This window comes from Propithecus coquereli, unplaced genomic scaffold (genome assembly GCF_000956105.1).
Source record: "Propithecus coquereli isolate 6110/MARCELLA unplaced genomic scaffold, Pcoq_1.0 Scaffold756, whole genome shotgun sequence".
In the NCBI taxonomy this organism is placed as follows: domain Eukaryota; kingdom Metazoa; phylum Chordata; class Mammalia; order Primates; family Indriidae; genus Propithecus; species Propithecus coquereli.
The window spans coordinates 1,232,732-1,348,414 of NW_012153685.1; the positions used below are offsets into that span (position 1 = coordinate 1,232,732).

Here is a 115,683-nt window from a genome sequence, read left to right on the forward strand (position 1 = left end):
ATACTGTATTTTTCAAAAGGAAAAACAGAATTTCTCTAAGTCTGTCATGTCTTGAATATAAATAAGAAATTACATGTTGAATAAAGATATTTTCTGTAACATTTAAAAAAATCTTTTAAAAACCCATTAATGATTGGCAACCTGAGTAAAGGCACAGTCTTGTAACTATCATTAATATTTTGTCTTACAAATGAATAAAAGGAAATCTTAAGGAGCAAAATAAAAATAGAAACTTTAAAACTATTATGTTTAGTAAAACAAAGCCTGTTGGAAAATTTATAAAATGTAGTTTCCACATCTGAAGGTTTAGAAATGTCAATTTTGATGAACATGTAAGTATAGATCAGAGATAACTGGCCTTTTAAAAGAAGATTGATAGATAAGAACTTTTCTCAGTCATTTTTTGAGACTGAAAAGGACTTTTCCTTTCACCTCTAAAATATCATGATTTAAAACTGACTACAAAGTATGTAAAGAACTCCTACAATTTAACAACAAAAATCAAACAACCCAATTCAAAAAAGAACAAAGGACTTAAATAGACATTTCTTCAAAAAAAGATAAACAGATGGCCAATAAGCACATGAAAAGATGCACAGCATCGCTAGCCATTAGGGAAATGCAAATCGAAACCACAATGAGATAGCACTTGGCACCCATTAGGATAGCTATTCTCAAAAATAAAAGGGACCAGCCTGAGCAAGAGCAAGATCCCGTCTCTACTAAAAAGAGAAAGAAATTAATTGGACAACTAAAAATATATAGAAAAAATTAGCCGGGCATGGTGGCACATGCCTGTAGTCCCAGCTACTCGGGAGGCTGAGGCAGCAGGATTGCTTGAGCCCAGGAGTGTGAGGTTGCTGTGAGCTAGGCTGACGCCACGGCACTCACTCTAGCCCGGGCAACAGAGTGAGACTTTGTTTCAAAAAATAAAAAATAAAAGGGAGAGGGGCGTGGAGGCAGGGCTAGCAAGTGCTGGTGAGGATCAGGAATTGCTGGTGGGAATGTAAAATAGTGTAGCTGCCGTGGAAAACAGTTTAATGGTTCCCCAAAAAGTTAAACACAGCATTACCATATGATCCAACAATTCCACTCCACATATGATCAAAAGAATTGAAAAACAGGGACTCAAATATTTGCACACTAATCTTCACAGTTGCATTATTTATATTAATAGTAGCCAAAACAGTGGACACAACCCAAATGTCTATCAACAGATGAATGGATAAGCAAAATGTCATATGCACATACAACAGAATATTACTCAGCCTTGAAAAGAACGGACATGCTGATGTATGCTACAACATGCATGAACCTTGAAAGCATTATGCTCAGTGAAACCAGGAAGACACAAAATGACAAATGTATGATTCCACTTATAGGATGTACCTAAAATAGTCAAATTCACAGAGATGAAATTAGAGGTTTCCAGGGACTGCGGGGAGAGGGTAGTGAGGAGTTTCTGTTTGGGATAATGAAAAAGCTCTGGGAATAGCGGCGACGGTTAGGGACAAAATTCACAAAGTACACACACTGAAAACTACAAAACATTTCAGAGAGAAATTAAAGCCCTAAATGAATGGAGTCACATACCATGTTCACACTTTGGAAACCTCAATATTGTGTAGATGTCAATTCTCTCAGAACTGAGCTAGAGACTCAAAATCTCAGTAAGATTTTTTTTGTTGATTTTAAAATGTATATGGAAAGTCATAGGACCTAGAAAAGCCAAAAACAATTTTGAAAAAGAACAAATTTGTATGATTTTCATGATATGATTCTAAGACTTGCTATAAAGCTACACTAATGACACAATGGACTCCATATACAGCCAACTGATTTTCAACAAAGTTACCGATGTAATTCAATGAGGAAAGGACAGTTTTCAACAAATAGTGCTGGAACAATCATATGGAAAAAAATAAACCTTTATGCTTACCTCGCAGCACACACACACAAAAAAAATAGCTAAAAATCTATCATAGATCTAAACATAAAACTATATAGCATATCTAGAAAAAAAATCAGAAGAAGGCTGGGTGTGGTGGCTCATGCCTGTAATCCCAGCACTTTGGGAGGCTGAGACAGGAAGAGTGCTTGAGGCCAGGAGTTCAAGATCAGCCTGGACAACAACCCTATCCCTACAAAAAACAAGAAAAATTAGTCAAGAGTGGTGGCGGGCACTTGTAGCTGCAGTCCTAGCTGCTTGGGAGGCTGAGGCAGGAGGACTGCTTGAGCCTAGGAGTTCAAGGCTGCAGTGAGCTATGATCACACCACTCACTGCACTCCAGTCTGGGCAACAGAGTGAGACTCTGTCTCAAAAAAAAAAAAACAAAAAACCATAGAAGAGAATCTTTATTATCTTGGAACAGGCAAAGATTTCTTACACAAAAAGCACAACCATAAAAGAAAAAAATGTATAAATTGAACTTCATTAAAATTGTAAGTATCTGCTCTTTGAAAGACACTGTTAAAAAAACAAAAAGGCAAGGCACATTCTGACAGAAAATATTCACAATCCATATACCTAACAAAGGACTTGTATCCAGATTACATAAAAACTTCCAAATCAGTAAGAAGAAAAATAACCTGCGCCCCTCAAATACACAAAATATTCAAAAGATACTTGACAAAAGAAGATATAGGACTGGCCAACAGATATATTAAAACATGCTCATCATTAGTCATTAGGGAAATGCAAATTAAGGCCACATGAGATATCACTACACACCCACTAAAATGGCTGTATATAATTCAAAAGAGCTACAATCCCAAGCGTTGGAGAGGATGTAGAGAAACTGAATTTTCGTACAATGATATGACAATGTCAATGGTACAGTCACTTCAGAAAATAGTTGGGCAGTTTATTAAGAAGTTAAACATATACTTTCCTTACTACTCTTAGGTAGCAATTCCACTCTTAGGTAGCTGCCCCAAAAAAATGAAAATACAATGTGTACTCAAAGACTTGCACGTGAATGTTCATAGCTGCATCATTCATAATAGCCAAAAAGTAAAAATAACCCGGATGTCTATCAAGAAGTAAAACGTGGGCCGGACACGGTGGCTCACACCTGTAATCCTAGCACTCTGGGAGGCCGAGATGGGAGGACTGCTTGAGCTCAGGAGCTCGAGGTCAGCCTGAGCAAGAGCGAGACCCCATCTATACTATAAATAGAAAGAAATTAGCCAAACAACTAAAAATAGAAAAAATTAGCCAGGCACGGTGGAGCGTGCCTGTAGTCCCAACTACCCAGGAGGCTGAGGCAGGAGGATCACTTGAGCCCAGGAGTTTGAGGTTGCTGTGAGCTAGTCTGACACCACGGCACTCTAGCCCAGGCAAGAGAGTGAGACTCTTGTCTCGGAAAAAAAAAAAAAAAGAAGTAAAACATATAAAAATGGAATACTCCTCGGCAGTGATAAGAAACAAATTACTGATACAACAGCATGAATGAATCTCAAATACATCATGCTAAGCGAAAGAAGCCAGATTAGAAAGAGTACATACTATAAGATTCCACTTATATGAAATTCTACAAGAGGTAAAATTTAATCTATAGTGACAAAAAGCAGATCAGTGATTACCTCGGATTAGGGGTATGTGGGCAGATTGGCTGCAAAGGGAAATGAGGGACTTTTAAGTCAGGGGATGATAGAAATGTTCTATATCTTGATTATCATGGTGGTTCGTGGATATATGCATTTGTTAAAATGTATACAAGTGTACACTTACGTGTCTTACTGTCTGAAAATTAAATTTCAATAAAATCAATTTTCAAAAATATCAATGCAGAGTTTTCCAACCAGGTGGCAAAGAGTTTCTAAAATACTGACCCTCTCGCCTCAGCCTCACTTGGGCAGGGGAGGGGTGTGGTATAGAGGGTGCCTGCCTGGAGTCTGCAGCTGGAGCCAACTTTCTCTGTTTATCTCAGTTTACTGTACATATATTATAATTTTCTATGCGTGCTATATTAAAGTTGGAAAGCAATGACGTAAAAACATTTTAATGTAGATCCCCACCCCCATTCAAACACTGAAATAAAAATTCTATACCTTAAGCACACTTAGCAGTTTTGCTCTTGGTGTCTTCTTTCTCTTTAGAAAGTCGTATAAGTAGATATGAGCATTTGGATTTGATGGGAACTTTTCATCATATGCATAATTGGTGAGTACCTCTCGGGCTGCATCTTGATCCCCATAGAATTCCAGCATCTATATAAAATAAGTCATGATATCTTCGCTAAATTCTGTAAGATAGCTATACAGACGATCACCTTAACTTTACTGATGGGAAAAAAAAAAAAAATCACAAAACTGACAAACAGTACTGTACAGGGAACAATAAACACTATTTTTTGCTTTCACCAGTGCATGTTACAACATCAGTGGAACACAGACAATCACTTCCAACAAAGGCCTGCATGGTTTCCCATTTTTTCCTTATGATATTTTGTTACTGAAAAATGCAGTAACTTCAACATAAGAACTTTTCTTGTAAGAGTCTCCAAAGCAGGGTACACTAATGACTAGCAATGGGATGCAACTAACCTTGGTGCCCCACACACTTTCAGACACAAAGTAAGTGTATACTAGTTATAGTTCCTTTCGTTCTGTTTCCATCCTAACCCAAGAATTCCCATATTCACTGGGATATGGTTTTGGGGATTATCTTCAGACAACACAATTATCACTTTAGCACTCATTAACTTTCAAAAAGCAAATTATTTTAAAGATTTATTCCTAGTGCCCAGTGCCAAGGCCCTCAGTCCTTTTACAATGACTCTGGGATGACAGAACATTCTTATGAACTTCCTAAAAGCCATTATTCTTCATCCTGTATATTGTAATCTACTTTTTGTCTTCTTTCCTTCTATATCACACAAAATCATAAAAGATGTTCCTGCTTTTAAGCTCAAAAAGAATAAGATAGAAGTAACATTTACGACTATACTGCTATTTAATTTATAGATATTTGACGATGATGGGTTACCCATTGGTGAAAATAAACAGAGTAACATTTACAGTATACTAGTAAAATAAACAGAAATCATTCAAACCAGAAAAAGACATTCCACTAATAAATTTCATAAAAAATTCTACTTACCTCTACGTAACTCTTCACAAAAGGGTCCCAAACTCCAGGAATTTTAATCAATGCACCAAGATTTACAGATGTCTTCCAGCTGCGGTTGACCACACTTCGGGTTGCAGTGCCATATGTGTAATCCTCCTTATCTGCCAAGACAGAAGATTTTTAAAAGTCATTCAGTATTGTGGACTTCTGTTAAATTAGTAATCAAAAAACTACCCACAAGAAGAGGCCAGGTTCTGATAGCTGTAGTGGTGAATTCTAAGAAACATTTAAAGAAAAATACTAATTCTTCATCAATTCTTCCCCCAAAAAAGGACAGAAAGGAACATTTCCAAACTTATTCTATGAAGCCGTATTACCCTGATACCAAAACCTGACAAAGAAAACACAAGAAACTATAGATCAATGTCTCTTACAGATGTGAAAATCTTCAAAAAAAAAAAAAAAAAAATACTAGGAAACTAAGTCCAGGAACATATAAAAAGGATTATATACCATGTCCAAGTGAGATCTACTCCAGGAATGCAAGGTTGGCTTAATATCTGCAAATCAATTAATGCAAATAATAAAGATCTATTGATCTAAACCAAATCAACAGAATAAATGACAAAAAACGCATGATCATCACAACAGATGCAGAAAAAGCATTTTAAAAAATTCAAAACCCTGGTGGAACTGGCTGCATTAAAAAAAAAAAATTCAGCAATCCATCATGATAAAAACACTTGACAATCTAGGAACAGAAGGAACTTCCTAAATCTGATAAAGGGTATCTATGAAAAATCCATGGCTAACATCAAACTCAATGATAAAAGACTGCATGCTTTACCCCTAAAATCAGGAACAAGGCAAGGGTGTCCTCTCTCACTACTTCTTTTAATTATACTGGAGGTTCTAGCCAGGAGAATTAAGCAAGAATGTACCATAAAAGACATCCAGATTGGAAAGGAAGAAGTAAAACTATTTCTATTTGCAGATGACATGATCTTGTACATAGAAAATCCTAAGAATCCACTAAAAACTTATTAGAACTAATAAATGAGTTCATCAAGGTTGCAGACTACAAGATCAATACACAATAATCAGTTTTATATTTATACACTTGCAATGAACTGTCGTGGCCCGTTTCTAGGCACGAGGAATGAACACAGAGACAAAGAGACACACACAAAGAGGGTACAAGACTGCAGTGCCTTCCTCCTGCAGCATCTTTATTTTTAACATAGCCTGTTTGGTAACTGTTCCACCGCAATGTCTTTGTTCCCACGCTGTCCCGACTCAACACGTCCCGTTCCTTGTTGTTTCGTCTCCGGAGAGCAGATGTTTGCATCTGAACTCTCTAGCCCCTCCTGTTTGCAGATCAGGGCGCCCTGGCTCGTTTGCAAGCCCACAGGCATGTTCTGAGAAAAATAACAAGGAACCGTTCCCAGACAAAATGTCCTCTACAACAAACAATTAGAAAATAAAATTAGGAAAACAATGCCATTTGCAAAAGCATCAAAAACACTAAAATACTTAGGTATAAAAGTTATATTGTTGAAACAAACTTAAAAAGACCTAAATAAATGGAAATATAGCCCATGTTCATGGGTTGGAAGACCTACTATTGTTAAATTGATCTACAGATACATGTAAGTCCTGTCAAATCTCAGTTGACCTTTTTGCATAAACTGACGAGCTGATTCTATTAATATAATTCATATGAAGATTTAAAGGACCAAGGAAGAACAAAGAACCTTTAAAAAGAAGAACAAAGTTGGAAGATGTACAGTATACTTCAAAAGTTACTACAAAGCTACAGTAATCACAATGGTAATATAAAATGGTACAGTTGCTTGGAAAACAGTCCAGTGGGTCTTCAAAAGCATAGAGTTGTATGACCCAGCAATTTTATTCTTTATTCTGAGAGAAATAAAAACAAATGTCCATGCAAAAACTTGTACATGAATGTACATAGCAATGTTATTTAAAATAGCCAAAAAGTAGAAACAACTGAATTGTTCATCAATGATGAATGTATACATAAAATGTGGCATATCTATACAATGGAATATTATTCAATAATAAAAAGGAATGAAGTATCATTACATGCTACAACATTAAAAACATTATGCTAAGTGAAAGAAGACATTTACAAAAGACCACATATTGTATGATTCCATTTATATGAAATATCCAGAACAGGCAAACATCCACAGAGAGAAAGTAGATTAGTGGTTGCCTAGGACTGGAGGGATTGGGGAGAAGTGAAAGCATGGAATTTCTTTGTAGGGTGATGAAAGTATTCTAAAGCTGACTTTGATTATGGTTGCACAACTCTGTGGATATACTAAAAACCAATGAATTGGACATTTTAAGTGGTGAATTTATATAGTATGTGAATTATATCTCAATTCTCAATAAAGCTATTAAAAAAAAAACATGAGAGACCACTACACCCAACAAATTGGCTGATGTGAAAACTCTGATCATAACAAATGTTAAGGACAAGATAGACAAAAGAAAACTCTAATCAGATTGCCAGTAGAGTATAAATTAGTAACTTCTTTGGAAAGAGTTTAGCATATTATATGCTAGAGTTGAAAATACACATACTCCATGACAACAATTCTCCCGGAAATGCATGCTCATGTGCACCAGTACAGAAATTTACAGGGCTTAATTTCAAAGCAGCATTACTTATAATAGCTCAAAACCAAAATAACTTAAAGGACCATCAATAATAGAAGGAAAAACATGAATATTATACAATGAAATGTTTTATAATGGTAACAGTGAATAAACTAGAGCTATGTTCAACAATATGTACGTATTTTAAAACCGATGTTGAACAAAATATGCAAGGCACACGAGAATATATATATAGTATGAATCTAAATATAACATTCAGATATAAGCAAAACTAAATTATATTATGGATGTATACATGAGTCGAAAGAGTATGAAGAAAAGCAAGGGGCTGATTACCATAGAAGTCAGTGTAGTGATTTTCTTCAGACAGAATGAGAGGAAGTGTGATCAGGAAGGCATATGTGAAGAACTTTCAGGTTAGGGTGACAATACATTGTGATCCTTAATCTGGGTGGTGGTTACATGGATGTTCACTTTACATTTATCTACTATATCACACATGTGTTTTATATCATTTTTCTGTATATGTTCTATTTCACAATCTTAAAGGTTTATATGGAAAGTTACTCAGTCTTCCAAAAACAATAGCTAACAGAAGCACAACAGAAAGAGGCATTGGTATTCTTTTCCCAATGGATCAAGTAAATATACATCAATATGGGCTTAGAAATGAGGGGATAAGTAGATAGGAAATGATATGCAAAAACATTTTTTAAAGGGAAAAAAAAAAGGCAGATCCCTAAGTACAAACTGGGTGTGAATTTACCATGGGAGGTTCCTGGTCACAAGTGCATCAAACCCAACCAAGGCAGAGGCACAGCAGCAAGGAAAAAATCTGAAGCTGATTCTGAGCACAAGTACATGTTAAGTTCTTACGAGTTTCATTATGTAGAACTAGTCCTAAGTTTTTTTCTCATTAAACAGACATCTGAGGTTAAAGATCATCTAAAGAGCTCTACATATTATCCCATCTTCATCTCTTATTGCTACAGAACTTTGAGTTGAAGAAAAGTACTGATTTATCTATGCATGAGAATGACAGTATAAATGCCCTGTTCCGACTGCTTGAATCATCAAATATTTGCTTGACTTCTAATTACCCATGTGTAAGAAGAAAAGTAAATATTGACTTTAAAACTCACCTAATTAATATCAGTAAGCTTTTTTAAAAAAAAGAAATATTACAACAGAAATCGTGATAAGGCTAACAAAATAGAGGACAAATATGTGACATCAAAAGATTGATTAGTCTAGATGATAAGACACACATAAAATACACATAAAAAAACTTAGAACAATTAAAAAGAGATGAAGAACCAAATGATACAGGCTGAACATATATAGTGTAGCTTATACAGTAGGGTGAAGGTGTACGAATGAGGGGTTGGGGCAGGATCTAAGGTATCTTCAAGCGTAGAGGGCATTCCAGATGAGACTGTACGAAGACCTCACAAGATTATCATGATGAAGATAGCACTTCAGAAGTATCTTGAGAGAAGAGGGAAGGGAATTAAGATTAGTGAACCTACATGCCCAGAGACCAAGGAAACACTACTTATCACATAAGGATAATAAGGAAATACTGCTTACCACACATGAGGTGATAAATACCAGGACTAAGATTTAGATGGAGGATGTGGAAACAGAAAGAGATTAATCCTAGAGAGGCTATGGAGAAAAACTATACAAGGGAAAGAACAGTGCAGAGAATCATACACCTCCAAAGAACACAAATCTAGGCAGAGAAGAGGACACTACCACCACTGAAGGTTAAGAGAAGGGGAACTCAGTTTGAGTACTGAATGTTCAATTTTCAGTATGGTCAGTAAATCAAGAAAATTACCACCTTTGTACAAAAATGAAATGATGTGGCCGCGCACGGTGGCTCATGCCTGTAATCCTAGCATTCTGAGAGGCCAAGGTGGGCGGATTGTTTGAGCTCAGGAGTTTGAGACCAGCCTGAGCAAGAGCGAGACTCCGTCTCTACTAAAAAAATAGAAAGAAATCAGCTGAACAACTAAAAATATGTATATAAAAAAAAAATTAGCTGGGCATGGTGGCGCATGCCTGTAGTCCCAACTACTCGGGAGGCTGAGGCAGAAGGATCGCTTGAGTCCAGGAGTTGGAGGTTGCTGTGAGTGAGGCTGATTCCACGGCACTCTAGCCAGGGCAACAGAGTAAGACTCTGTCTCAAGAAAAAAAAAAAAAAAAGGAAATGATTTTATCTTGCTCTATTCTTTAAACATATTATTCTAAGAAATGACATTATAAAACAAATTAAATTCCATTCTAAACACACAGGAAGAAATGTATACCATATGCAATAATGACTGTTGGAGAAAATCTACAGCCTTTCTTGGAAATTGACTAAGATTCTCTCCTTAACCAAACCCCAGGCAGGCTCCTCTGAGCCCTCTTCTAGACTAGGCCCTGACCTTGACCTATAAAGGCTTGAACAAACACTAACATAGTTTCCAGCAGCTCAAGGTCACATCTCTACAATGACCCTAATCCGCCTTAAAGTGCCTGCCTGAGAAAACTCAAGGCTGCCCAAAGAATTTACTGTTGGTTCCAGCCAACACCTGAAGACAGGACCTTGTCTCTCAATCTCTTGGGAGAGTAGGCACCTAACTTCCATAAGCACCAGTCAGTAAACACAGATGGGTTTCACATGAACCAACCCTCCCTTCTGCTTTTTCAATTTTTCACTTCCCTGACTCTGCTCAAGACCCCCCCGAAGCACTGTCTCTTTAAAAACAAAGTTACCTCTGTGCAAATCAGAATGTAGCTTAGCTCTTTCCTCTACTATCAGTAGTTACTGAATAAAATCTGTTTTCACAGCTCTGACTTATGTCCAGTTGTGTTTATCCTTGACAAAATCAAATCTTAAAAAGCAATGACTTAAATCTAATTTATGACCGAAAAGTTTTTTGATGTATCAGAAAATATTATAAAGGATGATCAAGAATTAAATCAATAAAATGCCTGCTCTCTGTAATATCTGGATGCAGTGGGGAAATTACTAGATTGCTCCTTAAGATCCCTCTGCCCATGCCAGGTACCAGTAGCCTGTAGTTCTAGCTACTTGGAGGCTGAGGTGGGGTGGATGACTTCAACTCAAGAGTTCTAAGTCCAGCCCAGGCAACACAGCAAGATCCTGTCTCTTAAAAAAAAAAAAATCTCCCTCTGCCCTTCAGTCTCACCCACAAGGTTTACTCACCAAGCTTTGACAATTCCTTCTTCTTTGTAGACCAATTATAATACTGCAAAAGCCCTTTATAGGCCTGAACAAGGTTGATTAATACTTCTTGGGAAGATGACTTTTCACCATATCTCCATGTCTCTGCCTGACTCAGATTTCTGTCAGCATCCTCAAGCATTCCATGATGCACAAGGTATAATGCATGTTGTAAGGAAATCTGCAAAAATTATGAGAAAAAGCCCACTGACATTTTAGTCATTAGATAACCATTAGTCAAAATACTGAAGAAATATACTATATATACTGCACTATGACCAGGCAGGATATGAATGACATGACATTGTTCCTGACATCAAAATTTTCAATCATGGTGGCATATGCCCATAGTCCCAGCTACTCAGAAGGCTGAGGCAGGAAGACTGCTTGAGCCCTGGAGTTCGAGGCTGCAGGGAGCTATGATTGCCCACCACTGCACTCCAGCCTGGGCAACTGAGGAAGACCCTGCCTCAAAAAAAAAAAAAAAAAAAAAAATCCAACCAAAACTTTCAATTTAGGAAAGAGGAAAGACACAAGAAGCAATTAACACTATATAAATAAGAGCTAAATTATGTAAATTTGCAAACAGAAGACAATGTGATATAATGGAAAAAAACAGGGGCTTTAAAGACAGTATTCTAGTTCATATGCCACCTAAAAGCTAAATAAACCTGGGTAAATTATTCATCTATTTGTGAATAATTCACAATAATAATTCACAAATTATTTATTTGTGAATCTCATCTGTTATACAGAACAATTATTATTAAACCTTCAGAAGGGTGTTTTGAGGATTAAATGAGAGAGCGTTTGCATATCACCTAATGCCTAGTTTGGCTCATAGCAGACAATCAATAAATTTAACTATTTTTTATATGTTATATAAGCTTAGAGAAAACATGTTAACAAGGGGTGTGAAAGAATGGCTTTAGTTCACATGGAAAGGAAAGTACACTCCTAATACAGGAGAAGCAATAAGAATAATTATACAAAGAACAGCATTACAAGAAGCGATGACATTAAAGAGAATAATGAGAAGTACAATTAATCATATAGAGAGAGACAGATCAGAGTTCAAGGTTGTCATCTCAAATTATTGCAATAATTTCCCCAATGGTCTCTCCATTCCTACAATCCATCCTCTGAGTGGCTACCAAAGAAATCTCATCTTGTTAGTTATTTGTACAAAACCCCTCAATGGCTCTCACTGCCTACAGAATAAAATCCAGGCTCCTTAGGTATGGCACACAGGGCGCTGTCTACTTCCCCTGCCCAGGTAATTTTTAGAGTAACTAAAGCCTCAGATACAGGGCTATCAAACTCTTCATTACCTGTTGCCATGCCGAACTACCCTTTCCCCAGCCTACCTAGTGAACACCCACTTGCTTTTTCAAACTATCTCAACCATCACTTCCTTTCTCATCCTGATTCCCGACCCACTCAGTCCCAGCTCCCAGAGAGCTAAGCATTTTCTCCTTTCTCTTCTAACTGTATGCATATGTACCCACAGCACTTCATTCCCTTTACATGCCTGTCTCCCTCTACTGAAAGAACCATGTCTAGCACATTGCCTGAAAAACAGTCATAGGTGTTTTTTTTTTTTTTTTTTTTTTGAGACAGAGTCTCACTGTGTTGCCCAGGCTAGAGTGTCGTGGCGTCAGCCCAGCTCACAGCAACCTCAAACTCCTGGGCTCAAGTGATCCTCTTGCCTCAGCCTCCTGAGTAGCTGGGACTACAGGCATGTGCCACCATGCCCGGCTAATTTTTTCTATATATTTTTAGTTGTCTGATTAATTTCTTTCTATTTTTAGTAGAGACAGGGTCTCGCTCTTGCTCAGGCTGGTTTCGAACTCCTGAGCTCAAACAATCCGCCCGCCTTGGCCTCCCAGAGAGCTAGGATTACAGGCGTGAGCCACTGCGCCTGGCCCATAGGTGGTTTTAAAAATTATTAACAACAAAAAAAAATGTTTTATTGCCTGTCTGAATTATCGTCCTCCAGCTCTGGAGTGTGAGAAATGAGGCTCCTTTCCAGTTTCTTTACTTCAACTAAGCAAAGTCTATGAGCTAAAAGGGACCTAACCAACAATTTAGTTATAAAACCCCACACTCCCTCCCCAATCAATGGTTATCCAGTTGCTACCTGAAAAAAGAGATGGGGAGTATACTCATAACATCAAGGCAGGCCATTCCTTTTTTCAATTTTGTTCAATTAGAAAGTTCTTCCTTAAGTGGAACCTTAGCTGCCACCATTTAATTTCCACTGACAGTCTACCTGGGAGTTATTGCTTGATGAGTACAAAGTTTCTGTTTCAGGTAATGGAAAAGTTTTGGAAATAGTGGTGATGGTGAAACAATGCTGTGAATATAATTAACACCACTGAATTGTATACTTAAAAATGGTTAAAATAGCATATTTTATACTACGTATATTTTACCACAATAAAAAAATTTGGAAAACAGAAAAAATAAAAAAAAAACTTAAAAAGAGTCAGAGAGTAAACATTTTAGGCTTTGTGGGCCATATGATTTCTGTCACAATCAATCAGCTTGGTCACTATCATGCAAAAGTAGCTATTGACAATATGGAAATGAACAGGTGTGGCAGTGTTCCAATAATACTTTATGGTCACCGAAAAAAATTTAAAGCAAAGCATTTATAAAACTGTATTGAAAAAGTATTCTTTGAGTCAAAAATATATCACAAAGAGGCATAAATAACATTTTGGAAATGTCTCAATCCCTTTGGATAAGATTTTTATTAAAGAATACATGAATTTGGAGAGAAGGTCCCACCTAAACATTAAGAACATTAAAACAAGTTCGTGTATTCAAATTCCCAACTGTTTAGCACTTTCCTTTTTCCAAAAACACCAACTCTAAGCTCCAATGACTTAGATAAACATATTAGAATTTGGTCCATCATCATATGAAGTACAATTGCGGTCTCTGAAGGACTGGCTTCAGCAGTGCAGGAGATGCAAAAAGATGGTATTTTCAGTCAAAGAACATGGTAGGTGACTGGAAACCAAGAAGTAAAATAAATGGTTCTCACAAGTTTCTCTTACTTATCTAGATGCCTTACCCTTTTTCCCATGCTTTTTACATTATTATCTACTTTATTACTGACATACACAATTTAAAAAAAAAAATGAACACTGCAAATGTAAATTTATAAAGCCTACATTCTTACCTTTAAATAATTCATGACACCAATATTTTTCATCCGGTCAGCAAAAGTATTGAAAGTCTCCACGTTGCTTTTGGGATGATAAAACAGAATTTCACTTCCAAGCTTCCAAATAATCTGTTAAAGCAGAAATTACTATCAAAATGTAAAATCCTTCCATTAACCAATTTCTGCCTGACAGTTTTTTTTTTCTGATTACAACATTAATAAACAACCTATAATTCCTTTTCCTAAGACCAATACTGTCAACATCTTACTGTAATTTGCCCAATCATTACAATCTACGTGATAAAATCTTTTCAATCATTTAAATTAATATTAAAATACCAGGTAAGTATAACAGCGCCGTTAGGAAGTTAGTAGCCTAACATTGGCTTCTTCGTTCGGCTCAGTCTCATCTTTATCATCTGCAAAATGAGGGCAACGAACTAGATGTTTCCGAGATCTCGTCAAACTCTAGAACTATTGACTATATTTATTCTCTATTTAGAATGCCAATTTAAGAATTTTCATCAGCTATGGACAAATTTTAATAAAAAAAAAATTTTCCCCTCAGATCATCAAAACTTTGGTGACAGAACTTGGAGCTCTTCTTTTTTCATGGGAGCAAATCTCTATTTCCCTCATCCCAACTTAAAGTAAGTATCAATTTGAAAGTGAATTAAAGTGAACATTAAATCAATTCTTTCTGTAAACAAACATATTGTTGTGGATGTATAGACATACAAAATGCTATCAGTGCTATAATGATATATTATCATTTGGTATAATGATAACACTCCTCTTCCCAATTCAGAGAGATCAAGATTTCATTTGTAGAATAACAAACTGTAGTATTTGGGAGCTTTCGGAAAATTTGGAGATTATCTATTTTAGTTGTTCTTAAACCCAGTTGTATATAAGAACTACCTGGGATACCTGTTACAAATAAATATTCTAAGTATTCAGACTCTGATCCAGCACGGCTGGGGTGGAATACAGGAATCTTTATTTTCATCAAAAGCCCTAGGTGGGCCGGGCGCGGTGGCTCACGCCTGTAATTCTAGCACTCTGGGAGGCTGAGGCGGGCGGATTGTTTGAGCTCAGAAGTTCGAAACCAACCTGAGCAAGAGCGAGACCCCCGTCTCTACTAAAAAAAAATAGAAAGAAATTATCTGGACAACTAAAAATATATAGAAAAAATTAGCCGGGCATGGTGGTGCATGCCTGTAGTCCCAGCTACTCAGAAGGCTGAGGCAGGAGGATTGCTTGAGCCCAGGAGTTTGAGGTTGCTGTGAGCTAGGTTGATGCCCTGGTACTCACTCTAGCCAGGGCAACAGAGTAAGACTCTGTCTCAAAAAAAAAAAAAAAGGCCATAGGTGATTCAAAAAGAGCCAAACAAGTGCTCAAAAACTACTGATCCAATTGCTTCATTTTACAAAACAAAATCTGGACAAAAAGAGTCTATAACTTGTCCAATGTTTTAAAGATGTATGTAACTTCAGTCCATAGACAAATTTTCAATCAATGGTTAAACTTTTTTTTCAGATTTTTTGGGGGGGGCTCTATTAGGTACTAATTGATGTGATGACTACTGTATTAGTAAAAGCTGAGATACTTACATGAAGTTATTTATGGAAAAATTGTCTTTTACTAAACAAATTTAACAGTATATGCAGGCACTATTTTATCCCTGCCCTATGAAACTTTACATTTTATGTGGAGAAGCAGACAATAACCAAGAAAACACAATAATTAAATTGGCAAATGTCATGAGAAAAGAATGGAGCAGGATAAGGAGATTAGGACTGTCAGTCGGAAAGTAGGGGTGGGGGCAGTAATACATTTCCAATTTTAAATAATCAAGGTAGGAATCATTGAAAAGGGGCCTTGAGGAAGGGTAGCCATAGTGATAACTGAAGAAAGATCTTTCCAAGTAAAGGAAATATAGCAAACAGGATGAGGCAGGAGTATGCCTGGCCCATTCAAGTAAGAACAAGGAGGCCAGTGAGGCCAGAGAAGGAAAAACCAGTGCAAGAGTACAGTTAGTGCATCCCTCATCCAAAATGCTTCGGACCAGAAGAGTTTCAGATTTCATTTCTTTTTTTCGGAGGATTTTTAAAAAATATTTGCCTATATATAATGAGATTAGTGATGGGGCCCAAGTCTCAAACAAAATTAATTTGTTTCATATATACCTTTATACATAGCCTGAAGACAATTTTATACAATATTTTTAATAATTTTGTGCGAGACAAAATTTGTGTACACTGAACCATCAAAAACAAAAGTGTCACTATCTCATATTAGCACTCAAAGTTTCAGATTTTTCAGCACTCGTATTTCAGATATTTGGATTAGGGATGCTCAACCTATAATAGGAGAGAAGGTCAGAAAGGTCAAATGGGGAAAGAGAGTAAGCACATCATGTAGTAACTTATCTAGGCAATTATGAGGGCTTTGGCTTGTACTCTGAGTGAAAGAGGAAGCTATTACAGTGCTTTCAGCAGAGGAGTGGTATGATCTGACTTATGTTTTGAACGGCTCACTCTGCATCGTTAGTCATTAGGGAAATGCAAATCATAACCAGGATGAGATCCACAACCACAAGAATAGACACAATTAAAAAGACAGGACAGACATTGGCAAGGATGTGGAAAAACTGGAACTCTCAAATATTGCTGGTGGGAATATAAATGGTGTGGCCACTTTGGAAAACAGTCTGGCAGTTTCTCAAAAGGTTAAACACAGTTACTACATGACCCAGCAATTCCACTCCTAGGTACAGGCCCAAGAAAAATTAAAACAAACATCCATACAAAAACTTGTACACAAAAGTTCACAGAAGCATTATCCATAATAATGAAAAGGTGGAAATAAGCCAAATGTCTAACAACTGATGAATGGATACATAAAATATGCTATACCCATATAATAGAATATTATTTGGCAAAAAAAAAGAATGAAGTACTTATACATGCTGCGACATGGACAAACCTTGAAAACATTATGCCAAGTGAAAAAAGCCATTCACAGAAAGCACATATTATATGATTCCACTTATATGAAATGTTCAGAATAAAAAGTAATAGATTGCCAGGGTCTGGCAGTGGGAGGAGGAATGGGGAAAGACTTCAAGTGCGTACAAGATTTCTGTTTTGTGGGACACAAAAATGTTCTGAATGTAGAGTGTGGTAATCGTTGTACAACTCTGAATATATTTTAAAAAAACATTGAACTGTACAATTTAAATGGGTGAATTGTATGGGGTGTTAATTATGTCTTAATAAAACTAAAAAAAAAAAAAAAAGGATCATACTGGTTGGAGAAAGAGAATGACTCTTTCAAGAAGTTTTATTGAAAGGGAGAGTGAAAAAATGGGCACTGCCTGCAGAGGAAGTGAGGGTCAAGAGATAACTTTAAGACAAAAGAAATAACAAAATCTTCACAGGATGATGGGTTGGGAAACATCTCATAAAGGGGGGAAAATAATGACACAGGGGAAAAAGGAAGAATTATTGGCATGAATGAATGAATATTGGGGAATCTGAGAATTCAGAGGTCAAACTATTTTTAGTCTCCTTTAAAATAATCATAGGTAAAAAGAAGTGTGCAAAAAATGTCCCAATACAAACTTTCCGTCCCAAATGACTTTTAGTAGCTTTTAGCAAAATCAATTTGAGATCGTGCAAAAGCCACTGTGGGTGGAACAGGAGGCAGTAATTCCTGGGACTCTATCATTTCTTCAGCGGACTCCTATCTGTTCACCTCAGGTGCAGCATGCCTTTTGTAGCCATCCGAATCCTCCAAGGTCTGCAAATAACTGTGCATGTATTCTGCAGCTCGCTGCCACTGGTGCTTCAGCAGAGCTTCCTGGATAAAATTTAAACAAGCACTTGTTGTCTGAGCAAAATCCTTCTTCTTTTTCCCTCCAATCACTATAAAAATGAAGGAGAAGAGTCTTTATCCACAGTGACTCCAATGCAACTATTCAAAAGCCTTCCCTTCCAATACGCAGAAATTTTAACAACTAAACAGTAGGTATTATTTGACCCAGCCTATCCCCAACATCTAAGCCAGCTTCACTTAAAACAAACCATTCCACACTACAGTAACTATTTTTAGCAAATTAAAAAAATATCTACTTTGATGTTATTGGGCTCCTAGAGTCACCAGATCCTTCAAATCTGATTCAGTCATCCTTTCATCCTTGCACTAAACAAATTTAGGGAGAATCTCTCAAAAAGGCCCCCAAAAGCACAGTGCCAGGTATTTAGAATGGGTGAAAATCACCAGGGTCTTCCTAGGCAAGCATGGTCTTTATTACCTATCAATGTTCTGAAAACTCCAAGTGGGCTTTTATTTTTTAAGGACTAAGTTCCTAATAACTCAATATTAAATATAAATAGATTAAAATAATTATAGACATTAGTATTTATATCTCTAAAGCATTAAGAATATTTGGGCTTAGTGACAGCCCCACTACATGAGTGACTAGTTGCACTGCTACCTCCTCTTCCCTCCCCACACAACTACCAGACCCTTCTAGGCCAGGTGGGTACCCTACCCCTGCAAGTACACCAAGACCAATAGGTACTCTGCAAAGATACTTTTAAAACAATCAACTTGCAGATCTTATATACTCTTTCCTAAAATTAATCTCCTAGAGAGTTGTGCCTATAGTCAAGGCTTCACAATCAAAATTATTACATATTATCTGAAGGTGAAAATATAGGTGTTGAAAAAGTAAACGACTCTTAAGCTTTCCTTTTGCAAGTTAGGTGATTCCTAGTTCTTTGCTTATAATAATTGCAGAACAACATAATAATCTTTTATAATAGATCATTATGTAATTTTTCATGAATAATTTAGAAAAAGTTCAAGGACCCAACACATGGCTATAACTAAACTCCATTCACTGCCATCTTACTTATGTGACTGAGGTTTTTCAGAATTTTTACCAGTTAAAACAAAATATAACAGAATCAATGCTAAATCTTTTCTCATTCTAGAAATGCATAATAGTCACCCATAAATATATAAAGTAATTGGGAAAAAGTGATAGATTTAACCTTACCTATTTTACTGAGACGAAAAACAAATTTATTTTTAATACTTCAAATTTAATAACACTTTTAAAATTTATTGATTGACAGGGTCTCACTCTGTCACCCAGGCTTGAGTGCAGTGGCATGATCATAGCTCACTGCAGCCTTGAACTTCCAGGCTCAAGTGATCCTCTTGCCTCAGCTTCCTGAGTAGCTGGGACTACAAGTGCATACAATCATGCCTGGCTAATTTTTCTACTTTTTGTAGACGGGGTCTCCATATGTTGCCCAGGCTGGTCATAAACACCAGGCCTCAAGCAATCCCCCCCGCCTTGGCCTCCCAAAGTGCTAGGATTACAGGCGTAAGCCACGACTCCCAGCCCATGTTATTTTGATTAGCTGCATACAATTATTAATTATAATGATGTCACAACCCAGAAAAAATTTTAATTCTTAAAAACTTATAGGATATTAACAAAAATAAGCCTAAATGTAGATACATATTTTTATTGCAAGAAGTACAACAGAAAAAGGAACAATATAAAATTTCCATCTATTAAAAGCTTTTTCATAAATTTTTAAAAATGGATAATGAAAGGTATTACATCCCTGTGCTATCCCTGTGCTAGTTAGATTCCATCAGACATATTTTTAAAGTAATACAATAATTTCATTTAAAAATGCTAACGTGCTGGAAATTATATCTCTTGCAACTATTAAACTTACAATAAAATTTTAGATGGTACCTTAAAACTGTACAAGGCAGCACACAATTTTTCAAAAACATCCTAGGGGATATGTAAGTGAAAACGCTTGAAGACTCGTGATCTCAGACTTTTTAAAAATACATACAAATCGCCTGGAGACCTTGGCTCTTGCTACTCAATGTGGTCCTGGAACTAGCAGCATTAGTATCACCTGGCCGTGCTTATTAGCCATGCAGAATACTATGCCCCACCCAGCTCTCTAAACCACAAGCTGCTCAGGATCAGTGGCAATACAAGGCAGCCAGCCTAAAAACTGACAAAACACTTCATCTTAAAATGTCCTTTATTTACCTAAAGAAGGATTGTTCTCAGACTAAGTTCCCTTCTATCACCCAAGCTTTCACAGCTCAGACTGGAAATTGACTTTAGACAACTATACCTAAATCCTTGGAAAACACCCCCGTCTTCCAACTTAGCCTAGTCACCTCAGGAAAATCTCTCCTTTCATTTCATTCTTTAGCAAACAAAGATAATCTTACTTGATCCCAAGTAAGAATAAATCCCAATAGATACCAACTTTAAGAACAAACATTTTCAAGGAAAATAAATTTTTACATGGAATGAGAGGTACAATAAAGAGCCAGTGTCATCAACCTAACTGCTAATGCCACTGAAAGAATCTGGAGACTTGTCAATCTGTCAACAAATATTTTCTGAGCACTATACTGTGTGCCAAGGACTACCCTAGGTGCTCAGCGTACAGCTTTAATTCAGACTGGCTTCATCTTCGAAGTTCTTATTCTAAGCGGCATAGCAGGCATGCCCTTCAAAATGTCAAAAGATATCTACCAGCAAAAAAGAATTAATACAGTAATTGTTAGGCTAATTTGTTTTTCTATTATGGTTAATTGCCAATACCATGTCAATATTACTTGCAAGTATTTTCTCATTGTAGACAAAAAGTATTTGGGATTTAAAGGCTATCTGTAACATATGAAACATTTCTAAGCATATAAATTCTGGTCTTAAACCTATCTGCTTGCAGAGTGACTCAAGCTCTCTATAGAACATTGGTGACGGAAACACGCCCAGGTATGCTTTAACTAGCAGCAAATTTAGATTACTAGTAAGTTCCCTACAAGTGGTGAGGTAGTACTACCTCTGAAGTACCATACATTCAAATCTGCCTTAAGCCATGTGCATTAATCTAGCAAAAATAAAACGAAGAGAGGAAAGAACTATTATTGTTCAACACCTGCTATGCACATATATTATCTCAATTTTAAATTATATCTCAGTGGTTAAAAGTGTAGGTTTTGAGATCAGATAGACCTGGATTTGACTCCTGATACTACCACTTAAGAGTTTAACTTTTTTCAGATTCAGTTTCTTCATATCTAAAATGCCTAGCACATAGATTTACTGAGGATTAATTTACTGAGATCATTAAATGAGATAATATTTAGATTAAAACCAAAAAATGGAAGTTAAATTCTAGGAACTAAGGAATCTCTATCAAGGAGAAAGAAGGCTGGGCTAAGAAAGACCTATCTGAGGGCAATAAAAGTGCTCATTCATGAAATGATGTCTTTTGCAGCAACGCGGATGGTACTGGACAACACCACCCTAAGTGAATTATCTCAGGAATGGAAAAACAAATACCACATGTCCTCATTTATAAGTGGGAGCTAAAGGATGGGTATATATGCTCATACAAAGTGCTATAATGGACACTGGAAACTAAGAAGGGTGGAGAGGAGGGAGGAGGGATCAAAAATTACCTATCAGGTACAATGTACAACATTCAGGGGACAGGTACACTAAAAGCCCTGACTTCACCATTATATGATCTATCTATGTAACAAAAATCACATGTACCCTCTAAATCTATTGAAATAATAAAAAAGAAAAGTGCTGGACTAAATATACTCCCAGGACTATATTACCCAACATGCCATCATACAGATAACTGCTTTTTAAATATGTTCTTATAGGGAATTTATTCCATAGAAAAACTTGCTTGTATTTACATTAGATAAACACGGTGGAAAAATACTTTTTTAAGAAACCTATTACACGATCAATTTTATTAGGAATAATTTCAATGCAATTCACCAGAAACTTCTTGAACACTTCCTAGTTATATGCTCAATGGCAGAGATCATATTTTCCTCATCTGCGAATCCTCAATATTTAGCTAATGCCAGAGATAAAAGAGCTAAGTATTGCTGGACAAAAAATCTGTATCTACCATAATACAGACTATCTATTATTAATTCCGAGGCAAATGATTCTTAAAGAAAAAAGAACCAATTTCTTATGATTACTTTTTTGCTTAAGCCTAAAAAAACCTCACATATTCCTATAGTGAAAATTAAACCAGCTTGGTTATTCACTTTGTAACCATATAGAATCTCACCACCTCCTTGTATTAAAGTGGTTCTATATTATTTTACTTACCCACAGTTTCTACATAACTTTGAAGCCAAGGAAAATGCATTCCTGTACCAGAGAGCACGGACATTTTCACCTGGTCATCCTTTGTCACAGGCCTTGCCAATTCTTCACTGAAATCACTCATACCTACTACAAACAGAAAATACCAGTTACTTTCTGTACATCTTAACCTACAGGCTTTTGAGTTGTAAACAGCCATCTTTTAATCTGATAAATACCATTTGATCAGCAAAATTCATTACACCTGGTAGCTCCTTTAAAGTGAAAAATGATTTTAAGTCAGCAGCAGCCAAAATAAATGATCCATTAAAAAAAAAGACTGACTCATTACTATGTTTCAAGTGCATAAAAAGATAAATAAGATATTGCCCTCTAAAAAAAAAATTAAAACCTCACATCTAGAGGAAGAAACAGCAAAATGCACAACAGCAAAATAATATGACAAGTACAATACAAATAGGACGAACAGCTAATATTTATTGGGCCCTTACTATGTACCAGGCATAAACATGATATAATTTAATCCCCAAGGCAATCCTGCGGTGGGTACTATTATTTTCTTCCATGTTAACGTTGAAAAAACTGAGGGGCTTAGTGAAATTATGTAACCTGCCTAACGTCATAGAAAAGCTGAGGACAACATTCTAGGAAACAGATCACCAAACTACTTGGCGTGACTTGAATTCGAGTGTGGAGGAGGTGGAACGAAAGCAGTTAGACCTGACGGTGGAAAACGAATCTAGAAAGATAGCTATTAACGCCAAGCTGGATTTGGACTTAATCCTCAAAATGCTCGGGGTCCTTCTCCCTCATTTCCCATATAAAATCGAATATTCGTGCTGCTAATAAAACCTCCCAAAATTTCTCCAATTTTTCTTCTTCTCTGCAATCCTACAGCACTACCCTAGGTTCAGGACATCTTTAAACTCTGTCCAGATTACTGCACTAGCTCTCTAAATAGCTACCGTGCCTCAGATTTTGTTTCTCCATATTAGAGACACTGCAAGCCTTTTAAAATCCAATTTTGTGGTTAGAAGCATGAACTTGAAATCACACTTGAATTTGAACCCGACCCACCACCATGTAGTTTGAGGGGTAGTTACGCACATCCTCCTTTTCCCTCAAAGACCCAAATTAGCGTCAGGCAGTTACCATGGTAACCAAAGCTTCTCCACACCCTCCCGCTCGGTCTCAGGATCCAACGTTTCAGGGCATGAGGAGAAAATACCAGAAGCAGAACACAGATGAATCCTAGCACACTTTCCTGTTCCACTGAACGCAGGAACCAAGGACGATACCCGCGGCACTTACCTGCCTAAAGCCAGAGCTCCCCGGTAAAGCTAAGTTCAGTTTTCTGACTCCGGAACACGTGAATACACCCTCACCGGAAGCAGAGTTAGAGAGCGCTTTGTGTGAGCATGCGCAAAACCCGCCTTCCGTGCTCCGGCAGTGCGCAGACGCAACCCCACCTCTAACTCCTCCTTCGACGGTGGGGTTGTTGTTGGCCTCGCCTCGACCCCGGAAGTGATTCCGGAAGTGACCCAGGAAGTGAAAGTAGACTGCCTCTCTCCCATTGGTTTGGTCCGGGTGTTACAGTTTAGTTTGTGGGATACTTCCATTGCAAATGGAAATTGGGGCAAGGGGTTGGCGGCTGGACCAAGGGAGCAGTCAAAAGAACAGGCACCGTACCCGAGAAAGTAACTGTACAATGGGCACTGGGTTTCTGCTAGGCTCACAGGCGCACTGCGCGAGCGGAGGCGTGGCTGATAGCTCTGGCAAAATAAATCCGTGCATAGCCTTTTAATTGCTTCCTTGAAAGTTCTTTTCTCCTTTATTACAGTGTTAGCTTTGGATTTCATTGACTCAACTGCCTTCTCCACAATTTGGGCAAGAATCTCTTTTTCCTTCTCAGCGAAGTTTGCTGTATTTACCTGTCTGGGGTCAACTCTCATGAGGAACATTGACAAACATGAAAAAGAAGTCGAACGTAAGATGGGTAAAATCATGTGAAATGAATGACAGTTGAGGGGTTCTAGGGAAGATGACTCTCGAAAAGGGTCAGAGACCCTTCACCTTTCTGATTATGAAGTTCACCTGTGCTTTGCTCTCGGAGATTACAATCATGTTCTGCCTGTTCATCAATGCCTGGAAACAATTACTTTAAGTAGTTTTTCAGTTTTAGACTCTTTTGTGATAGGAAGGTAAGTCCAGTAGCAGTAAACTCTGTCATGGCTCAAAGTAGAAGTACTAAATTCCTTGTATCTTTGTCCATCAATCGTGATGGAGAGCCAGCCGGTCGTGGTGGCTCAAGCCTGTAATCCCAGCACTCTGGGAGGCCTACGAGGGAGGATTGCTTAAGGCCAGAAGTTTGAGACCAGCCTGAGCAAGAGGAGACCCCATCTCTACAAAAAGTAGAAAAGTTGGGCATGGTGGTGCGTGCCTGTAGTCCCAGGTACTCAGGAGGCTTAGGCAGGAGGTTTGCTTGAGCCAGGAGGTTTGCTTGAGCCAGGAGGTTTGCTTGAGCCAGGAGTTTGAGGTTGCACTGCGCTATCATAATGCCACTGCACCCTAGCCTGGGCAACAGAGTGAGACCCTGTCTCAAAAAACAAAAACAACAAAAAACAAACAAAAATAGTGATGGAGACACTCACTGAACAGGCCAAATTACATAGAAACTCTGTAATGTGTCACAGATTCAACAACAAATTCATTTTCCATAGAACCCAAAGTCAACTGAAGGAGTAAATCTCAAAATGGATTTCTGAAAAATAAACTGGCCAAAATTTGTAAATAGTCAGACTTAACTGATTGTATGTCTTACCAATAGCTTCATGAGCATGAAATCTACAATAACTAGAAAAATTAAAGTTAATGGATGGACTCAAAACTTTCCACTACAATCCTACTGAAAGCCTCTTGTGATACTTTATTAAATGATAGTTCTGAAATTATTACAAAATACTAATGAACATAAGTATTCCATTCCAAGATTACATTCTTTCCCGCTATTTTGGAAACCTGTGTTATTATCTTTGGCCCAAAGATTAGATCCACCTTAAAATACCCTAAAAAATACATTTTTTTAAACCTAGTAATAGTGAACTTCATCAGCTTTTTCACCTCATGACACCATGCCAAGATTTATAGTCGTAAATGCACACCTTCTACAGGAAGGAGATACTGGTCCTGACAATTAACAACACCATGATCCCATTTTGTACAACCTAGTCTAGCCATAAAAAGAGAAAAAATGTGCATGTATTCTGCTGACCTTTAATTTACAGTCTACCTCAGAGGTCAGCAAACTTTTTTCTATAAAAAGATAGATAGTAAATATTTTACACTTTGCATGTCATACAGTCTTTGTTGCAACTACTCAATTCTGTTGTTGTAGTACAAAAGCAGCCACAGACAATATGGAAACAAATGAGCATGTCTGTGTTGTAATAAAATTTTATTTATAAAACCAGGTGTCAAGCTGGATTTGGCTCATGGGCCATAGTTTGCTGACCATTGCTCTAAAGTACCAAATAACGTTTATGCTCACAGTGTAAACTCGTCTGAGCTATATACATACATGCATGCATACATACATATATACATAAATATAATTTTAAAGATAGTTATGTTAGTGGTGATTTTTGTGTCCAACGAAATATCTACTAAAAAATAATTACTGATGTCATCATACATCTCAGTCATTAGGATAGTCATCAACTCCACATTGCTTCTGCCGCAGTCTCTAACAATTAGTAGATGTCAATGCCAGGAGTAATTTTGCTGTTCTGCAGTGGAGGAAACTGATTATAATGGCATAAATGAAATCAGCCACTATGAAATGTATGTTTATTTAATTACAATTATCATTCTAATGATTCTACATACTAAGTCTCAACCTTTATTCCCCAAGGTCCTAATTGAGAAACATGTGCTTTCATGAAAACTAAAGAAAAAACCCTCCAAATCCATTCCAAACAGTTCAAATTGTATGGTTTTGACTATTAACACACACAGAAAAACAATGCAACTCATTCAGATTTAAATTTAAGATAAGATAATGCAGAAGCAGGAACAAATGTGGGAATATGGAAGTAGAACAATGTAAGACACCTCTTGGAGGTCAGAAAATATTGTGACACATCCTTTAAGGTGGTATTAGCTTTAAAAAACTGTAAAGCAAACTCAGTTGGATCTACAAGAGCTTTGGTATTTCTTTTGTTTTAGATTTTATGTCGATGTTATAATTTTTTCCTTTGATGAGGGAAACTAAAGAATACAGAATATTTACAACCACAGGTGCTTTGTTAAACTGATCAGATTTTACGAGATGTCTCAAACGCTCCATCTCAAACTGGGAGGGTGGTACCATTCCTACCAAGGGGAGTTTGGAGGAATGTTTATTTTGCTACAATGACTAAGGATGCTACTAAAATTTCACGATCAAGACCAGGGATGTTGTATGTTTGTGCAAACAAGTAACATGCTCTGGTCCTTTCCTTAACTGCCACTGTATTTTCCTATAATTTTGTCTAAAGGGATAAAGGTTTTTAATTTTTTTTTTTTAATTTTTTTCTTTACAACTCCAGGGTTACATATAAAGGGATAAGGGTTTTTGTGTAGTCAAGTTGTTTGACTATCCATTTAAATGTAATTTTTCATTTCTTTATATTAATATTTGTCAAGAATAGTGTGTTTAATATAATTATGAGAAATAATAAAAGCTTGACCAGTGAAGGAGCTTAATGATGACTTATAACCAATACTTTTTGCCTCTAAATATAATGCCTTAAGAAAGCTTATATTTTTTAATTAAAGACTTAAGATTCATCTGAAATGGCAATGAAATTCTCAGATGCTCCAACAAATATCTCAGCCTCTGATTACAAACAAACAAAAACCTGGGGCTTTCGAGATAGCCACTGTCATTCTTTCTCTCTTTTGCAGAAGTTCTAAGAGAGCTTGGCCAAAAATATTTTAAATCCCAAACACAATTTTAAGTTTTGCTTTCCTTTCAAATAAGTGGATATAAAATAATATATAAATATATCATATGAACCTGGTGTTAATGTCCAATCCCTGCCTTCTAGAGCTGTGGCTTTGTTTAAATGTTCCTAAAATATGCTGTAAGTATAAAATACTTATACAAATACACATCAGATATCAAAGACTTCACATGAAATAAAGAATGTAAAATATCTCATTAATAATTTTTATATTGATTATAAATTGAAATGATAATATTTTGGCTAGATTGGGTTAAATAAAATACATTATTAAAATTAAGATCACTTATTTTGTTTTACCTTTTTAAATTACTTCTAGGAAATATAAATTTCATGTGCAGCTGGCATTATATTTCTGTTGGACAGCATTGTTTTAGGAAATTAGTGAGAAATAAGAGAAATATCAGGGTCATGGTTAAATTCTCTATTTAGTCATTTCGGTTCGATGTCATTTATTGAATCTTCTTATGTATTCCCTACCATTTCACATCCCTTGTGGATTTAGATAGGAATGAGCTTTCATACTCATTCTGGAGAACTTATTTTTTCCTGTATGTAATTACTCAGTATCCCCACTTGAGTCCAGTCTTCATAATGGTATTTATTTTTCTGTTTCTGATTTTATAATGCACGCATTAGATAAAGCGCTAGAGACTCAGGAAGTTTGCTTTCTTTCAGTGTGTGATCTCTGACAGGTTGGCTGTGACTGCACGTTATCCTCAAGAACGTATTGTCTCCTTCTCAGCTCTCAATGTCTCCACCAGGAGGCGCTTTTGATCTTCCAAGCACAGCCTGCGAGGCTGTTACTGGCTTTGCTGACTTTTAGCGAAAAGAAAACAGTTTCCAGTGGGGGGTACTATCTGAAAATGTCTGCTTTGTGATGAAGTCATTGATTGGCCAAAACTCCTGTCGCACCATCAACCATCTCTGTTGGCTGTAACAGCCTGGGATTTTGCTATTTAATTATTTAAACAACATAAATGGGCAGTCTTTTTATACATTATCTGATTTGCTTCTCAAAGAAACATTATAAAGTTTTGACCTTAGCCTCAATTTTATAGAGGAGGAATCAGAGACTCAGAAAAGCTCATTGCTTGCCTATGGTCACACAATTAGACTTCTGATTCCTAATTCAGTGCTTTTGACCCATTTCTTACCTCTATTGTTGTCCTGGTGAGGAAGTAATTTGTATCTGAAAACTAAATGGACAAACTGTGGAAACTGAGCTATAAAGGCCACACCCTGGAATCTATTCTGCATTTGTTTCAAAGCACCAAATATTTGACTTCTATGAAAACAGTGCCAAGGTAAATTAGGCAGAACCGGAAACAGGAACTTATGTATACACCTATATATTAGTGGCAATTTCAGATGTTTGAGTTTCTTTGTGCAATAGAAATGGGAAAAATATTTGTCAGGCCAAGACAAATAGTACCTGCTGATAGAAGACTTTGCTTTGGTTATGACTCACTCACAGTAGAACATGCCCTTTGACATGACTTTTTGATTGCGAGGAGGGATTTAACCCTACTAACCATGCCCAAAACAAACGTCCATGCTCCCTAGCTTTCAGAACGGGATACTTGTTTAAATTTCCTCTCATTTATATGATCCCTTTACTTAAAGTCTGATAGCTTTCTATATTTTATTCTATTAAATCTGAATTCTTATGCTTGATTTTCAAGGGTTTTCATAATCTCGCCCATCCTAGGCACCCAAATTTGTCTTCCACTACTCTAATAGAATCCTTTCACCCTAGTAAGGTTAGATTTTCTTACTGTCCATTAAACATATTTGTTTCTGCTATATCTTTTCTTATGTTGTTTTCTTCATTTGCCCTTTCCTCTCTTTTTGGAATCTAAATTCTATATATTCACCAAGGCCCAGCTCAAATCCCACCACCATCACTTACTTTCCTTCTTCTTTTAACTCGTCAGTGCTCAGAATTTGTACCAAAACACATTTGAGCACTTTTGTGTGGCAGGACAGGGTTCTGTACAGCCCCCGACTCCTTACTTTGACTGAGAGAGGTAACTGATGCTAGCAAGAGAGGTCTGTTTACCTTTTAGGAGTAGTCACTCTGACGAATATAATGAGGATCCAGAGTCATCCTCTCCTTTCAGGGATGGAGTCAAAATTGGGGCTCCTTGGGCACAGGGGTAAAGGTAGCCCTACCTCCTAGACCCTGGCCACAAAGGGTGACACTGGACACACAAAAAAGCCAGAACTCTGGGAAGAGGGAAGAAAGGAAAGAGACCTCAGGATGCCCAGCAGGAAAAGATATGGTACAGGCTGACCAGAAAGAATAAAGATATGTATGTATGTTGTTTTTCTGACTCACTATATTGTGACCAATAACAGTGTTTCTATTTTTACTAAGACCTTTACCAGGATTTACCTGGTTTATAATGCTTCAGTTATTTATAAGGATAGCCAAATCTTATCTCTTTCTGCCTAATATCATAAATTTTCCCCATATAAGTTATTGGGCAACTCTATTTTGGTACAAATGATATTAAGAATTTAAATTGTACAGTTTTATGCATGGTGACCCATTCACATGCACCTGAAACCACCACCACCACCGAGATGAGCAGTGTCCCCATCACCCCCAGTTTCTTCGTACCAAGCCCTTCCTTACCAGGCCTTCTTTTCCCTTCACCAGGCAACAACTGATCTGGGTTCTGTCATTATAAATCAGTTCGAATTTTCTAATATTTTATATAACTGAAATTATACAGTATGTACTGTTTTTTGTATGGTTTATTTCACTCAAAATCTCCCTGTTGTTGCTAGTACCAATAGTTCCTTATTATTGCTGAGTAGTATTCCTAAATTTATTATCTGTTTATCTGTTGACAGACAGATGTTTTTGACTATGACAAATGAAGCTACTATGAATGTTTATGAAAGTTATGAACGTTTATGTATAAGACTTAGTGTGGACCATACTTTTATTTCTATTTCTTTTATGCCTAGGAGTGGAAAGACTGGATTCATGTGATAGATGTGGTTTAATTTTTAAAGAAACTGTCAAAGTGTTTTCCAAAGTGGTTGTAAATTATAGTCATCAGTGTAATGATTGATCGATTGTCTTTATCCTTGTCAACACTTGTTATGATTGGTCTTTTTTAACTTTAGCCATTTGGTAAATGTGTCATAATATTGTGGCTTTGATTTGCATTTCACTAATGGCTAATGATGTTGAGTATCTTTTCTTGTACATATTTGCCATATGTGTATCTACTTTGGTGAAGTGTCTGTCTATTCAAATCCCATTTTTTGCCCATTTTTTCAAATTGAGTTTCTTACTAATAAGTTGTAAGAATTATTTATATATTCTAGATGCAATTCCTTTGTTGGATATATGTTTTGCAAATACTTTCTCCTACTCCATGGCTTACATTTCCATTTTCATAATAATGAATGTAGAAATGAGAACAAAAGTTATTATTTTAAGTCCAATTGATTGCTTTACTTCTTTTAGAGTTTGTGCTTTTTGTGTGTATCATTATTTCATTTATTTTGTATTCTCATTGTATTGATAGACCACATCTTATCTATTAACCCATCAGTTGGATAGACACTTGGGTTATTTCCATTTTTGGCTATTATGAATAATGTTGTAATGAGCATTTGTGGACAAGATTTTGTGTAGATGCATGTTTTCATTGCTTTTGGTTGTATACCTAGGAGTGGAATTATTATGTCATATGGTAACTCTATGTTTAACTTCTTGAGGAACTGCCAGACTGTTTTCCAAAGTGGCTGCACCATTTGATATTTCTGCCAGCAGTGTTTGGGAGTTTCCATTTCTCCACATCTTTGCCAACACCTGTTATTATCTTTTTGATTATAGTCATCCTAGTGGGTATCAAGTAGTATCTCATTATGGTTTTGATTTATACTTCTCTACTAACTGATGATGTTGAGATGTTTTGCTGTTGGATATTTTCCTTGGAGAAATGTTTGTTCAAATCCTTTGCCTATCTTCTAATTAGGTTATTTATCTTTTTATTATTGAGTTGTAAGAGTTCCTTATGTATTCTAGATATGAGTCCCTTATCAGATGTATGAATTGCAAATATTTTCTTCTGTCCTGTGTGACTATCTTTTCATTTTCTTGATGGTATGCTTTGAAGCACAGAAGTTTTAAATTTGATGAAGTCCAATGTATCATTCTCTTCTTTTGTTGCTTGCGCTTTTGGTGTCATACCCAAGAAACCATTGTCTGCTCCCAGATTTACCTGTATTTTTTCTTCTAAGAGTTTTATGGTTTTAGCACTTACATTTAGGTCTGTGATCCATTTTGAGATAATTTTTTATGTGGCATGAGGTAGGATTCAACTCAGTTTTTCTTTGCATGTGGATATCCAGTTTACCTGGCACCATTTGTTAAAAAGATTTCACCTCATCTTTGAAAGATATTTTCACTCGATATACAAGTATAGGGTGTCAGTGTTTTATTTTCTTTCTTCTCGCTTGCGTGTTTCTGAAAAGAAGTCTCCTGTCATTTTATCTTTGCTCTTCTGTACATATGGTATATGTTTTCTCTAGATGCTTTTCAAATGTTTTCCTTACCACTGGTTTTAAACAGTTTGATGTGCATTGGTGTCATTTTCTTCCTATTTCTTGCGCTTGGGGGTTGTTGAGCTTCTTGAATCTGAGTCTACATCAAATTTGGAACACTTTCATTCATTATTCAAACATATTTTCTATCACTTTATCTTCTTCGGGGACTCAAATTACATGTATATTGGGTTGGTTGAAGTTGTGCATACTGATGTTCTGTTTATTTCCTTCAATATCTTTTTTCTCTGTGTTTCATATTTGAGAGTTTATATCACTACATCTTCAAGCTCACTAATATCTTCTTCTGCAGTGTCTGGTCTGCTATTAATCCCACCCAGTGTATTTTTCATTTCAGCCATTTGTTTTTTTCACCTCTCTAAGTTTGAGTTAGATCATTTTCATATCTTTTTTGTTTCTCCTTTACATGCTTATGTTTTCCTATAGCACCTTGAATATATGGTCTATAACTATGTTAATGTCCTCGTATAATAATCGCACCATTAGTGTCATTTCTATTAGTTTCTAATGATTGATTTTTCTTTTCATTATGGGTTGTACTTTCCTCCTTCTTTGCATGCCTCATAATTTTTTACTGGATTTCAAACATTATTAATTTACTTTGTTGAGTGCTGGATATTTTCGTATTCTTTTAAATATTCTTAAGCCTTGTTCTAGAATGCAGTTAATTTACTTGGAAACGTTTTGATTTTTTCAAGGCTTGCTTTTAACCTTTGTTAGGCAGGACCAGAATCACCTTTAATCTTGGGCTAATTTTTCCCCTTTACTGAATACTCTACCTAATGATCTGTTTATCACAGATTTTTTCATTCTGGCTGGTGGTAATACAAATTGTTCTCCATGCCAACAATTGCTCCCCCTATTCCTCCCTGGTGTTCTTTCCCTGGCCTCAGGTTGTTCCGCAGATACAAATGCTTATTGTTACTCAGCTGAAGACTTAAGGGGAATCCTCTGTAGATCTCTGGGGCTCTCTGCCTATACAGTTCTCTCCTCTCCATGCAGCTTTCTTCTCTCTTGTACTCTGTCCTGCAAATTCTAGCTGCATGGGCTCCCCCGAACTTTCAAATCTGTCTCTTTAACTCAAGAAGATTTCCTATTTGAGTTTCCCTTCCCTGGCTGTGGCCTGGAAACTCTCTCCAGGGAATAAGCTGGGGCAATCACAGCATTCATCTCATATGCTCAACTTTATCTTAGGGATTGCTGCTCCATATTGCTTTATTGTCCAGTGTCTGAAAACTGTTGTTTCATATATTTTGTCCAGTTTTTTAGATGTTTAATGGGAAAAGGTAAATCTTGTCCGTTATCCCATACAGGTGTGGGGAACCTGTGGCCTCAAGGCCACATGTGGCCCTCTAGATCCCTAAGTGCAGCCCCTGGACTGAATCTGAACTTCACAGAATAAATCCCTTTATTAAAAGGATTTGTTCTGTAAAATTTGGATTCGGTCAAAAGGCCACACTCAAGGATCCAGAAGGCCACATGTAGCCCCAAGGCTGCAGGTTAAGGTTTACAATGAGACATGCTATCAGGCTGCCTTCTATTTGTCTCCAATATATTTGTCTTGTTTTCTCATTTTGACTGCAAACTCCCTGAGATCAGAAACCCTCCATATCTTCCATTTCTATGTCTCCTCCACCCCAAACTAATTTACTTCTAACTCTTACTCAGCCCCTACCCAGTGAAAATTCCATTTGAGGTGTTAACAAATAATATACTTGGGATTATAGTTTATGTTAAGCATCAATGCCACATATTCAAATGCTATGAGTAAAAAAGAAAGCTGATTCACTCACTAGTTACATATATGTTGGTAGGAAGAGCTACCACCAGCACCTTCATTGTAATGAGCTGAGAAATTTTTTTGACTATCCACCAGGCTTGTCAATATCTTTTTAGGGGAATACTTTTTAAAAAGAATGCAGATAAATCAAAACTCTGGAAAATCTACAAACTAAGTAGCCAGTTCTTCAGTAATTAAGATTCTGGACTTTCCTATAAAAGTGCACCTGAATATTAATCAGGGTGAATATAAGAAAAGTAATATTCCATTAGGACATTTTGGAATTTTGCTTTTTCCACCAATGAATTGTTATTGATTCTAGTCTAAATAGAAACAAGAAAAATTAAAATCACTTTTTGTTATCTGCTTTAAGATCTGGCGGTAGGTATGTAGTAAAAAAGTACAGTGCTATTTCATCCACTCCCTCTGCAATAAACATGCCTTCATTCAGCAACAGATATGTTCCAGGTTCTGTTTCTGGTGTCCAGGATGCCGCTGAGGGGAAGGCAAAATGCCTTGTTCTCGTGTCATATTCCCTCTCTGTGCTATCTATATATGGAGGCTTTGTTAAGGTTAATAGTGTAATATATTTATAATATGTGAGGAATCATGGGTTCACTCAACAAATCATTTATTGAGTTCCTCATTACATTCCAGACATTTTCCTAGGCACTAATGTTATAGTAGTGAACAAAACAAACAAATTCCCTGCTTCCATGGGGCTTATATTTGAGGTGGGAGGCAGTCAAACAGATAAATGTAAGGTAGGTGGTAAGTGCTCTAAAGAAAAAGGAAGCGGGGTAGATAGTCATAGGAGGGAGTTCTATTTTATGTACAGTGGTTAGGGAAGGCTTTGCTTGTTAGATACCACACTGTTACAGAGACATGATGAAGTGAGGGAACTAGTTAGACAGACAGACTAACTAGTCTAACTAGTAGACTATTTGGAGAATTATTCCAGGTTGAGGGAAAATTGCAAGTGTAAATTTAAGAATGGGCTTGGGTCCGGGCGCAGTGGCTCACGCCTGTAATCCTAGCTCTCTGGGAGGCCGAGGCAGGAGGATTGTTTGAGCTCAGGAGTTTGAAACCAGCCTGAGCAAGAGCGAGACCCCGTCTCTACTAAAAATAGAAAGAAATTAACTGGACAACTAAAAATACATAGAAAAAATTAGCCGGGCATGGTGGTGCATGCCTGTAGTCCCAGCTACTCGGGAGGCTGAGGCAGAAGGATTGCTTGAGCCCAGGAGTTTGAGGTTGCTGTGAGCTAGGCTGACACCACGGCGCTCTAGCCCGGGCAACACAGTGAAACTCTGTCTCCAAAAAAAAAAAAAAGAAAAGAATGGGCTTGGTCTATTTGAGTGGAACTACCAGAGCAAGGGAAGACTGTTAGGAAACGGGGGTAAGAGAGAAGAGAAGTAAAATTAAATAAGACAGTGCAGTCCATAATAAAGTCATTGCATTCTACTTGGAAATGGGAAGCCACAGGAAGGTTTGGAGCAGAGGAGGGACAAGACCAAATTTACATTATAAAACTGTCGCCTGTAACCTAGCACTCTGGGAGGCCAAGGCCAGCGGATGGATGGATGGATCGTTTGAGCTCAGGAGTTCAAGACCAGCCTGAGCAAGAGCGAGATCCCCCGTCTCTATTTAAAAAAAAAAAAAAAAAAAAAAAAAAAACCTGTCGCTGTAGCTGCTATTGAGACAATAGATTTGGGGAGGGTAGGAGCAGAAGCAAGAACAATGAGAAGGCTATTTCGGTCATTCAGGTAAGAGAAGATGGTGGCTTCACCTGCACTGCTGGCATAGGAGATGGGGAGAAGTGGTCAGATTCTGGATGTATTTCAAATGTTTATGCTGCGTAAAAGAAGTCAGACAAAAAAAGAATATATACTGTATGATTTCATTGATATCAAATTCTAGAATATGCAAACCCACCTATAAAGACAGAAGGTCGTAAAAATGCAGCTGGGAGAGCAGAGGGATTACAGAGGAACATAAGAACTCTTTTGGAGATAATGGATATGTTAATTATCTTGATTGTGGGGATGGTCTCATGGGTGCATATGTATGTCAAAACATCAAATTGTACACTTTAAACATGTGCATTTTATTATAGGCCAATTATACTTCAATAAAGCTATTAAAGACATGGGATTGTCTCATGGATTGGTCTTGGGGTGTGAGAGAAAAGAGATTAAGGATGGTTTGAAGCTTTTGGATTCAGCACTTGGAAAACAAGAATCAAATTGTCATTCCTATTCCTATCTGAGATGGGGAAGATTGAAAGGAGCAGAGTTTGAGAGGAAAAAATAGTTAGGTTTTCAACATATTAGGCTAGAGATGCCTATTATTTAAAAAAAGATTTAAAAAAAGAATACCTAGAAAAGAAATGAATGAATGGCACTACAATTTGGAGGGAGAGTGCCTGTCTATGACTTTACCTACAGTATATTCTTTCCAGACAGCATTGGAATGACACTGGACCAACGGGACCTCTCATGGCTCCCGCAGACAAAAATTTGTGAGCATATTTACCAACTTTTTATTCAATGTTATGGTTTGCATAGATGGGCCACATTCTTTCCTTTTGCTTTTAAAGAATACAACTAGTTTGGGAAACTAACTGATGGGTTTGTTGTTCAAGGTTGATGAATAACCTTGACAGAGACCGCAGTGAGAAGCCTCTGGACACCAGCGCAAAGTGCTGTAACCAGGGCCAGAGCATTGCAGCCACTCTTCCCTGGGCTGACTTGATCGTGCCCTTTTTTAAAAAATTTCACATAAAGATAATCCAATTATACTGTGATTTAAATGGGATTTTGCCCCCCTAGCCAGAAAGAAAGTACAAAAATTACTTGTTGCCTGATGGAGGCTTTACGGGGCTATGATTAAAAGGGAGGTTACCTCCCAGGTGTGAATCTTAGCTCCATCACTCACTAGGTGTGTGAATGCCTTCATTTACTCATCTCTAAAATGGGGTTTGTAATAGTACCTACTCAGAGGTACTATTGAAGATTAAATGAATTGATATGTATAAAGACCTTAGAATAACAACTAAGCATAAAGAAAGCACTCAATAGGCCGGGCGCGGTGGCTCATGCCTGTAATCCTAGCACTCTGGGAGGCCGAGGCGGGTGGATCGTTTGAGCTCAGGAGTTTGAGACCAGCCTGAAGAAGAGCGAGACCCCGTCTCTACCAAAAATGGGAAGAAATTAATTGGACAGCTAAAAATATATAGAGAAAAAATTAGCCAGGCATGGTGGTGCATGCCTGTAGTCCCAGCTACTCGGGAGGCTGAGGCAGAAGGATTGCTTGAGCCCAGGAGTTTGAGATTGCTGTGAGCTAGGCTGATGCCACAGCCGGGCAAGAGTGAGACTCTGTCTCAAAAAAAAAAAAAAAAAAAAAGAAGGCACTCAATAAATGTTAGCTGCTATTAACTAGCTTTCCCTACTCTTGACATTTATTCTTTAGTTCTTTTTTTGTCAGTTGATTCTCACTAAGTTGTGGACATCTTTACACAGGGCCAGACATTCTGTCTTTGACTCCCATCCTCTCCCACACCCCCCTAGTGCTTTATCCAGTGTCTGGCATGAAATGGTAGCATAAAATGGAAGCTCATCACATTTGTGTTGAATTAAATTACTTCTTCCCTCTGGATATAGATCTAGAAATCTCAAGATCTCAGCCCCAGGACCATTATCCACCTCTATCTCCCCTTCTCCCCCCTTAAAGACCGAGCAGGCCACAGGCTGTAATCTACACCCTCAGCCCACCACTGCGCTCACCTCTCCTCTTTCTAATCTGATGGGATCATGGGATGGGGCCCCAAGGAACCCCTGGAGTCTGAAGGGCAGGGAGCCTGGAACCAGAGTCTGACAGTGGCAAATTACAGGTGAGATTTCCTAGTTCGTAAAAGGAAGGACCACACCAAGAATAGGGGGCGGTGGGCTGGTTCAGGAGGGATCAGACATCAGACGCTGCGAGAAGGCGCTGGAATGGACCTGTCGGGCGGGATAGCGCAGGGTTGGGGACCCAAGTGCTCAGAGCCGGGTGAACGGCGAATGGAATCGCGCGGAGGTGCGACTGCAGAGGGAGGCGATTGGACGAGGGGGAAGATGTAGAGTCCCGGTTGCCACGGCAGCGCCCGGGAGGAGAAGGCCTGGGAGGAAGGCCGCGCTCGCCGCCCTCCCTCCTCCTGGAGTCCCCGTGTCCCTCCCGGAGGCCCTGCCGACGTGTCAGCCGGGAACGGCTCAAACCTTCGCGGGCGCCGCCCTCCGCGCCCCGCTCCCCGCCCCGCCCCCGCCCCGCCCGCGCCCGCCGGCCTCCCCTCCGCGGCGCGGCCCGGGGACCACAACATGGCTGCGGCGCCGGCGCTGCTGCTCTGGCTGCTCGCGGCCGGGGCGCCGTGGCGGGTGCGGGGCCTGCGGGACCCGGGCGCGGGCCGGCGCTTCTCGGAGCAGAAGCTGTGCGCGGACGGCGAGTGCAGCAGTGAGTGCGGGCGGAGCGCGGGGTGGGCGAGCCCTGGGTCCCTGCGTCTGTCGCTGCGGCTGTGCGGGCGCCCGGGCCGGCCGCCCCGACCTGGGGGCTGCGCCTCCCACTTGTTGCAGCGTTTTATTTTTCCCTGCCGAAGCGGGGGCTGGGTGGGGTGCCCCGGTGTCCTCAGGGGCGGCTCGCAGCGTCCCCATCCCCGGATCGGCTTGGGCTCCCCGGGTAGACCAGGCTGCGCGCCGCGCTGTGCCGCCCCCGCCGCAGGGACCGGGGTCGCGGGACCCGGCAGCCGCTCTGCGGGCCGGGCGGGCGTCCTAGCGGAGGCTGCGCGGCGGTGGGCTCCTACGCCAAGCTCCCTTGGCGCTACCTCCGCCCTCGTGCTTCCCAGGTTGGGCCTCGCGCCCGGGTTTGAACAGGGTTGGAGTTTAGGTTCGGGACGAGCCCCGAGTCCAGGCGCGCGGTGTGCTCCGGGGTCTCCGCCGGGCATCTGCTCAGCCCCGTCATCTCCGTGCACGGGCGCTTCTCTGCAGACCGCCAGGCAGGGCAGCGCGAGGGCCGCAATCTTTCGCTCTCGAAAGAGGCCAGAGGTCTCCTGGGACTAGCAGCCTGTTCTGTGCCCAGGAAGCGGAATTTCTCCCCGGTCCGGGCTTTGAACTGGGCGATGGAAGCTAAAGCCTAGACCAGCTTTAGCCTTAGCTATTTGTGTTGTTGGAACCTCTTCCTATGTGTTTGTCTGGCCAGGGCCATTCTTATGGCCTCCTGCCTGTCTCACATAACCTTGTAACTTACTGACAACCGCAGGTTGTTCATAAATTGTAAGCAATAGATAGAGAAAAACATTCTAAAAAGGCCAAGAAGCCTACAGTTCAGCTACTTATGTTCAAATTGGTGTTCTCAAAAACAAATTTCATAATTCGAAGCGTTTGTATCAATACAACATCATTAAAGAAAAGAAAGGAGATGATCTCTAATTTGTGTTAAGCCATTCCTGGAGGTAACCAACCGTATGGCTGATGTAAATAAACACTGCAAAAGCAGAGCAACTGCCATGATTTTTCCCTTCAGTTTTCTGGGAGTAAAACCAAGTATTTATCCATTTGCTATTAGATATGGCAAAATATTTGCTATTCTTTGTTTTTGAGCACTGACCTACCTGGGTTCTTCAAAACAAGTTACCTGGAGAATCACATCACTGATGCTTCCCTAGTACTGAGACATGGTGTTAAAAGAGCTCAGTTGTTACGTAACTTGAGAAATGGTGTGTATCCAAACAGGTGTAACCAAACACAACAGGTAAGAGCAGGCGCAAGGTGTGGGTCTGTGTTGTGTTTATTAAGGTGTGTGTGTAAGAGGTCTTGTGTGCTTTTCAACTAGCTGTTCCACAGTGAGCATTATGTTGTCATCTGATGTATTATTACAAATTCTCAATGATCCCTTCTAGGGGAGCAAGGAAACATTGCCAGTCCCAATTCTGATGGAATTCCCAACCTTAAATTGCCCATCACCTTCAACCTTCCTCTCACCCAATTGTATGTGAATTAGGAAGCTGACATATTTGAAAATAATCAGATTTTAGTTTTGGAAAACAAATAACCCTCTCTAAATCTATATGGTCTTTTCTCCAAGATGTATTTAAAGATATGTCTTTATGCATTTTATTGCTAATTGGCTTTTAGAAAAAGTGTTATTTCCATTTCATCTTTCTTCGTTTTTCTTATTCAAATGCACTTACTGTCCATTTCATCTTACATCAGAAACTGTATTTCGTCAACGAAAAGAAAAATACTGCTTCTACCAGTTTCTAGATCTAGTGTGATTTAAGTCCTGCATTTTAAAAGCATGAAGGTAACCAGTACTGACCTATTCTCATAGCTCTGCTTGGTCCCCGCTACATGAGATATCCACTTTTTATTTTGTTTATAGAAAAATATAAATATGGGTATTTTTCCTTTGTTTTGAAACCTTCTTAATGTTGGATTCAGTCAACATTATTTACTTTCAGAAAATATTGCCTTATTATGTGATTGAATCAATAATAGAGTATGACAGATATCCTTGCCCATTAATTTATGTACGGAGAAAACAACTTGGCTGCAGATGAAATTGACAGTGTTTACTGCTGCATAGTAGCAGTTACAGCCACTTAAGGTTATGCCTTTTAGTGCTTAGTTCAAGTTAATTGACCCCCTGGGGGTTCCTGGGTACTTTTCCCAGTTCCCTATGTTACCTCTGCATGCAGCCATGATTATGCTAGTCAGCACCTGTGCTTGAATTTACCCACTTGCAAAATGAAGCTTTTCATGATTATGAAACAGAAAAGATTGAGGACTAGAAGGTTGGAGAGGGAGCCAAGAGTTTCAAGAGTTTCGCTTGAGAATAGCCATGTGTGGTGGTAGACACATTTGCTTTTTGTTTCTCTGTATTATCCGTAGAGAAAAGTAGGGATGTTTCCCTTTCTCCTGTCTACTTGCAGGGGATGTTGTGATTTATAGCAACAAAGCTCTAAGGATTTTAGGTACTTTGAACATAGAAATTAAAAGTGCTTCCAGAGAATACTGGAAAAACTTGATTGTTATTTACAGTGGAATTCTTATATTTCCTGATAAGTCAATATGGATTGTGAAGCTGAATCTGGTATCTGTTTTTTGTTTTTCCTATATATATACAGTGTTAATGTACCGGGGTGAGGCTCTAGAAGATTTCACAGGCCCAGATTGTCGTTTTGTGAATTTTAAAAAAGGTGACCCTGTATATGTCTACTATAAATTGGCAGGGAGAGGGCCTGAAGTTTGGGCTGGAAGTGTAAGTACAATTTTTACATACTTTATTTGCTTACTTTCTATTGGCTTGTTTAGCACTGGAGATTTAAATGTGTTTTCTTAGAGTCTTTGATGGGGTTAACATGTCTTCTTTCCTAGACTATGAAAAAAGAAGATGGCCCTGTGTCCCTAGCAGGCCTTGGGCCTGCAGACAGCAGGGGCTCAGCAGAGGTTTCTGAAACAACTGAACCGAGTCTAGCTATTGCCCCTGAGCATCAGCTTCTAGGATGCTCCATACATATTAAAGGTTGAAATGGTGAAAACCTGAATATTCGTTGACCTCCTTGCTTTAAAATGGAAGGATTCATGGGAATTAGACTAAATCTCGTAAACTATGTGTGAGATACTGTTTCAGGCATGCGAGTTTAAAGTTGATTGTTTGTGTATTTCCTTTCTTCTATATTATTATTTACGAAAAAGTGGCAGTCTTGGGAACAGTTAATAATCTCTGCTGTTATTAGTCTGTTAAAAAACCAAAAATATTGTGTTTACTGTGTGCTTTCTTGTTTGTTTTTTTGTTTGCAACTTTTGGGTGTTCCTTTTTCTGACTTTCAGCCATCTGTGTCTGGAGGTTCTCCCAGGGGCTCTATTTCTAGCCAGTTTTATGGGTGCTCTGATATCAGACATGGCAGTCTATCCCTGCATCATGCTTTGATGTTTTTAATGAGGAGATTCATTAGAAATAACCTGATTGAGAGGCTAATCTTATGAGTTATTGTCCTTTCCTTGTTAGAGAGTGTGATGTGTGGACTGTTTATCTACTTAAAGTAGTAAGATCCTTGATGTCCTTAGGATTGTCCCAACTTAGAGAAATACCCAGTCCCAACTGTGAAAACTTTCACTCTCAATAAAACACCAAGTGAACAAACAGCAGAAAATAAGGCGCCAAAAATCCCTTTGGGAAAAACAGATTCATTTTGTTAGTATTCCAGATTCCTAGGGAGCAATCTTGAGAAACGGCAGCTGGTCAAGTGCAAACCTTACTCCATACAAAGAAGAATCTATTCTGTTTCTCTCAAGTCTACCAAATGAGATTTCCTGATAATCTTTATCTTGGAAATGTTTTTCCACATACTTAGGCTACATTTTTCATAGAGCAGTTAAGTTCTTTTCCCTTTCCTCATCTTTGAGCATTTGGATAAAATGAACTTGACTTAAGGCTTTCCCTCCTGCCACACGTTTGCTCATGACCATATTTGCCTCTGGATAGCCCGTCAGTCTTTCTGGGTCATAGCCCTCATCCTGCCTTCTCAGGGAATGCTGCCTTCATCACCCCATCAGAAGGGATCTTTGCTGTCTGATAATTGTTCAGGTGGCACTTTGTTTGCACTGCTCACGTGGCGTTTGTTTTACTGTTTTGTAATTGCAGTTAGTTTGTGTACCGTGTTGGCTCATACAAAGTCAAAAATTCTTTAAAGGAAGGGCCCACGTCTCTTTCGTCTTCCTTCTGAGTATTTCCTTACAGGGCAGTGGCACTTACTTACATCTGTCCTGATGCAGAATTTGTTCTCTTGAGGCAATACTCTTCCTCCCCCCACCACACAAATCAAATCAACAGTACCTTGGCAAGGATGGTATACGGAAGCAAAGTTAGACATAAAGATTACTTTAGTCATGTGGGCCCATGATTCTGCAGCTTTTTGTTTGTCAGATTGTAAGAAATAAGATACCACCCAGTATATAAATATGGAGTTTTTGTATGACCTATGGTCTCAGTTGACAAAGATTAAGCAAAGATAAATTTATAGTATTTCTTTTCATCATATATCTCTGATTTCTTTCCCTTTTCCCAATTCTCCCTTAATAACATTTCCTCATAAGGGAAAAGTATATTTTCCCTCAGTCTCCCCTCTCATTTCATGAACCTTATACTTAGGATATTAAAAACTCACTCTCCTTAGCTTTCAAAATGATTCTTCTTTCTATTTCTTAGTTTTCATTCTGCAATCTTTTTGATTTCTTAGAGTTTCAGACTTTTTCTGTCAATAATGCAGGTTTTAGTTGCCCTGTCTTATCTAATCTTCATAGCAGTATTCTACTACTAGAACTGGCTTTCAGATAGTTTCCAAATGTAACAAGAGCACTTGTGAATGGGGATATTTTACAAATTAGTGATAAGATGGCCTTTTGTTCTTTTTGTGCATTTTATTTACATGTCAGAGTCCTTTAATGATTGGGAAAAGATCTACAGCTCCCTTTGAGACAGTAGCTACTGTTAGTGCTGAAAATAAATAGGATTATTTTCTGTGGGGGCTTCACTTTGCAAGAAACTGAAGTTTGGTGTGTAGATCAGCATGTATTAATTACATCGTATTTTTATTCTATCCCCAAATACATGTAAAGGTAGTTTTTGAAAAAGCCAGTATAGCACATAATATCAGTAAATACAGTTGACACTTGAACAACACAGGTTTGAACAACAAGGGTCCACCTATGTATGGAATTTTCTCAATAAATATATTGAAAAATTTTTTGGAGATTTGGAAAAACTCACAAACTGGCCTAGAAATATGGAAAAAAATAAGAAAAGGTTATGCCATGAACACATAAAATACATGTAGATAGATACTAGTCTATTTTTATCATTTACTACTATAAAATATACATGTTATTTATTATAAAGAGTTAAAATTCATTAAAACTTACACACATATACATTTGCAGACCATACATGGTGCCATTTGCAGTTGAGAGAAATGTAAACAAATGATGCAATATTAAATCATAACTGCATAAAATTAACCATAGTGCATACTGTATAACTGTAATAATTTTATAGCCATCTCCTGTTGCTATTGCAGTGAGCTCAAGTGTTACTGGTATCTGCTTAAAACACCGTGTGACACTGAGCATCTCCAGGTGAGCAGTTCGTCTCTCCAGTAAATCGTGTATCGCAATAAAAAGTGATCTCTTGCAGTTGTTGTATGTTTCACGTTTAGTGCAATAAGATAAACTTTGAATAACACCATGGGACCCATACAAAGTGCCACTATTGATGCTGGAAGTGCTCCCAAGAAGCCACGAAAAGTCATGGCATTACAAGAAAAAGTCAGTGTGTAATATGTGCTATAGATTGAGGTCCGCAGTTGTAGTTGCCTGCCACTTCAAGATTGATGAATCCAGCATAAGGATCATTATAATAAAAAAGAAATTCATGAAACTGTTGCTGCAGCTACACCAGCAGGCATGAAAACCTTGCACTTTTTGCACAATAAGTTTTTATCTCATATTAAAAATGCAGCTTTTGCGTGGGTGCAGGCTTGCTATAAGAAAGGTATACCTATAGACTCTAATATGATTTGAGAAAAAAACGAAGTTATCATATGGCAACTTAAAGCAAGATGAAGATGAAGGATCTAAAGCTGGAAAATTTAATGCCAGCAAAGGATGGTTTGATAATTTTAGAAAGAGATTTGGCTTTAAAAATGTCAAGACAAGAGGAGAAGCAGCTTCTACCAACTAAGAGGCAGTGGACAAGTTCCCAGACACCATTAAGAAAAGCACTGAGACGAAGAAGAGATATCTGCCTAAACAGGTTTCTAATGCAGACAACAGTGCCCTACTCTGGGAAAAAAAAGTCACAAAGGACATTTAATTAGTAAGGAAGAGAAGGCTTTAAGGCAGGAAGGGATAGGCAAAACTCTACTGTTTTGTGCAAGTACAGTTGGGTTTATGATCAAGACTGTTCTTACCTATATAGCTGCTGACCCCTGAGCCTTGAAGGGAAAAGATCAACATTAGCTGCTAGTCTTTTGGTCACGCAAGAAGCCCTGGACAATGAGAAACCTTTTTCTGGATTGGTTCCATAGATGCTTTGTTCCTAAAGTCAGGAAGTACTTTGCCAGTAAGGGACTGTCTTTTAAAGTTCTGTTCGTATTGGATAATGCCCCTGGCAACCCAGAACCCATGAGTTCAGTATGTAAGGCATCAAAGTGGTCTACTTGTCCCCAAATACAATGTCTCCAATTCAGCCTCTAGATCAGGTTGTTATAAGGTCCTTTAAGGCTTATTACACATGGTACTCTATGGAAAGGTTGTCAACACTATGGAAGAGAACCCAGATAGAGAGTATATCATGAAAATCTGGAAGGATTACAACATTGAAGATACCATCGTTGTCATAGAAAAAGCTGTGGAAGCCATCAAGCCCAAAATAATAAATTCCTGGTGGAGAAAACTGTGTCCAGAAGTTGTGCACGACTTCACAGGATGTATGACAGAGCCAATCAAGGAAATCATGAATGTGATTGTGGATATGGCAAAAAAAGGTGGGGATGCTGGGTTTCAAGATACGGATCTTGGAAAAGTTTAAGAGCTAATGGACACCACACCAGAGGAATTAACAGGAGATGACTCGATGGGAATGAGTGCTTCCAAACCAGTGCTGGACGATGAGGAAGAAGTCACAGAAGAAGCAGCGCCAGAAAACAAATTGACATTAGACAATCTGGCAGAGGGTGTCATTCATTCAGAACTGCTTTTGCTTCTTTTATGGCATGGCCTCTTCTATGATATGGGCACTGACAATAAAGCAAATGGCGGGAGAGGGATTGGTAACATACAGAAACATTTTTAGAGAAATGAAAATCAAAAAAATCAGACAGAAATTACATCGTGTCTCTGTAAAGTTACCTAGAATGTGGCTGCCCCTCCTGCGTCCCCTTCCACCTCCACCACCTCTCCTGCCGCTGCCACCCCTGAGATGGCAAGGCCAACCCCTCCTCTCCTCCTCCTCCTACTCAATGTGAGGATGATGAGCATGAAGACCTTTATGATGATCCACTTCCACTTAATGAGTAGTACATATATTTTCTCTTCCTTATGATTTTCTTAATAACCTTTCTTTTCTCTAGCTTACTTTATTGTAAGAATACAGTATATGATACACATACCACACAAAATAGATGTCGATTGTTTATGGTGGGTGGGGAACCTGTGGCCTTGGGGCCACGTGGTCATCTCGATCCTTAAGTGTGGCCTTTTGTTTTATTTTATTTTATTTATTTATTTTTTTTGAGACAGAGTCTCACTCTCTTGCCTGGGCTAGAGTCCCATGGCATCAGCCTAGCTCACAGCAACCTCAGACTCCTGAGCTCAAGCCATCCTCCCGCCTCGGCCTCCCAGAGTGCTAGGATTACAGGTGTGAGCCACTGCACCCTGCCGAGTGTGGCCTTTTGACTGAATATGGATTTTGCAGAACAAATCCATTTAATGAAAGGATTTGTTCTGTGAAGTTTGGATTTGGTCGAAGGGCCACATTTAGGGATCTGGAGGGCCACATGTGGCCTTGAGGCTGTGGGTTCCCCACCCCTGGAATGGTAGGCTATTAGTAGTTAAGTTTTGGGGGAATCAAAAGTTATATGTAGATTTTTAACTGTGCTCCAACCCCTGTGTTGTTCAAGGGTCAGCTGTATCTGCCTTTTGTTGTAGTGGTGATATATTTCAGAAATTTTATGTTTTTTTTTTACTTATTACAGGGCTGTTGTTAATTGTTTAACAAAGACTTATAAGTACTGGTTTATGAGCAATGCTATGAAATGCACAGGTAAATTCTTACTAGAGGTTATTTGGAATTGCATCTCTAACCAGCTTTGATTTGCACAGTTTAATCATATAATGTACAATAATCTTCTCTTATACAGATCTTTTATCTATTTCTAAGCTCTAACTTTATGTTAGAGCTTTAATGGTTTTAGAAACATTGGCTTAATATTTTGTACTTAATTTTTATTGGAATAATATAATCTCAGTGTAATTGTAATAGCAACTATCTCTCTTTGTTGTATCTACCTACCTATATATTTGTATATTTCCTGTTACTACTAAAAATCTCTCATTTATGTTTCTTATACAGAATTCGATTGATGCTTGTCCATTTTGCCCATTTCTTGTAGGTTGGGCGTATTTTTGGATATTTTCCAAAGGATTTAATCCAGGTAGTCCACGAGTATACCAAAGAAGAGCTACAAGTTCCAACAGATGTAAGTTGCAGATTTCTTTTTTGTTCTTAGTTATAAATTGGCTTATAAAGGAGTACCTCTTAAAAAAAGAAAGAAAAATTTGAAAAGAATTTAAAGGAGATGCTGTCATAATCTGATAGTTATCTAATATATTGAGGCAGATGTTCTTACACAAGCCTGTATACTCTTATACAGGACATTTCTTTGCTCTGGAAAATTAAGAGTTCATTATCTTTGTATTTAGTTATGAAATTTAAGAGTTAAATAATTTCATTTTACAAGCAAAAGGAGAAAGTGTCCTGATTTGAAAACTACTCATTGAATAGCTATTAGACATTTTAAATATATAGAAATCAGGTAAAATTAGTTGAACGCATTTTGCACTGGGCCAGAAATGTAAACTTACAAGGGTTTTCTTATTGACTTCAAGAATCATAGTTATGGCACAAATTTGGAAAAGAGAACCTGAGAGTTTCAGATGAGGTCCAGTCTCACATCTCTAAGGCACTGACTGCAAATTCGATAAAGCATTTATTGTGGTGCCCTGACTTAAAATGGTTTTGTGACTTAAAAGGATTTTGTGTTCTAGAATCCTCATTCCAGCCGATAATTTTCTGGTGTTTTAAAATTTACGGTAATTGATGCCAACCTTCATTTCGAAATTTTGAGTAGCTTTTTGGAGCTTTTTGAGTAGCTTTTTGCTGCAGAGTGTGCAAGCTGCTGGGCTCAGGCAGTTCTTGGATGAGACTGGCAGAATGGATGAAGTCTCAGAGCTATTGCTATTTTTAAAATTCTTGATAATCCCGGAGGCCATAAAGTCAGCCCTGTTGCCTGTTTGGCTTCACTCCCAATGAAGACACTGCCTGCGATATAAGCGTGCGACAGCAGTTCCCTGGTCACGAAGACCCGAACTGTGTCGGCTTCTGTCTTCTTGTTGCACGTCCCACTGCTCGCATCCCTCGGTATTAAGCAGATGGCTCAGGAATGCATGTGATGGAGAGAGGAGATCATTCATCCCTGCTACACTGGACAAGTCTCCCCAGAAGATCGTGAAAGTTTAGTTATGAGAAGAAAATTATCTTTGCTGGTTTTGTAACTTTTCTCTCCCTTTATGACTCTTTGTATGCCAATTTGCTTGCTAGCGGAGGAAAGGAATGTAGATTTATAGACAGTCCTGAGAGCAGATCTTAATGACTGCCTAGAACCTGATTTAGAGTAAGTTATATGCCTCCCTGAATCTTGTTTTCAAGTTGTTCTTGTGGTAATAACAAAGTGGAGAGCCCCTTGACATCATTCTTTGTCCCTTTACATTTTTACTTGCCTTGCACCTTTATCTCAATAAGATGCTTCTTAAGTTGATTTATCTTTCCAAATCCAAAGAAAATATGAGCCAAAAATCGAGCCAGGTGAATCTCCCTGTTTCTAGCTGGGTGTGCAGAGAAGTGTGCTTAGAGAACGTAGCAGTAGAGGAGCTGGCCGGTCTCTCAGCTTCTCCTGGATGGGTTGTTAGGTGATGAGTTCCCAGGACATCAGGCATAGACGTTGGGAGTTAGGGCACCCAATAAATGACACCCCATTTTCCCCCACATGTGCTCAAAACAAATCGAGAAACCCAGGAGTTAGGCAGGTGGAGACCAAAATGTCACCATTATTAACGGATAAAGCTGTTTGGAGAATATGATTCAAGTGTGCAGAAATAACGGCCTTTCTAATGTTGCAGTCTACATAAACAGACTTAGCCAGCCACAGACCGAGCTAGCCAACTGGGGGCCTCCCCAGCGGGGACTGTCTCTATGAAACCAACAGCATGGAGGAACAGAGTATGTGTTTTCCTTCTGGCAGGTCCCAAACAGAAAAGAGGGATGGGGCTGAGGGAATTCACCAACCACATTCCTTCCCTGGGGAAGAGAGAGTGAAGGGAAGCCAGGACTAGTACTTGGGTGGGGACGGTCATCGCCCAAGGTTGACACAAATGCCCCTCTAGAGCCAAACATGAATTGGAGATTATCTCTATCATTAGTATGGCTAAGAGTTTGCTCTTCTGACATTTGGTTAGTGGCACACTAATGTTTTTCTTTCCCTTACAGGAAACAGATTTTGTGTGTTTTGATGGAGGAAGAGATGATTTTGATAATTATAATGTAGAAGAACTTTTAGGGTTTTTGGAATTGTATGATTCTGCAGCTGCAGAGTCTGAGAAAGCTATAGAAGAAACTGAGCATATGGAAAAACCTCCCGAAGTATCTAACGAAAGTGAGGCTGAACCCGTGGAAGCCAACCCAGAGGAAAGCGAAAGTGTGTTCTCAGAGAACACTGAGGATCTCAAGGAACCATTCATGGATCAGAAGAACCACCCCCAGGCAAACAGTCAAGCAGGAAATGCTCAGGGAGAGCAGCCTTCTTTTGAACCTTTTGACGAGATGCTACAGGATAAATTAAAAGTGCCAGAAAGTGAAAACAACAAAACTAGCAATAGCTCTCAGGTCTCAAATGAGCAGAAAAAGGTAGACGCTTATAAACTTTTGAAAAAAGAAATGACTCTAGACTTGAAAACCAAATTTGGCTCAACCGCTGACGCACTTGTATCCGATGACGAGACAACCAGCCTCGTTACTTCACTAGAAGACGATTTTGACGAGGAATTGGACGCCGAGTATTACGCAGTCGAGAAGAAGGAAGAGGAGAATCCAGAAGACTTTGATGAACTGCCATTACTAACCTTTATGAGCAGAGAAGATACGGAAACACCAGCGAGGTCTGGAGTTGAGAAATGCTCATCAGACAAGGGGCAGAATTCAAATGAAAAGGATAAGGTTAAGGGAATTGTGTCCCCTGGCATCAAAAATGATGATACAAATATTCTAACAACCCGGGGGGATACTATCTTTTCTATTGTCACAGGAGGTGAAGAAAAAACAGGTGTGATGGATTTAGAGAGTTCTGATTCAGAGGAAGAAAAGGAAGACGACGATGCCTCAGTCCCAGGTAGCACACAGGAGAAACCACGATCAACAACAGACCACACTGACCCTGAAGATGAAGAAGATGGTCTTTTGATTGTAGAAGTCCCTAAAACAAATAATGACAAAGACACAGAAGTGGACACCGGACTTCACATTAAAGGAAAAGGGAGGAAAGTTCAGGAACCTGAGAGGGGCCCGGTACAGGATGGGACAGAATTAGAGGATGAGAAGCAGGAAGGGGTGATCATGCACCGCTCTACTCGAAGCAGTGACCTCAGCTCTTTGCTAGCTGCTGACAAGGGTGGAGACACAGCACAGTCAGCCTTTGATGACAATGAGAATGGCCTAGAAGGAGCAGCTGTTCACGTCTCAAAGGGAATGCGCCATGAAGAAAAGCCTGGAGATCAGATTTTGGAAGGTGGCTCAGGGAGCGACCCTGTCCATAAAGCTGAGGGGAATCAGATGAGCGCAGAAAAGATGGAACGGGAGTCCTCGGATCCTGCAGCGCTCGCGGGAGACGCGCCGCGTAAAGCGTCCGGAAACGCTGTGGAGGAAGCAGCCGTTCTGCTAAGTGGACCCAAACTGCACGCGCTTCCAGCCGAGCATCAGCGCGAGGAGTTTCAAGAGGATCTGGTTCTTAGGACTCGAAACCAACCGAGCTCCTCCTCTCCAGGTGAAATTGGTTTGCCAGGAGAACTAGAAGAAGGGGTTCCCATTCTGGGAAAAAATCTTCCCTGGCAACAAGCAAGAGATGTGGCTGCTGTCGTCCCTGAGCCCTGGAGTGAGAAGGTGAGGCTCTCTGAGGAAGAGGGCAAAGGGGACCGCTCAGACGGAGCGTTCGTTCGTCACGAGGCAACACAGGACCCCCAGGGACCGGGAAGAGCAGACCCCGCCCCCAGCGCGGGGCGAGCAGGCGACCCCGCTGAGGAGCCCGCGGCGGCGCAGGACGGCGATCTCCCTGAGCAGCTGCTGGAGGACGAAAACGCCCTGAGTGCGAGGCAGGCTGAAGAGAGCCGCCCCGGGGCTCGGGACAGGCAGGCAGGTGTTAACCTGCACATCCCCGAAAGTGCCGTTTTAGGGACCACTGGTCCGGATCCAGAAGTGGAAGAAAACAAGGGAGAAGCCGGTGTGTTGGGTGGTGGAAGAAAAAGCGAGACCGCAGCCGGCGGGGTCGACGCTCGAGGCGGGGAACCAGCTGGTGAGGCGGGAGAAAAAGAAGGGCGCCCTCTGCCGGGTGAGAAAGCACAGAGACCGTCCGAAGTAGGTGACTTTCCTGACCAGATAGGAACTCAGACTCCAGAGTTAGCCGACGTGTTTCAGAATAAAGATTCTGATTATCTGAGAAAAGACAACTCCGAGGAACCTGTGAAGACCTCAGGGCTCGCCGAGAAGCCGGGAGGAGAAGAGCTGTCGAGAGAGGACCATGAGGACGTAGAGAAGTTCGTGGGCGCCGAGAGCCAGGGGTCTGTTTCTGAGGAACTTGAAGATGACTCGTTCCTCTGGACCCCACATACGAGTGTAGAGCCAGAGCCTGGTGGCAAGAGGGAGGACTTGCCCATAATTAGCAGCTTCTTTAAAGAGCAGCAGTCTCTGCAGCGGTTCCAGAAGTACTTTGACGTCCACGAGCTGGAAGCCATGCTACAAGAAATGTCATTAAAGCTGAAGTCAGCGCAGCGGGAGAGCCTGCCCTATAATGTGGAAAAAGTCCTAGATAAGGTCTTCCGTGCTTCTGAGTCACACATTCTGAGCACAGCAGAGAAAATGCTCGATACTCGTGTGGCCAAAAATAGATACCAGGGGCTGAAGGAAAACAACGTATTTGAAGAGACTGTAGTGCTAGAGGACATTCAAGACCTGATCTATTTTGTCAGGTACAGGCACTCCGCAGAGGAGGAGACAGCCCCACTGGTGACGGCACCGCCTCTGGAGGAAGGCTGGGGCGAAACGATGGGAGGTGAGGTGCCCGCCTGCGGCCTTGCGGATCGGGCTGCAGAGGCGGCGGCGGGCGCGGGGCCGGGGCTGGGCTTCGCTCAGGCGCCTCCTGTCTTTTTTTTTTTTATTTCAGGGCATTATGAGAGTACAAACATTAAGGTTACACTTTATATCTTTGCCTCACCCAAGCGAGGGTTAAAGGCATGCCCTTCCCCCCTACAGTGCTCCCCATGTCCAGAGTATTTCTGCCATGTGGTCACCCTAGTGTTCATCAGTTAGTACCAATTTGATGGCGAGTACAAGTGGAGCCCGTTCTTCTACTCTTGTGGTGCCTCACTTTGCATAATGGGTTTAAGTTTAATCCAGGAAAGTATAAGAGGTGCTAGATCACTGTCGTTTCTTATGATTGAGTAATATTCCATTGTAAACATATACCAAATTTTAATAATCCACTCATGGATTGACGGGCACTTGGGTTGTTTCCACATCCTGGCAATAGTGAATCGTGCTGCCAGAAACATTCGGGTGCAGATGTCTTTATCGTAGAATGTTTTGTGCTCTTTTGGGTAGATGCCTATTAGTGCTATTGCTGGATCGAATGGTATTTCTATTTTTAGCTCTCTGAGGTATCTCCAAATTCTTTTCCACTGAGGTTGCACTAATTTGCAGTCCCACCAGCAGTGTAAGAGTGTTCCTGTCTCTCCACATCCTCGCCAGCATTTGTTATTTTGGGATTTTTTGATAGAGGCCAATCTCGCCAGGGTTAGGTGATGTCTCATTGTGGTTTTGATTTGCATTTCTCTAATGATTAGAGATGTTGAGCATTTTTTTTGTATGTTTGCTGGCCATTATTCTGTCTTCTTTCAAAAAGTTTCTGTTCATTTCCTTTGCCCATTTGTTGATGGGGTTGTTTGATTTTTTCTTGTTGATTTTTTTGAGTTCTAGATAGATTCTGGTTATCAGCCCTTTATCAGATGTGTAGAGAGCAAATATTTTCTCCCATTCAGTAGGCTGTCTTTTTGCTCTAATGATAGTTTCCTTGGCAGTGCAGAAGCTTTTTAATTTGATCAGATCCCATTTATTTATTTTTATTGCTGCGGTGATTGCTTTGGAGGTCTTCTTCAAGAATTCCTTGCCTAGGCTGATGTCTGAAAGGGTCTTCCCAACATCTTCTTTTAGAATTCTTAAGGTTTCATGCCTTAGGTTTAAGCCTGATATCCATCTTGAATTGATTTTTGTGAGAGGTGAGAGGTGGAGATCCAGTTTCATTCTTCTACATGTAGCTACCCAGTTTTCCCAGCACCATTTATTGAATGGTGCTCCTGTCTTATTTGTAAAGGTCTCTTCACAGTTTCCAGGGTGCTTAAAGGAGAGGCCCACATGTCCCTTCCTGCCTCCTTCCTTTTAGGCTGGAGCATAGAGAAGGATTTCTTACTGTTTCCCTTAGGACAGTTGAGACTGGTTAGCATTTTCAAAAGGAAACTTTATAAAAAGCTAAAGAGAAAAATATAAACGAGAAAATGATGGACGAAGTAGACCTGTTAACACAGGACAGATCTCATATAGAATTATGAAGGGGCTCTGCTGAACACAGCTTTTAAATCCTAAGAGAACTGCTCTGCACCCAGCATTGACTGGCATAACTTTCACATTGATGCCTTGCCTGCGTTCCTTCTCCCCCCAACATGTGTCTCTTGTGGACGGCGTGTTCTTTCCTGCCTCTGGGGCAGTCACTTATTCCAGCGAACCTTGCCTGCACACGTGAGCTCTTGCGTTCATTAATCGAGAATGGAGTCAGGAGGAGTAGCCTTCTAACACAGAGCTTGTCACACAGAAGCCACTCAGTAAATATTTGCTGAATTGACCCCAAGCAAATATCCGGACAGAAGCTTCCCGGTTCCTAGTTCCATGTTCTATTCTCTGTACCCAGGCTTTTCAAACAGATGTGTTTGAACTGAGGCGTGCTGTAGAGTACCATAAAGCCTGAGGAAAATGGATCTCCCCAAAGTGCTGATTTGTCCTGAGAGTCAGTGCAGGTGAACATTTTTGCATTTAATCAAAGCAGATATATTTTGGATAAGAATGCAAAATTCAGGTGAATTTTCAGGGCGAAATATGAGGCTGCAAAGAAACTCATCTCTGCAATGGGTCACATTGGACTATGCCCTAAGCCTCTTAGGGAAGGAGATGGGTTTGCTCTCTTTGACTCTTAGACATGCTGTGAAAGTATTTGAAAGACACTTCAGCAAGCTGCCTTGGCATGGAATGCTCTTCTCTGTACTGACTCTGTGAGAAAAGCATGCTTATGTATGAAGGAGTTCATGTTATTTCTGTGTCAAACAGATGTGTCACATTTCTGCTCTTGACTGCAGTTCTCTTTTGCACATTATTTGTGTGGGCATATATTGGTTTGCCAAAGGAAGTGAAGTTATTGAAGTCCCTACCATAAATATATTTACTTATGAAATACTTCTTTGTAAATTTTATCACGTAGATTAGTCATCCTTTAAGTAGGATGAAAGAAACTGAAACTCTTATTTCCCTGCCCAGTGACACCCCACAGGATGCTTGTGCATGGGGGGGCAGTGTCGGGGTGCCCTGGCGCTGTATGAGGAGGGAGTGCTGGTCGGCGGGGTTAGCTGACAGGTAGTGCCAGAAAGCTGTGCCAGCTCACTGCTTTCTTCTCACCTGTAGAGATGCAACCACCCCATGAAGATAATTTCTCACAAGAGAACATGGAAAAATTTAATATGCAGATTCCTGAAGAGCCCACCCACTTGGACCAGCCCATGACAAGGGACACGGGAGCCTCAGAAGTGTCAGAAAAGTTGAATACTAAGAAAGACTTGGACCCAGGTAAAATCTTGCTACTTTTTTTCTACAAAGTAATGACATAATCATAAAGAAGACCTTCTAGGAGATTTGTTGCCAAAGGTAGGAAATAGAGGAGAGAATAATACAGATATATATGAGTTGAAGGGGGAAAAAAAAAATCCCAGAGCTAATCAAGAGAAAAGCAGGAGTTAAGACAGATGAAGAGCTCGGGCACGGTGGCTCACACCTGTAATACCTGCATTTTGGGAGGCTGAGGTGGGAGAATCACTGGAGGCCAGGAGTTTGAGACCAGCCTGGACTACATAGCAAGACCCCATCTCTACAAAAAATAGAAAAATTAGCCAGGCATGGTGGCATGTGCCTGTAGACCCAGCTACTCAGGAGGCTGAGGCAGGAGGATCACTTGAGCCCCAGCAGTTCATGGCTGCAGTGAGCTATGCTCGCACCACTGTACTCTAGCCTGGGCAACAGAGCAAGACCTTGTCTCTAAAAACAAAACATATATATATAAAGGAAAGAGGCCAGAGACTATAACTAACCTACAGACCAATGCTTGGCTGTCAGTAGCTTGTATAAATTATTTTAATCTAAAATATTATTCTTAAAAGGCCTTATGCTCTAAAATAGTAGTTTTCAACCAGACCAACAGTGTCAGGAATTCTGGGGATGGGACCAGCAGTCTGTGTCTTAATAAGCCCTTCAAGAAGACTGACCTGATGCAAGTTAGAATTGGAGAACCACTGCTCTAAAACTCACGAATTCTGTGTTTTCTCTCCACTTTCCCTCTTTTTCCTGAATAGAAGACAAAGTAATGCAGTTCTTTTTTTCATTTGTTATTTTCACATGGTAAATAAAACTTTGTAAAACCCAGTGAAGGGGTCCAGGCGTGTTTAGCTTACAGCAGCCAGTATAGGACTTTGCAGTGTGTAATAGCCCAGTGTAGACCAACACTTGTGAGGAGTACTTCATCACAGCACACAGTAAACATTCAGTGGGAGATGAAAAAATGTTTTTAAAAATCGTTAAAAAATCAAACCCTAATAATGGTATCAACAGCTTTCTAATTTCCGTGTAGCTTACTCTCATCTTACAGTAAATCAGAAGAGCTAATTGTGTTATTTTGTCTATCCAAAATGGTGACGGTGACATGATGATGCCATTACTGTTTTGTGTTTTTAAAGGCTGTGGTCTGGAAGATAGATATAGCCTTACCGTGTCACACTGCAGGGCTTGGCGGCACCGCACTGACACCCTACCCACAACATACACACACAAAGTGTAGGAGAAGTCACAGCAGGGAGAGGCCTTCTGCCAATTTGAGAAGGAATGACATCTCAGAGGTCTCCTATGTTCCAGAGGACATTGTATTCATATATAAGAAATATATATACTTCTAAACTCCTTTAACTCAAAAAGGTTCTGCTTGTTGAAGATGAATCATGCATCCTTAAGGTTTGTTACTCTATTGCTCAGAAACTTTCAAGGTTAGGGAAAATTCTGCTTACAGAATTACAAACAATTTTTTGCCCTGTCCTTTAAGTTCCACCACAAAATGACCTTAACGACTTTTACAGGTGAATCTTCCCAAATGTCCCTTATTGCATCTCAGGCACTGAGATGCTGACATGACTGGGGCAACTTTACCAGAAGTCAAATTCATAGATCAATGGTAGATAGAATCTTAGGGTTGGGAGAGAACTTCAAGGCAACTAGTCCAACTTCTTACTAATTGCATGCTGGACTCCTAGCTGCTTACAAAAGGTGCCTCAGACTCATATAACTCACATGGAAATCCCCTCCCGACCACCCTGTCATGTGGAAATCCTTTTAGGTGTAACTGGAATCCTGCCTCTTGGACAGAGCCTTGGAGCCAGTTTCCTATTCCATCGACAACCCCCTTCAGTCCCTCTTGGCATTTGCCATACTCTCTTTTATGTAGCTGTTGCTCATCCATTCAGCAAACAATTACTGAGCACCTGCCAGCTGCCAGACGCTGTGCTAAGCACTGGTGCATTCCACCTGCAAGTCTGCAAACCGAGACTCTCTTTTTATTCATTGTTTTCCTGAAGTTTCTAACACAGTGCATCACTAGCACTAACTGAACATCTGTTGGATATGACTGTGTCTATGCGGAGAAAGCATAAAATTCCGCTTTTGTCAATTCCCATGAGGAAATATTGTTCTGATAGTGGTTATGTTGCTGGGCAGCGCCTGGAGGGGACTGGTAGGGGGTGGAGTGAGTTGGAGACTTGTTCATTTTATAATTGAAGGGTATGATGGCTCTAATTGGTATTCTGAATTCTTTTTCTCTGTGCAATTATCTTAAAACCACACATTCCAGGCACAGTGACTAGTATTTAGTGGATTCTCAATAAATATTTAAAATGAATTCTTATTCTAAAGCGTAAAATAAAATATTCATTTTCCTCTTCAATTTTAGGGCTAATTACAACGGAAGGCACTCCCGTTGATGCTGTTGATGTAAAAAAGCAACGAGAGATAAATGCTGAAGAGCCAGCCAGTGTTACACCTTTGGAAAATGCAATCCTTTTAATATATTCATTCATGTTTTATTTAACTAAGACGGTAAGTTTGACACAGTTTCTTCGCTAGAATGTTGATTTTTACAGTTTTTAAGTTGATTTTGAGCATGAGGTGAGGAACCTAAAATGTCTTTATGAAAATGGCCCCTTATCCTTTGAAAGATAGCCCCTTAAATGAGCCACAGGTGTATGGCTTTAGTGGGTTCCTAGTTCAGCAGGTGGAGGATTTGCTGCACGTCGGGGCCGGGTGTGTGCAGACCTGTAAAGCGTGGTTCTTCCCGTCGGGGACCTTTCAGTTCTAGCTGGGAGATAAAGTCATTCACTTGAGATACAGTATGATGCAGGCAGGAACAGAAGTATTTACCCGATGGTAGAACAGCATGTGGCATAAGTTGGGTCATTGTGGTGGCAGGGCAATAGGAAAGGCCCGAAGTTAGCTGAGACCTGCTTTAAGCAGAGTCGAAGGACAGGTGGGAGCTTAACATGTAGTTTGTGGTTGAATAGAAGGGCTGGGTCGGGGGCAGCGTGCAGTCAGACAGAAGAAATTACATGTTCAGAGAAATGGAGGTGTGAGGGAAAGGTTACTTGGGGAAGCTGGGGAAGCGTGAGTAGCTGCTGGTGTTGAAAGTGTGGAGTTGGGGGTGGGGGTGGCCTGTTGGAGGGAGGCAGGGGCAAGTCAGAAAGGAAGCTGGGTGTTATAATAAGTGGTGTCAGACCGCTAATGGTGGGGATCCTTGGAAGGTTTTCAGCAGGAGAGGGATTGGTCAGATACGTTTCTTGGAAAGAGTGACTTATTGCAGAATATTTATTCAGATCTCTCTGAAGAGTCATGATCCAAATGAGACATTTAATCCACCTAGGAGTTTACCTAAGCTTTTTAGGACTTAGCTCCCTCTTGTGATACTTGTTGAAATTGGACTTTTTTTGGTAAATTAAAGGAATGAGTAAACTTTCGGAAGTTGGAGACCAAGTTGCCCAGAAGCTGGGCAAGCATCTTTTCCTTTGTTGCTTCTAGATTTTCACACATAATTAGTAAGGTCTTGCCCACTCATAGTACAGAGAAAAATTTACCCATTTTTTTCCAGTACTTGTTTTCACTTTTTGCATCAGGTTTCTAATACATTTGGAATTTATCCTTGTGAACAATGAGAAAAAGATCCAATGTGATCATCTTCAATATGGTTTTCTAAATATGCCAATACTACTTACTAAAAAGCCTGTTTTTCCCCAGCTGACTTATTGTATCCCAAATTTCCAATGCAGTTGGGTCTATTTCTGGATTTTCTATTCTGTCCTGTGGTCAGTCTGCATTCTCGGGCCAGTACCGTACTGAGCAGTTACCGAGCCTGCGCTCTTCTCTCACTGCACCCTTCATCACTCTTCTTCTTCAGGATTTTCCTGCCTGTTCTTGCTTGATTGTTCCTCTGAATTGACTTTATATTCAACTTGAAGATACACCTTTAAAGATCTACAAATACCATTTTTTTCCTCAGATTAAATGTCCCCAGTGTCTTCAACTTTTAGAACATGATTTCTAGACTATTCATTATCCTTGTCTTTTGCCACAAGTAAGACAACCTTAAAATGTGGCCAGGCACCTGTAGTCCCAGCTACTTGGCACGATCGCTTGAGCCCAGGAGTTGAAGTCCAGCCTGGGCAACATGGGGAGACCCACATTTCTAAAAAAAGAAAGAAAAAAACAATGTGTTACCCGGAACCGAACCCATTGACACAGGGGTGATAATGACGTAACTCCTTAGGATAAGGCTCTTAATAGGGTGTGAGCAAGAAAGAGACCACCTGAGCAACGGGGGGTCCGGAAGCGGAGGAGTAAGGCGAGGACTGGCGAGGACAGGGAGGAAAGCCCTCCCCCAGGAGGAAAGCCCTCCCCCAGGAGGCAGCGGCCCGGCCCGGCCCGAGCCGGGTCCTTCGCGGGGAGAGGCGACTCCTTTTCTGCCTGGACATAGGGGCAGGTGCCTGGCGTCTCCTGGCTCTGGGCGGGCATGAGAGGCCAGCCCTTCCCCTCTTCCCCACCCCCCTCCCATAATCCTCCTCCAGGTAGCTCCCCGGGTTCTCCCCCTTGACTTGGATTCTTCCGCTCAGCTCTTCGCTCTTCCCCCCCCCGCACCGCTTGACAGTTGGTTCCTTCCGCCCTGGCCCCGCCCCCGCGGCCTGGCTCCGTACCTCGGTGTTGTCTGCCCGGGGCGTTGCCTGATGACGTGTTTTATGGACGCTTAGGGCGGAAAGCGACAGTAGCTGGGGAAGGCGAAGTTTACTCCTTCTCTCCGCCCCTTGTACCGGTCCGTTCCAAAGGAGGAAACGGGAACAGGGGCGTCCAGTGCCGTCCACCGGGAAGCGTCGCCTCCGCTGAGCTGTCCCTACACCATGGACTCAGTACCTGCCACTGTGCCTTCCATCACCGCTTCCCCGGGGGACCCGGAGCTTCTGGGACCCCTGTCGGTTCTCTACGCAGCTTTCATAGCCAAGCTGGTGGAGGTGACGGTCCCCGTTTCCGGGGAGGGACCCCAGCTCTAGCAGGCGGGTGGACGAGTTCTGAGCAGAGTGGGTTCGCTGACCCACGGGACAAAGGAGAAATGGAGTGTGTCAGGCCCGAGGCAGGCAGGACGTTTCTGTGCTGTTTAGGGAGGCTAGTGAGAGTGTGTTTGAGAAGGTTTCATGACGTGTTCGTTTTATTATTGAGCACTTGCGAAGTGACAGGCACTTTGTTACGTTTCGGTAAGCAAAATCGAAACAGGCCTGCAGGTCTTTTCCCCTTAACCCCCAGCGCTGTTGGGGGTTGGGGCCAGTATGATGAGTACTTGCATAGGGAAGCAAACACAGCATAGAGCAGGCAGTTTAATGCGCTGTCTTCAAGGAAACGTTCAGAATTAAGGCTTTGAGTTATAGAGAAGACAGTTAAATTCAGAGTAGTTTATCTAGACCAGTTATCAAGAACTCTCTGAATTTACTCAACATTTGTTGTTTATGTAAGAGTAGAATAGATTTAACATTTAAAATTTTAGAGAAATAACACATTATTTGTGTTATTCATTATCATCATATTGGTTTTATTTGCAGCCGTAAAAGTTGATTATGTGTATATTTACATTTTATGTCTTGTGCAGTTTTTTTAAAGTAATTACACCCAACTTATCCAAGAGAAAGTACGATCCGGCAGGATTCTAGCATGTTTTAGACAACGTGACGTGTCAGGGCCTATTGCAAACTGGAACTATATCCTCAACGTAAAGACATTTAGATTCATAATATTAATACTTAAAAACATTGTAAGCCAAACAAGAAATATAAGACTCCCAATATCCCATCTTTCTTGAAGCAGTGGGAGCTATTGAAGATTTTTGAGGGAGTAGTTATCTGATAGAGGTTGGTTTAGAATTTGTATGGATAATTCTTTGTGACTGCTTTATTGTAAGTTCCTTTCAGGTTTTGCATTTTTTTTTTTTTTTTTTTTTTTTTTTTTTTTTTCTGAGACGGAGTCTCACTGTGTTGCCCGGGCTAGAGTGCCGTGGCGTCAGCCTGGCTCACAGCAACCTCAAACTCCTGGGCTCAAGCAATCCTTCTGCCTCAGCCTCCCGAGTAGCTGGGACTACAGGCATGCGCCACCATGCCCGGCTAATTTTTTCTATATATTTTTAGTTGTCCAATTAATTTCTTTCTATTTTTAGTAGAGACGGGGTCTTGCTCTTGCTCAGGCTGGTCTCGAACTCCTGAGCTCAAACAATCCGCCCTCCTCGGCCTCCCAGAGTGCTAGGATTACAGGCGTGAACCACCGCGCCTGGCCTCGCATTATTTCTTTTATGTCGATTTCAGATAGTTGCTACATTGCCTGATGATGTTCAGCCTGGGCCTGATTTTTATGGACTGCCATGGAAACCTGTACTTATCACTGCCTTCTTGGGAATTGTTACATTTGCCGTTTTCTTCTGGAGAACTATCCTTATTGTGAGTAAATTAAATTAACTTACGTTCATAAATACAAGGTTTGTTTTATAATCACTGGCCCTTTTATTTATTTTTTTAGTTACTAACAACACAAATTACTGCTTATGATTCAAACTAACCTTGTAAAATAATTTGGTGTAATTTTTGTGTTGGTAAAAACTTAAGTGCACAAGGCAACATGTGTATAATCTCATTGGGGAAACTTCAATATATAAATACCTTATATCAAAACTTAAAGATTAAGAATTAAATAGGTGCATATACACACTGTTGGTAGAATTGGGAATTCTTATAACCATCCTGAAAAGTAGTTGAATAATATATATCTGAAGCCTTAAAAATGGTCATATCCTTTTATATAGGATTAATATCATGTTTAGTAGTGTATCCTAAAGAAATAACCAATCATACATTAATGATCTCGTACCAGAGCATTCAGTGGAACAGTATTTATTAGAGTGAAAACTTGGCACAACCTACTATGAGCCATAGTAGGGGAATTATTAAATTATTGTACATTCGTATAATGAAATATAAGGTGGCTTTATGTATTTCGAAGACATTGGGGCACAGCAAATGCTCACAATTTAATGTTAAGTGGAAAAAAGAAACCAAGCCTTTAAAGTGCAGGTAAACCATGTATATATAAACACACACACATATAAACAAACACAGAGAAAAAATGCAAGGAAATGCATCAAAATGATAAAAATTTTTATATGTAAGAGATGAGATAATTTTTCAGTTTTTTTCTTGTGTATATGTTTCCCAGATTTTCTGATTTGGTCGTGAGCTATTATACTCAGAAAATATCTTTTTATTTGGAAATAAAGATTATATAATGTCCAAAGACATGTGATTAAATTTTTTTTTATTCCTTAGAGTCTTTTTTCTGTGCAGAATTTGTCTTTCATACGTACATGTACATATGTGTGTGTATATTCATGCATATGCATACTTATACTGCATATTATTTTGCTTCATAGTTATTTAACATAATGTTTAAATGAGTTTTGCAGCTGAAAAGGTTTCAGTTGAAACTTAACAGTTACAAGTGGCCAAAAGCATTGATTGTAAATCTTTCTAAAATTGAATATTCTTTTTCTGATTTCTTATGTTGGACATATCATTGTTAGTAAGTTTTCTCTCTTTGCACAATTGATTTATAAAATCACTTAAAAAGAAGGGTTTTTTTTGGCCTGAATTCCTGTGAGGAATTCTCTAACCTCATGAGGCCCTTTTTTCAGATAAAAGGAAAAAGGGGACTAGAAAGGTGAACAGAAAGAGAAAAGGCAGAAACATTTTATATTTCCCACACTTGTTTCTCCCATTTAAAAAATCGTAACACCTGTTTTGATTTTAACAAGATTACATAGGCTCTGTATGTAACTGCTGCTCCTCAGCCTCAGCATCTGACTTTTGGAAACTTGCTCCTCACTTGCCTGTTAGTATGAGTGAAAGCAGACAAAGGCGGCTTTGTCTCTCATTAGTGACATTAGAGAAATAGCCATTTCTTTCCATGTTGGAATTTTCTGAGTGCATTTCCCTATAACAACAGTTTTATAAGTGATGTTTAGATACTGTAAGAATATTGAGATACCATGGATGATTTGTGGACTAGTCTTGAGTATCTCGTCACCGTTTGTAACATTTGAAAGGGGAAATACGTTCTGGGTTACAAAGAAATTTAATAATACTATTTTTGTTTTAAATTACTGCCTAGATTTTATTATCCTATAATTTAGTGCTGTCTTTGGGGTATGATTTGGGTTTTGCCCCTTTGGGAAAATGTTAGCTGTCATTTCTCTTGTTGCTTGTACACTTTGCTCTATTAATTTTCCCTTCCCTTTCAGATTTATGAGGATTTTTAGTGGTCTAGGAAAATCAAATAATCTAGCTTTATTAGAATTATTTCTAAATTCAGCCAGTATCCAACCTTGAATAGGGTTTCTAAGATGTTTTCTGGTGAGTGAAACAGGCATATCATGGTACAAAGATTACACCTTTACTTTTTGAACAATCATTGTTTCTAGACTTCATTCTGGCTATTTGGGGTTGTCAAAATAAATGAGAAAGCATTAGTACATTTATTGTGAAAATATTAGCTATTTCTATTAAAGTTACACATTTCATATGATTGGTGCTCATTTAATAGATTTATAAACATATCTTTAGCTGTAAAAATAAGATATTTACCTTAGTGACTATTTATGAAGTATCACTACCAATTATGTTTGAAATGCTTTTTAACCTTTTCTTATTGTTTAATCTATTGATTCATTTTGCTGAACCAAATTGTTACTAAATTCTTCTTTGGTTATGATTTTGACTGTTGTATTAGGAACTATGTGTTTCTGTTAATGAAATGTTTGACATCAAATTTAATTTTATTTCTCTCTTCTAGGTAAAGAATAGAGTATATCAAGGTAAATTTTTAGGCTTATTTTGTAATTTGTACTATTCCATCTGTATTGGTGTCCAATATGGGTTTTATGTAAGCTAGAAGTAGATATCATGCCTTCTGATGTCTGGTTGGCTTATAACTTCTGACAGTTTTACTATTCCTGGGTTGCTAGGTTGGATGATAGAGTAGATGGTGATGCTGCCAATTAAGATAGATGAGGAGTAACAAATTGTGGGAGTAGGGAGAAGATGATTAGTTTTATTTGGGACAGATTGACTTTAAATGTTGATATAATGCAGATTTAGTACTTGTGAACAGTGTTCCTGTGCTAATGATTTAATCAATATATTAAGTATTTAAGTAAATAATTTGAGCAATAGAATTGTAAATCAGTATGCTTGTATTTTCTGCTTCTCTTTGCAAATGACATATATTTGAAGTGATCCCATTTTTCTGAGAAGAAAGGGCTTCATACAGGGAAGAGTATCACGCTGTAATGTTTTGCTATACTTTCCATCTTTGAAATAAAGTTAAAGAGGAATCTCATTGAAATAAGAGTTATGTTTCTTACATTGTAATAATATTTTTACATCCATATTGCTACTAACTACAGATTGCTTTTTAAAGCCGTGATAGTTAATGCTAAGAAGTTCTTTTCCCTGATTGTGCCAGATAACATGTCTTTGCTGCTAATACACTGGGTAATTCAATTTCATTTAGTGATCATAATAACCTCTGTTTTTTCTTTTTTTAGTCACTGAACAGCAAATTTCTGAGAAGTTGAAGACTATCATGAAAGAAAATGCAGAACTTGTTCAAAAATTGTCAAATTATGAGCAGAAGGTATAATTATTTTTTCAATCTTTTATCCCCATGGTTCCAGCTTGAATTATTTTCACCTGTCTTATTGTTCACTGATTATGTTATTTTTAAATCATATTTTCTTCCATGATTTCCTGCAAATCATCCAAATCTTAAGTAATCGTGTAAAGTACTACTTTCTTATGTAAGGGGTCACCCACTTGAAAATAAGTTTTGGTAGCACTATAATGTATAATTCTGAATTCTGAATGCTTTATTTTATATAGATCAAGGAATCAAAGAAACATGTTCAGGAAGCCAAGAAACAAAATATGATTCTCTCTGATGAAGCAATTAAATTTAAGGTAAAAATTCCTTTTGGGGATTACATTCTAAAAACAAGAGTAAAAATATTGAGTATTACTAATCTTAGTATCTTTTTTATAGGATAAAATCAAGAGACTTGAAGAAACTAATGAATCTCTGGATGGCACAGCTAAAAGTCTTCGTGTTATGTTAGAATCTGAGAGAGAACAGAATGTCAAGAATCAGGACTTGGTAAGAGTTTTGCTGCTAAAGTGTTAGTATAATTTGGCTTTTGAACTACTTTGTAGATTGAATAAGTTTAACTCTATTTTCCATTCTGTTAAGTAAAGTAAGAGTGGGAATCTGGGAAGTTGAACCTACTTCTGTCCATTTTTGTGGAATTTTAAGTACTAATACAACAAGTTATTATGGGCCTAGGAAGTATTTTTGTCCTCCACTCTTGGTAATTTTCGCATTGCTTGGCTCTGCCCTCTGAAACATAGAGAATAACTAAGAAATTGTAACCCAGTTTGAACAGCCCTTTTGTTTTGCTTTGCTTTGCAAAGTTCTTTTTTCAGTAACTTTTTAAATTTAGAATAGTTTTAGAATTACATGAAAGTTGCAAAGATAGTAGAGAGGGTTCCCATAAACCAATACCTAAGTAAGCTTGATAATCTCATTAAGGTAGGATTTGCCAGGTTTCCCCACTGTAAAATTATTTCTTTTTTTTTACCTTTTGCAAATTGTACTCTTTGAAAGGAACTTAACTGTGCACAGCCCACAGTCAAAAAGTTGAGTTATGTTCCACCTCCTGAAAGAGCCAGTATCTTCATAAATTATTTGAAATTCATCCATGTGAGATTTGTCTATATTTTGTCTCCCTTACTACGATTTTTAATTCAGGCAAGAGAATTTTTAAAGTGACCTTGGGGATTTTTTTTTCTCCACTACGAGGAGAAAAACCATTGATTTGAACTGGTTAAATGAAAGTTTTTTCATTTTCTTTGCTTTCATCTTTTTGTCTGGTCACCTACTACATTATTTCCTAAGTAGGAAGGTTGTAGATACCATGAAATATTTATGCCTTCAATTATTTTCCCTTATCTCTTAAAGTTCTTGATTTTTCCCTTAGACTAAAACTGGATCACCTACTTTTATCTGAAACACAGACCATGGCTCTGGGATATGTTTTGTTAGTATTTCTTCTTTTTAGCATATCCCAGTGTTTCTGCTGAAGTCCTAATACGTGTTTTACGTTCTGTTTTCACATGACAGATACTGGAAAACAAGAAATCTATAGAGAAGTTAAAGAATGTTATTTCAATGAATGCCTCAGAATTTTCAGAGGTAAAGCTACTTACGATTCCTGCGGGATATTAATACTATGTTTTAGTATTATTGAGGGGCCACAATTTCATGTGTGCTAAAACATGCAAAAAATGAAAACTACATGATGTCTGCTTGCGAAAACGTACCTTTTTTTTGTTTTTCTTTGGAATTAATTCACTGATAGGAGTGTTTTGCATTAGGTTCAAATTGCACTTAATGAAGCTAAGCTTAGCGAAGAGAAGGTGAAATCTGAATGCCATCGGGTTCAAGAAGAAAATGCTAGGCTTAAGAAGAAGAAAGAGCAGGTAAAGAAAAGTTCATGTCCTGGGTCATATAAAATAGAGACCCCAATGTCACTACTTCGTGAATATCTTTTCTCAGATCTGCTTTTAAGGTAGTGAAATATGCGTGCAGGATTCTGTTCTTAGATATGCAAAGTTTAAACTGCTCCCCAAATTGGGCATATGTATATACTCTCTATTCTGGATTTTCTGTCTTCTGTATGGTTTATTATAGTTACTAGAGTGTTTAGCCTGTTTTATCAAACACCACCCAGTTACTACTAACATAAGTAGCCTCGGGGGCAATGGATTGGCTCTTTAGATCTAAGAATTAAATATTTTATTACCCTTCTTTGAGCAATTACTGCTTCACTAGCCAAGGAAAGGTTACATGATCAGGAGTCTAGACTTGGGAGATAGTAGGATGTGTTCTTCTATTCCTACTGGACATGAATTATTTGAACTGACTGTAGTTTTCCAAAGGATGCAATAACCTGGATCAACTTCCTTGATAGCTTTGATGTTCGCACGACAGCTCTATGGGTTGGGACCACCCTTAACTGAGGTCTTAACCTGTAGTGACAGGCCATGGCCCTAATGTCTCCAGTGCAAAAGCTGTAACTGTGTGAATCACATGTTTTTACTTTTCAGTTGCAGCAGGAAATTGAAGACTGGAGTAAATCACATGCTGAACTCAGTGAGCAAATCAAATCATTTGAGAAGTCTCAGAAGGATTTGGAAGGAGCTCTTAGTCACAAAGATGATAATATTAATGTAAGTTCATTCTCATGAATACATGCTCAATTCTTATGAATTCTCATGAAATCTGTTCAGTTAAAAGTGAGAGGCTCTTATCAATACCCTTTTGTTCTTTTCTAGGCTTTGACTAATTGTATTACACAGTTGAATCATTTAGAGTGTGAATGTGAATCTGAATCTGAGGGTCACAATAAAGGAGAAAATGAGTCAGATGAATTAGCAAATGGAGAAGTGGGAGGTAAGATCAGTCTCAGGCGAGATGGACCCCTTTTTGACTTCTTGTCTTTAATTAAGTACACCGATGCTACTTACCAGCTGGTTGAATTTCCTCTTAAGCTTTAGAGTTGAAGGCAGGTATCACTGGATTAGTGTATATGTTTGCACTATTTACCTTGGGCTGAGGTGGGTTGCTGGGTGTGGGTATAGCAGTAGGCATACAAAGAACACTGACTTTATGTTTCCATTCCACTGAGAACTTGAGTGCACTGGAGCTGCGCTGCTTGGGTCTTATACCTCTAAGTGTTAAACACATACGGTAGTAGGAACTTGTTTCTCAACTTCATGAAGATTAAATTTTAATACTTATCATTTCTGTAGCTCTGTGGTTTTAGGTCCCACAGCCAGTTTATAGAATACTGAGGTGGTTAGAGCCATAAATTAAGGCCATGAGAGTGGAGACTAGAGGGTACCATTGTTTACTGATGGGGAAATGCTTCTAGACACTGTCTCTCAAGTTGGATATTGCTTGCAATAGTAGGTGTTTTAAACCAGCTGTCTCCAACCTTTTTGGCATCCGGGGACTGGTTTCATGGAAGACAGTTTTTCCACAGACAGGGGAAAGGGGAGGGGATGGTTTCAGGATGATTCAAGTGCATTACATTTATTGTGTACTTTATTATTATTACAATATAATATATGGTGAAATAATTATACAACTCACCACAACGCAGAATCTGACGCCGCTACTGACCTGACAGGAGGTGGAGCTCAGGCAGTGATGCGAGCAATGGGGAGCAGCTGTACAAACACCTCCTGCTGTGTGGCTAACTTCCCATTAGGCCATGGACCAGTACTGGTTTGTGGTTTGGGATTTGGGGACCACACTTTTGAACCACACCTGGGAGAGAACAGGAGTGAATCTTTTGAAATAAGACATTTGTCCCAGGTAGAGAGAGATCTGAGAGAGAAGAGAGAGCTTTATCTCACATAGTTTTCCTTGGTCAGAATGGCATGGATAACATTTTTATTGTACAAGTGGGAGTTTACTTATTGAACTTAAGTTTGTAATTCTCTTTTTTTTCTTTAAAAAATGAAGATCCCAGTAGAAGCAATTCTCTTAAAATCAGTTAGTCTCATCAGTTCTGTTGGTTTTGGTTTTTTCTTTCAATGTTTGAACATAATTGTTTAGTTTCGGGGAAATCAAGAAAATATAGAGTTAATAAAAAGCAAGGGAAGAAAAAGCAATTAAAGCCTTTTGTTTTATAGGTGACCGGAATGAGAAGATGAAAAATCAAATTAAGCAGATGATGGATGTCTCTTGGGTATAATCCTTTCTTAGAATCCTGTAAGTGCCTGTGTATTCTTACTATGCCTCACTTTTAAGAATACTTCTTTCTTCTGCAATTTTTAGACAGAAACTGCAGTATCAGTGGTTGAAGAGGATCTAAAACTTTTACAATCTAAGCTGAGAGCCTCGATGTCCACTAAATGTGACCTGGAAGGTAGGTTACTTCTTCAGAAGTTGCCATGTATTGGAAAGATATGAAATTGCACTGGAAAGCTAAAGAATGGCTTTCTGCTTTCATACTTCTCACTCCTCTCAGCACCACCTCCCAACCAAGTTCTCAAGTCCTGTGCACACACATGGAGTGCAAATGTTTTATCCTTTACAGACCAAATAAAGAAATTAGAAGATGACCGTAATTCACTGCAGTCCTCTAAAGCTAGACTGGAAGATGAATGTAAAACCTTGAGGCAGAAAGTGGAGATTCTGAATGAACTCTATCAGCAGAAGGAGATGGCTCTGCAAAAGTAAGGTTTTCATTGTTGATACTGTTGTGTGACTAAATGTGTGTACTAATATAGATAATTTTACCTTTTTTTAGGATTATTTACAAGTTTTGCCTTCTGTAGTATAGATTTGTTGTCTTTTCTGCCTCATTTCTCGTAATTTGTTTTTCTTCCTGTTCAAACCAGTTGTCAGAAATTGTTGCCTGTAATTCATTCGAGAGGGAGTAGTTTACTTGTGCTGTTACTGCTGCAGAAGTGCTTCTTTTTTCAGATCTGTACCCTTCCTGTGGCTCCACACTTACTTTTCTTTCTTTGTGGTCATTTACGTAATTCTGATTTCTCTTGCATTTGTTTCACTGGCTCTTAAGATACTCTTTAAAAATTCTGTGTGGTTTTTATGTGACATGGTTTTTAGTAGACTACAAACTTCAAAAGGTATATTTAGTTTTTGAGAGTATCATCAGTTTTGGACTCTAGTCAAATATTGAGAATGAACATAACAATGTAATTGTGGCAAGGATGTTAGGAATTTTGAATATAGAAATACTTGTTTGGAGAGTATAAGTAGGTACTAATCTTCTGAAATACACATCTCAAATTTGGAGCTATGTATCTTTTAAAGATATATTCTTGTAGTTTATTTTAATTTATTTCCCCACAAAAATATCTGACTTCTCTAAAAATAGGTTATCTGTGCCAGTTGCTTTTTTATTTACTCTTATACTTTGCCAGTGTATGTGGCAATCTGTGAAAAGGCCTGTCTCGCTAAGCAAATCTAATCTTTTTTAAATGCTTAGACTGCTGCCGCCTGATGCCATTAAATACTGAATGATACCATTAAATTTTTCTCTAATTCTGTGCTCACTGAGCAGCCAGTTTAGATTTTCCAGATTTTGTTCAGGCCAGCTCCGAATGCCTCGCTTGATTCAAAGAAACATTTTTCATTTCATTACTACTTTTTAAAGAAGACTTCTCTGCCACCAGTAGTAATCTGAATTACCTAAATAGCAACTGTTTTTCTTTATGATACAATATGTCACTGTTTTATTCAACTCTCCCAACATCTATTTGATCATCATGTCTGGTTTGTACTCTGCTGTCCATGCCAAAAGCCACTGTGTTCAGGCTCACGTCATCTTCGTTGCCAGTCCCCTAACTAACTACCTACCTCTAGTCCCACTTTCTTATATAACTTCTTCTTAACTCTAATTTTCTCTATAGCTGCTAGAGTGAACTTTCTGAAATACAAGTCTTTCCGTGTCATTGTGTGCTCAGAATCTATCAAAGATGCTCCAATCCCTTCAAGATCAATTCCAGACTCCTTAGCAGGTCCAGAGGCCATTCCCTTCGGCTGATCCTGAGCTTCCTCTCCAGACGCATATCCTGCAGCTGCTTCTCATGCTTCCTGAACTGCACACTGATGGTGGTTCCCCCTTGCCACTCTAAGCCTCTTTGTCTTTATGCTGTTTTCTCTGCAGTAACATTGTTTCCACCTAGCAATCTCCTTCCCACTCAGATATTTATGCTGATTCACATTTTTTCTGGAGTGAGCAGAAATAAATAGATAGCCATACAGACTGAGTACTCATTTTTTTTCTATAACTCCTAAATATATATTTAGGATTAAATCTAAATACTGGTATTTGCTCTCTGTTGGCCTGTTCTTCTGTGTTCCTTCTTTTCTTTTTTTCTGTCTTTTGAACTGTTTGAATATTTTAAATTCTTTTCTTCTTCTGTTTAAGCTTGGTAGTTTTAGGTTGTTTTATTCACCTTTTTATAATTACCTTAAAGACCACAGCATGTATCCTGGACTTACTAAGAAGTCTGATATAAATGAATAGATTTACCTCTTTCTGGGCTTTAACTCCTTGCTGACTTCAATGCTATTATGGTAATGTATTATAATGCTCTACATAGCTCAGACTCCACGAGAGGTTTTATTGTCCTTTACAGTGCTGTCCCACCGATACTCATTTAATTTACATGCATACTTACAGCTCCTGCAGTTCTTCATTCTCCCACATCTTTGGCCTTCCATTTGGGATCACATTCATTCTACCTGAAGAATATCCTTTAGTGACAGATTTAATAAGTTTATTTTTGTATGGAAATGCCTATATTTTGACTCCATTTTTAAAGGATCTTTCTGCTGGCTATAGAATTTGACAGTTTAATTTCAGCACTTTAAAGGTAACCAACTACTTACCTCTGGTTTTTAAAGTTTCTTTGAGGAATCCATTATCATTCTTATTTTCTCTGTTTCAAATGTCTCACCCCTGCCTTAGCTGCCTTTAGTCATTTTTCTTTCTGGTTTTTCAGCAGTTTTATTGGGAGATGCTTACGTGTAGGGTTTTTGCTTCTCTCTCTCTCTCTCTCTTTCTCATTTATGCTGTTTGGGGTCATAGACATCTCTTGAATTTTGGGATCCTTTTTTGCATATTAATTCTGCGTCATTCTCTCTTTTCCTGAGATTCCAATTTTAAACAACTTGGACTCCACCCCCCGCCCCCATGTCTCCTACATTCTGTCTGAATTTGCTTCATTCTGTATGTTTTCTTCTGACCTATTTTCCAGTATGCTAAAATCTCACTTCAGTTTGTCCATGACAAAATAAGAAAATAAATTAGTGGTCTTTTCCATGGTTAGAAATAAGAGAAGTAATTATCACCGGCTTTATCCTAATAAACTTAATTGTGTTAGTTATCAGTTCTAGCTTTGCACATTGAAGTAAAGTGAGCTTTCATTATCTCAGGTACAAGAGACTTGCCATGGGGCACGCAATATTTTTTACATTTTTTTAATTTACTAGTGAGTAGAGAATTATTAGAAAATGCAATGATTTGCCAACAAGCCAGAGTTTGATTTTTATCCCTAAATGGCAGTTTGAATTTCTTCCTATAACATTGTCTGTGCATTTTTGAGAGTAGAATGGGAAGTGATATTTGAATAGCGGGAGGGAGGAAAGAGAAACACTTTCACTGACAACTGGTTTTATCTTAGGAAATTGAGTCAAGAAGAGTATGAGCGGCAAGAAAGAGAGCAGAGGCTGTCAGCTGCAGATGAAAAGGCAGTTTTGGCTGCAGAAGAAGTAAAAACTTACAAGTGAGTTCAGCTTCTAAAGAGGGTGTTAGCAGCTAATAAAATGGTTGGCTTTTCTTTTTCTTTTTTTTTTTTTTTTTTTTAACTTTTTACATTGTGTTGACGAAAATAGCACAAAACCATAAATAAATGGTCTGAGGACATGAATACGTTCAGTTCACACAAGGGAAAAACTAAATTTTAAGTTAATAAATGAAAAAATGTTAACAAAAACTTATACCCAAATGCTGACAAGACTGTAACAGAACTTGGTTCATGCAAACAGTTTTAGTGGTTGTATATTGTGGTAATTCTTTAAGAAAGCAATTTGTTATATGATGTATCAACAGCCATTAAAATGATTGAGCCATTTGACCCAGTAGTTCTAACTCTGGGAAATTTTCTATGATATAATTAAAGGAAGAAAAAAAGCTTTATAGAGGAAGATATTCATAGCAGGACTATTTGAGAACATACTAAAGAATAGTTAAGGAAATTATGATTTATCAACTCAGAATCTCCAGCTGTTAAATGATAAATCAGGTAGTACTAGTTTTCGTCATGTTGTACTCTTATCATAACCATGTAAAATATGTTTTTACATATATGGATGAAGTCACAGTACAGTTGTCAGAATAAAGGTAACATAGTCAGATTGTTTGAAATTTTATTCAGTTGTGCTTTAACTGATAAAACCAAGTGCAATTCTTAGGCGGAGAATTGAAGAAATGGAGGATGAATTACAGAAAACAGAGCGCTCATTTAAAAACCAGGTAATACTTATAATGCCCTACAGTTGTAGAATTCTTTGGTAACTAATACAGGCTATTGTAATGGCTATTATAATGAATCCCTAAGTATATTTTTTAATGTATTGTTTTCTCCAGATTGCTACTCATGAGAAGAAAGCTCATGATAACTGGGTAAGATTTTTTTTCCTTTCCTTTATTTTGTGCATAGTCTACCACAACTGAATTTGGATACTTTTTCTCCAATAGCTCAAAGCTCGTGCTGCAGAAAGAGCTATAGCTGAAGAGAAAAGGGAAGCCGCCAACTTGAGACACAAGTATGTGATTTTGATATGTGTGTTTTCAGTACATATTAGAATTTTTTTAAGGCTATGCTATGTGGTATTTGGTAAGGGATTGATTTCTATTTCATATTTAAGTCATTTTTTCTCTATATTCAAGAATATTAGAATTAACGCAAAAAATGGCAATGCTACAAGAAGAACCTGTGATTATAAAACCAATGCCAGGAAGACCAAATACACAAAACCCTCCAAGGAGAGGTAAGGGAACACTTTGTAAGAGGCAGACATCTACTAGAAACCTACTTTTGGTGTAAAATGTATATAAATTACTTTTTATTTCTGTGTATGATAGTTACGATGTCCTAGAAATAATCCCAAGAACTTACTAAAGAAAAAAAAGGCTGTCTTAAAGTGGTAACCAGACACTGTCATCTTCAGGTGCTCTGAGCCAGAATGGCTCTTTTGGCCCGTCCCCCGTGAGTGGTGGTGAGTGCTCCCCTCCACTGATGGTGGAGCCGCCTGGGAGACCACTCTCTGCTACTCTCAATCGAAGAGATGTGCCTAGAAGTGAATTTGGTGAGCATTCGCAATGTTACCTTGCAATAAACTGTTTGCAGGAGGGTTTTTTCTGTTTTATTTGAAAATTCTAATGTAAACAACACTTTAGAATTTGGGTCTGTCCAGTATAGAAAAGAAGATTTCTTAATTTGTCTTGGTGGATAAATAGTCTACTGCAAGATCTGCTTTAGAAAAGAAAGCATGTATTATTTTCTCAGAGGTTCCTTTCTTTTTTGTTTTTTTTAAGATTTTTTACTGTAAAGTATAAACCTTCATCTTAAAATTAAAATGCTGTGGGATTCCTCTTCCAAATACAGTTGACCCTTGAACAATATGGGTTCAAACTGTGCAGGTCCATATATACGTGGATTTTTTTCAATGAACATACTGGAAAATTTTTTGGAGATTTGCAACAATTCGAAAAACTCGCAAATAGTATAGCCTTGAAATATCAAAAAAATGAAGAAAAATGTATGTCATGAACGCATAAAATATATGGATACCAGTCTATTTTATCATTTACTATCATAAAAGTACACATTTATTATAAAAAGTTAAAATTTATCGAAACTTATGCACACAGAGCATACAAGGTGCTATTTGCAGTTGTGAGAAATGTAAACAAACATAAAAATGCAGTATTAAATCATAACTGCATAAAATTAGCTGTCATACATATTGTACTACTATAATAATAATTCCATAGCCACTTCCTTTTGCTATTGCTGTGAGCTTGTCAAGTGTTGCAAGTATTCACTTAAAATGCCTTACGACACTAATCATCTCCACATGAGCAGTTCATTCCTTCAGTAAACTGCACATCACAGTACAAAGAGATCTCTCATGGTTCTTGTGTGTTTTTCATCATGCTAATGCAGTAACACAAACCTTGAGTAACACTGTGGGACCCATATGACGTGGCTCTATTGATGCCATAAGTGCTTCTGAAGAAGCAAAGTTGTGACATTACAAGAAAATGTTGACTTGCTTGATATGTCCTGTAGGTTGAAGTCTGTAGCTGTGGTTTCCTACCATTTCAGACAGTTCATCTGGTACACAGTATAAACTTACAGTACTGTAAATATATTTTCTCTTCCTTACAATTTTAGTATAGTACCATAAATATATTTTCTCTTCCTTACAATTTTAGTAACATTTTCATTTCTTTAGCTTTATTGTAAGAATCCAGTTTATAATACATATACAAAATATGTGTTAATCAACTTATCGGTAAGCCTTCTGATCAACAGTAGGCTATTAGTATTAATAGTTAAGTTTTAGGGGAGTCAGAAGTTACATGTGGCTTTTCAACTGTTGTGCAGAGGTTGTGGGGTTGGGAAGGTGGTCAGCATACCCACATTGTTCAAGGGTCAGCTGTGTTATAAAAGGAGCCTTAAAACTTTACAGTTTATGCAGCATACGTATTTCCATTTCTCATTACTATAATATGAAATGCTGTAAATCTATTTTGAATCCTAAATATATCAAATAATTGGTCAGATATGGAAATCATATTACGTATTGACTGAAAGAAATCAGCCTGTAGAATTATATCAAGTCTATAGCTTGGAGTGTCGAACCAATGCTATTAATGTGCAGGGTTTATTGTACTTTCAATCCAAGACAGTTCTTATTTTAATTCTTTAAGTCTATGCCTAAATTATAAGTGATTTCCCTTCATATGTATGTATTGGGAGACCCATTTTAATGTTGCTTTCTAGGTAGAATTGAACCTGACCTGTCCACAGTTGGTTTATTTCTTCTGAAAAATACATTTAAGGACTCTGTTAATTTCTTTCTCAAGGGTCAATGGATGGGCCTCTACCTCGTCCCCGATGGTCATCTGAGGCATCTGGGAAACCTCCTGCCTCTGGTAAGGGACCTAAGTGTGTTCAAAGAGTCTAAAACCATGGAGGAAGTGGGTAGAGGAATTTTTTATCTTCCTCACAGAGTATACAAATTAGAATAAGTCTAAATCAGTTCTCTGGCTTTTAACAGATCTAGGATCCGGTACAGCGGCCATGATGAACAGCAGCTCAAGAAACTCTTCCCCCACTAAGGTGATGGATGAGGGCAAGGTAAAATTCAGTCATTGTGAATTATAATTAGGTGTTTCAGGGACATGTAGCTTTTCCTGCACACTCTCTCTTTGCCTCATCTCCTGTTTGTGTGTTCTGTCATATCTGTACTGTCTCACTTATTTTTTAAAAAACAAACTCTTCTCCAAGAGCCTGAAGGCCCCTCAGTCCCCAGCAGTGCATCCTCGGCTGAGCACCCAGTAGCTGTAAGTGTTTGGAAGTTGAGGCCTGGACTGGGCTTTCATTTGGTGTATTTCTGGCCAGGATTTGAGGAGCATGACACTAATCTTTGCTTTAAAGTGGATGGTGCGATCGATCTTACTTTTGACCTTAACTTGGGAGTGTTGCTGAAATCTGGTTGGTTGGTTGGTTTTTTTCTCCTCTTTCCTGTTTCAGTTAGACGATTACCATGTTTAGAGCATCTGCTGTAATTGTTATTAACTAAAAAATGTGAAAAGTCATCCTTGTGTGCTTTATTACTTAATGCTCTTAGGCAAATAAATTCATTATAAATTGCATAATATATTGTTATATCTTTATTTGGAAGTATGCTATTTAAGAATACCTACACTTGTATACTAGGCAAACCTATTTTGAATGATCTGAAATTACAGATGAATAACAGAAGAATGTTTGCTAGATGTGAAATACTGACTGAATAGTGAAAGTCTGTAATTACCCATTGAGCCAGTTTCCAGCAATGTCCTTAAACTATGTTCACATAAGTGTATTTTCTTATAACTTATGTAGCTGTTATAGTTGGTAAGTCCTCTGATCATACCTGACAGTGCTTCTCTATGTTGAAATCAAAATAAGTTTAATATTGAGAGTTTGCAACCCAGTTTCTTATAGGAAATGATTAGGCAATATCTCAGACAATATTACTGGTAAAGAAGGTAAGCATTAGAGTTGTGCCTGCCTAATTTGTGTAAATAACATTGTTTCTGTTGGAAAATACTTCCAAGTTCCAGCACAGGACTCCAGGAATAAACATCTCTTGAGAGATCTTATTTCAGACTCCTTTGAAAGTAGACTTCACAGAGAGTAGAGACCCCTATGTTAGAGAGGAGAAGCAGAGGTGGAAAGAACATGGGCTTGGAGTCAAACCTGGTATTGAATCCCAGCTCAGGCTCTTAACATGCCGTGTTGACCTTCAGCCAATTATCTAATACTCCCTGTGCCTCTGTTCCTTCATATTTAGAACAAGATGATCCTATTAGAGATTTAGAGATCTGAGAATTCGAGATAATATATGAAAGGCCTATTGAAGGTACTCTGAATAGTAGCTATTACATGTGTAGAGAATGGATTTTTCATTACCTTTCATTCTGTGTTCTTAACATGGAAATCATCTATTGTGGTGATGAGAGGGAGCGCAGAGGGAGGGACTGCCTTATAAATAATGATTTGTATGGTATAACTTTTATGTTAGTATGCAGTGACCTCCGTTAATAACCTTTGACAGTCCTTATTTGCTTTCCTTTCCATTCATGTGCAGTAATATGATTATAGCGAAACTGCTCACTCTCACGCATACTTTTAATTTTTGTAAGCTGACCGGGGAACGAGTGGGAGGGTAGTGTTGCGTTGCTCCGATTCTGCTCTTTGGACAGCTGCCTGACATTTGCTTCATTGGGTTTTAGCTTTTACCAGTGTTGGTGCTTTTGTCTGTCATACCAAAGTATTTCAAAACTTTAATTGCTTCCACTCTGCAGGTTAATATGGCTACAAAAGGGCCCCCTCCTTACCCAGGGGTGCCTCTCGTGAGCTCCCCAGTGGGAGGCCCTCTACCACCACCCATTCGATATGGACCACCTCCTCAGCTCTGTGGGCCATTTGGGCCTAGGCCACTTCCTCCACCATTCGGTATGATGATCTGAAAAGTTGTAATTGACTTGTAAAGCATATTCATCTTTTCTTTCTATTCCTTGCTAAAACAGTTGTAATTGCAGGGCTTTGCAATGCAGGAATAAACTGGACTTAGTACTTTTCCCCACATTTCTTAGGACATGTAAGTGCTGCATAATCTCCGTGTAATGAGATGGGCAATAGCTGTCTCTTATAGACAAGAAAAGGGGCCATTTATAGAAAGCCAAAAATATTACTTCTGCAGATGTTTATTGAACGTCTGTGGCTACATACTAGGCTCTGTAATAAATAGAAAGGTAAATAAGAGACATCTCCTAACTTAAGATGTCCTGTAGGTCATAGATAACTAAATTCTTCAATCACTCATAATGGAAGCATAAGCAGTGGGTCACAATATAAAAAAAGGAAAGATTAAACCCTCACTCCTCACCTTGGAAATAGATGGAAGGGAGTTATTAAAGAGACTATAGAATTTAATAGCTACCTAATCAATGTTGCTGGATTTAATTAACTGGAACTGGAAGGCCTTATCCAGCAGGGCAGACACCTTGATCTCAATGGCACATGTTAGGTCCACGCTGAGATACTGCATGAAGTTTTAACTGCTACAGTAACACAATGGAATTTCCTTTGTCAAAATTTCTTTGTTGCAATGAAGCCCTATTTCTTAGTCTTCTTGGTATGGTATATAGTACTTCCAAGTCCAAACCAGGTTCTTGAGATAAAGATGACAAAATCGTGTAGTGGAAAAAACACAAGTCTGGAACTAGGTAGAGCCCGTGTTGCTTCATGGCAGGCTGGCCACAGGCATGTATCTTAAACTTGCTGAACCTCAGTTTGCCTCACTATAAAGATGGGCACTCCTTTAATTTCTAGGGTTATGAGAAATAAGACTATATTAATGTATTTGGAACCATCTTAATTTAGATGTATTTACATAACTGAACTTCTGTTTTCCAGGTCCTGGTATGCGTCCACCGCTAGGCTTAAGAGAATATGCAGCAGGCGTTCCACCTGGAAAACGGGACCTGCCTCTTGATCCTCGGGAATTTTTACCAGGACACACACCATTTAGACCTTTAGGTTCTCTTGGTCCAAGAGAGTACTTTATTCCGGGTACCCGACTACCACCCCCAACCCATCCCCCCCAAGACTACGCACCACCACCTGCTGCAAGAGACTTACCGCCTTCAGGCTCTAGAGATGAGCCTCCACCTGCCTCTCAGAGCAGTAACCAGGACTGTTCACAAGCTTTAAAACAGAGCCCCTAACTATGGCCTCTGACGTTCAGCTGGAGAGGAAGTGGACTGTGCACTCACTGTTCATTATAGTAAAGGATTTCATTGGCTTCAAAATCCAAAAGTTTATTTTAAAAGGTTTGTTTTTAGAACTAAGCTGCCTTGGCAGTGTGCATTTTTGAGCCAATTAAAAAATATCATTTTCCCCTTAAATAAAAATCACCTCTTAAGCTAGTGCATCCTTACAACTTTGAAATGTGCAATAAAGAATACCTGTGTTTTAGCTGATGTACCATATGTAATTGCTGAGTGATTTAGAATGTCATGAAAAATACGAACATTTCCTGTGGAAATGCTTTAAGAACATGTATTTCCATTATCCTATTTTTAGTGTACACCAGTTGAATACAGAACAATGGTGTTTATAAGCTTGATTTTTTTTTTAAATATCTAGTCGCTAAGACTGTTACGCTAAACGTGTTTACTGAAAGATCACTAAACTTTATTCCCCTCTTGCTGAAGTTCTTTGTAGTAATAGTTCATAAAAATTTACTAATATTTCCCAAGCGTCTGTTGATTTATTGGATTGTTTCGAGGCTTGTACCATTTGGGAAACATGAACTCAGGCTCCCAGAACTGAAGACGGTGTCTTGGCAGCACACTTCATGTTGCTTGTGGCTAAAGGGGTTCAACTTCCGTCACCTCTGAACTCACCAAGTGATCTCTTTTTATTTCAGAGAGGTCAGTGGTCCCACCTGTGTAGCATTCATGTGCTTTCTTATGACCCTCCTTGTCGATTTGAGAATGGTTTTCTGTGTATGAGTCTACAGGAGTAGCAATTACTTGACCTTATGTTCTACTGCTTTTACCCATTCGTGTGGTAGGGTGCGTTACAGAAAAATGAAAATGTCATGACCATAAAAAGAAATTTCTTTTAAAAAATGTACACAGTCTTTTCATCTTTCCCATACCTTGCCACTGACTTTTAAGGAATATGGCATACAGATTAGAAGAGTATAAACCCATAAGAAGGAATAATTTAGAGCTGTAAGGCTTGTAACATGCCCTAGGTCAGCAACCATGGGCGGAACTTGGTTCTTTTTTTTCATAGGTAGTATTCCAAAGTTAATATTTGAACATTGGTGCTTTTATTTAAAAATCAGTAAATCTAAGAATCTGGAATTGCACCACACTTAAAGTCTTATACCCATTACTACTACACTGTCTTTATTTTTTTACAGTGTCTTTAAAACAATGTTTCTAAGAACTAAGTCTTAAGACATTTTAATTACAGTAATTTTAATAGCACATTTTAAGAAGTTTAAGATTTACATTAAATCAAAATCATAAAAGACTCACTCTTTTGTTACTGCTAGCCATATTCTTCCATTCTCTGAATTTCTATGATGTATATGATTGAAACCTAGAGCATGACTTGTCACTGTTGTGATAACCAATTAAGAACACCCTGTAGAAAGGAGCAAAAGCTTCTGTGTGAAACAATTTTCTCTTTATACTCAACTACTGAAGATAGTAGTTTGGAAAGATAAGGACCTTTGAAAGAAAACAACTTTCAGAATTCATAAGGAATATATAAATTCTTTAGGAAGAGAATTCAGTCTACATGTGCTCCCATTTAATATCAAGAATAGAAGAAATTAAGAGGAAAACTCCATAGAATAGCATAGGCCATCTTTAACAGCGTAAAATGAGATTTAGTCACAAACAACTTTTGAATAATCTGTTAACCTCTTCAGAATACAAAACAATGGTGAAGCTAATATAATTTCTAATTTTAAATAGCATTTAAATACAGAGTATGTCCAAGTGGCGCTCATGCCTGTAATCCCAACACTTTGGGAAGCCAAGGTGGGAGGATCACTCCCAGGTTTGAGACCAGCCTGGGCAACATAATAAGACTCCTCTCTCTACCACAAAAACAAAAAAGTATATATGCCAGCTAGGCAGGTAAGGAAGGAAGGTAAATTAAATCTTTTTAAAATTCAAAACTAGAGTATTTTTCTAAGGCCTTTTTTTTTTTGAGACAGAGTCTCACTCTGTTGCCCTGGCTAGAGAGTGCTATGGCGTCAGCCCAGCTCACAGCAACCTCAAACTCCTGGGCTCAAGCGATCCTCCTGCCTCAGCCTCCCAGGTAGCTGGGACTACAGGCATGCGCCACCATGCCCGGCTAATTTTTTCTATTTTTTTTTTTTTAGTAGTTTGGCCAATTTCTTTTTTTTTTTTTTAGAAAAAAAGGGGCTCGCTCTTGCTCAGGCTGGTCTGGAACTCCTGAGCTCAAACGATCCGCCCGCCTCAGCCTCCCAGAGTGCTAGGATTACAGGCGTGAGCCACCGCGCCCAGCCAAAGGCCTTTTTTTGTGTTTATTCTGTATCTCATACCATTGAAAAATCAGTAAGATACAGAGATTCCAGTGTACCTTATCTGAGCAGCTCTGAACCAGTCCAGAATTGCCTCCTCTCCCATCCGTCTGATTGTACGGCTTCTGTAGCAAAGCCCAAGGCAAGTTGCCAATATACAGATGGTGCAGGGAACATCGTCCCTCTGTTAAATCAGACTTTTCCGTCTCAGAAGTTACATCTACTTCAGAAGTCATCTTCAGCTAAATGTGTTTCTGGGTTTAGTTGCTAAAATTATCTCATTTATGAAGCAGCAATATTTCAGCCTGAAAGCACTTTTCTACTGTATTAGTAGTTAATGTCAATGGCTGAGTTTTTTCATTGCAAAGTAAACGTAATTTGTGGGATATGGAGTATTCTGCGTGAGCTGCTTCAAGACAATCACTTTTGTCATTTCATTCAGGTCGGAATTAAAGCTAAACTAATCACACAGTGTTCGATTTAAGCTGCTTTAATACTGATGAAAGGCATTTGTCGTTCATATAAACCATACTTAATATGAAGGATAGCAGATGCGTCTTCATATAAATTATCACTTTGATATACATGTCTTATGGTCTATGAGAAAAGAAAAAGAACGATATATCAGTTTTGCTACATTTTAATAGGTTTCTTAAGGGATTATTTTTTAGGTCTCGTCAGCAACATCAAACGAAAGGTACTAAGTACTCCACAGGGCACAGAGTGCTGCCAAGCACCTTAGGAAATTTACATGACATGGAGAAAATGTGGTTCTTGCCCCTTAAGGAGCTCACAGTCTGGGGATTTGACAACCTGTAGTCAGAAGAGTTGAGTGAACAACAAAGTAATTTATTAAGGCAAATTCTTCATCCCCTAGAGCTACTGTGGACCGAATCATTTTAGAATCTGGAATTAATCCAATCAAGGGATTGAAAGACAAGACTAAATTTGGCTGAGAATTTTTTCAGGCTCATATATTATTTATTAACATCCATCTAGGACACAGAATTGGCTTACCAACAACTGAAAGTAAAGACTAGAGCTCCTGAAATGCAAGGGCTAAAACAACTTAATTGTGGTTACTTATTTGAAAAAGCAAACATTGAGTGGTATGACTAGGGTTATTACACTAGTTTAAAAATAGGCCAGGTACAGACACTGCATTCTCCTCATGCATTGCTCATTTAAAACAGTGATAAAATATGTGAGTTCTACATGTAACCCACAGAAAGCCCACCACAAGTTTTAATGTTCTGTGTATCAAATATCCACTTCATGTGTACTATGAAAGTTTTATTTATGCCCCATAAAGTCAAAAGTAATGTAAATAGTCAAATTATAATAAGCTAATGACCTGCATATTTTCATATGGATGAATGTCAATATATCTAAATAGGAAATAAATGGCGATCCTATCTACCTATATAAAAAAAAATAGAATATCTTTCCAGATTTTGCATACTCATCACTATAAGAAGAGGTATGCAGGTTTTAAGGTTTCACAATCAGTTGTCAGAAAAACAGCAGTTATGCCTGCAGTATCTTGTTAGCATCTGACTCAATTATTTCTGGATTACATTACTTAGAGGATATTGTAAATCCATCTAAAAATTTGTAATTATCTTGAGATGGCTCCAAAGTTAACCCTGGAATCAGTATCAGAAAGAATAACAATGTGATGTAGAAGTGCAGCTAATCAACATGACTAAAAATATGCTCACTTTCACAAAAACAATCTGGCCATCTGGAAAATACCACAGCTACAACCTGGGGAACACTCCCATATGGAATACTGATCTGGCCAAGGCACACTGTTTCTAAGCAGGAAAACTATCAGATCAGGGTGAATTTAGGCCACTTCTGAGGAGCAGCCTATAAATTTCCAGGAAGACCTTCTTAGGCAGCATAATTGGTCCAACTCCTCTCAAAGCAGTTTGATACTATCCTACCCACGTCAACCCGAAGTTTGAAGTTAACTCAGACCAAAAGAGCATACTGGAGCAAAAGTGAACAGATGTGTAAACTTGAGCACATTCTTATTGCTGTATTAAGTCTGAAGATGAGCACACCCTACCACAACAGTATTGTTCCAGGAAGCAAGGTAGGAGTAGTGGTAAATTAGAAAATAGACTACTAATTGCACAATTAATAGAAAAGTAAAAACATGTTTCAAAGTCTACAATAAACCTGTATCCAAAGGAGTCTTACATGTCAGTGATGTGCTGGACTTTGAATTCTGTTGGACAGCTTTGCAACAGACTCACTCTGGCCTACTGGCACGGGTACGGCTCACTTCCTGCCTGTGGAAGGGTGAATGTGCTACACAGAGCTATGATGGTTTCTACTGAGTGGTAAAATTCACAGAAGTTCCAGGTTCATCATATCAGGATCATTCCTTGTGCAAAGTTTGATGTAGATGAAGATAAAGTGGTTTCTTGGTCAATAATTGCAATTTCTTTCTTTTAAAGTCAGTGGGTTTCTTGTATCTGTAACAATAGAAAGACCATCGTTTAAAACACTTTTGATAATTGATCTATCCCAAAGTTACATACTGGATAAGGGGGACAAAGAAAAAAGATACACTAGTCACCATTAAATTAGTACTAATTCTATATGAACATCACTTACAGTTCAATTACAATTGGCCCAGGTTTAATTTCATCCATCTCCATGAAAGCAAAACACTTGGTGCTGGTAAACCTTTTTTTAGGTTTGTAGTGTTTGAATTCAAAGAAGATAGCTGCACCTAAAAAATTAAAGCAGAACAAACCACATAAATCACAGCACATTTCTTGTGTGTTAATTAGTTTTCTTTGATCAACAGAAGCATAGGAGCCACAATTGGCATAATTTTACAAGCAACTTGTAGCCAGCAGTCTCTGATAAAACTATAACTTACTGTAGTTTTCACCCAAAACTCTTGTGTACCTGAATGACGATTCTCCGTATCACTCAATTCTACAAACTATAGCAAAACTTCTTGAGCTAGACTGACTTAAGAATGTATATAAGGCTGGGTGCAGTTGCCCACATTTACTAAATACCTACAATGTGCCAGGTTCTGCTGTGTGCTGGGGATAACAAGGAGACCGTCTCTGCCATCAAGGAGCTTCCAGTTAATTAGACAGGCAAATATATAAGAAGTTAATTATAATAAAATATGGTTATAGAAATTAGAATCATTAGAATAGGACAGGCTACATGTGGTGGCTCAACCTGTAATCCTAGCATTCTGTGAGGCCAAGGCCGGAGGATCGCTTGAACTCAGGAGTTCGAGACGAGCCTGAGCAAGAGTGAGACCCCGTCTCTACAAAAAAATAGAAAACTTAGCCGGGCGTTGGGGTGAGTGCCTGTAGTCCCAACTACCCAGGAGGCTGAGGCAGGAAGATAGCTTGAGCCCAGGAGTTCGAGGTTGCAGTGAGCTGCACTCCAGCTAGGGCAACAGAGCAAGACTCTGTCTCAAAATAAAAAAGAAAAAGAATGTATATAAGTTATGCACACAGGTAGAACCATAAACCACTAAAGAATATAAAGGATTAAATACCACAAGAAGAACACAGAAGATACTTAATAACAATACCCATAGAAACTCATTAGGTAGAAAAGGCATTTAAAGGAGTTCCTAAAAAAAATTAAAGCTTGAATCATTTCTCTTCTCCCTGAAACAAAAACCCAAAAAATCAATTTTGGGGATGTCTTAGAATTCAAACAACACAAATTACATGCTTGTTCAGTTATAAAATATTATCTATTTCCCAAGACCTTTTTCAGTGTTCAAAGCAGTTTGGGGTTTTTTTCCTATAACTGCATATGCCTATATCAAGATGGTGCTATGGAAGGCAAACATCCAAAGGGTAAACCTACCTATTCCAACCCTCTCCTCCCATGAGCAAGTGATAATCAAATGTTTAGACAGCCCTATGTCCCCAGAGTCCAACAGATAAGCTCTTCCCAAACCCTGCAGAAAAAAGCTAACAATAGAGAAATAAGTTGCCTCATCAATGTGGCCAAGAACAATTCATTTCTAAAGAAGGCATAGAAACTGACAGAAGGAAGTCGAGGTGTCACTCTTAACTGGCTACTTCTTAATATTGCCTTAACCAGAGTGGTGCCAGATCTTGGCTTTTAAAGACAGTCAACATACATCTAATACTTTCACTGATGACAAAACTCGCAAGTGACTAGAAGTTAAGTTTAACAATATTCAGAGGCTGGTCTGAACGCAGTGAGTTATCTCACTTGATTGTTCACAGTCAGTTACAGATTGAACTCCTTGTTCTACTTTCCCCCTTCTCACTACTGCACTTGTCTAAAAAAAACAATGTTCAGAAATGTGTGTACAGCCCTGGCACTTGGGTCCAAATGGTGTGCCTCACATGGCAAGGCGGTAAAGAAACACCATTCACTCAGGAGACAGTGGATGTGGGTGAGGGAGAGAGAGGCATATTGAGGCATCTACGCCCAACACACAAAGGGTTACAGTAGGTTACTGGTGTCTCCCTTCCCTAGGTGTGTGACTGCCATATCCACAAAGGGTGGCTGCTTTTCTCCTTCCCACAGCAATAATTGAGGCATTTTATCACCAAAAATCTTCAGAGATTTTCAAGGTAGCAGATCATATTTCTTAGTCTCTTTGGCTAACAGACTCATCTCCTCATCACGATTGCGTCTGAGGTCTGAATAAATGTGAAGATAAAGTCGCATTTGGAAACAATGCTAAAGTTCAAAAATATTACCATCAAAATGATGGAAAGTAAAAATATTTATTTGTCTGCATCATCAGTAAATAATGTATTTCCTGCATCTTTCATCATGCTATTTATAAGAAAGAACAAAATGCGAAATGAGAATATCCTAGGTATAATACTTTCATGTTTACAAGTGTTTTAAATTAACCTATTAATGTGTGCATTAGCTATAATATCAGTTAAAACTACAGTAACTGTAAAAAATAAGTTCAAAGCTGGAGAAAATGAATAAAGTTAAATTCGAATATAGCTCTACTTTTAGCATCTTCTGAGTCAAGTCATTAAGAAGGAACACAGTGTAATAAAACAGAAAAGTTAGCTCATGAAACACTCTGCCTTCTCAGCACCACATCAAAACATTTCTCACAGCAATGGAGTTAAAGAAATGAAAGAAAGTTGTTAATATTTTTATTCAGAAGACACACTTCATACTGAAAGTTCTTCAGCATTATTTACTAAGCCCCTCTTCTCTCCATGTTCTTGTAACACGGTGACTCCCTGGCTCTGGTCCGTATCAAGAATCACCTAAATGCTTTCTAAAACACAGACTGCTGAGATCCGCCCCCGGTTTCTGATCCAGGTGGTCTGGGCTGGGGCCTGAGCATTTGCAGCGAGCAAGGTTCCAGGTGATGGTGCTGCTTGGGGGCCACACTCTGACAGCCACTGTCTAGCAAAAGCATGGAAAGACAAGTCTTCCAGCGGCAGAGGAGAGGAGGCAGTGCATCAGACTCGAGAGGTCAAATACCAAATATTCTAGAGGTCGAGACAGTTGTTTAAAAGGTACTTGTACATCTTATACAAGCTTCCTGCAGAGCTTGAAAATTTCAGAAACTGCAACTGAACCTCAGGTGATTAAGGGATTTTGGAGTCTTTTTGGAGAACACTGGCAATCCCATTGGGTAAAAGGCATGGAAAAGCATTTAATCCTAAGAACCGTTTAACTTGGAAATGTAACCTACTGTTACAGAAATTTGTTTTTGTCATTCCCCATCTTCCTGCCATTCATGATATCTTTCTACCCGATACATTCAACTGGAAGAAAAAACTGGTTCTTTACCTGTTAGAGGCTTAATCATTAGGGAACCTTAGGGAGCTGCTGCTTCCCAACCTTTTAGTATGGGAAAAACTTTGTTAAGAATGTTGTATTATGTGACAGTGTTATTAGACAACTAGATAATACAATTACTAAGTTCCACATTTAAAATAAATGTACATTTTATTCAAATCAATAAACACTATGTGACATTCATTTCTGCCAGATACTAACTGTGCTAGGTCTACTATGCACACAGACTCGAATAAGATGAGGGCTCTGTCCACGAGAAGCATATTATTTATGATTACAAACCTTTAGTTAATTTTTCAACATGTTTCTGGAGCTCAATGTCCACATTAAAATGAACATATGTATCTTCCTTTCTTGAAGCCACAGGGGTATCTTGTACAGGAGTTAGATCTATGCCATTCAGATCTACAGAGAAAAAAATAAGTTTCTTTTTAGGAACATTCAAATACAGACTCAAAAACTGCAAACTACAAAGGGCTGTATTTCCTAAAGAGGCTTGGAGAAAGCTGAGAGGAGAGTCTCGGGCTAACAGAAATTCCTGTTTGTCGTGAGCAGGCACCTGAAGAGTTGGTGGTGTCCACAGAAGTATGTGGAGGCAGCTGAGTACAGAAGGGATGGGAGACCTTGTGGAGAAGAGGAGGAAGCCTTGCCATGACCAGGTACAAAAGAAAGCTTGTGGCCAGGTGTGGTGGCTCCCGGCTATAATCCCAGCACTCCGGGAGGCTAAGGCAGGAGGATCTCTTGAGGCCAGGAGTTCAAGACCAGCCTGAGCAAGAGCAAGACCCCGTCTCTATAAAAAATAGAAAAATTAGCCAGGCGCAGTGGCTCCTGACCCTAATCCCAGCACTCGGGGAGGCCGAAGCGGGAGGATCACTTGAACTCAGGAGTTTGAGGTTTCAGTGAGCTACGACGATGCCATTGCACTGTAGCCTGGGCAAAAGAGCAAGACTTTGTTGTCCCCACAAAAAAAAAAAAAAAAAGAAAGAAAGCAAGCTACAAGCTTTGTCTACAAGAAGACAAAATTTGATCTTTATAGTTAAGAGGTAAAAAGAACTTTTTATTTTCCTTAGGGAATAGGCCACTATATTTTGTGTGCAATAAAAATTTTAAATGTAATTAATATGCCACAATTGGGTCCCTGTTCCTAATTTCCAACGTTGATCACGGGTATTCCTTGGAAAGGCTTTTAAACATAACATTATCAGAATCCCCCTGCTGTATTCCAGTCGGAGGACCAAAAATGGACATGAGAGCTGCCAAGGAAACCCTTACATTAATGAATGAATTTTTATATGTATTATCTACATTCTCATTATATTTGCTATAACCTGATTTAAACCAACCAGATGGTACACTAAGTTATTGTGTATGGTTTTAACTTCCTGGATCCAGGAATCTTTCAGTTTAATCAAATTCAACATGGACTCATTTGATGACTACTCAGTGTGTGTATGTATTATTCAATAGACCTGTCTTAGGGAACTTAAAACAATTTAGTACATTTTATTATTTCAGTCCTTAAAGACATTTATAAGAACATGTTTTAGTTCAACATGAATGCAAAGGTGACTTAACATCTACTATATTATTATTAAGTATTTTTGTGTTATAATGTATATGCCTTAATGAATTATGCAGTTTTGCAAATATCTATCAAAATACAATGTAGAGTATTAACACTTTCCAGTAGACCATGTATTTGAAAACTGATAACATCAGAAGTCAAAGTATCATATAACCTGTCATGGGATTAGTTCAAAAAAAAAAAAAAGTATCACAGCATTAATGCTGTAGATCATGGTCTCCACACATTAAAATTCTTCTCTGTGGCTGAATTCCTTTTTCTTTTTCTTTTTCTTTTTTTTTTTGAGACAGAGTCTCACTATGTTGCCCGGGCTAGAGTGCCGTGGCGTCATCCTAGCTCACAGCAACCTCAAACTCCTGGGCTCAAGCGATCCTCCTGCCTCAGTCTCCCGAGTAGCTGGGACTAGAGGCATGCGCCACCATGCCCGGCTAATTTTTCTGTATATATTTTTAGTTGTCCAGATAATTTTTTTCTATTTTTTTTTTAGTAGTGACGGGGTCTTGCTCTTGCTCAGGCTGGTCTTGAACTCCTGAGCTCAAACAATCCGCCTGCCTCGGCCTCCCAGAGTGCTAGGATTACAGGCGTGAGCCACTGCGCCCGGCCCCCTCCTTTTTCTTTTAATTGGTACTAATGGACCCATGAGTTTGAAATTATTTCTTTGGTTAATAAAAGCTCCCTCCATTTAATTTCAGCCCATATCTGTTTATTTGATTTGCCTCAAACTACAGATTAAAGTAAACCACTTAGATTAACTGTCCAGTTATTTCTGGTAAGAGTGTAACAACTTCATTCTCAATCACCCAATTATTTTTAAAAGACTGTTAAGTGCTGTACAAATAAAGCATCCTGTATAAAATGCTTGGCAAAGGGAATTCAACCACTGCAGTTTCCCTCTTAAAGACTTATTCCTTTACTAGGAATAAATGGACTGCCACATTGGATAGGAGGAAAAAAGCAAATCCTAAGAATAACCATGCTTCATAACTGCAGTACCACAGTTAAGGATAAAAAACACTTCACTTTTTTAAGGCCCCATTTCCCCGTCTTCACTGAGGATTCATTTGAGGCCTTACTCCCATTCACCTCTACAGGACTGTCCTGTGTAGAAAGCTCTCTGGGACAGGAAGGAGAGGGCCTAATGCAGAAGGGACAGGAAAACAGAACTGGGCTTTGAAAAGAAAACTACACACCCTTGGAAGGTACAGGACATTTTGTTAACCTGTAAACTGAAGGATGTATCAATATTTGCTGTTAAAGACAATGTGTATATCCAGCCAGCACCCTAGACAGAATTTTAAGAATGAAAAGACATACACAAAGAAAAACTCAAAAGCAAAAGTGAATGTAAGTTATAGTAGGAAAATACTTTCAGTAAATCTCTCAGAAATATTTGGTGAGGGAGTGATAAGCTCCTCCGGGGATTTTGCCTCATTGTAGAATGAACTAAAATGAATTGTCACAGATATAAGATACCTCCTCCCGCAAAAGAAATTGTACCAAATGAGAAGCAACATTATAAAATTTGCCAGAGGAAAAAAACGTAGACAGAGTTACTTACCCTTTACACTAACTGTAATGTAGGGATCGATGCACTGCCCAGCATCTTTCAAACCAATTTTCTCAATTCTGATGGTGAGTAACGTCATTCCTGGTTCTGATGGCAACCTTGGTAATAAAGTACCTGGCAACAGGGAAAAAGCAATAAAAGTTAGCTCTGTCAGTAATTTCAGAGTAAATATTTTAAAAGACACAGAGAAGAAACAGCCTTGGTCTTAACTGACTTAGTAATGAGCCAGGCATTATTTTGGTTTTCAAAACTTCCAAACTTGACCTTATTCTTCTCGAATATTTAATTATACACAAATCTGTACTTCTATATCTCAGATTAATCACTAAAGCAAAAATTGTTAATTCAAGCTTGTTAAAAATTTGAGTCACTCCAGGAAGCTTAATTATAAATTATCACATAATGAATAATATACTCATATACACACTTTGTATATACTCATATATACAATATACTTTACATCTCAATAGAGAGTAGTAGAAAAAAGACAGGAAAAACTTTTTAAACATTTGTTATATTATCCTAAAGCTTGAGAAATATACTAGAATCAATCTACAAATCCTTTAGTTATTATTGATAGAAGAAATAATTTATAATTTAATATTTATGTATTTAATTGAATAATCTTACAGTCTAATTTTCCACTCCTTTCTTTATCAACATCAAGGCAAAAAAGAACCAAAAAACCTGTTGGAATTGCAGTGAAATTCAGATCAATTTTAGAAAGAGTCACATCTTACATGAGTGGATTAATAAAATGTGGTATATGTATACCATGGAGTACTATTCAGCTTTAAGAAACAATGGTGATATAGCACCTCTTGTATACTCCTGGATAGAGCTGGAACGCATTGTACTAAATGAAGTATCCCAAGAATGGAAAAACAAGCACCACATGTACTCACCATCAAATTGGTATTAACTGATCAACACATAAGTGCACATATAAGAATAACATCTATTGGATGTTGGGCGGGGGGGATGGGGGAGGAGGGAGGAGGGGACGGGTATATGCATACACAGAGTGCAATGCGCACCATCTGAGGGATGGGCACACTTGAAACTCAGACTTGGGGGGGCGGGGGGTGGGGGCAAGGGCAACATATGTAACCTAAACATCTATACTCCCATAATATGCTGAAATAAAAGAAAAAAAAAAAGAGTCACATCTTTACAAACTGCTTCTTCTAATCCATGAACTGGATTTTTTAGACTTCTTCATTTCTCTCAGTAAAGTTTTGTTATTTTCTTCACAAAAGTCCTGTATTTCTTTTGTCTGATTTATTGTAAGGTACTTGATATTTTCTGATACTATTATAAATATAATATTGCATTTTCTAAGCAATTGTTGCTTATTTATAGAGATAAAATAGATTCTTATGTAAAGATTTTATATCCACGAACCACTAATGACTTATATATATAAGTTCTTTTGCATGCTCCATATACATATTCATAACATCTGCAAATAGAGGTATTTTCTCCCCTAATTTTTATATTTTATTTCTTTTTCTTGTCCTAGTGCACAAAGTAGGACTTCCAAGACAATGTTAATGAAAAGAGGTAATAGTAGGCACCCTTGTTTTGTTCTTGATCTGAAAAAAAAAAGCTTTCAGTTTTACCATTAAATATGATTTTTGGCTCTAAGTGTCACTTTTTATCAGATTAAGGATGTTCTGTTCTTGGTCTGCTGAAGCTTTTGAAATCATGAATGGATCTGGAATTTAACTGAAAACTTTTTCTGCATCTATCGAGATGATCACGAAATTTTTCTCCTCAATTTGCTAATGTGAATTACCCTGATATATTTTGCTAATTTAACAATATATTCTAAAAATCACTCAACCGTTTATATAGAGATTTTCCCAATTATTTTCTATGGCATTCTATCTATCATAATTTATTCAGCTAATCTTCATATAGCAGTTAGGTTGTTTCTAATATTTTACTATTACTAAAAATATCTCAGTAGAGAATGTGGTATACAACGCAAGTGTTTTTTCCGTATTATTGGGGGTGTATCTTCAGTATGAATTCCTAGGAGTGGATTGCTAGGCTAAGGGAAAATGTATATTGTTGTTGTTGCTGAGATATTGCTGAATTCCCCTCCAAGGAGACGGTACCAGTGATGAATGACACAGCCTCATTTCCCCACAGTCTCAGCAACAGCTTTAATTTGCATGTCTTTTATGACAAGTGAAGCTGAGTATCTTTTCATATGTTTAGGGTCCTTTGGATATCTTGGGCGTACGTGTGTGTGTGTGTGTGTGTGTGTGTGTGTGTACTGTCCATGTCTTTTGTCCAATTTTCTAATGTGCTTGTGGTCTTCGTTGTCACAACTTAAAATTTTCTTTATATATTAAGGATGTTAGTCCTTTATCTGTCTTTTTTACTTCATGGTGTTTTTGGCTTTAGTTTGATTATGGCTTTTTTTTGACAGACAAAAGGTGATGGCTCATTCAACTTTCAGAGTCAATAAGAGAGTCTCTTTTTATGATAGACTATTTTCTCCCAAATAAACATTAAAATTGTTTCTACCTTTAAGTGAATCAGTTTCAAAACCTTTAACTGTCTGGATCTTTTAGTTGAAATGGTAGGGCTAATGTTTTTTTCCTCCTTACCAACAAACTTTTTTCCCTGAAGCTATAGTAAGGTTTAATCTAACTACTAAATATATTTCTAACAATGTAATATGGAGGCAGTGATTTCAAGCCTGAAAGATGCTCAATTTATATAGTTCTTCTCTAATTTGATGTGGGATATAAAACATTTCACTCCATCACGGAAGGTTCAATTTTACCCTTAGTAAAGAACAGCTGAAGCTATGTAATTAAGACTATAAGTAGCACAGAAAGAGGTGTCTATTCAAGGTATTTCATGATGGTTTCCAATGTGTCTCCCCTTGCATGGTCAACTTCTACACACCTTCTTTGTCTCAGTTCTAGCTAGATCGCCTTTGCTAAACTCCCTCAGCTCTTTTTTTTTTTTTTTTTTGCTCATTTGTAATATATTCTGTGCCCATCTCTAACCATGATGATATACTTTGGGCTCTGTCTTGCTGACTACATGGTAAGCACCCTACAAGATGGGTCTGAATAACTATTCATTTTTGTATTGTTTTCACTAGTAATAAATAGATCTTTGTTGGAGAAACATTTTGTTGAATGAATAAACGAATTTTACAGCTCTCAAGGTTACTATGCTCTAGTAAATACATGGCCTGAAAATATATATCAATGTACATGGCCTTATGATATGCATGAAAGAAGACAAAAATATTAGGATAATACTATACCACCTGCAGCTCCCTGCATTAGATTTTGTGCACTGAGCCATGCATGTTCACAGTGATAGACAGAGACTGGGTAACCCCTATAGCAATTTTATTACAAGTCTCTGAGCCTCAAAAGGCATGAGCAGTAAGATTATGTTCACTTGACTGGGTCCTCCCCACTTTTTTTCGTTTGGAGACAGGATCTTGGTCTGTTGTCCAAGATAGAGTACAGTGGCATCATCATAGCTCATTGTAACCTCATACTCCTGGGCTCAAGCAATCCTCCTGCCTCAACCTCTTGAGTAGCTGAGACTACAGGTACACGTCACTGCACCTAGCTATTTTTTTTTTTTTTTTTTAGTTTTTGTAGAGACAGGGTCTTGCTCTTGCTCAGACTGGTGCCAACTCCGACCTCTAGCGATCCTCCCACCTCAGCCTCCCAAAGTGCTAGGATTACAGGTGTGAGCCACCATGCCTGGCCTGAATGGGTCCCTTTTGATGTCAGCTGCTGCTTCTGGTTTACCTGCCCCAACCTCCTCTTATGCAGCACCAACTGAAGCAAAAGTGATTCACTGGTATCAAAGAAAATTGGAGGGAATTTTTCAATTCAATGTGATTTCTAAAGAAGAGGTATGAGTTAGGAGAGGAAGGTTGTAACCTATTACCATTCTGATAAGGTAACAATGAATTTCAAGCTTCTGAGTCATTTTACTGCACTAGTGCAACAGGGGATACAAAAAAGTCCATTTGATGATAAAAATTATTTACTAATAGGGTGTCCCTGGGGTAATCATTCCAAGTTGCATCACCTGCAGAAAACAACTTACAAATGCTAAACAACTTATAAAAAAATTGAAAAATCACTTAGCTACAAGTCACAGCCATTGACAAGCAAAGGTGCCGACTACTTTGAGATTCTAATAGCCCGGTAAAATAAACAGAGTAAAGCTTTAAAAAAAAGTCATATTCAGTTAAAAGGCTCAGAAAGCAAATTACTTAGCAGCAGAACTTAATGTCCACAGAAAGAAAAGTCACACTGTGGGGTGAGAATCTAATAATGCTGGTATGTGAAACTATAGTAAGTTTTCAGGACAAGACACAGTATAAGAAATTTAAAAGGTTCCACTCTCAAAGAGTAAATAAAACCTACCACGACTACCTTTAGAAAAGTTGACTCTCATTTTGGCTAAACCAGTTATATAACAGAAATATGTTTGCTTTATGAGATTTTAAAATTTTGAAAAGGAAAGAGATTAATATCAAAGATAAGTTTAACTACCTCTTTTTTTCTTTTTAGGAAAGGTTGGCTAAAAAGTCATTTTTAATTTTAAATGGGAAAAAGCTACTCTTGGTCATAACATATCCACATGTCATGCCTCATTAACAATGGTGGTGGTTAGTACATACATTTGTCAAACCTCACAAAGCTGCACATTAAAAAGAGTGAATTTTATATATATAAATGATACCTCAATAAACCTGACTTAAAAAAAAAAGTCATAACAATTCCTAGAACCACCCCATCCCAATAACATAGACATAGCCTTTTTATTACTAACTTGGGTTCCATTGGGGTAACAACTTTTCCCTGCTTATAATTAAAAGTTAAATATCGCTTTGCTATTTCAATGACATTTTCAGTGAATATAATTTTACAAGTTATTTCTCAATGGCACAGGCTCTGGATAACATAATCCTCAACCAAATAAGTACTAATTAAGCTATAGGTACTCTTTCTTACTTTTAGGGGAAAAGAATCAGGGACTGGAGGGGTTCAGTAAGCTATCAGAATCTCTAAAATGAAGTATCACAATGCTATATCAGAATACAAAAATCTATTCAGTTCAGGCTTAAATCTTACATAGCAAATGGTTTAACTTATGGTAGAAGTTTCTTTCCAACTTAGTGACCCGAAGGTCATAAGGTCATAAAGACTTAATCTGTCCATCTCATGATTTATATCACCTGCTTTTTGTTTGCTACGAAAGTACAGCAAGTAAACAACCAATCAGACAGAAATTGATAGAACTGGAAGCTACATCAATTACAGTACACAGTCTGAAAAGGGAATAAAAATTACTGAGTCAGTAAAACAGCAAAATAATTTACCTCACCATCCCAGCAATCTTGCAATTGCCCACAAATACAACAAAAGCAAGAAAAATACAGATCTCTCTTCATAAAGCAAAGTAGACTGGAAATAATGCCCTATACCAAAGAAACATTATTAACAGTAACAGCTACCATGTGTAGGCCTATAATTTTTCCAATAATCCTGTGGTGTAGGTATTGTTATTCTCACTTACAGGTATGACCATGAGTGTAATAGCCACCACTAATATTAGGCATATGAAAGGTACCATGCCAAATGCTTTATATATAGTACCTTGTTTAATCTTCACAGTAACCTTATGAGTTAGGCATTATTATTATTCTATTTTATAAAGAAATAAAAATTCAGACTGGTTTCAGAAACAGGTGCAATCACTCAACTAGTGATTGGCAGACCAAACCTGTATTATTCCTACCCCAAATGCCTCCTCTCCAAGGAGTACTAAAAATATTGGAATATTACTTTAAATTATTTAAAAAGTCATCTAGATGACATACAAATTATATTTAAATATGACCGTAAAGCTTCTAGAGTCTATTCTAAAATGCATCACAATATTACAGTGTATTGCTCTGCCTCCTAAGGTGATCTAGTTTCTCAGAAGTAAAAACTGCACTGTATAAGAACAGAGTAAAGCAGTAATTGGGAGAGGCAAGGAATTTATCCAGGGTGCTTGCCCAGGTTATTTACAGGGAGAGAGAATCTTCAGCAAGATCTTCCATAAATAAAAAAGGCTTGCTGTACAATCTTTGCTCCCCTAAAACAAGATGGGGGAAAAGGGCAATTGTTCAGTATCCATTCCTCCTAGGTCCAGTTTTAACCACCACAATTTGATTAATTAAAGAAGTACTTATGATAGTATCCAGAAAAGAGTTAACATAGCAGGCCTAAGACTGTTATTCTTAGAAAGGTCTGCTTGCAAGGTCAGCCCATGGCCAGTATCTGAGAACTTGATTTTGGGAGGGTTCCCACCATGCCCTGAAAAGAATGGTCACTGTGCCTAAACAGTGTAAGCAACATGGCTTGTGCTGAACACCCACTTTCCTTCTGTAGTCTGGAATTTTGGTCTGTGCTCAGCAGAAGGTACCTATATAATCAGTCCCCAGTAAAGCCTTGGGCACTGACTCTCTAATGAGCTTCCCCAGTAGACAACATTTTGCATTTCACACATTGTCACAACTTGTTGCTGGGGGAATTAAGTACCTCTTACGTGACTCCACTGGAAGAGAATTCTTGGAAGCTTGTACCTGGTTTCCTCCAGACTTTGCCCGTATACCTTCTCGTTTTGCTGATTTTGTTCTTGTGTTCTCGCATTGCAATAAATTATAGCTGTGAGGACAACTACATGCTGAGCCCTGTGAGTCCTCCTAGTGAATCACTGAACATGGGGGTGGTGCCGAGGACCCCTGATACAGATGGTAAGATACTTTCACACTAGACTTACAAAACAGCTACTGCCAATAACATGGTCGTGAAAATTTGCCCAAGATTGGCCTGGGCTTTGTAGAGGTTTTACTCCCCCACCAGCAAATATCAAAATAAGTTTCAAACACCCTGACCTTGGATTAAGTTAAGTAATATTTTTAGTAACTGATACCCACCGGGAACTCTAGCAGGAAAAGAATCAGGAGATCCTGCTCCAGCACCACCCTCTTCTTCTTCTTCAAATTCCAAATTCTCTTCTTCACCAGGTGCTAAAATTCTTCTACATGAAAAGAGACACAAAAAGTAGTGAGCTACAAAACTAAATACATTAGTGAGGCCTCACAACTACTCATTTCCTAGCTAAGATGCTGATATAAAAAATGTTGATATACTGAAAACAATGTTTATGTGAATGATATCAGTAATACCAAAGTTGCAGAATATGGTGGCACATGCCTGTAATCCCAGCTATTTGGGGGATCACTTCAGCCCAAAAGTTCATGACCAGCCTGGGCAACATAGCAAGACCCCATCTCACAAAAACAAAAACCAAAGTTGATATTTTAAAAACCCAGAAATATGTGAAATACAGGTATAAAATAGGTAGTAAAATAAGAAGACAAATATAAATGTTTATTTTACCTTAATGGGACAGGCTGAACATCAAATGGGAACTCTTTATTATATGTAAGAATATTCTTTAGGACTAGAATAAAAAGATAAAGAAACATGAATGCTTCTGTAAACCAAAATAAAAAATTATATCTTAAATGACTAATTTTAATCAATTTTACTATGCCATATTCATATATATTTTTTAATTCCCAGCGTTACTACCACTTAAGAGCCACAGTGCATTTCTCCATTGAAGGTCTTAGCTAAATAGAAATATTCATAGTATACTTCAGGTACCAGTATTTTCAGAGCACTGTCAGATACCCAAGGAGAGTAAGTTCTAGAGTCTCAGAGCCTTCATGGAAAATAAACCCAAATAGTTTTTCTATGTACAAGATTCTAGGTGAGACATGGGGTGCCAGAAAAAGAGAACATCTCCTCCCTGCAGTATTTTCATTGAAAGATTGGTACCAAAGATGACCAGTTAGAGGTATATGAGTGCATTTTATTCTCTGTCCTGACTAGATTTCCCCTCATTGCCATCAAACTGGTAAAGTCTGTAGTAGCAAGGTTGTAATTCTCTGTTTCTTCTATGATAAAATTTATTTTATAAACAGTCATGCCCTACATAACCATTTTGGTCCACAACAAGCTATATATACAATAGTGGTCCACAAGATTATAATGGAGCTGAAAAATTCCTATTGCCTAGTATATAACTATACTACACTTTTTATAGTATATAGTTTATGTAGTACTGTACTTACTATCCTATACTTTTTATTGTTATTTCAGAGTGTGCTTCTTCTACTTATTTAAAAAAAAAAAAAAAAAAAAACATTAACTGTAAAACAGCCTCAGGAGATATCCTAGACAAAGGCACTGTTATCACAGGAGAGGCAGCTCCGAGTGTGTCACTGCCCCTGAAGACCTTCCAGTGGGACAAGATGTGGAGATCCTGACCTTGTGTAGGCCCAGGTTAATATATGTGTTTATGTCTTCATTTTTATAATAACAAAACAGTAAAGAAAAAAAGGTAAAAAATTTTTAAAATTGAAAAAGCTTATAGAATAAGGATATGAAGAAAAAATATTTTTCTACAGCTGTACAATGTGTTTGTGTTTTAAGCTAAGTATTATTACAAGAGTCACGAAGTCAAAAAAGAGTTTTAAAGTTTATAAAGTAGAAAAGTTAAAGTAAACTAGGTTAATTTATTATGGAAGGTTTTTTTTATGAACGTAATGTAGCCTATAAAATCTACAGTAGTGCACAGTAATGTCCCTGGCCTTCACATTCACTCACCGACTCACCAGAGCAACTTCCAGTCCTGCAAACTCCATTCATGCTAAGTACCCTACACAGGTGTACTACTTTTTATCTTTTATATCATATTTTCACTGTACCTTTTCTATGTTTAGATATGTTTAGAAACACAAAAACTTACCACTATGTTACAACTGCCTACAATATTCAGTACAGTGACACGCCGTATAGGTACGTAGCCTAGGAGCAACAGGCTATACCATATAGCCCAGGTGTGTAGTAGGCTATGCCATCTAGGTTTGTGTAAGTACACTCTATGATATTTGCACAAAAACAAAATTATCTAACAATATGTTTCCATCATTAAGCAATGCATAATTATACACACAGATGTACTTACATATGTACACGAGCGCACGCACACAAGAGAAGTCTTCAAACAACATGGTACCACCTCCTGTGTTCTGTGGTCAATCTATATTTCAATGATTACATTCTGGCATGTAAACTTAAAGAGAGATGTTCTAAATTCTAGCTACATCTGGAAATGTAGCCTAGGTATTTAATTTAGTGTTGCATTTCTAGTCCCTGGATTCCCAGTAACTTCCTGCAATTACATCGAGGTGAATTCACAGCATTAACTGGGGGACCCAAAAGGCTCCCATGCTTTTGTGCTCAAATTATTCAGCCTTTAATTTTGGAGTCCTGCAGGTTAGAGCTAAAATAGGTGTGGCATATTGGCATCCCAAAAGAGGAAAACCAAAGAGTGCGGGTTGCAATTACATGACTACCCCAACAGGAGTCAGATTCATTAGTCAGACTTCTTATATACGTACTCTATACCTTGAGGTCCCCAAACCCTGGGCCACAGACTGCTACTAGTCTGTGGCCTGTTAGGGACCAGGCCACAGAGCTCCACCCACCCCACCTTACCCCCCACCTCCGTCCATGGAATAATTGTCTTCTATGAAACTTAGGAAACTAGGGGGTTGGGGGTAGGCACACACAGCAGGAGGTGAGTTGTAGGCCATTGTGCAAAGCTTCTTCTGTATTTACAGCTGCTCCTCATCACTTGCATCACCGCCTGAGCTCCGACCCCCTTGCTCCCCACTCCCCATCTGTGGAAAAATTGTCTTCCATGAAACCGGTCCCTGGTGCCAAAAAGGTTAGGGGCCGCTGCTCTATACTAAATCCTCCAGTGATAAAGAAGTCTTGAGATTTGTGCCTAGATTCTCATTCATTCTCTTTCTTCTTCTCAACAAATGTGTATTGAGTACCCATAATGTTCCAATCACTGTTTTAGATGCTAAAGATAACAGTGATCAATACAAAGGGTCCTTGCCCTCATATATGGATCTTAGACCCTAGTCAGGAAAAGCAGACAGGAAATAAGCCAACAAATAAATAAGATAACATAAGATTGTAGTTAGTGTTATGAAGGACACACACAGGATGATTGTGCAATTGCAAGTGGAGTGAGGGAGAACTTTAGCTAAGGTGGATAGGGTAAGCCTTTCAAAAGTAAATTGTTAGAAGACATTTGAGCCATGACCTAAGATGAGAGGAACCATCCACAAGCAGCTCCAGGGAAAGGGCTTTCCAATAGAGAACGAGCTGGAGCAAAGCGAAGGCTCTGAGGCAGGAACTAGTCAGGCGGGTTCAAGGAACAGAATGGACCACACAGCGGAAGTGTGATGGTGCTGGCGGGGACATGGAAGATGATGAAGCTAGAAGGTTTGAAATCAAATCCCAGCCCTACAATTATGCCAATGATTTGAACATTCACAGTTACTCTGAATCTCAGTTTCCGCAATCCTGAAATGGAAATACCACTTCCTTCACAGACTGTTGAGAGAATTAAAATCAAATAACAAATATGAAATTACATGGGAAAATTTAAAGTACCATACAAGCACAAGCCTGCATTATTACATGGTAACCTGTTCTCTCCGTATTTTTCCCATCTTGCTGACTAGAAGCCTAGTATTTCTGTTCTCACTTGGAAGCACTATTTTTTTTAAATTATAAGAACATCTTTTCTAAACTTGGTACATGATTGATTGTTCATTATGAGTAAACTATTAATTCAACTCAATAAATACCAATTAATCACTTATATATATTGTGCCAGATACTAAGAATGGGGGAATGGGTGACAAAATGACCATGTGTCATTTATATCAGAAATAAAAATACAGAAATGATATTTTAATAATAACAAAGTGGGAAAAATCAACCCTTAAAACATGTATAAAAATCACTAAAAAAGTTGAAAACTGTATCAGTTACTAAGAAAATCTTCCATGTGTACTGTAAAAGAATTAAATAGTATTTTCTTTTCTTAGGTATCAATGTTTTGAAAAGGAAATGTTTGTTTCGGCATGATAGACTCTCATTATTTTCTTTTTACAAGTGTAGAGTATATCAGATATTTAACTTACACGAATAATTTTGGAAAGAAAAAATAGATCCTTTCTCAATTTCTATAACTGTAGGATAGGTTTCACCAACTATAGAATAACAGGGATTCTAATGTCCTTTTAAAATGGGGTTCTACCTTAACTTTTACATAGGGTTTTCCTTCCTCCAATACTTTAGGAGCAAATGTCAGTGTTGTCATTAGCAAAATGCAGTTGAGAGGACTTATCCAAGTGCTTGGCATACAGCTGCTAGTGCGAAAAATGGTAGCCATTATTATCAATGAAAGATCCTGTGAGGCAAGAGGGGTGACACTTGAACATGTTTATAGGAAAAGATGATAAATATCTGAGGATAAACAGTTTGCAATCTCTACAGTCATTCTATGTATTTAGAACCTTAAATTTTGTTTGGAAGCAAACTAAAAAAAAAAAAAAAAAACTAATGGAAATTAGTGACTAAATAATAAGCCAAGATCTTAATTATTTTTATCATCAAAGAACTGAACATGATAATTTTCTTTAAAGCCATTATATAACAAAGGCATCTTAACTATGGTTGTAATCTTTTATTTAAAGCCATCAATGTGCTTTTCTCAAAATAATCTTATATATAGCCAGTCATGAAAGACTGTATAGTATACGATTCCATTTACATGAGGTGTCCAGAATAGGCAAATTTACAGACAGATGGTAAATTCATTGTTGTCTAAGGCTGGGAAATGGGGGGTGGGGTGGGGGGGAAGGGTGTGAGATAGGGAGAAATGAGTGACTGCTAGTGGGTACGGAGTTTCTTTTGGGGGTGATGAAAATGTCCTAAAAATTGGCTGTGGTGATGGTTGTACAACTCTGTACAACTCTATTGTACAATTAATATGCTATTAATAAAAACCATTAAATTGCATTCACTTAAGTAGGTGAATTGTATGGTACTTGAATTATATCTCAGTAAAGTCATTATTGAAAAATAATCTTATAAAAAGTATTTGTTAATGCTTTAAGAAGAGTCAAAACAAAATTCTAGGTACAGGAAAATGCAGTAGTTAAAAATAAAAATTTGTGAGTAATTATACATTGTTTGATTGGCATTCCTATATATATTATATACAGGTAAGAACTGTTTCTGAACACAAAATTATGTCTTGTAACAAAAAACTTATGAACTGGATTGTATAAAGTAATTAAAAGTATTAAAATGACATGGTTCATCATAACTCTTGCCGTTTTCTGAAAGATAGTGTTCTAAGAGATGAAATATGATCACCTAACAATTGTGGAAAAGCTACCAGAGTCACAAACAAATCTGCTATGTGTTCCTGTTTTTTTGGTTACTTGTCTTTACCAACTAAAACAATAGCAGTCAGATGCCCTTTGGAACAGACTCTGAGAACTCCTTTCTTGTCCTGGACCTGCAATTACAATCACATTGCAACTCCCTCAATAATACATATATCTTTGTCAGACTAGCTATAAAAGAATTAGAAAGTGGTAGTTTGTAGAATTTATATGAACATTTTCTTTGGTTCTCATGAGACAAATTTTCTCACCTGAGGCACGGAGACATCAGAAGGATTGCACTGGTGTGAACAGAGCTAGTCTGACCAGTGTCCTGAGATTTAGGCCCTGCTCAGCTACTAAGGGTTGACATGAAACAGAACAAATCACTTCACCTCTTTCTTCAACTACAAAGTGAGAGAACTCAACTACATGGCTCCTAAGACTCCTTTCTGTTTTACAATACTATGATTTTATGATTCCCAACTTATAAATTTGACTTAGATGGATAAATAAAACCTACTGTTCCCTATTTACATAAAAATGTTAATGTGTACAATCTTGTTTCAATGAAAGATGAGAATATTGACTTACATTTCGTCTTATATTCAACTCTTGTGCATTTGCCCATATTGCAAATATTTCCCCTACAAGAACATCCATTTGAACCACCAAAAAAGCTTTATCTGGCATCATCCTAACCAGCAAAACATTTGAAGGAATTGTTTACTCCAATTAAGTTTTAAAGAAGGGAAAGAAAAATGGAGACAACATGGAAATATTTTATAGAGGAGCTCGAATTGGACTGCAGTTGTCAATGACACATAGTGTAAATGAACAACAATAACTATGGCTTTATATTCTCTACTAGACACTGCTATAAATGTTTACCAAACTAATTACAGTCTTATTAAAGTGATTAAGACAAAATAAAGGCTAATACATATTTAGATGAGGTACAATCTCATACATTCTATAATGACAGTGAAATCCAAATAATAATTACTCCAAACATCACAGGAATTATAAAAGCACCAAAAAAAAAAAAAAAAATCACCTAGGATGAGATATTAACAGAAATAAATAAAATCAGCATCTGTGATAAATAATTTTAGCATCTATAATAAATTAACTATTTTTCTGAAGGAATAAATATCACTAAAAAATATAAAATAAAACTTACTTGGTTCTAGCTTCTTCAAGTCCTCCAGTTTAAATTCTTCTTGGGATTGTGTAGACTAAATTTAAAATAAGCATATTACATCTTTTTATTACAAAGATTTCATTGCACATTAAGTCTTTTAAGTAGCAAGAAGCAATATTCAAAAGGCATCTATTTCTTGCTTTCAAGGTGGAAAATGAAAAAATCCCAAACTGGCTTTTGTTTATTTTTGCATTCTTGGAATATTGAGGCTAAAAGTAACAGAAAGAAATTGAAGTCATATCTTTTATTTTGCAGTTTATAAAAGACAAACTAAATCTTTTAAGTATAATAAATGAATTTCTATTATTAAAAAAAACCTTCTGAGACAATACTGCTTTTGGCGTAAGTGCCTAATGTTTTATCAGACTAATTCAGAATAATTTATTTTCCATGTATTAGAACGAAGGGGTAAAAAAACCCTATTTACCTGTAAAGCTGCACTTCGTAATTCCAAGCATGTTGCAATTTTGCCTATGGTTTTCTGTAGGAAAAAAAGAAGCTATAAATACCAAGATTATTACAACTGTTAGTTGTTAAAATCAAGGTAATTTTTATTGATGAGATCTATAATTCTTTTAAATAACGTAAATTTTATTTCTTTCTAGCATCTTGCAGACTTCAGAGAAGAGAAACAGGAGGCAAAGGGTTGAGATAACGGAAGGAAGATGAGTATATATTCTCTCCTGACCTAATGTGCAACAACTAATTCTAAATCAAGTTTGCTTTGGTGACAGCTTTAGATATGATTTAAAGGGCAATGAAAAGGGCTTCCTGACATTTTCCCTCCCAAGTTTCACCTTTTCTTCTCCATAAAGCCTGAAGTTCACTAACAGACATAAAATAAAAATATCTGAAAGTTAGCACAATGGTATAATTTAATTTTGACTTAAGTCCAACCCTGACTTATTTAATTAACTACACAGACAACACTAAGCCAAATCAGTATCTGTGATGAACGGTGGCAAATTTTACAGTCAGATTTGTTTTATATAATATAATGAGCTATAAAATGGATATAAATGAAAGGGCATAGTCCTTGCATTTAATAAGCACACATTCTTACATGAGATAAAACACATACAAAATCACTATAATATAAAGCAGAGACACTTGATTGTGTAAGTTTCAGCAAAATGAGCCATTATATGTACTGAAGAAACAGAACAAGATCTGTATTAGGAATCGAGCCCCAATGACTAGGAGGATTTCTAAAGTTAAAGAGTTAGAAAACTGCCATGGTTCAATCATCTAAAGTCCCAAACTGAAAGCAGGGGAGATAGGTTTGAAAAGCTGGGAGAAGAGGGTAGTCATTCTGAGGTGGACCGTCAATGACTAGCTGAGAAATCTGTGATGACTTTAGCAGTAAGTTACACAGAAGGTTTTTTAACAGATATAACTCTATCAGATTTGCCCTGTAAGAAGATGATTGTGACAAAGGCAAAAATTGGGCAAAATAGAAAAGGGAAAATCAATCAGGTTATTTCAACTATCCAGGTAAAACAGTAATCAGAACAAAAATATGAGTAAGTAAGAGAAGAAATGAAAAGAAGGAGATTCATGTAAGAAACAGCTATCAGAGCAGGCAGCAGAATCATGCCCATTAAGACTTTAAAGTCCTTCCAAAAAAGATATTTCCTAAGTTTTTATTAGGAATAAATCCGGATTATAAAAGTGAAGTCTTTATGTACAATGTTTGCAATGCCTGAAAAATGAAATATTCTGGAAAAAGGATATGTTTTTCTAAATGTATCGATGACTTTCAAAAGTTTAGTAAATTGAAACTTGGTGGTTTTCTCTTTTGTCAATGTTCTTTGGAAGGCAAATGCGGAGCAAAAAGGAGTAACAAGTACTGTCCTGGCCCCTAGCACTTAGGATAGTGGGCACTATACAATTATTGTACCTACAACAAAAAGCTGATAGAGCAACTCACAAAATAAACCACTACTGAGCAAGATATGACTCGAAGCCAAGGAACAAGTAATAAAATTTAACCATCTCCACAATATTTAAAAATTCTTTTTAATCCCAATATAAGAATTTAGAGAGGCTGGGCGCGGTGGCTCACGCCTGTAATCCTAGCTCTCTGGGAGGCCGAGGCGGGCGGATTGTTTGAGCTCAGGAGTTCGAAACCAGCCTGAGCAAGAGCGAGACCCCGTCTCTACTAAAAATACAAAGAAATTAATCGGACAACTAAAAATACATAGAAAAAATTAGCCGGGCATGGTGGCGCATGCCTGTAGTCCCAGCTACTCGGGAGGCTGAGGCAGAAGGATCGCTTGAGCCCAGGAGTTTGAGGTTGCTGTGAGCTAGGATGACGCCACGGCACTCTAGTCCGGGCAACACAGTGAGACTCTGTCTCAAAAAAAAAAAAAAAAAAAGAATTTAGAAAATGTCCAATTTTGTTCTGAAAATTTACATTTAAAGATTAGAAAATTACATTTATATATAGTAACTACAAAAGGATTCAAGATACTCATAGCATATTTATTCACTCTCTCAAATAACTATTGCACAGAAACCAGCAATAGTCTTTTCTACATAAAATCTAATACCCCCAAATCATTGTTCAAATATACCACCCAACTCTGACAAAACTAGTAAATAATTTTAAATATAAATATAATAATAATAGTAATAGTAATAATGGCTAACAACTACTGTGCACTTACTAAGTGATAGGCTCTCCTCAGTGATTTGTAAACATTAATTCATTTAACCCTCACTATAACCATGTGAGTCAATCGTTTTATAGCTGTGAAAACTGAAGCACAGAGAGGTTAAGTAACTCACCCGAGACATCGATGCCTTCTATACAATATAGCAATATATATAACAAAGCAATACACTTACATTAATACTATTTAGCTATAATTTTTATGTTTTTTTAAAAAGGATTTTGTATTGAGATATATCAATAAGTTTTAAAAAATATTAGCTAACTTATTTCCCTTCTTTATTACAAAATCCATTTGATTTCATGCTTTTAACATTTAAAGTAAAATGTTGTAGTTCAACAACTATGAGTCCACTAAAATTATTTTAAATTTAAACACTTCTTCAAGTTAAGCAGAAGCAATAGCTTTTTATACAGAAATCTACTGAACTATGGCAAAATACCAACAGGCATTATTCATAACTATTTTAAGGGACCACACCCAACCCCAGTATTAAAAGGAGTGAAACACTATCATTTCAGCTGTAGCATTAACTGTTAAAACATGTAGAATTTACTGATGTCAAAATCAAGTGCTTGCTACTGTAATTCTTTCTTAGAAATAGATGGTTCATAAAAATGATTAAGAAACACAAGTTCACATGTGCCAGAGTACAGTATTGACACTTAATGTACACTGACTAAGCACTGAAGGTAAGTGAAGTTTAATTTTAGATAAGACTTGACTTATTAGCACTTCATTCAAATTAATTGGTCATACCTGACATGGTATAGAAATGAAAAATGCTTTTATTTTCAGAATATTGGCTATTTTACTTCATCATTGCTAGGAAAAGTGATAGCTCAAAAGATCAGTTAAAGATAGAATAAAAATGGATAATAAAAGAGCTAAATTAATTTTGCTAAAATGTGTTCAATTTATATAAGGAAAAATAGGTTTAAAAAAACACACATAAAGTAGTATAGTCTCATTTAATCTAGACTTAATTTTTTAGATTTAAACAGCCAGTCATCTACGGTCTAGCTGGGGATGGGGGAGGAGGAGTAGAGGAGGGTGAGGGTAGGAAGGGGAACCCTATAAAATATAAAACAAGCATATAGTGCTGGAAATCTCATTACCACCAAATTTGACTCAAAACAGGGAAAAACTTTCTAAGCATCATGAGACAGGATGTTCTATTCTGTCCAGAAACTTACATGAGAAAATCTACTACACCAAAGTAGGGAATTCAGTGGAATGAAAGCTTTTGGCAGCTATTTGTTGACTACCAAACCCAGTTGTTATAATGACAAAACTATTGGGAAATGAAATGAAAGCTAAGTGAACTAATCATGAGGGAGGATCAAATAAGAATCATGAACTTTCTTATTTTACACCAGAAATCCTTGCAAATATTAAGAAAATACATATGAAGTTTTCACACTATTTATCGCCATTTAACTTCAGAGAGATCAGTAGTCCTGCTTCAGAGTTCTTTAGATTTAAGATAAATATTATGGAAATGTATGTAAGTTATTCTCTCAAAAATTAGGATTCATCTAAAAAAATGGGGACTTATCTTAAAATAATATTCATATGTAAATAAATATCAATAACCTAAGATCCAAAAAAGCATTTATTCATCAAACATTTTTGAGATTTCATTGTGAGGCAGACAGTAAAAATCTTCAGAAAGAAAAGCATTTTAGAAATGTGGTTGGATTAAAAAAAAATCTTCTTTCAAAGTCTTACAAACTATCGAATAGTTGGCATAAGTCTAAAATTTGTCACTGCTACAAAAATACTGAAAACAGTAAAAGCATAAAGAATACAACTCAAAATAGAAAACATAAAGAACAATTTTGCTTAGAATAATGTAAGGAACATTCTCCATTTTCCTTTTCTGAGGAAAACACAATGGAGTTTTTTCTCCTTTTGCTTATGTGCCAGGTCTGGCATTTAATTTTGCAGATCCAACACTTTATATCAAAATTTCCCATAAGATGTTTCAGAACACTAGACTCAATGAAATGTCCTATAAAGGGAAAAGGGAGACTTCCAAAACCAAATAAATTTTAAAATACTGCATATCCAAACTCTTTAAAATATTCAATATATATGCTAACATTAAAAGCCCTGAGAAGTCACAAACTCTTTATTCAAATAACATCTGTTAATTTTTCAGAACCAATGTTCCCAGAACATGCCTGGAAGGGTTTTGTTTTCTAATCATTTATTAACTTGCAGCCTCTGATAACTTTTTCCTTATGTCACATCCAAATAAGGTATATGTCAGTACGAGTTTTTTGGCCCATTGTGAATGTTCCACTTGCATTTTTAAAGAAAATCAAACTTTTAAATGCATACCACTTGCCTTATATTCATAATATAGTACAGAGAAACTGGGGGGTGGGGGGGAGTCCTTCTCTAAGCCCAAGAAACAGGCAGGCAGGCAGGCATTGAGCTCTCTCCAGTCACAGCTGGCAGCCACAAATGCCCCCTAGGCAGGTAGTATAAAGAATAAATACCTCAGAAACCAGGCCTCCAGAAAAGGAAGAGGTACAGAATACTTAAAAGGTAGAGGTCTCCAGAAGATTTAGGGATACCTTTTAAGATCATTTAGGGTTCTCCAAACCCTAATTTCATACATAAGAAAATTGAGGCCCAGAGCCAGAATACAAGCCTCTAAGTCTTCTGACTCCAGGTCTCTGCTCTGTCCTCTAGGTCAAGCTGCTTCCCAGGCCTTTTGGGACGCAAGATCTGTGGATCTTTGTAACCAAAGATAAGCTGAAAAAAGCAGTCATTGGCTGCTAAGGAACAGCTACCACTTAAAGAATAAGCAGCATTATCAAACACTAGTTTCAGCCTTAGAAAGTTAAAGAAAATTAAAAAACAGTTAAAGTTTTTCTCATTAGTCTAATCATCATCATATGACAAGACTAATTTCTTGATGGCATTTTTTTTCCCATAATTTTCGTGTTTTAAAAGGTCAAATCACTTTGCAGTCACGTGGCTCATAGGTCCTATACCTAAACAACAGATGCTGAAAACAAAGCATGTATGTAACTCAAGGCAAATAGGTGATTAAAAAATACGGGGTCATTAAGCATTTTTTAATTTCCAAAGTTTTCATTTTGTTTCTATATTCATAACATACTTTGTTACTATTAATTTACATGCTAGGAAATCTGAGATTCTGTTCATCAAAATTTAGGTAGTTTAACTCCCAATTCTGTGATGCCAGCTGATCATCTCCTAATCAATTCTTAGAGAAATTTTACAAATCTTATCAAGGTGATAAAGCATATAGTCTTTGTTCCTTTCCTTAAGCAAATCAGTCATTTCCTCTGTGGTAATTATTTCCCACAGCTAAAATCCCAAATCTCCTGAATCTATTGTGAATATTAGCAATTATTAAGAAAAAAAGAAAAATACCCTTAAATTGTAGCAACATAATTTTTTTTATATATAACAAAAAAAAAAGAGCACATTAGACAAAGTAGATCCTAAATATTTTTAAAATACAAATACACTAACTTGTATAAAAAAACCGCTAACCTTAATATTTGGGGGCTTTTTCCTCCCAAGCTCCTATAAATAAGAGTCAAATGAACACAGACCTATGGACTGAAATAAATTGGTTAGGCTTACTTAAAAAGTATACAAAAAGTTGCTCTCACTCCCCTTGTGCAAAATAAGAATTATTTAATAAGAGCAAATTAATTGACCATAGTTTTCACACTGTCTTAAGAGATCAAAGACTTCCTCCCCCTCCCCACTGTCTACAAGGTTAAAAATTGACTTAACAATAGATACTCAGAGCCAGGAGAAAATGGGAGTTATTTCCTCCCATTTCTTTTCACTTCTTTTAAGTATCCTATTTTTCATAATCTCTAACAGTTTAGAATATCAACTTGACACAAAAATTATAATTCAAGGAGAAAGAGCACCACTGAAACATTTTGCAACCTTATGCATTTATTCTGTTAATGGATTTTTATGTCAAATTCTTGACTTTAACTGATTTTTTTCAGGGGCTGGTTTTTTTGGTTTGCTCATCTTGGTTTTTCTGAGTTTTTTGTGTGTGTGTGTTTGTTTTGAGAGGAGGTGGATAAGGAGTCAGAAGTTAAGAGTTAAATAAGTGTTCAGGTGGAATGCAATTACTCACAATCCTCTACTTCCCCAAGTAACTTTAGACAAACTCCAGTCTTTAGGTTCTTCTACTCTTCAACCAAAGCATGGATGGTCTCCACTAAAGTTAAACACTAAATCGCTGAGTGAAGAAATTCATTAAGTGATAAGTTATATGTTATCTCAAATGATTACTTAATGCTGTCGAGGCAAAGCATAATCAGTTATCATTCTTTTTATTTAAGTATGACAGTTTTTTGGTTTTTTTTTTTTTTTGCTAAATGGACTTGAAAGACAACCCTTTTCATTTGGAATCTGATGTATCTAGAGATTATTTTAAGGTACCTTTTGTTCTTCTGTGAATTCAGAATTATTGTGTTGAGATTGGGCCTCTTTTTGTAGATGTCTTGCTAATCTGTAAGAAGAAAACACACATCCTTTAGAAAGGAAGGAAAGCAAACAATTGCAACAAGGTGAAACAATATAAATCTGTGCAAAAACTGTGAAGTACAATAACACTTTGTTCTGTTTTCAAAGTATAAATCTACATTACCTTCAGAATCAAATTCTTTACACAGTGATGATGTAAATAAGATATAATACTTTTCATACCATTTTGCTGGGACAAATCGCAGCTCTAGGCAGTAAACCCAGAATCTTAGAGCTGGAAAGAATCTCAAAGGGCATCTAATGCAACTTTCTTTAGTATGCATGATTTTCTTCTCTAACAAGCCAGTAAGTAGTTGTCCAGATTCTGCTTAAACATTTCCAGTGAGCACTGGTGATAGTACCAAACACAGACACTTTATCAATCTATCATCAATTTGCTGATAAAATTAGTCCAAATTCAAATTACAGCAATGACAAAATGGTAATACTCTATCAAAATATACTTTTGAAAACCTGTTTTCATGAAAATAAAAATTCTCCACCAATCAGAAATAGAAATCAATGTTTATCTAATTATCATCATACTTAAAAATAGCAGATAGGCCTTGGGTAAGTTTTTAAGGATGGATCTATGTTACTAGTCAACAGTGAAGATCCAAAGCTATTTATGAGATAGCAAAAACCAAAGCATTGACTCTTACAACTAAACAATAAAATGAACAATTTTGAGCAAAGGATTTGAACAGACATTTCTCCAAAGAAGATATAAAAACATAATAAGCACATGAAAAGATGCTCAATATCCCCAGTAGTCACCAGGAAAATGCAAATAAAAACCACAGTGGGATACCATTTCACACCCACTAGGACAGATAAAATTTTAAAGAGAGAGAGAGAAAAAGAAAATAACAAGTGTCAGCAAGGATGTGAAAAATTGGAGCCCTCAAATGTTGCTGGTGGGAATATAAAATGGTGCCAGCCACTGTGGAAAACAATTTGGCAGCTCCTCAAAAAATTAAATATGGAGTTACCATAAGACCCAGCAATTCCAAAATGCTAGGTACATACCTAAAAAACCTGTACACAATGCTGTTTACAGCAGCATTATTCATAACAGCCAAAAAGTGAAAATAACCAAAATGTCCATGAACTGTACAGTAACAAAATGAGATACACCCATTCAATGGAATATTATTCAGTCATAAAGAAGAATGGAGTACTGATAACATGCAACAGATGAATCTCAAAAACACTATGCTAAATGAAAGAAGCCAGATCCAAGAGATTACATATCATATGATTCCATTTACATGAAATGTCCAAAATAGGTAAATCTGCAGAGACAAAAGGCAGATTAGTAGCTGCTAGAAGGTAATGGAGCTGGAAGTGACTAACACCAGGTATGGGGTTTCTTTTGGGAGTGACTAAAATGTTCAGGGATTAGATGATGGAGATGGTTGTACAATATCGCAAATATGCTAAAAACCACTGAACTGCATACTTTAACATGGTGAGTTCCATGTTACATGATATTTATATCAATAAAAAAATCTGCCAGAGGAAAAAAACTGACAAAAGAATTTGAAAATAAAATCCCCAAGCATATTATGTACTATTCAACAGGAATGTAAAGAGTAGCAAGTGCTCGATTTTCTACCAAGTCCATTGCAGAAGACAGTTCATGTTTGGGGGAAAAAAAAATTACTAGATGGGAGTTCTTTGACATCATGTCTTTAAAGATCAGGCATCAAGTTCATTATTGTTTATCCAATCTATGAAAAGTTTGCATCGTCCTTATCATAAAGCATGAAATTTTGACAAAATAGCTCTACCATGTTACTTAATTAAACTGCTGCCATCCATTTCTTTCTCTTCTCCCAAAGCTGGAAACCCCGTAATATTTTTTCCCAAAATGTCATTCCTAGTCTCATTCTTGGTAGATTCTATACAGGAGAAGGTACAAATAGAAACATATATAGCCACTGTCTTTGTTCTGTATGTGGTTTCTTTTCTAACTCTTGCTGGCCTAACACCTGTACAGAGTATTCTTAAGGAATCCACAGTCTGTATTCTTAGCAATGTCAACTACACATCCCTGAATTCAGGGAAGTTACAGTGTGAAATGAGTTTCTTTATTTCAATAATTCTACACATAATTTGCTAATGGTGGCTGTCAACCTAAGCAGGATCATTGTCAGAAAAAAGGGTATAGCTCTAAACAACTGCTCAAATGCTAACAATCAGTAGAAAGGAAGGATACTAAACTCAAACTCAATCTTGTTATTAAAAATTAGGCACCAGACTAGGAGGAAATAGTTGCAAGTCATATAACTGATAAAAGACATATCTAGAATATATAAAGAATTCTTTTACTTAATAGGTAAAAGACAACTCAATTTAAAAATGGGTAAAACATTTGAACAGACACTTCACGAACAAGACTTACAGAGGGAAAAATAAGCATATGAAAAGACATTAATTCAAAGTGTGAATGAATGTTCAGGGCAGTATTATTGATGACAATCAAAAAGTAGAAATAATTCAAATGTCCATCAACTAGTGAATGGATACATAAAATGCGGTATATTCATACAATGCAATACTATTCACCAATAAAAAGGAACAAAATAATGATATATGCTACAATATGGATGAACCTTAAAAACATGCTAAATAAAAGAAGCTAGATGCAAAAGATTACATATTGTGTGATTCAAATTACATATATGTCCAGAAAAGACAAATCCAAAGAGACAGAATGTAGACTAGCAGTTGTCTGAGGCTAAAGTGAAATACGGAGTGACTGCAAATGGGCACACGGGATCTTTTCTGGGGTGATGGAAATGTTCTAAAATGTGACTGTGGTAATGGATGCACAACTTGGTAAATTCAACTAAAAGACCATAAAATTACACATGTAAAATGGGAAAATTTCATGGTATATAAGTTGTACCTCAATAAAATTGTTTAATAAAAAAAAACTTTTAAAGCCTGGGCAAAAAATTAATTTTCTATATCCACAAAAAAGTACGTCATTTCACAAAGTAAGATCTGATTTTGTTCACTGAAGGAAAATCTACATGCTAAGGATATTAGATGAGCAAATAAGAGCTGACATTCTGTTAGTAAAAGTGAAATAAATTTGTCAAATATTCTTCTCTAGAGACTCATCTCACCCTACAAAGGTGCCTACAAGTAAGGCAGGACTATTCTCAGGGGACAGTTTTAACTAGACTTTAAACATATAAACAAGTAACTGATGGAAACACCACAGCATTTCACGACACAGAAATTAGTGCTCCTCAAACTATCTGTTGTTAAGGAACACTTTTCCCCCTAATCTGTTCAAGGCTAATACTTTTGTAAAATACAGTTAAAAAAATATCACGAAGACATCAAATTGCTGTAAAATTTCAAAATGCTTATTTTCAATTTCTTTCTTCATCTTGTTACAGACCAGTAACAGTTTGCAAACCAGCACCAATTTGTGGACCACACTATAAGTAGCACAGATATAAAGCATAGTAAAGACGACTAAAAGGTAATATCCAGTCTTCAAACTCATCCATTCATTTAACAGTTATTTATTGAGCATCCATGTGCTAGATAAATACCTTGGGATTGATCCTGTGAAATGTGTGATTCTGAGCAACAGTTCCTGTATCACTCTACCATATATTAGGTGTCATGTATCCCCAGGTAGCTGAAAGAGGTGGCCTGCTAAATGGAGTTACTTTTTCTTTTTTTTTTTTTTGAGACAGAGTCTCACTCTGTTGCCCTAGCTAGAGTGAGTGCCGTGGCGTCAGCCTAGCTCACAGCAACCTCAAACTCCTGGGCTCAAGCGATCCTACTGCCTCAGCCTCCCGAGTAGCTGGGACTACAGGCATGCGCCACCATGCCCGGCTAATTTTTTCTATGTATTTTTAGTTGTCCGATTAATTTCTTTGTATTTTTAGTAGAGACGGGGTCTCGCTCTTGCTCAGGCTGGTTTCGAACTCCTGAGCTCAAACAATCCGCCCACCTTGGCCTCCCAGAGAGCTAGGATTACAGGCGTGAGCCACCGCGCCCAGCCTGGAGTTACTTTTAATTGACCATCTATATTTTGTTTTTTTTTTTCTGAGACAGAGTCTCACTCTGTTGCCCATGCTAGAGTGTCATGGCGTCAGCCTAGCTCACGGCAATCTCAAACTCCTGGGCTCAAGCCATCCTCCTGCCTCAGCCTCCCAAGTAGCTAGGACTACAGGCATGCGCCACCATGCCTGGCTAATTTTTTATATATATATGTTTAGTTGTCCATCTAATTTCTTTCTATTTTTTTAGTAGAGACGGGGTCTCACCCTTGCTCAGGCTGGTCTCGAACTCCTGGGTTCAAACGATCCTCCCGCCTCGGCCTCCCACAGTGCTAGGATTACACGTGTGAGCCACCACACCCGGCCCTGACCATCTATATTTTGGATAACGATTTTAGTTTTCACACAATTCATTTAAATCTTCCAATAGTATTTTGGCATCAACTCCTTAATATGCCCACAACATACTCCTAAATTCATACATTCAATAGAACATAATAATTATATAATATCTAAGTAAATAATTATGTATGGTTAGCCTAGCACTAC

At 37.9% G+C, this 115,683-nt stretch overlaps 3 protein-coding genes across 6 annotated transcripts in view; 1 reads left to right on the forward strand and 2 right to left on the reverse strand.

Annotated features, from left to right (window-relative positions):
• Positions 1–23,711, reverse strand: part of TAF1A (TATA box binding protein (TBP)-associated factor, RNA polymerase I, A, 48kDa) — a 31,391-nt gene extending 7,680 nt beyond the window's left edge. The window contains exons 1-7 of the mRNA XM_012662185.1: positions 23,651–23,711; positions 22,343–22,468; positions 17,896–18,065; positions 14,152–14,265; positions 10,944–11,142; positions 5,105–5,235; positions 4,054–4,212 (exon numbers count right to left, since the gene is read on the reverse strand). Of these exons, the coding sequence (XP_012517639.1) occupies positions 4,054–4,212; positions 5,105–5,235; positions 10,944–11,142; positions 14,152–14,265; positions 17,896–18,065; positions 22,343–22,463 (894 nt within the window). The 5' untranslated portion in view covers positions 22,464–22,468; positions 23,651–23,711. The remainder of the gene's footprint in view (positions 1–4,053; positions 4,213–5,104; positions 5,236–10,943; positions 11,143–14,151; positions 14,266–17,895; positions 18,066–22,342; positions 22,469–23,650) is intronic.
• A 14,348-nt stretch (positions 23,712–38,059) lies between these two features.
• Positions 38,060–79,242, forward strand: MIA3 (melanoma inhibitory activity family, member 3). Of its 4 annotated transcripts, none has more exons than XM_012662189.1 (28): positions 38,060–38,200; positions 40,869–41,002; positions 46,914–47,000; positions 49,067–51,896; positions 54,569–54,730; positions 57,150–57,295; positions 61,084–61,215; positions 63,620–63,641; positions 64,374–64,462; positions 64,708–64,785; positions 64,868–64,978; positions 66,002–66,073; positions 66,256–66,360; positions 66,988–67,110; positions 67,216–67,333; positions 68,581–68,636; positions 68,726–68,816; positions 68,988–69,126; positions 72,106–72,207; positions 72,896–72,956; positions 73,071–73,106; positions 73,182–73,249; positions 73,374–73,474; positions 73,655–73,792; positions 75,579–75,647; positions 75,773–75,852; positions 77,568–77,718; positions 78,682–79,193. In XM_012662189.1, the coding sequence occupies exons 1-28, from the start codon at positions 38,068–38,070 to the stop codon at positions 78,990–78,992; spliced, it is 5,745 nt and encodes a 1,914-aa protein (XP_012517643.1). In that variant the 5' UTR covers positions 38,060–38,067; the 3' UTR covers positions 78,993–79,193. The 4 variants fall into 4 exon arrangements, with proteins under 4 accessions (XP_012517643.1, XP_012517645.1, XP_012517644.1 ...); XM_012662190.1 differs by lacking the exon at positions 38,060–38,200 and adding an exon at positions 39,459–39,493; XM_012662191.1 differs by lacking the exon at positions 40,869–41,002 and having other exon boundaries at positions 38,150–38,200.
• A 2,573-nt stretch (positions 79,243–81,815) lies between these two features.
• On the reverse strand, positions 81,816–111,111 carry AIDA (axin interactor, dorsalization associated; the record flags this gene model as incomplete). Its single annotated transcript, XM_012662184.1, has 9 exons — positions 81,816–83,823; positions 83,966–84,083; positions 87,434–87,556; positions 90,295–90,417; positions 97,292–97,395; positions 97,758–97,821; positions 103,869–103,923; positions 104,317–104,370; positions 111,020–111,111. Coding segments are annotated over 9 exons (830 nt in total), but the record flags the coding sequence as incomplete, so codon positions are not given.
• Between the last annotated feature and the right edge of the window lie 4,572 nt (positions 111,112–115,683).

Coding starts and splice junctions, on each gene's coding strand:
- MIA3 (XM_012662189.1), top strand. CDS start 38,068: ATGGCTGCGGCGCCGGCGCTGCTGCTCTGGCTGCTCGCGGCCGGGGCG. Junction 64,786..64,867: donor ATGAAGCAATTAAATTTAAG/GTAAAAATTCCT, acceptor TCTTTTTTATAG/GATAAAATCAAGAGACTTGA. Junction 75,648..75,772: donor TGGGAAACCTCCTGCCTCTG/GTAAGGGACCTA, acceptor GGCTTTTAACAG/ATCTAGGATCCGGTACAGCG.